At 39.5% G+C, this 122,958-nt stretch overlaps 3 protein-coding genes and 1 non-coding gene across 27 annotated transcripts; 3 read left to right on the forward strand and 1 right to left on the reverse strand.

Moving 5' to 3' along the window:
- The first annotated feature begins 12,921 nt into the window (after window positions 1–12,921).
- Window positions 12,922–37,755, forward strand: BBS5 (Bardet-Biedl syndrome 5). 8 transcript variants are annotated; one of them, XM_015432073.3, is made up of 12 exons: window positions 12,922–13,068; window positions 15,698–15,780; window positions 20,528–20,593; window positions 21,274–21,323; window positions 21,455–21,582; window positions 26,004–26,139; window positions 26,882–26,977; window positions 30,617–30,679; window positions 32,157–32,291; window positions 35,946–36,029; window positions 37,166–37,189; window positions 37,344–37,755. In XM_015432073.3, the coding sequence occupies exons 1-12, from the start codon at window positions 13,010–13,012 to the stop codon at window positions 37,443–37,445; spliced, it is 1,026 nt and encodes a 341-aa protein (XP_015287559.1). In that variant the 5' UTR covers window positions 12,922–13,009; the 3' UTR covers window positions 37,446–37,755. The 8 variants fall into 8 exon arrangements, with proteins under 8 accessions (XP_015287559.1, XP_073865507.1, XP_015287560.1 ...); XM_015432074.3 differs by lacking the exon at window positions 12,922–13,068 and adding an exon at window positions 13,143–13,400; XM_074009405.1 differs by lacking the exon at window positions 12,922–13,068 and adding an exon at window positions 14,255–14,274.
- A 3,039-nt stretch (window positions 37,756–40,794) lies between these two features.
- Window positions 40,795–58,689, forward strand: KLHL41 (kelch like family member 41). 2 transcript variants are annotated; one of them, XM_005573405.4, is made up of 7 exons: window positions 40,795–41,981; window positions 45,683–45,840; window positions 45,963–46,070; window positions 49,641–49,826; window positions 53,068–53,214; window positions 58,031–58,147; window positions 58,446–58,689. In XM_005573405.4, exons 1-6 carry the CDS (start codon window positions 40,872–40,874, stop codon window positions 58,140–58,142), a joined length of 1,821 nt encoding a protein of 606 aa, XP_005573462.1. In that variant the 5' UTR covers window positions 40,795–40,871; the 3' UTR covers window positions 58,143–58,147; window positions 58,446–58,689. The 2 variants fall into 2 exon arrangements, with proteins under 2 accessions (XP_005573462.1, XP_005573461.1); XM_005573404.4 differs by having other exon boundaries at window positions 58,031–58,689.
- A 3,658-nt stretch (window positions 58,690–62,347) lies between these two features.
- FASTKD1 (FAST kinase domains 1) lies at window positions 62,348–113,248 on the reverse strand. Of its 16 annotated transcripts, none has more exons than XM_005573406.5 (15): window positions 113,013–113,248; window positions 110,769–111,287; window positions 107,684–107,752; window positions 100,305–100,430; window positions 94,032–94,430; window positions 90,830–90,940; window positions 88,800–88,931; window positions 79,335–79,821; window positions 77,844–77,958; window positions 72,621–72,749; window positions 70,614–70,742; window positions 69,830–69,943; window positions 64,247–64,385; window positions 63,481–63,595; window positions 62,348–62,543 (listed from the first exon to the last, which is right to left on the reverse strand). In XM_005573406.5, exons 2-15 carry the CDS (start codon window positions 111,143–111,145, stop codon window positions 62,448–62,450), a joined length of 2,538 nt encoding a protein of 845 aa, XP_005573463.3. In that variant the 5' UTR covers window positions 111,146–111,287; window positions 113,013–113,248; the 3' UTR covers window positions 62,348–62,447. The 16 variants fall into 16 exon arrangements, with proteins under 16 accessions (XP_005573463.3, XP_005573467.3, XP_065381692.1 ...); XM_005573410.5 differs by having other exon boundaries at window positions 112,786–113,248; XM_065525620.2 differs by having other exon boundaries at window positions 112,344–113,248.
- Window positions 66,446–66,552, forward strand: LOC123568227 (U6 spliceosomal RNA). Its single transcript, XR_006691430.2, has one exon. It is a non-coding gene; the product is annotated as a U6 spliceosomal RNA (small nuclear RNA).
- Window positions 113,249–122,958: the final 9,710 nt, after the last annotated feature.

Raw genomic sequence — 122,958 nt, forward strand, 5'->3', positions numbered from 1 at the left:
GTGGCTCACGCCTGTAATCCCAGCACTTTGGGAGGTCGAGACGGGCGGATCACGAGGTCAGGAGATCGAGACCATCCTGGCTAACCCGGCGAAACCCCGTCTCTACTAAAAAATAGAAAAAACTAGCCAGGCGAGGTGGCGGGCGCCTGTAGTCCCAGCTACTCGGGAGGCTGAGGCAGGAGAATGGCGTGAACCCGGGAGGCGGAGCTTGCAGTGAGCCGAGATCCGGCCACTGCACTCTAGCCTGGGCGACAGAGCGAGACTCCGTCTCAAAAAAAAAAAAAAAAAGTATTCCTGCAGGGTTTATTTATACACACACACACACACACACACACACACACATATATATAATATTGATCTCTATCAACCACCATGTAAATTTTTGCGGAGGGCAAGTTAGACTCAAAGGTAATAAAAGCCACAGTAAAGCCACCTCTACTAGAGTATCTAAAATTAGGAGCCATGAAATATAGTCCCTTTTTCTGATTTCTACCTGGGAAGAAACAGTTACACAAAGCATTCATGTTTATAGTAGATTTTACTTAAAGTCTTGTGAGATAAATGGGGTATACATCACAATCCAACAGGTAATTTAAAACTGAGAATTGTATGTCCATGCCATTGAAATGACCTTCTGTCATGTATTGAAGTTGTCATTTCATAATACTTTCGAACCTCCCACCAGGTTTCTCGGTGCTCCTCTCCTTTCCCCCACCCTCCTCATAATGTGAGTATCCTGAAGTTATCTGTACAAGCTGATGGCCTTCCAGAAAGCATTTTTCATGCTGCTTACTTTTTTATTAGTACAAATAATAACATTACAGCTTACAAAATGGATTTTCTAAGCTTTACTAGTTATGTTATAATCAGTAGATACTAAAAATTCCAAGAAATAAACAACTTTTTTCTTCTTTCTATAACCTCTCTGATCTTTAAAACTTAACCTGATGGTTAATGTGCTGTAAATAGTTCCAACATCATCAGATTGTTTTTGTGTTTTGGATTTGCATGAAAGAACAATAATGATGAAACTCATTCCATTCATAATGTTTATGTTTAATACTGTGACAAGTTGTACTTTTTATCAGCCCATTGAGCACTGAAGCTTAATTTTAGTGTACAGATCATACTGTCAGACAAAATCATAACCTTTTAAATGTATTGCTATATACTATTAATGGCATTCTATTAAAATAACTTTAGGCATCAGAGTAGATCAATCTACTTTGGAAGTGTGGGCTGAAAATGTTTATAAAATGCTTTATTAAAATTATTAATAATGAAATATAAATAATTACAGATATTTTCATCTTTTTTTATACAGAAGATACACAGAAACTATGATGTAGATTGACTTAAATCAAGGCCATGCTACGTGTGTAATACAGTGGTATTATGCTATGGATATAAATAACTGTACTTAGTTTTCGTAGAGTGGTTGCCATGGAAATGTTTATCATTTTGTCAGCGAAGGTCAACACATGAAGGTCTGCTCATTTTTTAAATGGAGGTTGAGGTAATGTTATAAATGTGAATTTAAAAGACAACTTGATGGTCTGATAGGTTTAGATTGGGGAAGAAGATGTATCCAGCAGAGAACAAGCATAAGGAAAGCACAAGGCACATACTGGGAATTAGGTTTAATAGTTCAGGATACCTGCCCATTGGCAAATAGTGAAATGCAAGGCTAGAATTCTGGGGTAACCTGGCTTGATAACAAGATATAGATATATATAGATATAGATACAGATTTTTTTTTTTGAGATGGAGGCTTGCTCTGTTGCCCAGGCTGGAGTGCAGTGGCACTCTCTCCACTCATTGCAACCTCCACCTCCCAGGTTCAAGTGGTTCTCCTGCCTCAGACTCCCGAGTAGCTCGGATTACAGGCACACACCACCATGCTCGGCTAATTTTTGTATTTTTAGTAGAGACGAAGTTTCACTATGTCGGCCAGGCTGGTCTTGAACTCCTGACCTCAAGTGATCTGCCCACCTCGGCCTCCCAAAGTGCTGGGATTACAGACATGAGCCACGCGCCCAGCCAATAATGATAATTATAAAGAGAAGTGAACCTTTTAAAGGTTAAGAAAGAGTCACTGAAGTATATGATAAATGAAACAAGGAGTCATTGGTTTGTTTCCAGTTTACCAGATTGGAAGTCAATGGGACTGCTGACATTGAGAAAAGGCCTAGTTATCCCATTACTAGTAGCATCAAAACACAGGGACTGCAGTTACTATAAGGAGAACTGGGGATCTTAATAGGAAGATAGGAGGTGATAAGCACAGAGCCTTTCTCTCTTCTCCATCCTGCCCTTATGCCACTGCCAACCTTTTATACTAAATAACATCTCAACCTACCCGAGCAAGAATACATTGCTTTGGATATGGCACATTAAGAAAATGAGCATGCTTTTACAGCATGGGACACAATTCTTAACGGCATATATTAATTGCTGATGAATTTAATCACAGTTGAGAATTCTGTGTGTATTGCATTCCTTTTCAGTGATTGCATTCCTTTTCAGTAAACAAAACATTTCTCATTGATACAACCTCTATGATATCCAGGAACACACCCCATAGAACATCTTGTACATAAACCATAATGTTTCATTTTACATAAGCGTGAAGTATTTAAATGGATTCCACAACTTCTTTATAGTAAGAAAGTCTTTGTTTTCAACAAAAGAACAAAAGATTCAATAAATTCAACAATTCAGTAAACAGATTAAATATTTTAAAATAAAAATGTGTAGAGTTAAGTTAAACTCCCTATTAGCTCCTTTTTGTATTTTAAAACAATTTGCAATAAGCACTACTCAGGAACTTGTGGCATGTATTTGTTGATTGTCTTCACGTAGAAGTTAAGGAATAGGTCAGAGGTAAGGTTCAGATCAAACACTTGGAATAGCTTAAAATAATTCTCCCTTTAAAGACTTCTTGCTTAGTATCAATTTTCTAAAGTTAGACTTGGAAAGTTGTTCCTAAATGCAGTAATTTTGTCTTTAGATAGAAATACATTTCAAAAAACAAAAGCTAACAAGTGTTGGTGAGGTTGTGGAGAAATTGGCACCCTTGTACACTGCTGGTGGAAATGTAAAATGGTGCAGCCTCTACGAAAAACAGTTTGGAACGTCCTCAAAAAGATTAAAAAATAGAGCTGCCATATGATCCCGCAATCCCACCTCTGGTATATATTCAAAAGAATTGAAATCAGGATCTTCAAGAGGTGTCTGCATTCCCATGTTCATTGCAGCATTATTCACAATAGCCAAGATATGGCAGCAACCCAATTGTTCGTCAACAAATGAATGAATGAAGAAAATGTATATACAGCCATATGGCACTTAATGGGCATACATTTTTAGAAGTGCATTGTGAGGTGATTTTGCCATGTAAATATCATAGAGTACACAAACCTAGATGGTACAACCTTCCTATATTAAATGATATAGCCTATTGCTCCTGGATTACAAACCTGTACAGCATGTGACTGTACTGAATAATGTAGGCAATTGTAAGTATTTATACAACTAAACATAGAAAAGATACAGTAAAAATATAATCTTATGGGACCACAGTCATATATGCAGTCTGTGGTTGACCAAAACATTGTTATGTGGCACAGGACTGTACATACAATGAAATATTATTCAGCCCTAAAAAAGAAAAAAAATCCTTCCATTTGCAACAACATCATAGACCTGGAAGACATTATGCTAAGTAAAATAAGTTACAAATACTGCATGATTCCTCTTATATGAAGCATCTAAAATAATCAAACATGTACTATAGAGGGAGACAATAGAATGGTAGTTACCCAGGGCTGTGAGGAAGAACATATGGGAGTTGTTCAATGGGTACAAAGTTATAGTTAAACAATATGAGCTAGTTCCAGAGATGTGCAGTACAACATAGTGTTTATAGTTAACAACAAGGTACTGTGTACTTAGAGTTGGGCATGGTGGCACATGCCTGTAGTCCCAGCTACTTAGGAGGCTGAGATAGGAGGATCACTTGAGCCCAGGAGTTCAAAACTAGATTGGACAACATAGAGAGATCCTGATTCAAAAAATATATATATCTCTTGTTGTGCGCTCTCCACACACAAAAAAATAAAAATAAAAATAAAAACCACAAAGCGACACAAGGAAACTTTTGGAAGTGAGGGATATGTATATTGTCTTGGATGTAATGTTGGTAACAGAAGTATATACATATGTCCAAACTCACCAAATTGTATACAATAATTACTTGCAGTTTGTTGTATACCAATTATATCTCAATAAAACTAGAAAAAAGAAATATATTTCAGTCAACGCTGACTGCCAAGTTACTGAACAAAGAGCAAAATATTTGCACCAAAGGGCATTTTATGTTATATAAACTCTAGATTGTAGATTATTTTTAGTCTTGAGGTTGTAAAATAGATTTTGACTTGCTGAATGTCTTCTAATAAGGCATGTCTGCTTGGAAGAAAGAATAGCAATCACTGGGGCATCCAACATATGGTGGGAACCCAATGAAAGGTGAAAGCTGACACTTTGGAGGAAAGGTTGTTACTATTATCTGTGAACTCTCAACATTAATAAAGAAGATATCATTTTTATTTTATTTTTCTTTTTCTATTTTTTTAAGCCCTCATACATACGTGTTGTCAAGGTTGATCATTTTTTAAAGGAGATGGATGCAGTAGGGAGAAGAAGAAATGACTCGGTGACATAAGGCTAATAACCAGCTTTTATTCTTGTTTTGACTTGACTGTGTTTCTCTGCTATCCAGGCTATCCACTCAGTGAAATGTCTTTCACTGAGATATAAACTCCATGAGGGTAAATGCCATGTCTGGTTTGTTCAGGAGCATTACTCCAACATTGAGCACAGAACCAGGCACATAACTGACCTTCAATAAATATCTCCAGAAGTATATAAATGAACCATGCTGTTCAAAGATATTTTTAAAATGTAGTTTTCGGCCGGGCGCGGTGGCTCAAGCCTGTAATCCCAGCACTTTGGGAGGCCGAGGCGGGCGGATCACAAGGTCAGGAGATGGAGACCACAGTGAAACCCCGTCTCTACTAAAAATACAAAAAATTAGCCGGGCGCGGTGGCGGGCGCCTGTAGTCCCAGGTACTCAGGAGGCTGAGGCAGGAGAATGGCGGGAACCCGGGAGGCGGAGCTTGCAGTGAGCCGAGATCGCGCCACTGCACTCCAGCCTGGGCAACAGCGTGAGACTCCATCTCAAAAAAAAAAAAAAAAAAAAATGTAGTTTTCCTTGAAATTTTAAAGTAAAAATTTTGCCTTACACATATTATATATTTTGACCCAAAACATCTTAAGAAACAAGTTTATTTGTAGAGAACAAATCAGTGTAACTGGGATATCCATGACTTTAAATATTTGTCTTTTCTTTGTGTTAGAACCATCCAAATTCTTCACATTTAGCTGTTGAAATATACAATAGGCCAGGCATGGTGCCTCATGTCTATAATCCCAGCACTTTGGGAGGCTGAGGTGGGAGGATCACTTGAGGCCAGAAGTTCAAGACCAACCTGCCCAACATAGCAAGATCCCATCTCTATTTTAAAAATGAAGAAGAAATATACAACGGGTTATTGTAAACTATAGTCACCCTACTGATCTATCAAACACTGAGCCTTACGTCATCCATCAAACTGTATCTCCCACCCATTTTCAACCAAAATGTTCAGATGATTTAAAGTGATCATTTATTAGGTCTGAATGATCTGCATAATGCCACAGGTTTTTATTTTTGTAGCCCCAGTATTGCTCTGAGATAGGCACAAAGTGTTACTAAACACTTAAAAACAAAGCAGAATTTGGGAAGTAATTTTTTATAAATATCTTCTAATTGCTTGTTGAAATTCTTTCTTCATGAGTCCTACATAAGTCATTCATTTATTCACTAATTCAACAAATATTTATTGATACTCCATTAGGTCCCAGATGCTGTGCTAGATACTGGGAATACAGTTGGTAGTTTTTAAAAAGTTAAATATATACCTATCACATGACCCAGCAATTTCACTTGTAGATATTTACCCAAAACAAGTGAAAATCTATATCCCAAAAAGACTTATGCATTCACGCTCTTGGCAATTTTATAATTTTATCAAGTTGTGCATGAATGTCCTTGACAACCTCCAGCAGACAACTGGAAACAACCGAAATGTCCAAAAGGTGAAACAAATTGTGGTATATCCATAGAATACAACACAAGACAGCAATAAAAAGAAATGAACTATTGATGCATGTAACAAGATGTATAAATGTCAAAAACTTGCCAAATGAAAGAAGTCAGATACAAAACAATACATACAGTACATAATTTATTGTACCACTTATATGAAATTCTAAAACACTCAAAACTATGGTATGGCAAATTTATGTTATATATGTTTTACCACAATTTAAAATACGAAAAAAGTCTATAGTGATATTAATAAAAAGCAAACAAGTGGTTTCCTGGGGTCTAGAATTGACTGCAGAGTAACATGAGGAAAGTTTTTGGGGTGACAGAACTGTTCTATATCTTGATTATGGGATTGATTATATAGATGCACACACTTGTCAAAACTCATCGAAGTGTACACTTAAAATAGGTACATTTCATTGTTTGTAAATTATACCTCGGTAAAGGTACTTGGTGAGGGGAGAGTTGAAAACCTACCAATGGGTACCATGCTCAGTGCCCAAGTGATGGGTTCAATTGTACACCAAACCTCAGCATCACACAATATATCCTTGTAAGAAACCTACACAGGTACCCCCAAATCTAAAATAAAAGATGAATTTTTTAAAAAAAGAAATGCACTATCAAGCCTTGAAAAGACATGGAAGAACCTTAAATGCATATCACTAAGTGAAAGGAGCCCATTTGGAAAGGCAACATACTATATGATTCCAACCATATGACATTCTATAGAAGGCAAAACTGTGGAGACAGTAAAAAGACCTGTGGTTTCCACAAGTCAAGGGGGCAGAAGGCACGGATGAATAGGTGGGGCACGGGGGATATTTTAAGACAGTGAAACTATTCTGTACAATGCAGTGATGGTGGACACATGTCATGTCATTATGCATTTGTCAAAATCCATAGACTATAAGAGAGAAAAATGTGAACCCTAATGCAAGCTATGGCTCTTGGCTAATAACTTATCTATACTAGTTCATAAACTATATAAAATGTACCCCACATTGCAAGATGCAAGATGCTAATCATAGAGGAGAAGCTGGGGTAGAGGAGGGGATACATGGGACTCTGTACTTTCTACTCAATTTTTATGTAAACCTAACACTTACCTAAAAAATAAAGTTATTTATTTATTTATTTTGAGTCAGAATCTTGCCCTTTCACCCAGGCTGGAGTGCAGTGACACGATCTCGGCTCTCTGCAACCTCTGTCTCCCAGGTTCAAAAGATTCTTGTGCCTCAGCCTCTCAAGTAGCTGGAATTACAGGCATGCACCACCATGCCTGACTAAATTTTTTTTATTATTTTTAGTAGAGACGGGGGTTTGCCATGTTGGCCAGGCTGGTCTTGAACTCCTGACCTGAAATGATCCACCCACCTCGGCCTCCCAAAGTGCTGGAATTACAGGCGTGAGCCACCTTACCCATAAAGTATATTAATTTTTTTAAGTATGTGAAAGTCAGTTATATGCATATTGATGAGTAATAGGTTGTCATTGTCTTTCCCCAGTCATTTCAAAAGTTCTACTCTGATGCCAGTATATTAACGTTGCTGCACAGCAAATTATCACAATCTTAGAAGTTTAAAATACACAAACGTATCACCTCACAGTTTTTGTGGGTCAGGAGTACAGACTGGGTCTCTGCTCAAAGTCTCAGCCAAAGTCAAGATGCAGTCAAGAATGTGATCTCATTAAACCCATTCAGGTTGCTGGCAGAATTCAGTTCCTTGTGGGTAAATGACTGCAGTTTCCGTTTCCTTGCAGTCTCTCAGCTCCTAGAGGCCACTCTCAGTTCCTAGCCATGTGACTCTCTCACAACATGGCTTCTATTTCATCAAAGCCAGCAGGAGACTCTCTTTTAAAGGCTCACCTTTTGATAAGCTCAGGCCAGCAAGGATAATCTCTCTTTTGACTACTTTTTTTTTTTTTTTTTTTTTTTGAGACGGAGTCTTGCTCTGTCACCCAGGCTGGAGTGCAGTGGCCGGATCTCAGCTCACTGCAAGCTCCTCCTCTCGGGTTCACGCCATTCTCCTGCCTCAGCCTCCCGAGTAGCTGGGACTACAGGCACCCGCCACTTCGCCCGGCTAGTTTTTTGTATTTTTAGTAGAGACTGGGTTTCACCTATGTTAACCAGGATGGTCTCGATCTCCTGACCTCGTGATCCGCCCGTCTCGGCCTCCCAAAGTGCTGGGATTACAGGCTTGAGCCACCGCGCCCGGCCTTCTTTTGACTACTTTAAAGGACATTAATCACATCTGCAAAATTACTTCACCTGTCACAAAACATAACCTAATCAGAGGACTGATATTCTATCATATTCTTCTGCACTCAAGAAGAGGGGATTATATAAGGCATATACACCAGGAAATCAAGAATCTTAGGGGCTATTTAGAATTCTGCCTACCACAGTAGGCCCTTTGGCCTCCAACAATCTGTATTCCTTCCAAAGGGGAAAAAACTTCCTCCCTCCTGAGGTTTCCCCCATCTTCTTACAGCATCAGCTCAAAATCCAAATTCTCATCATCTGAATTATCTATATCTGGTGAAGATGAGGCTGGGTGTGATCCATTAAGCTCAGTTCTTCAAAGTACAATTCCTTTCTGTGGACCTGTGAAACTAGAGACAAGTCTGCTCCCAACACTCCATCATACAATGGTGGGACTGACATAGAATAACAGTTACAGACATATCAATACAAAAATGGGGAAAGGGAATAAGGAAATGGAAGGTAAAAATGAGTCACTGGTGTATAACAATTCTGTCATTCATCTGGACAAATGTTGGATTTTTATTGATTAAGTTTTAAGATCTGGGAATAATCTTCCTTGACTTTCAACCTACGCTTTGGGCTCTTGGTTCCATTGTGAGTCATTCTTGCTTTTTCATGGAAGGTAGCACATGTTTGATTAAGCTTATCAGCCTGCTTCCTACCAACAGGATTTTGCTAGCTCTAAAAGCTCCTGCTTGCTCACAAGTTCCAAAGCCAATTCTCTGATTTGTCCTCCCCAAAGACAGGGTCTCTCTCTGTCACCCAGGCTGGATTGTGGTGGTGAAATCAATAGCTGACTGTAGCCTCAAAGTCCTGTGCTCAAGTGATCCTCCTGACTCAGCCTCCCAAGTACCTGGGACTACAGGTGCACACCAGTGCAACTGGCCCACATTTGTATTAGTGTTTTATTGCTCCAAATAACCACAGATTTAGCAGCTTAAAACAAAACAGTTATTATCTTATCATTTCTGTAGGCCAGAAGTCCAGGCGCAGCTTACCTGGGTTCTCTGCTTCAGGGTCTCACCAGGCTGCAATTCAGATATTTCCTAAGGCCACATACAGCCTCATCAGAAGCTCAACCTGGGAAAGATCCACTGCCAAGCTCATTCAAATTGTTGGCAAATTTCAGTTCTTTGGACCTATAGGACGAAGGACAAATGTCTCTGGTACTAATTCATATCATAGAACCTGGCCTCTTTTTTTTTTTTTTTTTTTTTTTTGAGACGGAGTTTCACTCTTGTCACCCAGGCTGGAGTGCAATGGCGCAATCTCCACTCACTACAACCTTCACCTCCCGTGTTAAAGGAATTCTCCCGTCTCAGCCTCCTGAGTAGCTGGGATTACAGGCGCCTGCCACCACACCTGGCTAATTTTTGTATTTTTAGAGGAGACAGGGTTTCACCATGTTGGCCAGGCTGGTCTCGAACTCCTGACCTCAGGTGATCCGCCTGCCTTGCCCTCCCAAAGTGCTGGGATTACAGGCATGACCCACTGCACCCAGCCTAGCAGCTGGCTTTTTCAAGGCAAGCAGGAAGGTCTTTCTCACTCCAGTTCGCTGAGACCAAGTCTTTTATAACATAACAGTCATGGGAATGACATTTCATCACCTTTGCTATATTCTATTGACTAGAAGCAAATTCACAGGTTCCAACCACACTCATGGGGAGGAGATTATACAAGGACATGATTCATTGGAGTCCACCTTAATATGTGTACACTCAATTTCCCTTTGTCTCCATTACCCTCTTCAATCTGAGAAAAACACCTCACGCCTTTCACATTAGTATCCCTAGTATTTGGCATATAGCCTGACACACAGGAGCTCTAAATAATAATCCAAAGCTGCAGTTATCAAAGTTTTGGTTTGGGGACCCCAGTATCCTCTTAAAAACATTATTGAGGACCTAAAAGAGCTTTTGTGTACATAGATTATATCTATTAATACTGAGGGTTTTCAAACGTATTCATTCAAAAGTAACAATAACTCATTATGTGTTAACAGATGTAGCATTTTTAAAAATAATTATATTTTCCAGAAAATTTGTGAGAACATTGCTTTACATTTTTGCAATTTTTTTTAATGCCTGGTTTAGTAAAAGGCAGCGGGATTCTCATACCTGCTTCCACATTCAATAATCATGCCTGGGTATGGTGTCTCATGCCTATAATCCCAGTGCTTTGGGAGGCTAAAGCAGAAGGATCACTTGAGGCTACGAGTTCGAGACCAACCAGGGAAACACAGAGAGACCCTGTCTCTACAAATAAAATGAAATAAAAAATTATTTATGCCTGTAGTCCCAGCTACTCAGGAGGCTGAGGTGGGAATATCACTGAAGCCCAGGAGCTTGAGATTACAGTGGGCTATGATCACACTACTATACTCCAGCCTGGGTGACAGAATGAGCCCCTTTAAGACAACAACAACAATAAATCTCATATAGCCTCTGGAAAACTCCACTATACGCAAATGAGAGTTAAAAAGGCAAATAATGTCTTCACATTATTATGAATATAGTTTGACCGTGTGGGCCCCCTGTAGGGATCCAGATCAGTCTTTGTGAACCACTAATTTAAATACTTGTCATGCATTGAGAAAAGGGACTTTGATTCATTCAAGAAGTATTTACTGGGTCCTACTGTGTGCTGGGCATTGTTCAAAGCAGTCAACTAGATAGATCAGGTGTCTGTCCTCAGGTTGTTCACAGCAGGTGGGGTAGAAGGATCAGGGACAGCTGGAGTTGACATTTGAACCGAGATTTTATTTGATTTGACTTTTTTTTGGAGCCAGAGTTTCGCTCTTGTTCTGGAATGCAATGGTGTGATCTTGGCTCCCTGCAACCTCCGCCTTCCGGGTTCAAGTGCTTCTCCTGCCTCAGGCTCCCCAGTAGCTGGGATTACCGACGTCCGCCACTACGCCCAGTTAATTTTTTGTATTTTTAGTAGAGATGGGGTTTCACCATGTTGGCCAGGCTGGTCTCGAAGTCCTGACCTCAGGTGATCCGCCCACCTCTGCCTCCCAAAGTGCTGGGATTACAGGTGTGAGCCACAGCGCCCAGCCCAAGCAGAGATTTAAGAGACAAAGGGCAGGCCTATGCAGAGGTCTGGGGAAACAGTGTTCCAGGCAAAGAAAGGGGGCCCTCCAAAGTCTCTGAGCCCTGTCTGGCGAGAGAGCAGCCAGAAGTGAGGGTGGTTTGAGGTTGCAGAGGTGGGTAGGGCCACATTGAGCTAGGCCCAGGTAAGGAATTTGAAGTTTTAACTCTAAATTTCTTTTTTTCCCCTCATTCTAAAACCATCCCAATAAACTTTATGAAAGTAATCAGGGAAGAAAGTATGGGGGAGGGGACAAAAATAAACCAAACGTGCTGCCAATTGGGCATTACTCATGAGGTCAGCTTCCTCTCTGACCTCCTTGCCCACAGTTGTTTGGTGCCTATCGTCCTAACATCATGCAGACCCTGTCACAAGATCATAGTTCTCTTCGATAGCTCTATAGAGAACAACTTGAACATTATGAAATACTAAGTTTTCCCTTTGAGATAGTCTTTCAGGTCCTGCATACCAATGAAACTACTGCCTCAGCTGGCCTGAAGGATCCCACTGATGCCAGCTGGTCTGAGGAACCCCATAAGAAACTGATTCAGCAAAGAATGCAGTTTCCCTATCCTCATGACTTCATCTCCCTTACTCCGACCAATCAACGACCCCAATTTTCCAGCCCCTCGCCCTGTGATCCTCTTAAAAACCTCAGCCCAGAACTCTTGGGAAGATGGATCTGAGGATCTCTTCCCACCTCTTTGCTAGGTGCCCTGCAATCATTTAACCCGTTCCCTGCTGCAAACTCTGCTGTCTTCGTGTAATGGGTTTGTTACTGCACAGCAGGCATACGAACCTGTTGATCCTGTATCTCTATCACCAGGATGGAGGGCAGAGGCACGATCAGAGCTCCCAGCAGCCTCCACCTCTTGGGCTCAAGAGATCCTCCTGCCTCAGCCTCCTGAGTAGTTGAGACTACAGGCGTGCACCACCACCCCTGGCTAATTTTGGGTTGGTTTTGTTTGTTTGTTTGTGTTCGTTGAGATGAAGTTTCGCTATGTTGCTCAGGCTAGTCTCGAATTCCTGGTCTCAAGTGATCCTCCAGCCTCGGCCTCCGAAAGTGCGGGAATTACAGGCAGAAGCCACCATGCCCGGCTAAAAACTGAAATCTCTTGACGGCGAAGAGAAATAAGAAGAGGGGTATAATGGCTAAAGGATGTCTGTTTGGAGGCAAGGAAGGTCGCCCAGAGGTCAGGCACGCGCCCCTCGGCGGACACAGCTGGGCTTCTCAGAGACTCCTAAACCCTGCCTCGCATCTCAAATCGGCTTAAGTATGCGAAAGAGCTGGGCAACGCGCGCGCACTCTCGGGGAAGTTTGAGTCTCGGCGCCCGCCGTAGACGTCGTGACAGAGGCGGCCCGTTGCCGTGGAGCTAGAGAGACGCGGCTGGGCCTCCACGGCTGTGGAGACGGCCCGCCGCGGGCCTTGTTCACCATGTCGGTGCTGGATGCGCTTTGGGAGGACCGGGATGTCCGCTTCGACCTGTCCTCGCAGTGAGTCTCCAAGATTCCCTAGGGGTCTGCAACCCTGTAGAGGGCGCCGCGGTGCGCGTTAGGGACCCGCGGGCGGAGTCTGCACCTCCGCAGCTCGCGGCCCTGGCGAGGGTGGGAGGCTTGCGCCGGTAGTCCACGCCTGGAGAGACCCCAGGCTGTTTGGGCCACTGTGGCCCTCCCGAGGCGGGCGCCGCGGCAAGAGCGCATCTGGATTACACAGTTTTGGTCCCATACGACCTCCGGTCCCCCATCCTGGCCTGCGGGACGGATCAGGAATGTGAACCTGAGCACGACCGGGGCCACGCGGCGCTTGGTGTCCCGTATACACCCACGTGAGCTTGGGATTTCAATTTCATGGAAGGAGCGTAGGTCAGGAGCTCAGGAAACTAGGGTTCTAAAACTAGATGTGTAATATCGACACACAGTGTGGGCCCTTGGACAGAGATCTTCATCATTCAAACTAGAGTCCTCATGTCTGTAAAATAAGGGAGGTGGGAGTAGGCAGTCTTCAAAAATTCCTAACCACGCAAACTTTATGTCCTTGGTAAGCTTTCACTAGTTATTCATATAAATTACCAACAAGAAGGAGCCTTCTTCTGCAGCCTGTTCTTGGAAATTATCATACTTTAAATAGAAGCCCTGTTTTTGGAAAGTATCGTAAAGAGAAAGTGGATAAAAACCTCCTGCCCCAAAATCCAGGGCGGGAAATGCCGGTTGGCATTTCTAATACTAAGTGTTGAGAAACGCTAAAGCTAAGATTCCTGGATTAATTACATGGAGCTTCTTAGCTACTTCTTATAGCTCCTTATCATGGACCTCCCCTCCTTAGATGGAATCGTTCCTTATCATGGACCTCACCTCCTAAGATGGAAAAATGAAATATTGATACATTTCCCAGATTAAGTAGAGGCTAGATACCTAATGCTAACATGTTAGGCCTTTTAAGAAGAAGAAAGAGAAAGGAATTCGTAAAATTACGGACTATAGTAACATATTGCGCACATTCTATGACATTTTTTGTCTTTCTTGCAGGGTTCTTAATCCAAACAAAAGTCCGTTTCATTAACATTAGTAAACATTTATCAGTGCTTACTATGTGCTAGTTACTGTGCCGATAGCTAGAGACAGAAAATAATGGGAAATGATACTCTTATCCCCCCATTCTCATGCAGAGGATACATATAGACAACTACTATAATAAATGTGGTAAGTACCATTCTGAAAAAAAAAAGGAACGAAAAACTGAGACTCATAGAAACAGAACAATTTATTCTGCCTGGTGAAGTCCTTGAAGAATAAATATTCATACTATTTGAGCTGTTCCCTGAAGAATGGGCAGAGCCTTGTCAGGCTAGACAGGAGGCGAGTATTCCAGAAAAGAAAAAAATAATTAAGCGTTAGAAGCAGAGTCTTGGAGCTGTGACCTCATTGGCTAAAGGCAGGGTCTGCTGCAGAGAGAGGTTGGAGGTACAAATAGAAAGATAAATTAGCCAGATTGTGACATTTTCAGCGCAGGATTTTGGACTTAACAACTTCTAGGCAGCGGGAGGATATAGAAGGCTTTTAAGCAGGGAAATGATATGGTCATATCTGTATTTTCAATAGGTAATTGAGTTGGCTCTATGAAGAGTGTATTAGAAGGCTCTTTTAGATAGTTTGGTAGGTTTTTGGACACTGTCGAATCTATTCTATCAGTCAGCAAGCTGCTCTTGTTTCCTTTTGTCACCTGTATCTATTTATCTATTTGCCAAGTTCCGAAGATGCTTTTCATACAGCTTTTTTTTTTTTTTTTTTTTTTTTTTTGAGATGGAGTCTCCCTCTATTGCCCAGACTGGAGTGCAGTGGCATAATCTTGGCTCACTGCAACCTCTACCTCCTGGGTTCAAGCAATTCTCCTGCCTCAGCCTCCTGAGTAGCTGGGACTACAGGTGCCTGCCACCACACCTGGCTAATTTTTTTTTTTTTTTTTTTTTTTTTTTGTATTTTTAGTAGAGACAGGGTTTCACCATATTGGCCAGGCTGGTCTGAAACTCCTGACCTCATGATCCACCCGCCTCGGCCTCCCAAAGTGCTGGAATTAGAGGCATGAACCACCGCACCCAGCCCATACAGCTCGTCTTTAACCATTCCTTCCATAATTTTCTGATGTCCTTTCCTCTACTCAGAAACCTCTGAAGGTTCTCTCCTGTCCACAGGATAAGGCCTAAATCTATCAGACTGGCATTCTGAGTTCTCCATAGTCTGGTTCCTCCTTAGTTATCCAACAGTATTTCTCTCACTACCTCCCAATATGGTCCTTCTTTCCTAGCTTGACTAGCCTTCTCCCATGTCCTTACCATTTCTTATTCCTGGTCTTTAATCAGGACTCTCTTTTCTTTTCCTTTTATTTTTCAAAATTCAACACGTCCTGCCAATCTGGCTTACTCCAGATGGCCCTGATCACTCCAGGCCCCACTGATCTGCAGGTTCTTGAAGTTCTTGAAGACCTTATTTCTAAATACGTGAACATTTGGTACAGTATTATTTATGCTGTTAGCTGTTTTATGTACATATGTCTCTTTTCTCCCTAAATAGATTGTAAGCAGGTATAGTTGTAGCCGTAAAATTCAAACCTTTATATTCACCTTAGGCAAATGAAAACAAGACCTGGAGAAGTCCTTATTGATTGTTTAGATTCAATTGAAGACACCAAAGGAAATAATGGAGATAGAGGTGAGTATATTTTTAAATGTATTTTATATTCCTGGTTTAATTTACAAATGTTGAATCATATTAGCTAGAGAATATATGAAACAGCATCATTTGTCAGTGTAATTGTGAGAAGGGGAGAGTTAAATTCACATAAGACTTTTCTCAGATTTAAACAGAAGAAAGGATAGGTATTAAACATGTAGTTTGGTCATTCAGTAAGTCCTGGTTCTAACATTACGTTTATCCAACGTAACTGTTAAAACTCAAGTAGACCTGTTTGCAAGGGGCATTAGTTCTGACCATTGGATCTGTCTTTCCAAAAAAAGGATATGGGGTAGTGAAATATAAGTAGGTCATAGCTGCAGTACCTGGAGCCATGCTTCCTTTTTAAAAATTCAGGAGTAATGCACCATCAATCACCTCTGGTTGTCACCTAGACATGGATATGTGGGGAGCAAATTTAGTCCTGCACTGTGAAATCTATTTGTAGGTCAAGTACTAGAAAATCCTGTGAGACTTCTCTGACTGTCACCGAGGACCAGCACAGCTGGACCCTAGAGCCCCTCCCAAACCAAATCTCCCCAAGGTTGGCACTTTTAAAAGTCCAGCCTGCCCATAGCAGCTATCTGGAGCCAGTGACCAGTAGGTCTTGGAAGCATCATTACTTCCAAGGAAAAAAAATAGAAGATGTGGAATGGCAGCTTAATGTATCCAGCATATGTTTTAGGGGGAGAAGTTTAGGAGGGAGGGATGTAAACCTCTTATTAGAAAGGGGTAGGTGGGGAAATAGAGCATACTTCATTCAGGAAAGGAGGAATCAATAAATCATAGAGAAGGAACGGTAACCCTTATTGGCAGAACATGCTTACTGTAGACCTTTGAGTGGCTGCTTGCTTCCTGAGACTTTCTTCTGATCTGCTCTGGGGTGGCATGTAGGCAGCAGGCCCTGTTGTAAGCCTTTCTTCTCTGAGGGTGGTTCCCCTCAGAGACCTTATTTTTAAATGCATGAACTTTTGGTACAGTAGTATTTATGCTGCTGGCTTTTATGTACATATGTCTCGAACTCCTGACTTCAAGTGATCCACCTACTTCAGCCTCCCAAAGTGCTGAGATTACAGGCATGAGCCACTGCTCCCGGCTAATGTACATATGTCTCTTAATAGAGACATATTAGATAGTAAATATGTCCCTAATAGATGGTAAGCAGGTATAGTGGTAGGTATAAAATTCAGACTTTTATATTCATTTTAGGCAAATGAAAACAAGACCCGGAGATTTTATTGATTGTTTAGATTCAGTTGAAGACACCAAAGGAAATAATGGAGATAGAGGTGAGGGTGGTTCCCCTCAGAGAAGAAAGGCTTACAAAGGGGCCTGCTGCCTACTTGCCACCACCTACAGGCAGATCCTTTTAGTGATTAGGGCCCATCCTTAAAGTAATGCTTAGATCATACTTCTGACAGGCTCAGATAAGAGTGGAATATGAAGATCTAGCAGCAAACAAGAAGTCTTAGTTTGTGCTTTTGAGGGTGGAATAATAATCCCAGCTATCAGGATGGCTGTATTTTGACGAAATCTGAATTAACTTGAGAAAGCCAAGAGAAAGTCTCATACAGATTGGCAGGAACTCTTAATAGAACATTTTTCGATTCTTCAGATACTCATTGAGTGCAGAATCCTGTGCTAATACTTTAGACTAGGAAGGGCAGAAAGCCTCTCTGACCAGAAATCTCCAGTGCCTGAAATCCTACTATTAATAAAAATAGGCCAACTACACTGGCTCTTGCCTGTAATTCCAGTACTTTGGGAGGCCAAGATGGGAGGACTACTTAAGGCTAGGAGTTAGAGACCAGCCTGGGCAACATAACAAGACCCTGTCTCTACAGAAAATAAAAAGAATTAGCCAGGTGTGGTGGCGTGCGCCCGTGGCCCCAGCTACTGGGGAGGCTGAGGTGGGAGGATCACTTGAGCCCAGAAGGTTGAGGCTGCAGTAAGCCATGTTCATGCCACTGCACTCCAACCTGGGTGACAGTGCAAGACCCTGTCTCAAAATAAAAGTAGAAATAACTGTGTATGTGTGTGTGTGTACACGTATGTGTGTGTGTGTGCGCCAGACCTCAAAAACCTTTAGAAATTTTACAGGAGTACGCAGCGCTTCTGATCGTTAAGGAGTTAAAAAATGGAAGGGGAATCCTGCCTTCTAGCCATCTCCTTCCCCTCCCTTTCAGCAGTTTGAAAATGACCAAGTTAAGACATTGCCAAGTTCAAGAGCCCCCTATGTTAAAACTGTATCCCAGAAGATTAGCACATTTAATCCATTTTCAACTGTTAGTACCCTGACTTGAAATTATCAGATTAGCTTTGCACACTGCTCATAGCTCATAGCCCAGTTATAGAGATAAAATGTTGCTTAGGTGTAAAATGGCATAAGGAAAACATAAACAATGTATCTATGATCAGAAAGTCAGTTATAGAAATGAGTTTGTAAAGGATTAAAATATTGTATTAAAAGGCTGTGTGAGAATAAAAGGGACAGCCATATTTCAGTGTTTGGGAGATTAGCAGAAACAGGGACAACTATATTTTGGTGTTAGGCAGGATAGAGAGGAAAGTCCATGTCTGGAACACTGGGTTTGGAGCTGTAGGCTGGGGTTCTTCAGAAGAAAAGAGGTAGCATTAAAAATCCTAGAGGTTGTAGGAGATATACCAAGAGCAAAGAAAAAGGCAAACAGAGGTGGTTGGTGGTTTTATATGGCAAACCCTTCCCACTCCATAATTTCTCCTGGGACTGACATAAAAATGTAAAAGAATCCATAGATGTCCTGGGCCCATGGCACATTTGTATGCCTAGGCACAAAATGTTGCCTAGGTAAAATGGCATAAGGAAAACCGGTGTATCTATATTAAAAAAAAAAAAAGGTCAAAAATGAGTTTGCAAAGGATTATTTTTTAAATAACTGTTATTTGGGGAATGTTTATTGACAGTCACTGTTCTGAATCTTTTATATAAATGTAATCTCATTTAACAATAATGAAAACAGTAAAACAAAAAATTTAAAGTAGATGCAGTCATATTTATTTTCAAATGAGGAAACTGAGGAATAGAGAGGTTAGTTTACTTTTCCAAGGTCACGTAGCTGGGTGATGAACCTAACTGCCTACATTGATTCCTAAACTGGTAGGGTCATTATTCTCTGCTCAAAAATTTTTAGTCCTCCCTAATTCCAATCCTAAACCTCAGCCCCAACTCTACTGCCTCCATTCCTAATAGATCTAAGTCTGAACTTATTTGTCTAGCATTGAAGAACTTCTAGTATGTCCAAAAACAACTTTTATCACCTGTGCTGCTGTCTTCCATTTGTCCATCCAGGTCCGGCATTCCTCTCCACGCTTTTCCCCTTGCCCTGGAAAGATAACTGTTATAGAGTACATCTAAGGGTTCCTTGTACACTCTTGCTTCCAGTTGGAAGAGCCGTGGCAGAAGATCAAAAGGAGGCAGGAGTATGAGGCCTGGGTATTTATTGCCCTGGTTCCTTCCCAATGAAGGGCTAGCTGTGTTTTTCCTCTCAAAGCAGTCAGCTCCATAGGACTCTTGTTTCTTCCAGATTTCATGAACTGCTGCTCCTTCTTTTGTAAATAAACCTCAGTTATCTTAACTTGAGTGTGCCATCTGTTTTCCACTGGACCAATAACTGAAGGATACTATACCTAGTCTTCTATGATCTTGTGTGAACTTTATAATCCAGCTATGCTGGGTTACTTATTGTTTGTCAAACATATTCTGTAATTTTCCACAATCTCCCTTGAGAATGTGTTCATCTTTTTTAGAGCCACATTTGCTATCCAGTTTCACTCAAGTATTCATACAGACCTCGTTTCTCTGATTTTAGACATTGTAGAGGTTTTCAGAAATAGTATAATCTGGCTGGCTGTAGATTACTCATAAAAAGAATTTTATGATTGTAATTTGTTGGTGAAATAATGTGTTTAAACAAAGTGAGTCTTATTATTTCAGAATATCTCAAAGCTATGATAATATGCTAATAATTGTATTGTACATCTCTAATACACCTAGTATGCCATTCTCAAATTTATTGTTTTTTTCTTGGAGCATCAGTAAGGGATCACTATTGTACAGGACACATTTTGAGAAATGAAGTATCTAACTTTGTATTTCAGTGTATGAACATCAGTCTGATGCTAAGATCAAAAAGTGTAAAACCTTAAATAGACTTCAGCCTGACCATAACTTCTTAGGAACAAAATAGTTTGCTCACAGCAAAATTATGTGTATAAATATATGGTTCATTTAAATGAGAACTGCTAAGAAAGTACTCATATAGCAAGGATTAGCGTGTGTGAGAGAGTTCTTTGAAAAGTGTGATTTCAGTGAATAGCTGTGTAATTATCCTATATTCATTCTCAGTTGTACACATATGACTTGCTGGGACCCAGAACAGCTTCTACCAAGACAAAAAAACTAGTACACAATTCTTTCCTCAGTCAGTTTGAGTTAGAGCAAAGCTATTGGCAGAGAACATCTGTATCCCTTATATAACTGTCAAATTTTGTTTCTCTGGGATTCTGAATCATATATTGTATACCTTATATAGGTTGGATATGCACAATATTTTCAGTTAATAAATATATGAAAAATATCTGAGTGTTGCTTCTGGTACTGGGCCAGAAGTTCCATAACCACCTCATTCAGTGCTGCAAAAATGAGTTCTTATTTAAGTTAACCTATTTTTTGTCTGTGTGCTTTTAGGTAGACTCTTGGTAACAAATTTAAGAATTCTCTGGCACTCTTTGGCATTATCAAGAGTCAATGTTTGTAAGTATCTTTGTTAGATAAGTCTGAAGAAAAAAAATCCTTTGTCAAGTGAATTTGCATGGTGCCTTTGATACCAAAGAAGTATGTAGAAATCTTAAGTTAATAAAAATACAAAACCTTCAGAAATCCTAGACATCATAATGCAAACAAAATTATCCATTATTATTTTGGTTTGTCCATTTTGTGTCTTGGACATATGTGAGATTAGGCCTTTAACCTTGGTTCTTGTTTTTTGATTATTTTTGAGAACATGCTATCCCTTGTTTTGATTAATCCCAAAGAAGGAAGAAGCTCTAATAAAAGTATAAGCTTTTCATTGTGTTAAATTTTGTTTTGCTTATTTTTTAAAAGTATTTTAGATTATCCAGCTAGACTTGTTCTTTTTTAGTAGTAGTGCTAAAACTTTCAGTAAAGAATGCTGCAGAGGCTTTAGGGATGAAGACTTCCTTTTTCCTGTGTTATATTTTTATGTGTTCAAAGAGACAGAATTGACCCTCTAGTTTTTTTAATTATTTAAATTTATAGTTATTTCTGTAAAACTTTTAAAAGTTTATTTCTATATATGTTTAATTTTTTAAACTGTCAAAAGTTCTGTATATACCTATTTTTTTTTTTAAGAAAAGTATTTTTTCTCAGTGTGCCGTATCATGCTCTTTACATTCTTTGCTTTTGGATTTTAGCTGTCGGTTACAATTGCATATTGAATATTACAACAAGGACTGCTAACTCTGTAAGTCTAAAAAATCTTATTGAAATATATATATATAAAAGAAAATAGATATTTGAGGTCGATGTTTGTTTTCACTATAAAGGAGAAATTGCTCTTAAAATCTGAACTTTTAAATAAATTTGTCCTTACAGAAATTACGAGGCCAAACTGAAGCTCTTTATATACTAACAAAATGTAACAGTACTCGTTTTGAATTTATATTTACAAATTTGGTTCCTGGAAGCCCTAGACTTTTTACTTCTGTGATGGCAGTACACAGGTATAGTAATACTTTATGGATTATTGGATATTTTTAGTTTATGGTTTTAGACTGCAACAGTCCCCAACCTTTTTGGCACCAGGGACCAGTTTCATGGAAGACAGTTTTTCCACGGATTGGGTGAGGGTATAGTTTCGAGATGATTCAAGTGTATTACATTTATTGTACTTTATTTATATCATTATTATGTATTCACCATAATGTAGAATCAGTGGGAGCCCTAAGCTTGTTTTCCTGCAACTAGATGGTCCCATCTGGGGTGATAGGAGACAGTGACAGATCATCAGGCATTAGATTCTCATAAGGAGGGCACAGTCTAGATCCCTCGCACGTGCAGTTCACAGTAGGGTTCGCATTCCTATGAAAATCTAATGCCGCAGCTGATCTGACAGGAGGCAGAGCTCAGCTTTCCTTGCTCACTCACCCCCTAACCACTCACCTCCTGCTGGTTCCTAACAGGCCACTGACCAGTACCCCTCTATCGGTGGCCCGGGGGTTCGGGACCCCTGTTGTAGAGAATAAAGCTTACAAGTGTGGTACCATCTTCCTCCAAGCTCTGTTGTAAACATCAGAAAGATATTGAGAAGAACATGTTTTATTATCATTTAATAAACACTTTGAAGGTATTTATAAAACACATAAAACTACTGAAGATTCATTAAAAACTTCTACCGGATTAAATTAGCTACCAAGGTAGGTAAAGTGAAATAAAGAATTCATTCAATATAGCTAAACAAGTTGCATAATTAATTACTTTAAAAGATTATTTTTCTAGTAGGTAGAAGGCATGTTTGAGTGTTTTCCCCGAAGAGTTTTATTGGTATTTTGGTTTGTTTTAGGTTAGTAGCCTTTTTTTTTTTTTATAATAGAGGTAGTGTCCTGCTTTGTCACCCAGGCTGGAGTATAGTGGTGCAACCATAACTCACTGAAGCCTCAAACTCCTGAGCTCAAACGATCTTCCTGCCCTAGCCTCCTGAGTAGCTAGAACTACAGGTGTGCACCACCCTGTTCTGCCAGTTTTTTAAATGTTTTTCTAAAGCCGGATGTGGTGGCACACGCCCGTAATCCCACCACTTTGGGAGGCTCAGGCGGGTGGATCATTTGACTTCAGGAGTTCAAGACCAGCCTCACCAACGTGGTGAAACCCTGCCTCTACTAAAAATACAAAAAAATTAGCTGGGCATGGTGGTGCATGCCTGTAATCCCAGCTACTCAGGAGGCTGAGGCAGGAAAATCACTTGAACCAGGGAGATGGAGGTTGCCGTGAGTTGAGATCACTGCACTGCACTCCAGCCTAGGCAACAGAGTGAGACTCTGTCTCAAAAAAAGAAAAATTTTTTTTTTTTTTTTTGTAGAGACCGGGTCTCACTTTGTTGTCTAGGCTGGTTTCCAACTCCTGGGCTCAAGTGTTTCTCCTGCCTTGGCCTACCAGAGTGCTGGGATTACACATGTGAGCCACTTCACCCAGTCTGTTTTGTTTTTATATTTTTTCTTCTTGTTGTTTGCTAAATTCTTTTTACTACCTCGGCTTTTTTTCTTTTTTAAACCAGCCCTAAGTGCTATGATTTTTTTTTTTAAGCTTTGCTAAGATGACAGGATATATACACATGTATGTGCATATATGTGTGTATATAATTGTGTATGTATGTGTATGTATGTGTGTATTTGTTTAATTTGTATTTGCCAGTGAAGTTGACATTTTTCATATATTTTGTGTATTTTTTGGCTTCTTATAAATTTCTTAATTATGCCCTTAGCTGTCATATATATTGCAAATATTATTTTTAGTTTCCTAGTTTATTTGATTTTTAATTTTATTGATGTTTTGATCTATATAATAGTTTAATTTTTAATTAAGATATAATTCACATAAAATTTTTCATAAAATTTACAATTTTAAAGTATACAGTTTGATAGTTTTAGTATATTCACAGTGTACTGTTCAACTATTGCCAAGATCCAATTCCAGAATATTGTCATCACTCCCAAAATAAACCCCTTACCCATAGCAGTCATTCCCCATTCCCTCCCCTCCACAGCCCCTGACAACCTCTAATTTTTTGTGTCTCTATGGATTTGCCTATTCTGGAAATTTCATTTACATGGAATCATATAACATGTGGCCTTTTATGTCTGACCTCTTTTACTTACACAGTGTGTTCAAGGTCCATCCATGTTGTAGCATGTATCAGTAGTAGTAGTAGTTCATTCCTTTTTGTAGCTAAAGAATATTCCATTGTATGAGCATACCACATTTTGTTTATCTGTTTATGAGTTGATGGACATTTGGGTTTTTTACTTTTTAGCCATGATGAATAATGTTACTATGAACATTTGTGTATAAGTTTTGTGTCAACGTATGTTTTCAGTTCTCTTGGGCATATACCTAAACCTTAGCTCTTTATTTCACTTAAAGAAGTACTGTGAAATGAAAAGTTCTAAATGGAATATGAAGGGAACAGAAGCTGCTTGTCTTTAATAGTATTAAAAACACTATGCGCTTCTCCAAAAAAAAAATTTATAGCATAAATAGTTTCCATTTCTTCCACTGGTTAAGTATTGATGATAACAGCACTAAAGAAAATTAAGATTTACAAGCAGAGTGCTAAAATTCTGCTCTTTCACAATTTATATATTAGAAGATTAATTAAAATAAAAATTAGAAGTTCAACATTGAATATATGAATCTGTTGTTATTAAGGCTAAGAAAACTTTACTTTCGTTAAATAGGTAACTTAGCCTGTTTATGTGAAATATTAAAATTAATCAAAAGTTAATCAGGGTTTCTGTATTTATTATCAATAGACATTGAAAAAATTATAGGGATTGGCCGGGCGCGGTGGCTCAAGCCTGTAATCCCAGCACTTTGGGAGGCCGAGACGGGCGGATCACAAGGTCAGGAGATCGAGACCATCCTGGCTAACACGGTGAAACCCCGTCTCTACTAAAAAATACAAAAACCTAGCCGGGCAAGGTGGCGGGCGTCTGTAGTCCCAGCTACTCGGGAGGCTGAGGCAGGAGAATGGCGTGAACCCGGGAGGCGGAGCTTGCAGTGAGCTGAGATCCGGCCACTGCACTCCAGTCTGGGCGACAAAGCGAGACTCTGTCTCAACAAAAAAAAAAAAAAGAAAAAATTATAGGGATTTAATTCTCTTTCTCTCCCTCCCCCTCTCCTTCTTCCTCCCTCTTTCTCCCCCTCTCTCTCCCCGTTCTTCTCTTCCTCCTTCCCCCTTCTCCCTTTAGGGTCCCTTTTGGAATCAGTACAGATTCATTCTAGTTTTCTGTATGGAGGTAGATATGAGTATGTTTTCAGGTTGCAGTGAGAAAAAGTAATTGTTTTGTTTTGTTTTTGTTTTTGTTTTGAGACAGTGTCTCACTCTGTGGCCCAGGCTGGAGTGCAGTGGCGCAATCTCAGCTCACTGCAACATCTGCCTCCTGGTTTCAAGCAATTCTTCTGCCTCAGCCTCCCAAGTATATGGGACTACAAGTGCATACCACCACGCCTGGCTAATTTTTGTATTTTCAGTAGAGACAGGGTTTCACCATGTTGGCCAGGCTGTTCTCAAACTCCTGACTTCAAGTGATCTGCCCAGCTCGGCCTCCCCAAGTGCTAGGATTACAGGTATGAACCACTGTGCCTGGCTGAGAAAAAGTATTAATAATTGGATGCCTGTTTATGTCCTTTGAAAAACAAGGAAATGAAGAAAAGGTAGCATTTTGATAGAAAAAGCAATTTCCATATGTATTGAAAAATAGGGGCCAGGTGCGGTGGCTCACGCCTGTAATCCCAGCATTTTGGGAGGCTGAGGCGGGCAGATCACGAGGTCAAGAGATCGAGACCATCCTAGCCAACATGGTGAAACCCCGTCTCTACTAAAAATACAAAAATTAGCCTGGCGTGGTGGCATGCACCTGTCGTCCCAGCTACTCGGGAGGCTGAGGCAGGAGAATCACTTGAACCTGGAAGGCAGAGGTTGCAGTGAGCCAAGATTGTACCACTGCACTCCAGCCTGATGACAGAGTGAGACTCCATCTCAAAAAAAGAAAAAATAGGTTATTGAGATAAAATATGTAAATAATAACACTAAAATGACAAATTCTACAAAAAACTGTAATTACCAGACCTTATTAAAAAGAAAAATATAGCTGGGTGCAGTGGCACATGCCTATAGTCCTAGCTACTCTGGAAGCTGAGCCAGGAGTATCACTTGAGCCCAGGAGTTTGTGCCTGGCTTGGGCAAGGTATTGAGACTTTGTCTCTATAAAAACAATTTTTAAAAAATAAAAATATTAAATTTATCATAATTATTTGAGTAATGTTCATAAATATTAACAACTGTATATTTTAGTAAGTAAGTAAACATAACCCAAGAAAATCACATTTTCAGTTCAGATTGTCTTTTGTTTGTTCTTTTTCACAGAGCGTATGAAACTTCTAAAATGTATCGTGATTTTAAATTAAGAAGTGCACTAATTCAGAACAAGCAACTAAGACTGTTACCACAAGAACATGTATATGATAAAATAAATGGAGTATGGAATTTATCCAGTGATCAGGTACTGTGTAAAGAACTCGTGAACCTTTTGGGAGAGTGTTTTGGTAATCATTTTTCCATTCATCGTTGGATTTACGTAGTCAGTTCTAATTGTTAAAATTAGCATTATAGGAAAGCATATTATTTTTTGATAAGTACAAGTTAGGTTGACAATAACATCCCTATTTTCAATTCAATACAATGAAATACCTGATAATCCTGGAATGTCTCCTTAATTAATGAATCAAAAACTCCTGGTGCTATGCTAGGTGGTAAAGATCTAACTATGGAACAGAGTAACTCCACTCCTATCCTTATAAAGAATACAATCTAATGTGGATTGTTGGGGGCTGTTACATATGTTTTGTTTCTCTCTCTTGCCACAACTCCTTTGCCTTCACCTGTCCAAGGTTTTTATTGATAATTTTAGTAAGGTCTAACATTTAGACACTGTGCTAAGGGATTGATTTACATGGGATATTTAATCAGATCTCCATTTTACATTTGACAAAATACATCAAGGAGAAATTTCCCTGTGGTCAGACAGTTGGTAGGTACTAATGGTTTAATGATTAGGCAGCCTGACTCCAGAGTCCAGGCTGTCAGTCATCTAATTGTACTGCCATCGATGAATGATGAAGTCATTGATACTCAACTTTGGTATTTCTTGCTGCTGTAAAAATAAGTTATTCTGGTGATTAGAAAATTAAGAATAGGTATCCAAAAAAATGATCATTTCTGTATCTCATTGCTGTCTTTTACAGGGTAATTTAGGAACCTTTTTTATTACCAATGTGAGAATTGTATGGCATGCAAATATGAATGACAGTTTTAATGTCAGTATACCATATCTGCAAATTGTAAGTACATACATTTTGATGACCTTATTTTAACATAAAATAAATATTTTTGTTCAATAGTTAATTGGACTTTTAGGATTAGAGGAGTTCTCTCTTCCTTTTTTAAGTGGTAGCAGTTATTAGCTGAGGGCATATTTTAAAGATGTTGATAATTTACTATGAAATATTTCAATGTAGAAAAGATCCAATTGTACTATATTCCAGAGAAGCAGCACCATTATCAACTTGCTATTAGAAGAGAAATATACTGGATTCTAAAAATTTCAATAGTTATACAGAGTAAGGTGTCTTAGATTCCATCCAGAGGGCTTTAATTATTAAAGTTTTCTGTAACTTTTTCATGAGGCAGGTGTGTGGTGCTTCCTTGGCATAGCTTTAGCACACTGATCCACAGTTTTTCTTGGCTCTCTTGTCACTTTCTGCTCTAAAGCTTTTAAAAGCCAGAAGGAATTTATTAATTCTGCAAATGAACTGCTTTCATTGTATTTAGATACAGAATGTAATGCAAGCTGGATTCATACCACAGATTTAGTGAAAGGAATCAAGATGATTTTTTGTGATAATACTTTCAGCTTAAGTTCAGTTAAAACTGTTAAAATCCGGCTGAGTTTGGCAGCTCATTCCTGTAATCTCAGTACTTTGAGAGGCTGAGGCGGGAGGATTGCTCGAGGTCAGGAGTTCGAGACCAGCATGAGCAACATAGCTAGACCCCTTCTCTATTTTTTTTAAAAAAACAAAACTATTAAAATTCAAAATGAGAACTGACTATATCTGAGACCAGTTTGTTTTGAGAGTAGGTAAAGATAGTTCTTTGCACTCTGCTGCTGCTATGATAAATAAGTGACTCAGTGAAACAAACTGTAAACTTCAATCCACTAAATAATTTCATTTTATATGAAGAAACTACTTACAGAATTCTAGAACAAATTAGATGGAACATAAAAATAGTTAATGAAAATCTCATGAGGTTATCCTGTGATAATTGCCCTTATTGTAGGATATATAGTCTTAAGACTAAAGAGTTTTATTAATATTTATTGAGTAGACAGAATGTATGTGATACCTGGAAAATACCATTTTTAAGAAAAGAATTCCTGGCCCATGAGAAGAATAATTCTTTTCAAAATATTCCCAACCCTATCTTTGGCTAAATTATTTGATTTCTGAGTTTCTTTAAAATTTCTGACAATTCATTCATTTTTATGCCAAATTTTGAGTACCTACTCTGTGCCAGGTGCTAGAGACACAATCATGAAAATCATGAACCAGTATACAGTTCCTGCCATCAAGGGGCTTTCAGTCTGATGGAGAAAAGCAGCATTTTAAACAGAAAGCCATAGAATCTCATAGGAAGAAAATTATTTCTTGCTATCAAAAGAAACATAAGAATTTATAATCAAGGCTGGGACAATGTAACAAAATCTACATAGGTATTTGACAAATTGGTGTTTGTATTGCTATTGCTTTTTTATATTGCATTAACGTGTTACAGCTTGCCTAACCTAACTTCTATTACACTGAATAATTATTGAGTAGTAAACAACCTTGTGCTTTCTGTTCTTTTTGTTATTTAAGAATAGAATTGCCAAATATGGCCTCTGGAATGAATTCAATTGGCCCAAACAACTTGCAATCTGATATCATCACAGTCTGTCACTGCAGCAGTCAGTCTAACTTCAGCTCTACACCTCAGCCATTACCCTGACCCCACTCCTATAGATATTTATATCAGCTTCTTGCCAGTTTCTGTCTTACCAGCCTGTGTCACCCACAGACACCTAGTTAGATTACCTGTTGAAAGCCAGAATGCCAGTGTTCTGTGATTCTTTTTTTCTTTTTATAGACAGGGGTCTTACTCTGTCACCCAGGCTAGAGTATAGTGGCATGGTCTTGGCTCACTGCAACCGCCACCTCCCAGGTTCAGGTGATCCTCTCACCTCAGCCTCCTGAACAGCTGGGATCACAGGCGTGCACCACCATACCTGGCCAATTTTTTTGTAATTTTTGTAGAGACAGGGTTTCACCATGTTTCCCAGGCTGGTCTCAAACTCCTGGACTTAAGCAGTCTGCCCACCTCAGCCTCCCAAAGTGCTGGGATTACAGGCATGAGCCACCGCCCCTAGCCAGTGTTCTATGATTCTTAACTGGGATTGTATATACGCTTGGTGGGGTGTAAAGTAGCCCAGGTGAAAGGCCAGGTTTTCATAACAATTATCATCAAAGCCTTTCTTCTTTTTCTTAGTCTGTTTCTCAAAGTTGCCTGTCTGTCTAGAAGCATGGCATCCCATCATCACCTGCCAGATTACCCTTCTCTGGGCTTTCGGTCTCCTGGTCATAGTGTTAGGTCCTCCGTGGTTCTCCCGTACCCTGCCAGCAGGTACATTTTCTGTCACTTCTACAGGCCCTACCTGCCATTCTGCATCTACTCTCCCCTTCTCCCAGGCCACTGGTGTCACCGCCTATCTTCCGCTGACCAAGCTTAGTCCTCACATCACATTTACCAGTTGATGTTAATGACACTTGATCTATCCCAACCTTCCTTGATGTCTAGTGATAAATATTCAAACTTTTTTTTAAAACTTAAATAGAATGGAGGTTCTTTTAAGAATGTAGCCACCTATGATGGAAGAAACAGAAGGCACATGTGACTTTAACAAACTAACCTAGCCTTAGGAGCTACAAAAGACACTGGCTTACCAAAACTGAAAGATTCCTAGCCTTTTGTTTAAAAGTTCAGACTGGGCACCGTGGCTTATGCCTATAACCCCAGCACTTCGGGAGACTGAGAAAGAAGGATTGCTTGGCCGGGCGCGGTGGCTCAAGCCTGTAATCCCAGCACTTTGGGAGGCCAAGACGGGCGGATCACGAGGTCAGGAGATCAAGATCATCCTGGCTAACACAGTGAAACGTCGTCTCTACTAAAAAAATACAAAAAAAAAAAACTAGCCAGGCGAGGTGGCGGGCGACTGTAGTCCCAGCTACTTGGGAGGCTGAGGCAGGAGAATGGCGTAAACCCGGGAGGCGGAGCTTGCAGTGAGCTGAGATCCGGCTACTGCACTCCAGCCTGGGCGACAGAGCAAGACTCCGTCTCAACAAAAAAAAAAAAAAAAAAAAGGATTGCTTGAAGCCAGGAGTTCCAGACCAGCCTGGGCAGTGTAGTGAGACCCCTATCTCTACAAAAAATTAAAAAGTAGCTGGGCATGGTGGCACATGCCTGTAGTCCTAGCTAATCAGGAGGCTGAGGTAGGAGGAGGATCCCTCAGCCCAGGAGTTTGAGGCTGTGGTGTGCTATGATCACACCATTGCACTCTGCCCTGGGTGGCTGAATGAGACCTAATTAATTTAATTGTCTCTAATTTTTAAAAATGTTCACTCTCTGGAAGTGAGAAATATTTGAGTCAGGGAATTTTGTGCCTATTTCAGAGATGTCTTTCTTGCGTTGCCTCTTAAAAGTTTGCCACCTATTTTCAGTCTTGTTTCTTTTATTTGATCTCTGTGGGGGTTTAATGAAGGAAGGAGGAGAATTCTGTTCTTTAGATTATGAAAAGTAAATACTGTGTAAAGTTTAAAAACTGAGTTAAAGAGTCACTATTCAATTAATAAAAACTTGCATGTTTTTCTTTTTCATTTTGTATCTAGCGTTCAATAAAGATTAGAGATTCAAAATTTGGTTTAGCTCTTGTCATAGAAAGCTCTCAGCAGGTAAGATCTTGTTTATTTTTATTAATCTTTGATTTTTAAAACTATGTGACAGTCTAGATTTTTAGTTTTACTTGTATAGTAATCAGTTTACATCTGAGAAGAATATTAGCTTTAATATGAAGTTATATATGAAGTGTTTGAAGTCATACAGAAATTGTCCCCAGAGGAAGAATCCTGCTTATGCTTTTTTGTTGGACAGACATGATCATTTGTGATCATCACTTATTAATGACAGAATCAAATCATTGTGCTGAGGGCTTTTCATGCATTGTCTCAATCTTTACACAACCCTATGATACAGCTACTATTTCTCCTCCATTTTATAGTCAAGGAAACTGAGGCTTTGAGAAGTTAGGAACCTTACCCATGATCTCACAGCTAGTAAGTGATGGGGCTAAGCTGTGATCTCAAGTCTGACTGATTTACCAAGACTGTCTTTGAGAAACACAAACATATATTTGTGTACACACACGATTTGAGGTCTTACATTCTCACACACACATTATATGCTATTTATAACCTGCTGTGCTCCATTATGCCAGGTTTTTGCAGAAATGCATTTAAATAAAACATGCTGGTCTCATGGTAGTAGTTTTGACTGGCTAAAATTTTAAATACACTTTTTAAAAGTGATTTATAAAATTACTTATCTACCTTCTAAATTTAAACATGAATGTCTGCTTATTCCTTTCCCCTGGCCTACAGCTGCCATTTATTGAGTATTTACTCTGTTCCAAGAACAGTACCAAATGTCATATATATGTTTCTCTTATTTAATATGACAACTTGATAACCATTTTATGGTTAGAAAATTGAAGCTTAGAAAGGTTAAGGAAAGTTTCTAAGTATCCTATAGCTAGTGAATTAGTGGTAGAACCAGAATTTGAACATAAAAGCATGTGCTCTTAACCCAGAACATATACTCTCATCTATTACGGTATGCTACTTAGTTTTTTAACACGCCTCTCAAAACACTGTATCATGGCCCAGTTTCTTTCCTAATTCTTCAAGGAGATAGCCTCAGATGGCCCGTTTCCTTTCTTCTTTTCATGTAGTCTGTTCCTTTTCAAGGCCTAGTTCAAGAAAAACATAGTTCCCTTGGCCTTCACAGTCTACAGTGTATTTTTTAAATCTTGAAAGGTTACCTTTGATATTTCAGATGAACTTATATTTGGATATACTTCAAAATAAGCCTGCATTGGGGGAGGAGGGGTTCAGGTGAGAGCAAGGTTACAGATGAAACAGAGTTGGCCACGTGTTGCTGCTTCTTGAAGCTGGATGATGGCTCCATGGAGGCTCCCTTGTGCGCTTCTGTGTTTGTGTATGTTTGAAATTTTTCATAATAAAAAGTTTAATTGAAAAAATGAACTTATGTATTATGCTCTAAAATAAGGACAATTTGAGCTATAATTTATCTTATACTATGAATACTGTTCTTCAGACTTGTTGGATTTTTTATTATTATTTTATCTTGTAGAGTGGTGGATATGTTCTTGGCTTTAAAATAGATCCTGTGGAAAAACTACAAGAATCAGTTAAGGAAATCAATTCACTTCACAAAGTCTATTCTGCCAGTCCCATATTTGGAGTTGATTATGAGATGGAAGAAAAGGTAATTTGTTGAGTATGTGAAATAAAGTTTGCATTGCTTTTATGCAATCTATAAAATTCAGATGTAAATACCACTGTGCACATTTTGAACTGTGTTTAAAATGGTGAATATACAGATTCTGCCCAAGTGGGCACAGCTCCTGGATTATCACTAATTGGTACCTACCACCTGTCTTCTAGTTGGCTGCTTCATCATTCATTCCTGCCCTCGATACCTGCCCTTGGAGGTGGGCAGCCACCTAAGTAAATTTCCATGTGCAATGCTCCTCTGATACAGACAGACTTGAGTCTCTCACTCTGTCAGATTTTTATTTTATGTCAGCCCCCTATGAGCATGGACAAACCTTACAGGCCTCATGAATACCATCTTCTTCCTTAGTACTCCACAATATAGCAACTCCAGGAGCAGGCTACATCAACACGGCCTGCATCCATTCCTGTTGATCCGTACTTCTGCCATATCAGTTATGAAATATTTTGCATATCCTGCCCACATGTCTGCTCTTTGTCTTCTTCATTATTTCTTTCCCGGTTGCTGCTAGTATTCCCTGCTCTCCAGGTACATGAGCTCTCTTTTGGCTTCACTTGTCTCTCCAGCTGGGACCCTCATCATCCAGTCTATCAGTTGTGTCCTCACTACCCACTCCATTAGAGGTGTCCTTTGTTACTTATGTTACTGTCCACTCTATCACCAGTACTCTTGCTAGAGGCGCTAACTCTGATGTACTTGCTGTCCCCTCTATTGTTGGTGCCCCCCACTGTCTGCTCTATCACTGGGACAGTCACTGTCCAGTCTGTCAGAGGTGCCCTTGCCATTTGCTCCACTGCCATTGTCCTTGCTGTCCTCTCTGTCCTGGTCCCACCACTGATCACTCGATTGTAGACTCCCTTGCTGTCTGTTCTTTTACTGGCACCCTCATTATGCACTCTATTGTTGGTGCCCTTGCCGTTTACTTTATGATCGGTGCCCCTGCTGGGGCTTCTTCGCATGCTTAGCCATGTCACAGCCATTAGTTGTATCACTCCTTCTGCTCTTGGACTACAGCATGTGACTTTAGTGAGGCCCTTGTTGCCTGGTAGTGCTCCTTGTACTTAATTTTTTCCCTCCCTGTCAAATTCTATATATTTGTCCTTCTAGCTAAAACTTGCATCTGGGTTTCTGACATTGTATTACATACACTATGTATTTCATCATCTGAACCATCCTTTCTTTTTCTTCCCAACATGCTCTTCTTTCAGCAGTCTCCCTTTCACTCTGCCTTCTCTGTATATTCCTTGGTAATATCACCTGCTTGTTCAGCTTCTTCAACTTGTACTTTTGTGGATGACTCTAGATCTTTCCTTCTGACCTTGACATATTCTTTCAGCTTATGGTTCCAAATACCCTTTAATATTTTCATATAGATGAGCATCCCAAATGACATTAGTGAAATTTCTTATTTCAGATTTATCTTAGTAATTTAAATAATTATGCAAGTCAATAAGATACACTAGGACTTGGATGAGCATCTCAAACTTGGCATACCTAAAACTGGCCTCCTCATCTTTTTCTCAAAAGCAGCAACCTGCTGATTTATTGATTTGTTTACTTATGTTTTTGGCACTGTCAAAGTCAGCTGCACTGAAAACTTTGAAGTATTCCTTCATTTTTCCCATTATCTTATTTTACACTTTCAGTTATACCAGTCTCTTCCCTGTTTCTAGCTATTTTTCTTCTTTGTAAAATAATGTTACAGAACAGGCATGGTCCTTAGAACCTGACTTTCAATCCCAGTTTCATCATTTATTTGTGATCCTAAGCAAATGTGAGCTTCAGTTTTCTCAGAATTGATATAGGGCTAGCCACGGTGGCTTAAGCTTATAATCCCAGCACTTTGGAGCAGCTGAGGGGGAGAATCACGTGAGGCCAGGAGTTTGAGACCAGCCTCAACATAATAAGACAACATAGTGACACCCTGTCTCTACTAAATTTTTTTAAAATTTTAAAATTTTTAAAATTTAATTTAAAATTTTAAAATTTAAAAACTTTTAAAATTTAATTTAAAATTTTAAAATTTTAGATTTTAAATTTAAATTTAAAATTAAATTTAAAATAATAAAAATTAAATTTTAATTTTAAATTTTAAAATTTTAAATTTAAAAAAAATTTTAATTTTAAATTTTAAAAATTAACCAGCTGTGGTGGTGGCCCGCCTGTAGTCTTAACTACTCAGGAGGCTGAGATGGGAGGATTGCTTGAGGTCTGGAGTTTAAGGCTACAGTGAGCTATGATCATGCCATTGCACTGCAGCAGTGACCTATCTCTTAAAGCAAGACCCTCTCTCTTAAAAAAATAAAAGAGAAAAACAGACATAATCTTTCTTAGAAAGTTATTGATCATGTCCATTAAATGCCTGGCACATGGGAGATGCTTGACAGGTTAGTTCCCCTACCCATTCTCTAAGTTTCGATTGTTCTCTTCTCCTGTTCTTTGACCCCAGTACATAATAGCAGCTAGCCATAATAGCTCACTGTCTCACCTCATGTGACTTCCTACTCAAATGCCATCTCTTCAGGATCTTCCCTGACTGTTCTTCTAAAACAGCAATTCCCATCACTTTATTCTGCTTGCTTACTTTCTCTCTCTCTCCTTCCTCCCTTCCTTTCAGAATTAATCAGTCTCCTCCACTATAAGTGATCTCCATGAAGTCAGCGGTTTTTGTCTGTTTAATGGCTATATCTCCACCAGTCAAAACTAGCACATAATAGTGAATATTCATAGTTGTTGGATGACTGTTAAATATCTGCTGTTTGTCATTCAGTGCTCTAAGCACTTTATATGCACCATCACATTTAATCTTCCCAATGATACTGTGAGGTGTATTATTATTATTGTTATCCCGCAGTTAAGGAGACTGAGGCTCAGTTAATTTACTTGCACATAGTCACACAACTCTGAACGTGGTTGAAACACTAAGGCTATCTTCAGCTTTGTTATAACTGCTTTTTGTAGGTTGAATCATATGATAGTGTTGATATTTTATCATTTTGACATAAAAAATGGTAGTTTCTTATGGTTCAACATAATATTTAGTTATCGGTCATTGTGTTTTATCTTTTTCTCTACTCAGTAAATTATAAACCCTTTGTGTTTAAGGGTAGGATTTTATAACCCTTGTTAGTACTGGCATATTACCTAATATAACAAAGGGGATATTCAAATATTTGAAAAATGAACAAATAAATGTTAGTTCTACATTTTATTCTTTACCTTTAGAATATTCCATAAAAATATTAGTTCTTTTACTTTTCACAGATTCTATATAATGACTATTCTGAGGAAAACTGAACATTTGCTATTATGCAAAACTTAGTTTTTCTAAACAATGTGAAAGAAACTGAAAGTCAACTCAGAGTTTTTTCTTTAAAGATATCTGAGTATTAAGTATGTGTAAATTTCTCTCTCTAGTTCTTTTCATGATATTGACTTCAGATATGAAAGCCTAGGTTTACTTGATTAGTTTTATTACTCAAGTTAGTTTTTTAATAAAACGTGAATTATACCATGATTTTTATAGACTTTAGTAGTTTGTAATTGTTATTTTAAAAGTATTTGCAGTTCTCATGGTACATTTAATATTGTCTCTGATGCATTTTAACATCTGCTGATTTTCAGCCCCAGCCACTTGAAGCTCTGACAGTCGAACAAATTCAAGATGATGTAGAAATAGACTCTGATGATCACACGGATGCTTTTGTGGTGAGCATCACAAAGGAGAGCATTAAATTTCTTAAGGATTTTATCTCAGTCTTGTTTAATAAAATAATAGTGTAAGTGTATGAAACATCATATAACTTGAGATTTTGATGGTATCTTATACCTGAGTTTGAAGATAATATTTTTAGTGAGGGATTTCTTTTGTGACAATAACTTTTAAATTACCAAAATCAGAAATACTTTGAAGCCAGGCACTGTGGCTTACACACATGTAAGCCCAGCACTTTGGGAGGCCGAGGCAAGCAGATTGCTTGAGGATAGGAGTTCAAGAGCAGCCTGGCCAACATGGCAACATGGCAAAAATCCATTTCTATAAAAAAAGAAAAAAAAGGAAATAAATACTTTGAAAACTTAGTTATTCAGCGGATTTTAGGATTTTAGATATGTAAAGTTTTTTCATACTGTGAATAGAACATGTTAAATATTGTTAATTAAGTTAATTTAAAATCTATACTTTCATTAATTTTTATGAAATGTTCGTCTGTTATTTTATAGGGATCTTGTTTTGAAAAGGACATGTATTTGAACAATAGCCTTCCTATTTCCAAATTGGTATCATTTAACTTATAGCCAAAATAATAGTGCTTTCTCCATTCTATGGCTATTAATCTGACTAGAATACCTGTCTGGTAACAAATACTTTGAAACAAAGGTGTGAAATTAGTATAAAATAATTATACTACTACCTCAAACTATATTCATTTGCTGACACATTGAAGTACTTGTTTTGTTTTGCCAGTATTATCTTCTAAACCAAATGTAGGGAAGAAATTGTATAGCTTCTAAGTCGTTCTTTTTCTTTTTTTTTTTCTCTTTTTTACCTGTTTCTTGCCATATGACGGTTAAGTCATTCTTTTTTATCTCCTTTCAAGTTAACAATGCTAATCATACATTACAAAGCACATTTTTTACAACTTAAGATGTAACTCTTGTAAACATTAGCAGAGTGAATTCTGCTACCAGCATTGTAGAGACAGATGAAAAAAACATTTCACAGTAACAGAATGTGAAATACATTTAGTTATAAAATCATTCTGCAAATTAAGTACCTTAGCCCACTGATCTATTAGAATATTATATGTCCAGTTTGTGAAATAGAATTTTCTTTGTCTTTATAGGCTTATTTTGCTGATGGCAATAAGGTAAGGACATTTATTTTACCTACAGTATATGAAAAAAGTTTCTAAATTCCAACATTTCGCATTCACAAACTTATGTGAAACCTATTTTTTTGTTTTTTTCCTCTTCCTTGCCCACCTTCTCTATTCCCATCTTATCCTCCTGTCTCCCAAAAAGCAACAAGATCGTGAACCAGTATTTTCAGAAGAACTGGGGCTTGCAATAGAGAAATTGAAGGATGGATTCACCCTACAGGGACTTTGGGAAGTAATGAGTTGATTGATCTTGAGTTGAGATGGATTTCTATTAAAGATATCTCTAGTTTAAATATACTAGTCACCTGCCATAAGTCATGGAATAGTTTTTATACTTACAGCTTTTATATTTAAAACTTGTAAGAGTTTTTTTAATGATTGAGGAAAAAGTCATTTAGAAAACTTCAGTTTTCTAAAAATTATATTTAAAATTGTCATCAAAATGTACCTAGTTTATAAATGTTTATTTTGTACTTAATACCTGTAAAGTCTTAGTTTTCAGATATTAAGTGACTGTATCATGTTCGGTTTAATAAAGAATTTATGCAGTACCATTTAACGTTTTGAAAGTATTATTTAAAAGAAAAAGACTATTCTTATGGAATAATCAAAATTCTGCTTTCTTAATTGTAAAAATCTGGTTTAAATATCCCATGGCTCCTGGCCAGGCATGGTGGCTCATGCCTATAATCTCAACACTTTAGGAGGCCGAGGCAGGCAGATCACTTGAGGTCAGAAGTTTGAGACTAGCCTGGCCAACATGGTGAGACCTGTCTCTACTAAAAATATAAAAATTAGCTGGGCGTGTGGTGGGCACCTGTAGTCCCAGCTGCCTGGGAGGCTGAGGCATGAGAATCAGTTGGACCTGGGAGGTGGAGGCTGCAGTGAGCTGAGGATTGCACCACTGCACTCCAGCTTGGGCAACAGAGCAAGACTCCGTCTCAATAAATAAATAATTAATCACATAGCTCCAAATGTAAACCAACTCTAATACAAATTGTAATCCTTAAACCTGTCATTTTTGTAAAAACTAAAAATTACAACTAACTCTGAAATATATCAACCCCCCTTTAAAGTGTTTTGGATGCTATTTTGTAAGAATTTCAATGTAGTTTTGGCAAGAAGACATTTACTCTGTAAGAAAATAGTTTTGTTTATTAGCTTTCTCTTTGTATTTATTGAAACTTCTTTGAATTTTCAAAAATAGGATATTATTTTTCTCATTTCTTGGTTAGCTAAGACTTGTTGACTTCTAGCATCATTCAGTGTTTTTGACCACTGTTTCCATGTAAAACACATTGTAAGAAATCTTTTTCAAATAATTGAAATTAGCCAAAGGAGCCCTCTTCTTCCAGACGGAAAAGTTTGTAAAAACATTTAAAATAAGATGCAACTCTGTATACAACCATAGACATACAGTACAACCAAGTACTAACCTAAGTTTATTAAAAATCAACAAAAGCTACAAACTGGTTTCTTCATTTAAATGGAAAAGGATTTCTACATTTTAAGGGTTGGAATTATAATAAACTACCTTTGTGATGGGGGGAAAGAGTGTATGAAAAATTTGTACTGGTCACAGATAAAATGCTGCCATAACTGTTGTTTAAATATTTTTTTTTCAAGCAGAAGAGACTATAAAATTGCCGACTAGTAAGTAATAATCTCAGATGTCATATGATGTTTGTATCTGACTCATTAATCTTTTCAAATGTTAGATTTTACGTGTAGAGAGAAATGAGTCATTTATTGTTTAAACAAGGAAGCAGCTGTTAGTTTTTTCTAGCGTGTTAAAACCTTTAGTGGCATCTATAAATGGAAAAAGAGTCAATGAGCTCTTCTTTCAGCTGTTGTTTTAGCAGCTGACAGTACCATTGATTTCACTGTGATGTAAAATAAAAGAAAAGGCCTTAACTCATGGATAGAAACCTTGAAGTTTAAAAATACATAATTCCTTGATCTGGGGCATTCATTCATTCAACAAATATTTATAAAGCACTCACAAAACCCCTAGGCTATAGCATTTGAAAAGAACAGACACTCCCACAATCCCTGCCTTCATGGAATTTGTTTTGGGGGACATGTGTAAGAACACCAACTTTTGAAATTACAGTATTTCTACAGCCCTACTTGAGTTCAGATAATGTGACAATATGACTATGTAATAAAGTATTTAATGGGACGGGTGTGGTGGTTCACATATGTAATCCCAGCACTTTGGGAGGCCGAGGTGGGCAGATCACGAGGTCAGCAGTTCGAGACCAGCCTGGCCAACATGGTGAAACCCCGTCTCTACTAAAAATACAAGAATTAGCCAGAGGTGGTAGCGGGTGCCTGTAATCCCAGCTACTCAGGACACTGAGGCAGGAGAATTGCTTGTACCCAGGAGGCAGAGGTTGCAATGAACCAAGATCATGCCATTGTACTCCAGCCTGGGTGACAGAGCGAGACTCTATCTCAAAAATAAATAAATAAAAGTATTTAATGAAGTATATGATACCATCTATATATAAACAAAGGACCAATTTTCTTTCAAATCATGACTTCTACATCCATGATTAATGTGGTATTCTATTATAATCAACAACTTTCATTATGTCCCCAGTTATATACTCTTTTTAAAAAAAGGTGGGGGGGCTGTTCTCTATGACTGTTGTGGTACTTCATCTTGATTTTGCTGTGTTCTAGTGACAACATTGTTCTCATGGGGTTATATCTGTTCTATTTTTTAACCTTTAATGAATGATAATTTTTGACACTTTAAAAATTACAGGTTATCTTTTGTGATCTGATTTGCATGTGTGTGGGCTTTTTCGTTCCCTACCATTGACTTTTAATGATTTTTTCTGGCCCTGTGATTCCTTTTAACCTTTTGCTTTTATTTTACTATATTATAATTTGCCACATTAGATCCTTTGTACAACAAGGCAGGATATGAATAAATAATTTTATAATTTAATTCAGTATTAATTACAGTTTTTCCATGTAAGAATAAAGATAATTTGGAATGTTTTAGAAAATTAGCAATTCCTCTGCATTTCTTATTTCAATTATGGCAACATTAAAGGTTTTGTAAAACTAGTACATAAGTAACATCTTTAAGTTTACTACTTCTAAAAAAAATATCTATATTCCACTGTTTTGAGTAGAAAGTAAAAATTTGTATGTAACAATTATTGGAAATGGGATCTTGCTTATGAGTATTCAAATGAACACATCTCATATTCTTGACCTTTGCATCATTAATTCAGACAGTCAAGTAGCTTGACACTAGAACATATTTAGAGGAGTGACTCATTTTTATGATTCATTTTTCTGTTAATTCAATAAACATTTTCTTGTAGCAGCCTTTATTAGTATATCTTCTAATGCGTTATTTTTAAGCTTTCAACTTCACTTAAATATCTTGTTTCTTAGCTGTTTCCTCAGTGACTAAATGTTCCAGTTGTTACTTTCAATCTATAACAGCTGCAAGAACAACTCTTCTTTCCAAGCCAGCTCTCCTAAATTCCCGTTGTTAGAGTTGGTATCTATATTTAGCTGGTGGGATTAAATTGCAAAGGCTTCAAGCTGGGCAAAGCACACTCATCTGCCTTTTTACAGCTAGACCTGTGTGCTGCAAGGAGCTAAGGCCTTCAGTGTCCCCTTCCTTACCCAGGTTACTCACAGAATGGATTCCCAGCGGGAACTTGCAGAGGAACTGCGACTTTACCAATCCACCCTTCTTCAGGATGGTCTAAAAGATCTCCTGGATGAGAAAAAATTCATCGATTGCACCCTAAAAGCAGGTGACAAAAGTCTTCCTTGCCACAGATTGATTTTGTCAGCTTGTAGTCCTTACTTCCGTGAGTACTTTTTATCTGAAATTGATGAGGCGAAAAAAAAGGAGGTAGTGCTAGATAATGTGGATCCTGCTATACTTGATTTAATCATCAAATACCTGTACTCTGCCAGTATTGATCTCAATGATGGAAATGTGCAAGATATTTTTGCATTGGCCAGCCGCTTTCAGATCCCCTCAGTGTTTACTGTCTGCGTTTCTTATCTTCAGAAAAGACTTGCTCCTGGTAACTGTCTAGCCATCCTAAGATTAGGACTTCTCCTTGACTGCCCAAGACTCGCCATTTCTGCCCGTGAATTTGTGTCTGATCGCTTTGTACAGATTTGTAAGGAAGAGGACTTTATGCAACTGTCTCCACAGGAACTGATCTCAGTCATTTCAAATGACAGCCTAAATGTGGAAAAAGAAGAAGCAGTATTTGAGGCAGTGATGAAATGGGTGCGAACAGACAAGGAAAACAGGGTTAAAAACCTTAGCGAAGTGTTTGATTGTATCCGTTTTCGCCTTATGACAGAAAAATATTTTAAGGATCATGTTGAGAAAGATGATATAATTAAAAGCAACCCAGACCTCCAGAAAAAAATCAAAGTTCTAAAAGATGCTTTCACAGGCAAACTCCCAGAACCTAGCAAAAATGTGCAGAAGACTGGGGCTGGTGAGGTGAATGGTGATGTTGGGGATGAAGATTTACTTCCTGGTTACCTGAATGACATTCCCAGGCATGGAATGTTTGTAAAAGACCTCATCCTCTTGGTTAATGACACAGCAGCAGTGGCTTATGACCCCACGGAAAATGAATGCTACCTTACTGCACTGGCTGAGCAGATTCCCAGAAATCATTCCAGCATTGTTACCCAGCAAAATCAGATATATGTGGTAGGAGGACTATACGTGGATGAAGAAAACAAGGATCAACCTCTGCAGTCATACTTCTTCCAGGTAAGAAGGACTTTTTATATACGTAGTTGCTTCAAGGGAAGGCTGTTACTCACCATCCAGTTAGCCAATTTGTGAATTATTCAGGCTGTTTGCATTGTACTCCAATTGATGTCCTATTCTAGTCCCTTGCACTTTTGCTGTATAGAGTGTTGACAGAAAAATATTTGACTGTTTTGTTAATGTGTAATAAAAAGTTTGATGAATAATGAGGTTCTAATTCATGTTTAATGACTTAAGATACTCTTTATACTATTCTTCCAAAAATGCCTTGTTTATAGATGATGGTGACTGTAATCCCTCAAAGCCCAGTATTTTAGTAAAAACTAAATTTATTTTTTCTTAGCAGAGATGGGCTTTCACTATGTTGCCCTGGCTGGTCTCGAACTCCTGGGCTCAAGCAATCCTCCCAGTTTGGCTTCCCAAAGTGCTGGGATTACCGTTGTGAGCCACCGTCCCCTGCTGTAAAAACTAAATTTAATCTTATATACTCTTACCTATTAAAAATAGGTTAATGTCTTTCCCCAAATAGTTGCCCTAACTCAAAGTTCTTACACATTATAAAGAAGTAATAACTGGTCAGATTTTCTTTTTTAATTTTTTTCTTCTTCATCTGCTGGCAGCTCTAAATTGGTCAGATTTTCTACCTTCTTCCAAGTTACCCTGAACTCATTTGAAGTTCTTGGAGGTAGCACTTCATCTCTTTATTTATAGTTACTGCCTAAAATATAATTTTGTTGAAAATGAAGAAAACTTATGTACATGTTCTACACACTTTGGATTATCTTCTAGGAAAAACTGTCTACACAGAAGTCGCTAATTTGAATTAATTATAGTTAGAAATTTTTATTATATCACATTTATTTGGATCAGAGATATACTTAGACATTATTAGAACTTAACAATCTGTTTTGTGAAACCACAGAATTTTCCAAGAAAATTAATTCTCCTAAAGCAATAGACCCTTAGTTGTTTGAAAGGAGTTTGTCTTATATTATCAATGTGTTATATTTTATCAGTTTATGAAGGAGTTGGCTTAGCCTTTGTCTTCAATAATGCCAGTACTGAAACTTTGTAGCTTACAACTGGCTCAAAAGAGTTTGTTTAGGTCATAGCTAATCATGGCCTGGGGCTTACGGGCACTTTAGTTGGAAAGGCCAAAGATAAGCAAGTATACAATGTCATACCACAGTCCAGTATGCTCTCAAAAAGTGTGTGACATACTTTGCATTCACAAAATACTATTATACCTTTAATCAACTTTTTCTAATCTTGAAAAGTGTACTTGTAATAATACATATTAATCATGTTTCTTAATTTTCCAAGTTCCAGTGAAGAATGTTGTAAGTATTTGAATGTGGGCCAGAAAATTTCCTAAGCCCTAATTTTAAAGTCAAATAAACTTCAAAAAGGGCAAAGTCAATGAAAAAGGCTATAAATACATCCAGGAAGTAAGAATGTTATCAAAACAGATAGATAGATGACAGACATATAGGTAGATACCTACAAATGACAGATCCACAGAATAGTTGTTGCCATAGAATGACTCTCCAAAATTACTAGAGTTTTAAATTTCATTTCATATTTAATTTATCGAATATATCTATAACACAGTCCTTTTTACTTTCAAGTGTTCAGTTTAATCTTTATCCTTCTCTTCCAGCCTGATAAAACCCTTACTTTTACTGACAGAGCTTCTTATTTTTGGTTCAAGAAACCTACTTAATGTTCTTTATAACCACAATAACAGTTATACAAAGTTGGAAGGTCAACTCCCTCTCACTGCAAATGCCTTGCTGCTTTTAAAAGGCACTAACAGAACAGTATGCCAGGATAAAAACACTTCACCATAAAAGAGGGTTGTGATTCATCAGACAATATTTATATGAGAATTTCAGGTTTTATATTTTACTGCTTGTCACATCTATTTAAAATGCATTAATTTAGAAGTAATTTGACCTTTGATTGTATGCTGTAAATAGATTATGAGAATGTTTTACCTTGGTAAGAGAGGGGTTTTTTTCCCCCACTCATTAATTTGATGAATTAATAGATTCATCAAATTTTTGAACAGGTCTTAAAGTAATCTAGGTCCAAACCCTAATTTTAACAATGAGGAAAGTTGAACTCAGAGAAGTTAAATAGCTTGATAGCTCCTCTATAAAAGAGACTGGCAGGTAGTCCACTGTTCCATCTGCTAGAGAAAGTGCCCTCCAACAGGTAATATCGGAAGGTAGACAGTACTGTACAGTATGAGAGTTAAGCCCAGAAGTATGGGATTATGAAGGCTGCTGTTCCATTTTTTAAAACCAACTATGGATGTAGATGGCTTGGATTTGAATATCACCTAAAAGCTCTGTGTATTTGGGAAATTTATTTAATCTTCCTGTGCCTCAGTTTCCTCATCTGTAAAACGGGGATGATAGAAATGCCTATCCTGGAGAACTAAATGAGGTTACCTGTGTAAAGCATTTAGTTCAAAGCCTATGACCACAGTCAAAACCCCATAAATGTTCATTACTATTTCTACTATATTACACACCACATTCATAATCAAAGAATTTCTTTCAAAAGTGAAAACATAAAGGATCAAAATCTAGCTGTTGAAATTAGTGAATGCAAAGCTAACAATGCACATGTGGAGATTAAACCTCTCATGTCATCTAGTCTTAACTAGTGCTTCGTTTAACTGAGGTTACTAGACCACATATAGATAGGCTTCCACAGATAACCCTGTCTATACCACGGCCATTTGTATGCACATCTATTCTTAGTATCCAATGAAACTGGGTTTTATTCATTTTATTTTTGCAATCTAGAAGTGGCACCAGAGAGAACAACAAATCTGCAACTGTACTCTTGCAGAAAACAGTTTTCTTGTGCCTTAGTGTGCTAAAATGCAAAGTATAAAATCTTTAAATTACCAAAAGTAAGTGTTGAAACAGATGCCACTATGCCAGAATCATCTACCCCAGATGATGGGTACAAAGAGATTCTCTTCCTTGGGAAAATCTTAAGCTTGCAGAAGTGGTGGTGAGCAAAAATGAGCAGTTACTTATTAATATAAATCAAAAAAAAAATAGAGTGTTTCGAGTGACTCCCAACAACACACTAGGAAATTCACTTTAACACCTGCCTGTATCAGAAATAATAAAGCAAAACATAGAGAACCTAAAATGTTTTTAAAGAAAGAAAAAAAGATATTGCCCAACATCCTAGTTGTCTGTGGACTGAGCGACAGGTCCAGCTGTCCCAGCTGCTGGCATGGGGAGCATGTTAAATATAGCATGCAGGGGTCATTCACATTCTGTGAACCTCCCTGCTCTGACAACATTTCTTTCCCCAGTGTCCTAAAAGTATTAGGATCTTGTATTTCAAAGCTGGACAAGGCAATATGGGAGAAAATTTGACAAGAAACCTCACGATTCTAATTAACCTCTGGTGATTCTATTGTATTTTATTTTTTCTTTTCTTGAAGCTTGAAGATTTTGATATCTTTATCTGGTAGGCCAGGTAGATTTAATCATTCTTCTTGGTAATTGTGAGCTACAATATGATACTTTGGGGTTGTAGTTTTATTTACTTGTGAGATATTTGACTATCTCGATGATATCTAAACAACATATATAGGATAACTTTTTTTTTGCTGTACTTGTAACTTTTTTCTAACAAGCTCCACAATCCCTCATATATATTTTTTTCAGCTTGACAGTATAGCATCTGAATGGGTTGGACTTCCACCTCTGCCTTCAGCCAGGTGTCTCTTCGGTCTGGGAGAGGTAGATGATAAAATCTATGTAGTTGCAGGCAAAGACCTTCAAACAGAGGCTTCGCTGGATTCGGTATTATGCTATGATCCTGTGTAAGTTGGCATGATATTCCTGTTCCCTAAGCATTCAAGTACATGCGTGCCTATAACATATTCATATTTTCAGAACCTGGAATTTACTGAAAGTGTATAAATTCTGTCTCATTTAATTTTAGGGCTGCAAAATGGAATGAAGTAAAAAAACTTCCTATCAAAGTCTATGGCCATAATGTGATTTCACATAAAGGGATGATATATTGTCTAGGAGGAAAGACAGATGACAAGTAAGTACCCTGAACTCTCATGATTTATGTCCAAATGACTTTTTATTAGAAAGGTTTCTTCCTCTTTTCTTGTTTTTTTTTTTTTTTTGAGATGGAGTTTCGCTCTTGTTGCCCAGGCTGGTGTGCAATGGTGCGATCTCGGCTCACTGCAATCTCCATCTCCTGGGTTCAAGCGATTCTCCTGTCTCAGCCTCCCGAGTAGCTGGAATTACAGGCATGCTCCATCATGCCCGGCTAATTTTGTATTTTTCGTAGAGATGGGGTTTCTCCATGTTGGTCAGACTGGTCTTGAACTCCTGACCTCAGGTGATCTGCCTGCCTCAGCCTCCTGAAATGTTGGGATTACAGGTATGAGCCACAGCGCCCAGCCCTCTTCCTCTTTTCATTTGGATCTGCCCACTGAAATGGGACATGGTTCTCACCTATCATATTGTGGAGGGAAAACCTTAAAATTTCAAGTCGCTGAAGTAAACATGTAGATACTCAGCTTACTGCTAGGAATGAGCCAAATACCCCAATCATAAGCATCCTTACAGTCCAGGCAGCATCTAGGAGCATAATCAAGTCCTGTATTTCACTGATTTGTTATTGTATTTTACTACATTAAAACCAACGGGCTTTCTTATTCATTTAGCCATAAGTAGATAAAAATGTAAATGTACTCTTTAATGTAGTATTTAAAATATATCTTCTAAGACAATTGTGCATAAAAAATATCATGGATTTGTACTTTACATTCATAAGAGGGACTTTAGATAGGTCAGTTTGAAAGAAAAGCGTAGTGATTGAAAAGAGGGAAGTAAAAAAGACAAAAGAAAAACAAAAATTTAAGGCAGTTATTTCTTCAACAGTGTTCTTCCACATATTTACTCCTTGACAGAGGTAATAGTCAAAATGGCTTCCAACTGTTCAAAACTGAGCTCCCAGTAGCACCCAGTATCTTGTGAGAAAACCAGGATGAGGTTTCATATATAAACCTTACTTGAGTTCTAGTCAATTCTCAAGGAACTGGTAATTGGGAAAGAGATCTTATAACCCAGAGAGTGGAGAAGTGAGTTCCGAATGCTTCAGAGACAGTCAAACCAGTATAGCCTGTCTAGTAAAATAAGCATTTTCAGTTTAGATGGTGAGAACTAATATTCTGCCCCTGAAAAATCTGCCTGATTTGACTTGTCATCATTTGCCCAGGCCATTGAATTAATAGAGATGTCCAACCTTGAAAAGGGAGCCAAAATTAAGAATTGTAAGGGCAAAGCAGGAAAGGAGAGTAAAATATGGAAATGTGTTAGATGTCAAGAACTCTATTCTGGAGTTAATGATTAATGGATATTAGTCAATTAAAATGGTAAATGTAGCACAGAAAAGGCAATTTTAAAAAGCAATGGTTTTTAAACATCTACCTGTATTCAAAGATAACATATTCTAAAATTTTTATATCCTCCCTACCCCAGCTATTCCTATCAAATGCAAAGGAAGGTATATTATATGCTCACCTGGTGTCACATCTTATTTTGGGCGTTTTTCCTGAGTAAATTGAATGGAAAATCACTACTAAAGAGCATTCTGAGTTTGGAAACACAGGAACCCTTCCAAATGATTTAAATTGTTTCCTTCAAGTAGCATTAGTAACTAGGAAATTGATATGTCAGTAAGAAGCATACAGTTCTTGTCAGTAGGAATATATTAATCTTGAGAATATGATTAACCAACACAACACTGCTTGACAAATGTCAAAGTCAAGAACTTTGAAATGAGTCATTATCTAAAAGTAAGAGCTGGGCTGGGTGTGGTGGCTCATGCCTGTAATCCCAGGACTTTGGGAGGCCGAGGCAGGCGGATCACCTGAGGTCGGGAGTTTGAGACCAGCCTGACCAACGTGGAGAAACCCCATCTCTACTAAAAATACAAAATTAACCAGGCGTGGTGGCATTCACCTGTAATCCCAGCTACTCGGGAGGCTGAGGCAGGAGAATCGCTTGAACCCGGGAGACAGAGTTTGCAGTGAGCCGAGATTGTGCCACTGCACTCCAGCCTGGGCAACAAGAGCAAAACTCCATCTCCAAAAATAAATAAACAAATAAAAGTAAATGCTGAATTGCACCAGTTCCCAGTAATGAATTTGAAGAACATGATTTTGGATAATGTTCTTATCAAGAAGTGTTCAAATGATACCAATAGTCAAATATTAGAGGAAATGCTTCTACTCCAGATAACTGATCTTTTACACAATTAAGAAAAAAATTGTCCTCACAAAAAAGTTGAGGTGTTTTTCATCACCAGATATATCCAGTTAATCAATTATTATTTGAAATTCTGAACTCCCATCAAATTATAGATAACTTCAAGGAACCATAAGAAACATACTAAGGGCGGGGCACAGTGGCTCACACCTGTAATCCCAGCACTTTGGAAGGCCAAAGCTGGAGGATCACTTGAGCTCAGGAGTTCGAGACCAGCCTGAGCAACATGGCGAAACCCTGTGTCTACCAAGCATACAAAAAATTAGCTAGGCGCAATGGTGCACGCCTGTGGTCCCAGCTACCTGGGAAGCTGAGATGGAAGGATCACTTGAGCCCTGGATGCAGAGGTTGCAGTGAACCAAGATCGCACCACTGCACTGCAGCCTGGGTGGCACAGTGAATAATAATTCAGATGAGTCCAGGTCTTTCTGGTAGCATTTAGCATGTAAAACTGTTCTCATGATTCATCAGCTCAAATGATTCGTTGTCTAATCCATAGTCCCAGATTTCTTAAAATGCACTGCTATGTTAGTGCTAATATAAAATGATATATCATATAAAATTTAAAGTAGGTATATTTGCACCTAATTTTTTTTTTTTTTTTTTTTTTTTTTTTTTGAGACGGAGTCTCGCTCTGTCATCCAGGCTGGAGTGCAGTGGCTGAATCTCAGCTCACTGCAAGCTCCGCCTCCCAGGTTTACGCCATTCTCCTGCCTCAGCCTCCCGAGTAGCTGGGACTGCAGGCGCCCGCCACCTCGCATGGCTAGTTTTTTTTTTGTATTTTTTAGTAGAGACGGGGTTTCACTGTGTTAGCCAGGATGGTCTCGATCTCCTGACCTTGTGATCCGCCCGTCTCGGCCTCCCAAAGTGCTGGGATTACAGGCTTGAGCCACCGCGCCCGGCCTGCACCTAATTATTTTTTTAAGTTAACTTATTCATTCCTAGGATATTCAGATAATAAATAAACCTACCATTTGTTATTGAGGTGCAATAAAAGGTTTATGATTTTATTTTTTACTAAAATAGAGTAAAAAAACTTCAATTGAATTTAGTACATAACGATTAAAATCAGCTGTGCCTGGGCTTGTAAGCAGCTATCCAGAAGTAAAGGTACCCTATCTTCCAATAGTATAATTAAGTTATAGTTTTGGTCCCCACATTTGGGCTTGTCCTTTGCTTAGTGGCATATGTTCAAATTAAGAATTCTTTGGAGTTTTTCTGATCTTCTGCCTTACTACATATTTCTTATGACAAGTAAAGCCAAATTATTAGTGAAAGTGCTTTCGAAAAAAGAAGGTTCTAAAAGGAACATTTGTTTTTCTGTTTACAGAAAATGTACAAACAGAGTGTTTATCTTCAACCCCAAAAAAGGAGATTGGAAAGATCTGGCTCCAATGAAAACTCCTCGTTCCATGTTTGGAGTAGCAGTCCATAAAGGCAAAATTGTGATTGCAGGAGGTGTCACTGAAGATGGTCTTTCAGCTTCAGTTGAAGCTTTTGATCTTACAACCAATAAGTGAGTTGCCACATCTTAGTATATAGCATATGAACAACTATACATTTTAATTGTTAACTTTGGATAAAAAGTAATCTTTCCAATTAGGATGTGGGGAGGGGAGGGTACAGAACCACAGATTACAGAGGAAGTATTTTCATCTGGATTTGTTTTGTTGTTACTGGATATAAATCTCCTCTAACATTCTGATGCATTACATGTTTGTAATTTGGAACATTTTGAGGGTCCTCAAGTTCGTGTTGTCATGCTCTATTTGTCCTTGTTATTAACTTTGTAAATTTAGAAATGCAAAGGTAATACTTGTGAATAATTTTAATTTTTTTATTTTTAAGAGACAAGGTCTGGCTCTGTTGCCCAGACTGGAATGCAATGGCACAATCATAGTTCACTGCTGCCTCAAACTCCTGGGCTCAGGTGATCTTCTTGCCTCAGGCTCCTGAGTAGCTAGGACTATAGGTGCACACCACTATGCCCAGCTAATTTTTGTGGTTTTTTTTTTGTTTGTTTTTCGTTATTTTTTTTTTTTCCACAGACAGGGTCTCACTATGTTGTCCAGGCTGGTCTTGAACTCCCAGCCTCAAATGATCCTCCCACCTTGGCCTCCCAAAGTGCTAGGATTCTAAGTGTGAGCCAGCACACCTGGCCCTGAATAATTGTCTAGGTGTAGATGGATATATATGTCTCTGTGGAATTATTTGATTTTAAATGTAGTTTTTTTAAGTATGAAAAGATCTTCACTTGTTAATGATTGATATCTGTAAAGTATGAATGCTTTAGAAGTTTTCATTCCTTTATGCTGTTTATAATTTTATTAAAATTTTCATTTTTAAGCTTTTATTGACTTAATGTGAAAAGATATTTGACAGCTATTCTTAATATAAAATTGGTCTTTTAAACATTTTTGAGCTCACACATCTGGAGGAGTACATACCTTTTATATTCCTAGTTTAGCAATGAAGAAAAAAAGGTAACTATTATTAGTCTTTTTAGAAACATGTATGCCTGACTACAAAACAGACTTTAGTATCTGAAAATTACAAGGAACTTTTGTGGAACGTGATTTAAATTATCATTAAAAATAATGTTTTTGAAAACTGTAATATGGGTAAACACTCATGATGTAAGTTAAGAAGCAACACACAAAATTGTAAATATCTTCTTAGTTTCATCTATATGTATGGAAGCTTATATGTACATGCTTTTTAAAAAGATGACAAAATTACACCAAATTGTTCCAAATTGTTGCTTGTGATTATGGAGATAGTTGTTTTCTTGTATACCTTTCTGTACTTTCCAGATTTTCTCAAACTTTTTTTTTTTTTGAGACAGAATCTCTCTGAGTCACACAGGCTGAAGTACAGATTTTCTATAATGTACATATATTATTTTTATAATTAGAAAAACAGATATGTAAAGAAAAACTATGGGGCCAGGCATGGTGGCTCACGCCTGTAATCCCAGCAGTTTGGGAGGCTGAGGTGGGCAGATCATGAGGTCAAGAGTTTGAGACCAGCCTGGCCAACATAGTGAAACCCTGTCTCTTCTAAAAATACAAAAATTAGCTGGATGTGGTGGCATGTGTCTGTAGTCCCAGCTACTTGGGAGACTGAGGCAGGAAAATCACTTAAACCCAGGAGGTGGAGGTTGCAGTGAGACCATGCCATTGCACTCCAGCCTGGGTGACAGAGTAAGACTCTGTCTCAAAAAAAAAAAAAGAAAAGAAAAAGAAAAAGAAAAGAAAAACTATGAAGTCTATTTTAATGCCAGAGTAACAGAATACCTACCAAAATGACTAAATCATTCTAGATTCTTGATACTTCCAACTAATTAGATTGATTTTATCTTTAGTTGTCCTATTTCAGATAGCTGTCAACATTAAAAAGTTCCCTTAAATCCTTTATAAAAATAATGAAAGTATAAATCATTAAAAAGAAAATTTGTATCCCTGGTTCCAACGCTATCCTTATGTGCCTTTATTGCAAAGGATTTGGAGTATTCAGATGAAATCCAACACAGTAGCAGGTTAGAGGTTTAGGAGCCCTAGAAGTGCCACAACCCCCGACTGTTTGTGACACACAAAGTTTGGTAAACACTGCTAACTGAAGTATTCTAGGGTTGACTTTCTTTTTTTTTTTTTTTTGAGGCAGAATTTTGTTCTTGTTGCCTGGGCTGGAGTGCAATGGCGCTATCTTGGCTCACTGCAATATCCACCTCCCAGATTCAAATGATTCTCCTGCCTCAGCCTCCTGAGTAGCTGGGATTACAGGTGTGTGCCACCACGCTCGGCTAATTTTTTGTATTTTTAGTAGAGATGGGGTTTCACCATGTTGATCAGGCTGGTCTCGAACTCCTGACCTCAGGTAATCCACCCACCTCAGCCTCCCAAAGTGTTAGGATAACAGGCATGAGCCACCGTGCCCAGCCTTAGGGTTGCCATATTGAAGACTTTATATTTAATGAAGTTACATCTTTCAAATATTTTCTAGTAGCAAACTTAGTTGTTTACTTTTAGATGCCTATGCTCCTTGAATTTTTTTTCCCCCCCTTAAAGACAGGGTTTTGCTCTATCACCCAGGCTGGAATGCAGCAGTGAGATCATAGCTCACCACAGCCTTGACCTCAAGGGCTCAAGAGATCCTCCCAAGTAGCTGGGACTATAGGGACATACCACCAGTCCTGGCTCTTTTTTTTTTGTAAAGACAGTCTCATTTTGTTGCCCAGGCTGATCTCATACTCCTTGGGCTCAAGCAGTCCTCCTGCCTCAGTCTCCCAAAGTGCTGGGATTACAGGCATGAGCCACCGCACCCGGCCACTACTTGAATATTTATTTATTTATTTATTTATTTATTTTATTTAGATGGAGCCTCGCTCTGTTGCCCAGGCCAGAGTGCAGTGGCGCAATCTCAGCTCACTGCAACCTCCGCCTCCCAGATTCAAGTGATTCTCCTGCCTCAGCCTCCCAAATAACTGAGATTACAAGTGCGTGTCACCATGCCTGGCAAATTTTTTGTATTTTTGGTAGAGATGGGGTTTCACCATGTTGGTCAGGCTGGTCTCAAACTCCTGACCTCAGGTGATCTACCCATCTCAGCCTCCCAAAGTGCTGGGATTACAGGCATGAGCCACCGTGCCTGGCTGCCTGGGCACTACTTGAATTTTTAAATTATGATTTCCTATAATTGTTCAGTAAGCACATCTGGCATTTAAGTTTTACATTGACTATATTTTTAATGATACCTAGATGGGATGTAATGACTGAATTTCCCCAAGAAAGAAGCTCCATCAGTTTGGTCAGCCTGGCTGGATCTCTGTATGCAATTGGTGGTTTTGCTATGATTCAACTGGAGTCTAAAGAATTTGCACCCACTGAAGTCAATGACATATGGAAGTAAGTTCTCATCATTTCAATTTTCAGAATCACATATTAAATCAGATGACTGATAAACTATTTTGTAGTAAATAATAAGCCAGATTTTCCCAACATGCAAGCTACTTCTCGGTAGTAGACTAAACATTTCAAACCTAATTGAACTTTTGTACATGCCACTTACTTGAACAAGTAACTACTTCTAGTTAGCTGTGAGCCTGGGAAAGAAATTATCTGGGCCTGTTTCTTACAGTAAAATGAGAGTTGGACCTTTGATACTCTCAGCTTCATTCCAGCTCTAAGAGTGTGATGCTATAGGCATCCAGTAGAACAAAAGCCTCTTTGCTCCAGAGTAGTTTATTTCCTAACAAAACAGAGTTCTAAAAAAAAAATTACTTTTTTACTTTATTTATTTATTTATTTTTGAGACAGACTTTCTGTCGCCCAGGCTGGAGTACAATGGCAGGATCTCAGCTCCATGCAACCTCGCCTCCCAGGTTCAAGCGATTCTCCTGCCTCAGCCTCCCGAGTAGCTGGGATTACAGGCATATGCCACCACGCCCAGCAAATTTTTATACTTTTAGTAGAGATGGAGTTTTGCCATGTTGGCCAGGCTGGTCTCGAACTCCTGACCTCAGGTGATCCACCTGCCTCGGTCTTCCAAAGTGGTAGGATTACAGGTGTAAGCCACAGCGCCTGGCCTAAAGAAACATTTAACCTGTTGAGTTTTCCACGACTTCATTAGTTCTGTTTTCAATCTAATTTAAACAGCCTTCCAATTGTTTGAGGATTCAGCTAACAATTGCTTTTTTAAAATGAAAAAAGTCAAAATAGCAATCCATTTTACCTGCCTGGAGGTGCCAGGCAGTTCTCCTAAGTATGACACTTGAAACTGTTACTCAATTGAATGATTTTAGTGAGGCTATGAAAAAAAAAAGTATGTTTTTATTTTATTTTGAGCTGAGGTCGCACCACTGCAATCCAGCCTCAGCAACAGAGTGAGACTCTTGTCTCCAAAAAAAATTAAAAAAAGAAAAAAGAAAGAATCCCAGACCCTACTGAATGAGAATCTGTATTTTTTAGCAAGATTCCCAGGTGAATTGTTTGCACATTTAAGTTTGTAAGTACAGCTCTGGAAGAGTGCCATTTATACTTAATCAGTGAAGGCATACCACCAAGCCTGAGAGTGAAAAGTGGGTATTTGTTCTATACCTCACCCAGCAGATGCTTTATTCCCAGATGCTGAACTAAAAAGGCTGAAAAGCTGGCACCTTAACCAAACAATGATTTGTGCATTAGACATCATTTCCCCGTGTTGTAATATTAACTAGCTGTGTAAAGGGCAAGAAAAAAAGTGACTATACAAGGAAATTTACTATTATCCCTCCTCCCCCCAAAAAAGAGGAAGAGAAAAAAAAAAAGATTTCCACAGAGCAAAGAGGCTAGAATTAGCAAGACAGTGAGATGGGGAAAAGCTGGAAGCAGTAGGAAAAAAAGATGAACTAATGAAGGCTGGGAAGGTTAGGGTTTTTTGGAAAACAGGGCCAGGTACTAAGTATATAAATGGGCAGTGATTCTCAACCCTAGCTATATGTTACAATCATCTGGGATGCTTTTAAAATGTGTCTGGGCCTTAACATAGACCAATTATATCAACATTTCTGGAGTTAGAGGTGAGCATCCCTAGTTCCTAAAACGTTCCCAGATTTTTTTTTTTTTTAATTGGTGAAACAGAGTCTCACCCTGTCGCCCAGGCTGTAGTGCAGTGGTACGATCTTGGTTCATTGCAACCTCTGGCTCCCGGGTTCAAGCGATTCTCCTACCTCAGCCTCCAGAGTAGCTGGGACTACAGGTGTGCACCACCACACCAGGCTAATTTTTGTATTTTTAGCAGAGATGGGGTTTCGCCATATTGGCCAGGCTGGTCTTGAACTCCTGACCTCAGGTGATCTGCCCGCTTCAGCCTCCCACAGTGCTGGGATTACAGGCGTGAGCCACTGAGCCCAGCCCCAGATTATTCTAATCAGCAGCCAGGGTTGAGAAACACTGATATTAAGTAATTGTGCTGTCAATCAGTGGAACCTCCCTGAAGCCCTCCTGGTTCCTAAGGGTTATCAAAAGCCATGCTGCCCCTGCAGGGAAGTTACAGGCAACAAAAGAAAGTACAGAATCTCCTGCTATAAAAGTGGCCCTGACATTGTTCAGGGGAACCTAAGAAAGGGATCCTCTCTGATTGTGGTTTATTTTGCGATTAGGGCAGTGGTTCCCAAAGTTGCCTGCACAGTGGAATCACCAGGGTGCTTCAAAAAATACTAACACCTCTGTCCCACTCATATTGACTGATTTAATTGGTCTGAAGTATGGCCTGGCCTTTGGAGATTTTAAAAGATCCCTGGATGTTTCTGTATGTGTAGACAAGTTTGGGAACCACTGGATTGGGTAAAGAGAAGAGGGGAGCATTCATCACTATCTGCTTGGCTATTTTAAGACTGGTATTTTCTAATTTGGGGTAGGATCTGAAGCATGATTCTCAAACTTCGCTGCATATTAGAATCACTTGGGGAGCTTTAAAAAATCCTGATGCCCAGGCCACCCTTCATACCAATTAACTCACTCTCTGGGAGTAGGACCTAGGCATCAGTAGCTTTAACATCTCCAGATGGTTCTATTGTGCAATTAAGTTTGAGAACCAGTGATCTACTACAGTGGTTCCCAAAGCAGCATCAGCATCACCTGGGTACTTATCAGAAAAGCAGATTCTCAGGTCTCACCTCAAATCTGTTGAATTAGAAACTCTGGGGGTGATAGGGCCAGTGATCTGTGTTTTTACAAACCCTCCAGGTGACTTAGATGTGTGTTAAAGTTGAAGGCCGCCGATCTAGAGAAACGCGGCTGCCTATTTGCCCTCAATTTCCTAGCGAACCTCTCTGACCACACATGCAGAGGTGAAAACTCTCAGTATACCACATTTTCAACATAGGCCCTCTTACTATGATATGTTAAAAAAAAAAAAAAAATCCATTCTTGTATTTTTTTCTTGAAATCATTCCACTGTTTAGGATTGAACAAGCTGAAAGTAAATACAACTGCCAGGAAGCAAATATTTTTAAACCTCATTTAACCTTAACTTCACTCATACTGTTTAAATGTGGTCACTTTCTTCAGATCATTTAAAACTATCTCTTAATCTGTTGCCCTGAATTTTATATAATTAAGGTTATTCCCTTTATTAGTAGCAAAATACTTTTTGTATTCTTTCCTCTACATAAAAATCACTCAGTGCATGGTACAATTGTTGAGAATTAACTTGGAACATTGATGACAGAGTCTTGCTCTGTCGCCCAGGCTGGAGTGCAAAGGGGCAATCTTGGCTCACTGCAACCTCCGCCTCCTGGGTTCAAGCAGTTCTCCTGAGTAGCTGGGATTACAGGTGCACACCACCATGCCCAGCTAATGTTTATATTTTTAGTAGAGATGGGGTTTTGCCATATTGGCCAGCTGGTCTCAAACTCCTGACCTGAGGTGATCTGCCCCCCTCAGCCTTCCAAACTGCTGGGATCACAAGCGTGAGCCACCACACCTGGCTGATTTGGGGTTAAGTCTTGTGCCAAGTCTTGACAACTTGTGGAAAGATATTAAGGTGGATAAATATATTATTTGTCCTCAGATGCCTTTGGGGCTTGAGGACATTGATATGGGGGGAAAACGAATGAAGGAGATTTAAAATAATTATTAAAAGTAGCTTGTACCTACATAAGATATGCACTGACTTAATTTCATCAATGTTTCAAATTAATTCTCAACAATTGTACCATGCACTGAGTGATTTTTATGTAGAGGAAAGCATACACAAAATATTTTGCTACTAATAAAGGGAATAACCTTAATTATATAAAATTCAGGGCAACAAATTAAGAGATAAATAGTTTTAAATGATCTGAAGAAAGTGACCACATTTAAACAATATGAGTGAAGTCAAGGTTAAATGAGGTTTTAAAATGTTTGCTTCCTGGCAGTTATATTTACTTTCAGCTTGGTCAATCCTAAATAGTGGAATGAAAATGGAGTGATAATTGCTATAATACCATATAAAGGATGATATATGAGAAACAAAGAGAAAGCAACAAATTGTGCTGAAGGAAGGTGAGAAAGGTTGCAGAGAGAAGGCAGCATTTAGAAGCTTCCCACACAAAACATTCCAGGCACCAGGCAGAGCAGACATGTTCGGCACACATGGTACAAGGGAATTCAAGTTGTCTGTATCTTTATAACCTTGAATATTCAGAGATGAAGACCAGTTCTTACCTAAGTCAAGTGCGAAATCTAAGAGTAGTCCTCAAACAGAACAATAAAGGGGAAGGGGAACAAATTTTCATAAAGTGACTGCTGTGTATCAGGTGCCATGCTAGGCACTAGTGTATAGGAACAATTGAAGGCATAATTAAGGCTACAGATAGACCCTGCTCTTCCCCAGTTCTTTCTCTTAAGCAAGAGTCTGCTTACTTCGACTCAAAGTGACCAGCCATCTTCATCAGTTCAAAGGTGAATGTTTAACTGCTTAGCTATTTATTCTTCTTCTCTGCAGTCTTTGATTCCCAGAGAAGGCCGAACTGCCTAGGCATCCAGATTAAATACTGTGGCAGTAGTTCAGACACATGCTCATCCAGACAATGCGTATTTCAGAGATATTCAAGTGCTGTTCTACCAGGCAGGTGCATCTTCCTTCCTCTGAGTAAAAGTCACTAGGTTTTTGCAAAGGTCCACATTTGTATACTGAACACAGGGAAACCTATGGAACTAAAAGCTGCTTGTTGATTACTTTTTTTTCCTCCATCAGGTATGAAGATGATAAAAAAGAATGGGCTGGGATGTTGAAGGAAATACGCTATGCTTCAGGAGCTAGTTGCCTAGCAACACGTTTAAATCTCTTCAAACTGTCTAAACTATGAACAAGGTGACAAAACATAGATTGGGAGGTGGTTTGTTTGGTGAATGGGGCTTTAATTTATTGTTTTTTAAAAGCTTGTACAGACACTCATGTAGAAATTATTCAGGAAGTTATTGTCTAAGAGATGAGCAGTAGGTAACCTCAGTCATTGACTCTTCAATGTAATGATCAGAGATTAAAACCATTTTCTAATAAGAAATTAAATATTCAGTTGAACAAATTATTTTGTGAATCTGTTGCACTCAATGGATTGTAAAGGAGGCTCCTAAATTTGAGTTGTTAATCATTTCATTTGCATTGTTAGGGTATCCTTACACTGATTTTCTACTACAATTGGAAGTGGAGAATATGTGCATCTACATTCAAAAAATTTTTAAAATATCAAAAACCTTTCCTCGTGCTTCAAAATGACAGGAATCCTGTGCATTATACTAAGAATTACATGCCATAAGACGACTTCAGAAATGGTACTTCAGAAGTTTAATAAATGGATGGGGAATTATTTGATGGGGAAAAGTCTCTTGTAAGTAAAAATAGTCAAATTCAAATGGTCTTTTTTCTCCATGCTTTTTGCGACACTGGCATATTATTTGTGGTTTCCAAATCAAATTTTAAAATTTTTAATTTAAAACCAGTAAATCACAGTCTTCAAGCCATTAACTACAGCATCTGTGGCAAGAAGGTGAGGGAGCACCCTTAGACAATGGATTGATTCTTTCTTTAAACTGCTGGGGCAGAACTTGGGGTCAGTGGGTGATGTGGAGGAGAATGTATATTCACTGGTTTAAATTTTGGCTACCCTCTGTGAAAGGGCTACCTATTTGCTAAATTTCTGATAGCAAGGAAGATGACTGTATTATTTCATTTTCTGGGATGTGATATTCTTCATTCACTGTTTCTTCTTAGTGCATATAGTAAGTTGACTCCTCAGTCTGCTCATAACCATCACATTCAATCTATGCAAGTCCATCAATTAATCATCACTTTTAGCTACACACCAACTTATGAGTCTCACATAGCTTTCATAGACATGTATTTGACTTCTAGCCTTACCCATATTATTTTCTGAAAAACCTGACTTGGGACTAATTTGGAACATTCATGATTATTTGTCAAAGAGTTTCATAAAGAACAGATCTAAGTGTCCGTACACCTTTTTTTTCTCTACCATAAATATGGAAATATATTTAACAGAAACAAGTTTTATTTTGGGTATTTAAAGTAGAATCCTGATTACTTTTCTATATTGAAAATACTTTTCTTAATTATAGCATGAATACAGAATCAAGAAATTCCCAAAGTGGAAAATCCTACAGGTTCTTCAACAAACAAACTGTTAGGAAGAGAAAGGGGCACTTATACAGACTCAAAAGGGTGGAGGAAGAGGGGGCCACAGGGATTATGGTGTCCAGAAATGTACATCTGGGTGATAAAACTGTAAGAAGTACTTACTATAAAATCAGGATTGAGGTTACTTTTGGAGACAGAATGCCAATCTATGTAGATGTAAAATTAAGTTTTAAAATAATGCTTCTTGCAGGGTTTGAGGATGATGATGTTCTGGAATCAGATATGGGTGATAGTTGTATAAATATACTAAAAACCACTGAATTATACACTTTTAAAGGGTGAATTTTATAGTATGGGAATTATATCTCAATGAAAAAATGCTTTTGTTTATAACAATCTAAGTTATATAGATAGAAAAATCAATCAAAAATATAAGAGTATCTATATAAAGAAAACCATTTGAGCCGGGCGCGGTGGCTCAAGCCTGTAATCCCAGCACTTTGGGAGGCCGAGACGGGCGGATCACGAGGTCAGGAGATCGAGACCATCCTGGCTAACACGGTGAAACCCCATCTCTACTAAAAAATACAAAAAACTAGCCGGGCGAGGTGGCAGGTGCCTGTAGTCCCAGCTACTCAGGAGGCTGAGGCAGGAGAATGGCGTAAACCCAGGAGGCGGAGCTTGCAGTGAGCTGAGATCCGGCCACTGCACTCCAGCCTGGGCGACACAGCGAGACTCCGTCTCAAAACAAAAAACAAAAAACACATTTGAATCAGATAGCCTAGAGCAAGGGTCCCCAAATGGGCCACACAGCAAGAGGCAAGCGGTGGGCAGGCGAGTAAGCATTACCACTTGAGCTCCACCTCCTGTCAGACCAGCAGCTACGTTAGATTCTCATAGAGGGACGAACCCTATTGTGAACTGTACATGCAAGGGAACTAAGTTGCATGCTCCTTATGAGAATCTAACTAATGCCTGATGATCTGAGGTGGAACAGTTTCATCCTGAAACCATACCATCCCCCAACTGCTGTCCATGGAAAAACTGTCTTCTGCAAAAATGGTCCCTGAGGCCAAAAAGGTTGGGGACTGCTGGCCTAGAGAGAGTAGGAGATGTGACAGGTAAAAAAATTAGATCATGTGTAACAACTAGTGAAGGTATACCAGGGTTATTCAATCAAGATTTCCATGTACCTCAAGTATATAATGACTAAATTTTTAATTATTTATATCCAAAGGAAACCCTTTATAACCCTCATAAGCCTAATCATTTTATTCTAAAATTGCATAGTCAAATATTTTAACCTATTCAAGGGTTTAGTTCTTTGTTATCACTTGCTTGAGAAATAGAACACATTTCATGGAAATTAAACACTCTGAATTTAGCATTTCCACTAATATGAGTATGAGGAAATTCAGAAAGAGGAAGAGATAATGAGACATCTTTCACTTACTATTCTGATTTTGTTTTTCATAAAACGTTTTGTGAAGTTAATATTCCACAAAATATTCAGTATTAGAGTTCAAATCATGCAGTCATTGGATATTTTAAACATGTACTTCAACTAAGCCTAAGCCAAATATCAGTGAAGCAAATTACATGCAAGACACATATTTTAAAGCTATGCTTATGATAGAAGGCGCTCCAGCTACCAACTTATTTTGAGATAGTGTGAATTGAGAGGGTCATGGAGTCAGAAGATAGCCACCTTTCAGATGGTCAATTACCTCCACCACCACCAGGTGGCCTAAGTGAGGGTAGTTAGGCTGTGGCCTGCTAAGCACAAAACATCACTCTTAGAGAAGGGTTGGGGATTTATATCACATAGTAGGCCCTTAGTAACTATTTTATTGAATCAATGTGTTGTAAGACAGGGAAAACCCATTATTCCCTCAACATGTGTAGGATTACACCAGGTCAAGATTGGTCCACTCAACTACTACCCCATTTCATTGCTTCCATTTAGGAGAAAACGTATCTCCTCTCATTTTCTCTTGAACCAGTCAGGCTTTCACAGGTGCCACTTCAAAACAACTATTTTCAAAGTATGAATGATTTTCATATTGCTAAATTTAATAACCATTTCCCATTTCTCATCTTTCCTGACCTTTCAGCAGCATCTGATACAACTACTCACTTCCTCCTTGAAATGCTTTATCCACTTGGCTTCTAGAAGTATTACTACCTTCCTTCCTCCTACCTCATTTGCCATCCCTGCTCAGTCTCCTTTCCTAATTCCTCCTCTTCCTCTTAATCTTTTAATGTTGGAGCACCTGAAAACTCAGTCCTCAGACCTCTCCTCCATTCACACTCTAATCTCATTTAAGACATCACAAACTCAACATATCTAAAGCAAACTTGTGATCAACCCTCACCACATGCCCCCCATCTTGCTCTTCCTGTAGACTCCCCCATCTTAGTTAATGCTAATGACATCCTCTGAGTTGCTTAGGACAAAAACTTAGATTTATCCTTGACTCCTATTTCTCTCATACCTTATATCCAATCAGCGAGCAAATTCTGTTGCCTTTACCTTCAAAATATATCCAAAAAATCTGACTACTTCTCATTACCTCCACTGCTACCACGCTCTCCAAGTCACCATCCATTCTTGCCTGGATTATTGCAATGACCTCATAGAGAGTTTTCTTTCTTACACATTTGCCTCATTGTAGTCTTTTCTTATCTCAATAAGGTAGCCAAAGTAATGCAGTTAAAACGTGAGTTCATATCATTCCTTGCTTGAAACCCTCCAATGGCTTCTCATCTCACTCAGAGTAGCCAAGAGGTTGTATTTGACTCTGTTATCTCTTACCTTTTCTCTTATACACTCCCATCCCACTCCCCACTTGTTCTGCTCCAGCCACACTGGATCCTTTGTTATTCTGAAACATGCCAGGTATGTTCCCACCTTAGGACATTTGTACCTATTATTTTTTTTATTGAGACAGGCCACTTAATTAAAATAAGTCCAGATGTGACAAATGGTAACATTCATTTTAAATAAAAACTACAGTCATGACTTGACTTCTCCAAATATACGTTCTCTCAGGTAGTCCATTCGAGCATCCTTTGTTGACAGTGCCATAGAGTTCCATTCGAACTGAGAAATCTGTAAAATAAGTAATGTAGAACAATGAAAGTTTTAAAGCAACAACAAAAAACATTGAGGAGGACATATAAGCACTACTGATCAAAGCTGTAGGAATCCTATGAAATTAGTTTATGTAAGGATAGCCTGTGAAGCCTTATTGGAAGTCAAGTGGGTCCTTCTGACATTGCCTAGAAGACTTTTTTCTTCTCCTTTCATCCTCCTTTTCCTACAATACCAATGATGGACACTTTTTCCTACATAGTCTTCTATATTCATACACTAGTTGTTTCCTCTGATAACTCTACCATCTCTACAGTGCCTCTCTTATAAGATATAGAAATCATAAGATATAGATATTCTAAAGACAATAAAATAAATGACAACTTTTATTTATTTTTATGAGACAGGGTCTTGCTCTGTCACCCAGGCTGGAGTGCAGTGGGACAATCACGGCTCACTGCAGCCTCAATCTCCTAAGATCAAGCAATCCTCCCACCTCAGCCACCCAAGTAGCCACAAGGATGAGCTATTGCACCTGGCCTGTTTGAGGGATACATTTTAAAAAACATATTTAAAAAGGTAATTCTGTCCCAGCACTTTGGGAGGCCGAAACGGGCGGATCATGAGGTCAGGAGATCGAGACCATCCTGGCTAACACGGTGAAACCCCGTCTCTACTAAAAAAAATACAAACAACTAGCTGGGCGAGGTGGCAGGCGCCTGTAGTCCCAGCTACTCAGGAGGCTGAGGCAGGAGAATGGCGTAAACCCAGGAGGCGGAGCTTGCAGTGAGCTGAGATCTGGCCACTGCACTCCAGCCTGGGCCACAGAGCGAGACTCCATCTCAAAAAAAAAAAAAAAAAAAGGTAATTCTGGAACTTTCACATGAAAAGGAAGCACATGTACAGCTAGTGTCTCTGGGCTTTTTAGAGGCTGAATTACATGAGTATTTCATACCTGAATTACACGATACCCCAGAATTTCCAAATGTCGTTTTTTCATAGCAGATTTTCCTTTCATATGAGGGATATTTCTACAAAATGATTTTGAATCCAAAAATTCCAAAGCAATCCTACATAAGATAAAAAATATTTACTTCTAAAATCAAAATAAGAAACTGAATAATTACAAGCTTTTCAGAAACAAGACTGCATCTTTATAAACTAACAAAAGCCAATGAATATAAATGAGTATATCCAGTTATGTTTCTACTAAGAAATTAGTAATTAATGACAAACCTATTTAGTTACACAAAATAATTGTAAATATCTGTCTGCTTTCATCCATTTTTTTTTGTCCAATATATATTTACACATGCCTACTATACATAAGCCACTGTGAGGGGTACAAAGATGAAGTGACACAGCTTATAGTCTAACAGAGAACACATGATGTATAGTAAGTTACTGTAATGCAGTGTAGGAAGTGGCTAAGTGCTATGAGAAAAGTAGAGAGGTATGGGAGCACAAAAGAAGATACTATTTTACTTCTAGTTGAGGACAATTCTTTTAGTACTTTAATCTAGGGAGATTGCTAGGCTTTGGACAGAAGAAAGCAGAACATTAAAGCCGAAGGGACAGAAAAAGCAAAGTTACAAAGGTGGAATGCATGACATACAAGGAACAGATTCCACTACTTTCAATCTTTGATCATTGACTTCAGTATAGTACCCCAAATTTAACATTTAGATATTAATACAATCTAAAACTAAGAGACAAATTACCTTTCAGCCCCTGGTGGCAGCCTTGATCCAACTATTTCAGTATTTGGTTCCCAGGGCATTTCTGGTAGCTGTCCCAATGCTGTATTATGGCTTCCATATGGAAGAGGTTTTTTTCTTTTATCCAAGATACACTCAAAATCTTAAGGAAGCATAGAAACTGGCAGTATTAATTAGGTAAAGTCTTACAGATAAAAGTTTTAAGATATATTTGAAATATATATGCATATATTTGTACACAAACCCACTCACAAAAGAATGATGAACCTCTTAAATCATCCAAGTAATTTTTATAAGATCTGGTCCAATGGCACCTCTCTTTGGAAATCAATCAATAAAAAATCAACCAGAAGAATTACAAAACATTATTAAGTACCAGGATACATTTAGCACTGGGCTAGGCCAAATCACATTAAAGAGTTTTAATCTCTTTAAGGCTCTTGGTTACATTTGGAGGAAGCTAAACCAACTCATCTGAAAATTAATAAAGAAAAAGATTCAAGCATTTATCCTCTTTCCTACATGAACTGTACATAAGGGTAACAAAAGAGTTGATATGGGAAAGTCCTTTTTAGACAAATTCCAGCTAATAAATGTAGAAGGCATGATAGATGTAGAATATCGCTGCTTTACCACCCCTCTGAATGATGGATTTAGGCAATGAGTGATCATTAATAACTGCTAAAATCAGCAGGTAAAAAGCTGACAGGGGAACTTTCTGTTGAATGAATCAGCTGATAACATACAAACCCACTAATGAGTCTTAATACATAAAAGACAACCAGGCCAGGCACAGTGGCTCACACCTGTAATCCCAGCATTTTGGGAGGCCGAGGCAGGCAGAGTGCTTAAGCTCAGGAGTTCCAGACCAGCCTGGGTAACATGGCAAAACCCAGTCTCTACAAAAAATTTAAAAAATAAGCCAGGTGTAGTGGCAGCTAGTCAGGCCAAGGAGGCTGAGGTGGGAGGATCCCTTGAACCTAGGATGTCAAGGCTGCAGTGAGCCATGCCTGTGCCACTGCACCTCAGCCTGGGCAACAGAGCCAGACTCTGTCCCCGCCCAAAAAAAAAAGAAAAGAAAGAAAAAGAAAAAGAAACCAGCCTTGTGTGCCTCCTGATAGGAAGAAATAAGAAGTACAAGCCACTTACGAAGTTTTTGGCCAAAAAGAAAAACCTAAAAAAAACCCTAAAATCTAATCAAGTCTCTAGATATCACTAATGGTTTACAGCAAACCCAGGTTTACAGTAAAAACATTAAAAACTGTTAGATGACATATTAAATGTTATCACAGAGTTGCAATTAGAATTCTAAGTTCAAAATGTGAAAAAAAAAAACTTATTCTCAATTAAATTTTAAGTTAAAAAAAGGAGAAGTAGGAAAGGAAAGGTTAAACTAAAAACTGCAAACCAACCGAGTGGAATGTTAAGATCCCAATTTGAACAAATAAACTGTAAAATAAACATAAAAGACACTTAAAACAGGAAAAGCAAAGGTATAGGGGTAGAGTGCATGAGACATATGAGGAATAGATTCCACTATCTTCAGTCCTTCATCATTGGGTTCATTATAGTACACCAAATCTAACATTTTGATAAAATGTTAAATTTTATCTAAAATTTCTCATATCTCTCTACTTATGTTAAATTTCCCATAATTCTACTACCTTCAATCTTGATCATTGAGTTCATTATAGTATGCCAAATCTAACATTTACATAAAATGTTAAATTTTATCTAAAATTTCCCATATCTCTCTACTTATGTTAAATTTCACATACTGCTTTACATTTCTTTAAAAATATTAAATTATTATTAATGGTTATAGGATGATAAAGATGATATTGTTGTTTTTAAAGTCATTCTTATCTTTTAGATATACATCCTGAAATGATGTCTGTGATTTGAAAAGAATCAGATGGAACTCTGATTCTGGTGAAAAACTAAGGCACTGAACCATCTTTAAGTTAATTATGAAACATGAAATATATAGCTTTCTCATTAAGAGAATGAATTCTAGAGCCAGAATGCCAAGCTCAAATCCTGGCTCTGTCATTTTGCCAGGTATATAACCTTGGGCTATCAATAATGTTTGTGGGCTTCAGTCTCCTCATCTGTAAATAATTTACATACTTCATAGGGATATAATTTTACTATACGCATACACACACACAAGTACTTATAAAGTACTTAAAACAGTGTCTAGTGCTCGCTTCGGCAGCACATATACTAAAATTGGAACGATACAGAGAAGATTAGCATGGCCCCTGCGCAAGGATGACACGCAAATTCGTGAAGCGTTCCATATTTAAAAAAAAAAAAAAAAAGTGTCTAACACATAATAAGCAATATATAAAGATATATCTATAATTGTTATTTGAAATTGCAGCATTGTTTGACAGATGGACATACCAGCAAAAAAAATCTTACAGATCGATTAAATAATAGCATACTCAACAAAATATGCAGTAACTAAAAAAGATGTTGTATAAGCATATCTGTTGGCATAGAAAAATATTCACAACATATAAAGTTATAAACTGCTATGAACTGAATGTGTCCCCCAAAATTCATATGTTGAAACATAATCATCAATGTGTTAAAAATAATAGTGGACCTTAGGCCAGGCATGGTATCTCACACCTGTTATCCTAGCATTTTGGGTGGCAGAGGCAGGAGGATTGCTTGAGCTCAGGAGTTTAAGACCAGCCTGTGCAACATGGTGAAACCCCATCTCCACAAAAAAACACAAAAATTAGCCTGGTGTCATGGTGTGTGCCTGTAGACCCAGCTACTCAGGAGGCTGAGGTGGGAGAATCACTTGAGCTCTGGAAGCAGAGGATGCAATGCACTATGATCATGCCACTGCACTCCTGCACTGCACTCCAACCTGGGTGACAGAACAAGAGCCTTTTTCAAAAAAAAAAAAAAAAAGGTAGCACCTTTAGGAGATGATTAAGTCATGAGGGCAGAGCCCTCGTTAATGAGATTAGTGACGCTATAAATAAGTATCCTTTGCCTTCCTGTCCCTTCTGCCATGGGAGGACACAGCATTGAAAGAACCATCTTGGAAGCAGAGGCCAGGTCCTTACTAGATACCAAACCTGTTGGTATCTCGAGCTTGGAATTCCTAGCCTCCAGAATTTCTGTTGTTTATAAATTAACCAGTCTCAAGTATTTTGTTGTAACAGCAGAAAAGGACTAAAACACAAATACTACAGAAGAAAACCATTTTTGTCTTTTTCTTTTTTAAGTTAGGAAAACAGACACCAAAAGCAAACAGTGGCTATATCATGGGTAATTTTTCTTTTTTGTTATCTTCCTTTTCTAGTTTTTCTATGCTAAGCATGTCTTGTGTAATTTTTTTAAGAGATGGGGTTATGTTCATATTGTTCTGAAGAAAACAAGAACAATTTTAAAAAGAGATGGTGTCTCACTATATTGCCCAGGCTGGAATCAAACTTCTGGGCTCAAGTGATCCTCCTACCTCTGTCTCTCAAAGTAGCTAGGATTACAGGCTTGCACTACCATGCCCAGCTTCAATGTTTGTTTCTTGTTTTGTTTTGTTTTTGTTTTAGAGACACAGTCTTGCTCTGTCACTCAGGCTAGAGTGCAGTAGAGTGACTGTAACTCACTGTAGACTCCAATTCCTGGGTTCAAGAGATCCTCCCACCTCAGCCTCCTAATGGGACTATAAGGGCATGCCACCATGCCTGCTAATTATTTATTTATTTATTTAGAGACAGGGTCTCACTGTATTGCCCAGGCTGGTCTCAAACTCCTGAGCAATGGGACTAGAGGGGCATGCCACCATGCCTGTTATTTTATTTATGTATGTATTTATTTATTTAGAGATAGGGTTTCACTATATTGCCCAGGCTGGTCTCAAACTCCTGAGCTCAAGCCATCCTTCCACCTCAGCCTCCCAAAGTGCTGAGACTATGTGTATGAGCATGAGCCACTGAGCCCAGCCAATTTATGGATTTTTGTCACTCATACCCAAGTCAATCCTGATTAATATAAAATCAAAGGAAACTTGTGTTTTGTAACACAAGATGAGAGTATTAATGATTATCTAGTTCACCTTCCTGCCCAGTATAAAAATCACACACATCTATCATCTGAATATTCAGCCTCTGCCTCAACATTACTTCTTCAGAAAGCAGCCAATAATTCTCCTTATACCAAGTTAAATCTGCTTTCTTTCATTTTTACCATTTTGTTCATCTTTAAGATACAGATACCTAGTTCTCTACTTAACAATCCTTCAAACATTTTAAAAGATTATGGTCCCCATAAGACTTCTATTTTTCAGACTAAACATCCTTTTCCCACCGCCCCCCCTCCCCAAGTAAGATATATTGGGCTGGGTACAGTGGCTCACACCTGTAATCCCAACACTCTGGGAGGCTGAGCTGAGGCAGGAGAATCGTTTGAGCCCAGGAGTTTGAGACCAGCCTGGGCAACATAGTGAGACCCTGTCTCTATAAAAAAATTAAAATAAAAATAAATGTATTGAGCACTTACTATGTTCCAAGGATAGTGTTAAATGCTTCACATGCAATATCTCAGTTAATCCTATCAAGTAGGCATTATTATCCCCATTTCACTGATGAAGAAGCTAACAAGGTTCGGAAGAACTTGCTCAAGGATTGAAATCCATGCAATCCTAGTCTTCTCTAGTTCTAAGACATGATTAGACAAGATCCTTCACTATCTGTCCTCCTTTGTTTCTAGACCCTACATGTCACTGTCTCTTAAAAAGGACAACATGCAAAAAAAAAAAAAATCCAATATTAAGATGTCTGAAAAATAGAATACAATGGGATTACCAACTTTGTTGTTATTATTAACAATATAGTTTAAATAGTATTTGATTTTTGGCTACCATTTACGCTGTTAGTTTATACCAAGTTTATAATCCTTTTAAATATGCTGTATATATGCAGAGGTTTTCTAAACCTAAATTTAGAAAGTTTATGTTAATTATCTTAAAATTTTATCTTTTTCATTTAAGATCACCATTTGAATATAGCAATATCTTTGAAAATTTTATATTGCCATCAACATAAGCTAGTCCACTAGCTTTATGTAATCCACAATTCAATTAGAATGCATTTCACAACTAGAACAGTTGAGAAACAAGATTAATCAGGTTAACATCAAGCACAGTATCTTTGGAAATCTTCATCCAGGCTGATAATCCAACTTAGTTTTTCAGATGAACTTAAAACAATGAAATAGAGATTAAAGAGTCATTTCCCTTATTTTCACACACGGAATGGAGAGGACAGAATCTTTTGAAGATACAGAAACATTCAGTGAATCTGAATCTGGGTTTTACTTAGAATTGGTGGAGGACTGACCTTAATTTTATTTTATTTTCTAAAGAACAGAAAATGCTCCTGGTTATCAACACTGAGCCATGCAAACTTGAGGATTTATTCTATTGTTCTTTCTACCTGTTTGGAAATTTTAATAATAATAACAACTTGAAAAAAAATCAAAAAACTTAAAAATTCCAACTGATGATTCTATTCATATTAGTTTGATTTTCTGAAAGTAACTAATAACCTACCAATAACTTACCTACTGTGTGGTAATAAGGCGTAAGAACCGAGGCTTTTACACAATTGATTCCTCCTAGTACCTCTGCTAACATTTTATAAATCTGCTGTTGTGCTCCATTCATGACGCCAATACCTTTATAAAATATAAAGAATTAGTCTACTTAATCTTTTTTTTTTTTTTTTTTTGAGATGGAGTTTTCGCACTTGTTGCCCAGGGTGGAATGCAATGGCACGATCTCGGCTCACTGCAACCTCCGTCTCCCCAGTTCAAGCAATTCTCCTGCCTCAGCCTCCTGAGTAGCTGGGATTACAAGTGTGCACTCCCACGCCCAGCTAATTTTGTATTTTTAGTAGAGACGGGGTTTCTCCATGTTGTTGGTCAGGCTGGTCTCAAACTCCTGACCTCAGGTGATCTGCCAGCCTTTCAGCCTCCCAAAGTGCTGGGATTACAGGCGTGAGCCACCGCACCCGGCCTTAATCAGTTTTTTAATGAAAATCATTCCAATTCTACAAATTGAAAAATAAAGATTAATATTTCCAATAAGAGCTTCAATGTAATATCTTATGTAATGACACTAAATTCAATAAAAGTTCTTTGCTCTCAACTGAAAGAGGGTTATGTCCCAAATATTAAGAAATTCTTATAATGTTCCATCTACAATATCACATATAAAATATTAAACAGGTCATGGCACTCTTGGGAAGGCTCGTGTCATGTTTCAGTATAACAAGATTAACAATGTACTACACAATAATTTACTTTAGAATTAAACTTTGCTATCTGACTAAAAGAAAACTCAAACCTTTATTATATTGTTGACAGAAGCGATCATGAAACCATGGAATCTGAAACTCAGGGCATTCCAAGCAGATTGATCTATTTAACTCCATAAGATGAAACTGGACTCTTGCACTTAGAGATGAAGATAAAACTGAAATTAATAAAATACTAATGAATTTTGAGAGCTGAAACCTAGGAAAGACAACCCATTTTTTTTCACATTCATTTATCCCCACTATTACTAGATGCTTTTATTCTAACAGTATTTAGAACTGTTTACATTTCTAATTTACAAATGTATGCTTCATATTTTTAAATTTTTACATTCAGTGACATGATTAGGACCAACTCCTACACTGTTCTCATTAATCATGAATGTTAAAAGTACATTTAAAAAATACTCCTGGCAGGGCGCGGTGGCTCACGCCTGTAATCCCAACACTTTGAGAGGCTGAGGTGGGTGGATCACCTGAGGTCAGGAGTTCAAGACCAGCCTGACCAACATGGAGAAACCCCATCTCAACTAAAACTACAAAATTAGCCGGGCATGGTGGCGCCTGCCTGTAATCCCAGCTACTCGGGAGGCCAAGGCAGGAGAATTGCTTGAATCCAGAAGGTGGAGGTTTCGGGTAGCCAAGATCATGCCATTGCACTCCAGCCTGGGCAACAAGCGCAAAACTCCGTCTCAAAAAAAAAAAAAAAAATACTCCCAAGAATTTTCATTCACCTAATATTCCATACTTAGGATTTTATCCTAAGGAAACAATGATTCATGTATAACAATTCATTACTTACAATGATGAGGAATTAGAAACAATCTATAAGATGACAAATTTTATTATATCCATATAATGGGACATTATGTAGCCAATAAAAAAAGATATAAAAATATTTAATAACATGGAAAATTGCTCAAAATATAGTTAGATGGAAAAAGGCAGCATACAAAAGTGAACATATAAGTAATCCAAATTTTGTTTTAAAATTCATATAGGGGCCAGGCATGGGGGCTTATACCTGTAATCCTACCACTTTGTAAGGCCGAGGTGGACAGATCACTTGAGGTCAGGAGTTCAACACCAACCTGGCCAACATGGTGAAACCTCGTCTCTACTGCAAATAGAAAAATTAGCCGGGCATGGTGGCACCTACTTATAATCCCAGCTACTCGAGAGGCTGAAGCAGGAGAATCAATCACTTGAAATGGGAAGGCGGAGGTTGCCGTGAGCTAAGTTTGAGCCACTGCACTCCAGCCTGAGAAACAGAGCAAGACTCCATCTCAAAAAAAAAAAAGAAAAGAAAAAGAAAGTAAGAATACAGGGGCTGGGTATAGTGGCTCATGCCTGTAATCCCAAAACTTTGGGAGGCCAAGGCAAGAGGATTGCTTGAGGCTAGGAGCTAGAGACCAGCCTGGGCAACATAGCAAAACTCTGTCTCAAAATATAAAAATAAAAAATTTAACAAATTAAAATTAAATACAGGCTGGGTGTGGGGGTTCACACATCTGGGAGGCCAAGGAGGGAGAATCACTTGAGCTCAAGAGTTTGACACCAGCCTGGGCAATACAGTGAGATCCCAGCTATTAAAAAAAAAAAAAATTAGCTGGGCATGGTGACACACGCCTGTGGTCCCAGCTACTCGGAAGGCTGAGGTGGGAGGATCACTTGATCCTGGAGTCCAAGGCTTCAGTGAGCTATAACTGCACCACTGCACTCCAGCCTGGGCAACAGAGTGAGACCCTGTCTCAAAACAAAACAAAAAAACACAAATATATAAACATTCACACAAGAGAAGGAGAAAGACAGAAAAGAAATACTGCAAAACATTAAAAGTGGTAGTTTTACTTGTTAGTAAGATGGGTAATTTTTTATTTTCTATTTTATTCCTGTGTTTTCCAAATTTCTACAATAAGCATGAATACTATTAGAAACAGAAAAAAGTTATTAACATTAAAATTCTTCAGTATAGGTAGACCCGAGATTTGGATATAAAGTACAACAGACAAATAAATTAAAACGTAGATACATACTTTCAAGTTGAGAATCCAATCTAGATAAGAATTCGATGTTAAAAATTGACTTTAGCAGATCTTCTGGAAAATATTGAAGTGTGGCCAAAGAGAAACCAAGATACACTAACATAAGAGGATCCAATATACCTAAAAGAAAATTAAGATTTTTTTAAAGGTATAGCTGCCTCACTTATATATAAATTTATAATTTATTCAGGCAAAGCTAGGTTTTAAAAAGAAAATGATACACAGCTTTGATAAAACTAATCTATACTGTTACAAGACAGGATAATGGTTAAGTGGTTACCTTTGGGTGGGGTCCAAGTAGGAAAAGGGGACAAGAGGAGAAGGGTACTGTGATAATACTCTGTGTCTTAACCTCAGTACTGATTCCCTGGGTGATTCAATTTGAATAAACTCATACTATTATACTAAAGTTATATGAACATTTGTTATTACACTTTAGTAAGAAGTTTTAAAAATAGCCTTGGAAAAAGAATCCAAAACAAAAGGACAGTGCTGCATGTAAAAAGAAGTGATCCCGGTATTGGCGATAATAATACAATAGTGTTCAGAATATGTTACATACCATTCTAAACACTTTAGATATACCAACTCATTTATATGTTATATCAGTAGAAACAATTATCTCTGCTTTATAAAGAAGCATTAGGAAGCACAGAGAGGTTAAATGACTTGCCCAAGATCACAGAGTTGGCAAGCAGAGAGTAGGATTTAACCCAGAATGTCCAGCTCTGGAGCCTGGATTATTATACCATGCTACTCTCTGGGGATCTCTGAGGCTTAGGTCTTGCCTAGCACCTCCTCCTTTAGTTGTCACCCAGCAGCATGGCAGATGTCCCACAGTATAAGGCTTCAACTATTTACCTAATTTGCCTCATCCAAGAGACATTTCAGGCCGGGCGCGGTGGCTCAAGCCTGTAATCCCAGCACTTTGGGAGGCCGAGACGGGCGGATCACGAGGTCAGGAGATCGAGACCATCCTGGCTGACACTGTGAAACCCCGTCTCTACTAAAAACTACAAAAAACTAGCTGGGCGAGGTGGCGGGCGCCTGTAGTCCCAGCTACTCGGGAGGCTGAGGCAGGAGAATGGCGTGAACCCGGGAGGCGGAGCTTGCAGTGAGCTGAGATCCGGCCACTGCACTCCAGCCTGGGTGGCAGAGCGAGACTCCGTCTCAAAAAAAAAAAAAAAGAGACATTTCTAACGTGAGGGAAAAGGCCACCTAAAATGCCTGATTGGTATCAGTATTCTTACTAAGGACAGAATAGACAATATTAAATCTTTCCTTTTCAATTTTTTACTGAGTTTATTTAATAAAGCAAGACCAGGTCATAACAGTGATGATCTCCACCAGCAAAACTAATCTGTCAAAATTTGTCATTACTCAATACGATGAAAAGTATTACTCTATTAGCTATTTAAAATTTTACTTATAAAGTTCCCTAGGAATTTTTAAAACTTTCTCTGATTAAGTTTTTAAAACTCAAAGCTATACTTCTCAATCTTTCTTCCCTTATACTCTTTAGCAACAAAAATTTCTAATTTCTAAGACTATTTGGAGAATATGGGAAGAGATGTACTTTTATTTCCTTCTGGCTGTTGACACATGACTAAACAACCAGGAGAATATACTCTCTCAATTTAAAGGCTCATCTTTCTACATATAGTTGTGTTACTAAAAAGGGGTATAAATGTACACCACACATGAAACACATTCATATACACATATACATATACATATACATATGCATATCCCAGCCTCATGTTGTAGGCTGTGACACAGTAGTATCAGACATGGTTAGATGCTATCTGGCTCACAGATCCCACAAAAATGTAGCAAAGTCCATTAGCATGATGCAGACACAATTAATATATTCATACTTGTTTCACACCACCTTCACCAGAGGTCTAAAGGTCTATATAAATCCCTAGTGTAGAGCCTAACATGTTATGCTGGATATGGAAGCTCTCAGTATCTGTTGCTTGGTAGATAACTGGGTAATTTTTACTCTCCAGGCAGAGCAAAAAGATCTGAGGAAACCAGTCTCTGGCTGTCTCTCCAACCTTATCTCCTACCAACTTGGTCTCTCTCATCCACTCCTGCCACATTGAATTCACTGTTCCTGGAAAAAACCAAACATGCTCTCACCTGAGGGCCCTTTCCACTTCCCTTTCTTTCATCCTGGGACTCTCTTCCCTATCTACTGACATGGATCACTCCCTCACTTCATTTAATCCATGGTTAAATGACATCTCCTCAGAGAGGCAGTCCCTGAATCCCTTATCCAAAATTTACTCCATCTTACACTTAGCATGATGCTCCAGCCTATACACTTACCCTGCTCTAATGTTCTTGAAGGTACTTATCACCATCTGACCTTAGAGGCTTGTTTATTGTTTACGTCAACCTCCCCCTACCAGAAAGTAAACTCCATGATGGTAGTTTATCTGTTTTTACTCTCTCCTGTATCTCCAGTGCCTAGAAGAATACCTGACAGTAAGTACATGGAAAGTGTTGAGTGAAAAGGAATGGCTACTGAGCATTTCTCCTCTAAAACTTCTATATCATACTGACAAGTACATAGTGTGAGTCTGAGAAGAAAAGTCTCATAAAGCTCTACTCCTTGAAGGTCAAACTGTTCCAAACACAACTCAGACCCAAAATAAAAATGAAAAGGAAAAAGAAAAAGTAATTTCCTGTCTCTGCTATCTTCACATATTGCTTCTGCTAAGGCTAACAGCAGGAAGGACTATTTCTATTCTACTTTTCTCTAGTACTGAACTATTATCAAAAGACTTTTCTGGCCAGGTGTGGTGGCTCATGCCTGTAATCCCAGCACTTGGGAGGCCAAAGTGGGAGGACTACTTGAGCCCAGGAGTTTGATATCAGCCTGGGCAATGTAGCAAGACCCCATCTCTAAATTTAAAAGATAATTTCTTTAAATACCTTTTTAAGAGATGCAAAATAATCAGCATAAGAGCAGCAACCCTTCAAAGAGTTGACAAACATCTATTAAGATTCTTAAGAAACATTTTTTTTTTACTTTTAAAAAACAATCTGGCAAGACTCCGTCTCAAAAAAAAAATCTAAATAGACAGAAACAATCAGACATTATGTGCCTCCAGATGTGATCTAAATATAAGGTACACAGAACCACATACAAGTTATTTTTGCTGTAAATGTTTAATCTGAACCTAACCAAGCATCTATACCTAACTTCTAGTTTACTACAAATGCAGGAGATGGGGAAGCAAGTTAAAGGAAAACAATCAGACAAATCCAGAATGTGGCACAATTTATAATAAATGGCCAGTCATTTTATAAAAATAAATATCAAGCAAAAAAGATGGAGGAAAATACATAACTACTCAATATTGGTTGTTTAAAAAAAAATAGTTATAGTCAGGCACTGTGGCTCACGTCTGTAATCCCAGCACTTTGGGAGGCTGAGGTGGGTGGATCACCTGAAGTCGGGAGTTCCAGACCAGCCTGACCAACATGGAGAAACCCCGTCTCTACTAAAAATACAAAATTCGCCAGGTGTGGGTGGAGCATGCCTGTAATCCCAGCTACTTGGGAGGCTGTGGCAGGAGAATCGCTTGAACCCAGGAGGCGGAAGTTGCAGTGAGCCGAGATCGCGCCATTACACTCCAGCCTGGGTAACAAAAGCAAAACTCTGTCTCAAAAAAAGAAAAAAGCTGGCCGGGCGCAGTGGCTCAAGCCTGTAATCCCAGCACTTTGGGAGGCCGAGACGGGCGGATCACTAGGTCAGGAGATCGAGACCATCCTGGCTAACACGGTGAAACCCCGTCTCTACTAAAAAATACAAAAAACTAGCTGGGCGAGGTGGCGGGCGCCCAGCTACTCGGGAGGCTGAGGCAGGAGAATGGCCTGAACCTGGGAGGCGGAGCTTGCAGTGAGCTGAGATCTGGCCACTGCACTCCAGCCCGGGCGACAGAGCAAGACTTCGTCTCAAAAAAAAAAAAAAGAAAAAAGTTATACAAGATAATTTGGTGACTATTGGGAAAATTTGATTACAGACTAGGTAGTAGATGGTACTTGTTCATTTTCTTTAGTAATAGTAATGATACCAGTATTGTAGTTACATAGGAGAATGTCCTTATAACCCGAAGTACATAGAGCTGACAATTGGAAGGTTCATCATACACATACACACTTGTGCATATACACAGAGCAAATGTGGCAAATGTTAATATTCAATCACAATTGTGGGTCTACAGCTTATTATACAGATGTTTGTTATATTGTTCAATTTTTCTGTATATTTGAAAACCTGGATAGCAAAAAATTAAGAAAAAAACAAAAAACCAAGTCAATGCCAAGAAAATAAAAAAGGGAAACAAAATTATAGACTATAAGAGACTGAAGAGATAACAACCAAACACAATGATTGAATACTGGGTCCAAAACAACTACTCTAAAATGTATTTTGGGAACACTTAGGGAGACTGAAACATGAACTGTGTATTAGTTATTAGGGAATTATGATTAAGTTTCTTACTGTGTCAACAGTATTGCGGTGGTATAGAAGAATGTCATTATTCTTAGGAGATGTATGCTAAAGTAATTAGGGGTGGAGGGTCACAATGCCTACAACTTTGAAATAGCTCAGAAAAAAATAAGAGAGTCAGAGAAACAAACAGATAAGCAAATACAATAAAATGTTAACATTATTGAATCTATACAGTGAGTATGTATGTGTTCTTTGTTTAATTATTTATACAAGTTTGACATTTTTCTTAATTAAAATGGATACAAAGTTTTTTTAGGGCCAGGAGCAGTGGCTCACACCTGTAATCCCAACATTTTGGGAGGCCTTGGCAGGTGGATCACCTGAGGTCAGGAGTTCCAGGCCACCCTGGCCAACATAGTGAAACCCTGTCTGTACTAAAAATGCAAAAAATTAGCCAGGTGTGGTGGCGCATGCTTATAGTCCAAGCTACTGGGGTGACTGAGGCAGGAGAATCACTTGAACCCAGGAGACAGGTTGCAGTGAGGCAAGATTGTGCCACTGCACTCCAGCCTGGGTGACAGAGCAAGACTCTGTCTCAAAAACAAACAAACAAACAAAAAACCTTTAAGTAGAGAATTCATGGCTATTATGGTTACCCTTTAAATGAGGGACATCTCCTAGCTCAGCAGCAACAGGTAACCTCTGACTTATTCACTCAGTGTATTACCAAACAATATACCTACCTAAATAAGAATTAAGATGTTGCACGCAAGTTCCAAAAAATTCATCCCTTTGAGGTGGATCATAGTTCAAAGTGCTGAATGGAAGAATAATAGCAAGGATTGTAAAAGGATGGATCTGTATAAAAAGAAAAAAAATTTATAGTTTAAACTTTAGGAAAATAAGACAAAATTTTAACCTAATTATTTTTTAGGAGAAATCTTTTCCTATCATCACTACAGTTAAATAATAAATGTATCACTCTGCTTATTAATTTTTCCATCCTGCTATAATTTATTTAACCCCACCCACAATTAATAACTCCAAAAGTGTTAATGTAACAAAAAAGAAGTAAATCAGACAATCTACAAATTTATTTTGTTAGGTGTAAAATTCTATTCTGGCTGGGAGTGGTGGCTCATGCCTGTCATCTCAACACTTTGGATGGCTGAGGTGGGAGGACTGCTTGAGGCCAGGAGTTTGAGATTAGTCAGAGCAACATAGTAAGACCCTGTCTTTATTTAAATTTAAAATAAATAAATAAATTCGGTTTCAGAATTCATTAGTCACTAAATTGAATAGGAAACAGTATCAGCAATTTCCATGATAATCAGTACATTTTATAGAATAATCATAATGTAGAGAAGTTTCTTAAATTACAATCATTAGCATTCATTTTTCTTTCATTTGCTTTTTTATTTCATTTTTCACTCATTCATCCAATACTTAATGACTTCCAGGCATTATACTAAGCAAGTTAACTTTTTATTTTCGGTTGTGAGAAACACTGTCTTTTAAATAAAGGCCTTGCTCTGATATATTTATGATAGTGATTTTATAAGTGAGCTGCTTCTCATATAATCCATAAAGTGGCATTTTACAAGTAAGTCCCAGAAATAAATCTGCAAGAAGATGCAATGACAATTTAAGAATACTGTTGCCAATGGATACCTTACAATTTTCTCAGTTTTTAAGCTTATCTCATACTTTTGAATATAACTGCTTTTAAATGGTAAAAATGATAACACATGATTATAGAAATAAGAAAAAGTAAAACCAAAAATCATTCATACTCTGCTGTCCCAATATGAGTTTCCTCAAATAATTGATTCCTAATCTTAATACTGTAATGAACCAAATGATTGCTGATTCTTTCCAAATCTGCAATGCTGGAAGAAGAAAGTGACTTCAAGGACAGGAACAACAAATCGCTGAAACAGAAACCAGAGTTTTCTCTGTTTTTTTTAACAGACGGGGTCTCACTCTGTCACCCAGGGTGGTGTGCAGTGGTGCAATCACAGCTCACTGAGCCATAATTCCTGGGCTCAACCAATCCTCTCATCTCAGCCTCCCAACCACTGCAATTACAGGCTTGAGCTACCATATCTGACCCAGAATTTATTTAATTTTTAAACCTCAGATTCCAATCCAAGTTCTCAAAATGCCTATGGTAAAAATTATGCTTGCAGAAGTTGACAACTCTATAAAATTAATGTGTAACATTTAAATTTCACCTTTTCAATCTGCTGAACAGTCACTGAGGCTATCCTATCAAGTAGCAAAGTACTGAGGTAATCAGTATTAGAAATAAAAGATGCAATCTCCACAACATTTATGTAATTAATTTCATCCACGAAATGCTGTAAAGTAGCAATCGTTTCTTCAAGAAGTGACTCAGGAAACGTTTTTCCTCTGACAGATTTAAGTTCCTCCCATAACAGATCCAAACTGTTGCTGTGTTGTAGTCTCTGACGACCATAGTGATCTAATTTTTGAAGTAGTTTCAGTTGTTTCCCAGTAATACTATCCAAATACATGTGATCACACTGAATCCATCTTAAAACAGATGTAGCAAAACTACTCAGGTTATTTAGGTCACACTGTGGTAAAACGGCTTCAATTCGGGATATCCCCACTTCGTCCAAGTGAGGAGAAGGGAGCAGGGAAATAGCATACACCAGAAAGGACACCTCAGTTGGTATGAAACTAATTTTCAAATAACTGCAAAATAAAAAATGAAAAGAATAAAATTAATACATCAGCCACAAAACCAAAATATATCTGTATTAAAATATGAATATATATAATGAGTACTACAATTAATAGATAAAATGATGATTCAAAAAAACCTCTTTCAAACTGTGTTTTTCCTCTAATCTGAAGCCACAACAATCATCAACACAGAAGACTTCTGTGACCAAATGTGTGGGGGTTCTTCCAAGCAGTGGACACCAGCTGGGTGTCCAATTCAGTTCTGACACTATCTACCTGGAGACAGTGTCAGATCCCACAGGTTGGGAACTTGGTCTCTAAAACTGACCTCTCCCACAAAAACCCCAGACTCCAGTTGCAAAAGTAGGCCTCCAGAACTTCTGAGCAACTGGCTTCAAGTTGGGGTTCTCACGACTTCCTCTTTGGGTTTAATTTGCTGAAGTGGTTCACAGAACTCAGGGAAACAGTTGCTTATGTTTATAGATTTATTATAAGAGATATTATAAAGAATGCAGATGAAGGGACAGTAGAGTGAGGTATGTGGGAAGAGGTGCAGAGCTTCCATGCCCTCCCTGACCATGCCACCCTCCAGGAACCTCCACGTGTTCAGCTATCCGGAAGCAGTCCAAACCCACTCTTCTTGGGTTTGTATGAGCTTCATGATGTCAGCATTTCTTCACATAGGGTGTCGGGTGGGATCTCTCAGGGGAGTGTCTTTAAGACCCATGATCAGAAAGGTGGAGGGAGATTAGAGTCCTGCTTTAGGGCAGGAGAGATATTCTGTTTCCAGAGCCCTAACACACCCAACATGGTAACAAAAGACTGTAGCAAGAGCTATAAAAGTTATGAACTAGTAACTAGGACGAAAGCCAATATATGTAACATCACAGGTGGGCATAATACAAGTTAATTTAAGAAGAGTTAGATAGGCCAGGCATGGTGGCTCATGCCTGTAATCTCAGCATTTTGGGAGGCCGAGGAGGGCGGATTGCCTAAGGTCAGGAGTTCGAGACCAGTCTGGCCAACATGGTGAAATGCCGTCTCTATTAAAAATACAAAAAAATTAGCCAGGCATAGTGACGTGCACCTGTAATCCCAGCTACTCGGGAGACTGAGGCAGGGGAATCCCTTGAGCCAGGGAGGTGGAGGTTGCAGTGAGCCGAGATCATGCCACTGCACTCCAGCCTGGGCGACAGAAGAAGACTCCATCTTAAAAAAAAAAAAAATAGTCAGATAAATTCAATGATAGGTCCATAAAGGATTATTCAGGAAAGCCTAAGACTTCCTGATGCCCTCCATCTCAAAAGAAAAAAAAAAAGAAAAAAAAAATCTTTAGGTGTAGAAATAGTGGAAGGAATAAAGGAATAAAACAGGAAGACCTGTTCTGTTCTGAAGCACAGGCCAAACTTTTTTATTCAAAAATAAAACCACAGTCCCAGGGAAACAAAAGGTCCATGTCAGAACAATGTTTCCAGTGCTGTTGCTGAAGAAAGAACTTGAGTTCAATTTCTGATATGACCTGTAAGGCCCTGGCATACTGTGATCACCTGATAAAACTGGTTCCTTTTTTGTTTCTGATACATAGTCCAACATTTAAAACAAACGAATAAACAAACAAAAGAAATAGGACATAGTTGACCCCATTTTCTACTTCTTTCCCAGATCCCCATGGCACGAGTTGCACCACCAGGACAATAATTGCTTAAAAAAACAAATTAAAAAACTGGGGGCCAGGCATGGTAGCTCACACCTTTAATTCCAGCAATTTGGGAGGCCAAGGCGGGCATAGCTTGAGCTCAGAAGTTCGAGACCAGTCTGGCTAACATAATGAAACCCCATCTCTAGTGAAAATACAAAAAGTTAGCCGGGTGTGGTGGCACATGCCTGTAATCCTAGCTACTGGGGAGGCTAAGGCATGAGAATCACTTGAACCCAGGAGGAGGAGGTTGCAGTGAACCAAAATCACGCCACTGCACTCCAGCCTCGGCGACAGAGCAAGACTTTGTCTCAAAAAAAAAAAAAACTTTAGGTATAGAAGTAGTGGAAGGAATAATACAATCTAAAACAAAACTGAGGCCGGGCACAGTGGCTCACGCCTGTAATTGCAGCACTTTGGGAGGCCGAGGCGGGCGGATCACGAGGTCAGGAGATTGAGACCACCCTGGCTAATATGGTGAAGCCCCATCTCTACTAAAAATACAAAAAAAAAATTAGCTGGGTGTAGTGGTGGGCGCGTGTAGTCCCAGCTACTCAGGAGGCTGAGGCAGGAGAATGGCGTGAACCCGGGAAGCGGAGCTTGCAGTGAGCTGAGATAGCTCCACTGTACTCCAGCCTGGGCAACAGAGTGAGACTCTGTCTCAAAAAAATAAATAAATACATAAATTGAGTTACCTTTAAAATATTTTTTAAATTAATTAAATTTTTTTTGGAGAAAGGGTCTCACTCTGGTGCCCAGGCTAGAGGGCTAGTAACACAATATAGCTCATTGCAGCCTTGACCTCTTGGGCTCAAGTACTCCTCCTGCCTCAGCTTCCCTACACACTGGGAATATAGGCACATGCCGCCACACCCAGCTAATTTTTTGTTCTTTTTTGTTGAGACAGGGTCTTGCTTTATTGCCCAGGCTGGTCTTGAACTCCTGGGCTCAAACAATCCTCCCAGCTCAGCCTCCCAAAGTGCTGGAATTACAAGCATGAGCCACTATGCCTGGCCATTTAAAATATTTAAATTAGCATACTAAAATAATTGTAATATTAATATTCAGTGTTAGCAAGGGTGTACTGATACAGGCACTTTAGTTCACTATTAGTAAACTTAAAAAGTTGGTGTAACTTCCTGGAAAGCAATTTAGCAGTATGGCTTTGAAAACTTTAAAAGTATTTTAATTATATCATTTGACATGGTCAATTCCTGTCTGGGAAACTAACCTAATAAACTAATATAAAATCCAGGTAAAATATATGTGTTGTTATTCATCTTTTTTTTCTTTTAGAGGGAGTCTTACAATGTTTCCCAGGCTGATCTCCAACTCTTGGGCTCAAGTGATCCTTCTGCCTCAGTTTCCCAAACATAGCTGGGTGTAACTGAGATACAGGTGCACCCCACCATGCCTTATCATAGTTTTTATATGGCTAAAATGTGAAAACAATCTAAATAATGGGGGGGAATAGTAATAAGTGAATTATGGTACAGTCAAATGATGGATATTAACCAGCCATTATAAAAGATTTACAAAACATTCTTAATGATGTAGATGCTTATAAGGTAAAATGGCCAAAAACAAACAAACAAAATTGTATGGTAAACTAGGAAAAAAAATACATATATGTAGTATACAACAAGGAAATAAACCAAATTGTTGACAGTGGATGAATGAGTTTATGAATAATTTTTATTTTCTTCTTTATATTTTTTTCTTTTCTTTTCTTTTCTTTTCTTTTTTAGAGACAAGGTCTCACTCTATAGCCCAGGCTGGAGTGCTGTGGCATGACCATAGTTCACTGTAACCTTGAGGTCCTGGGCTCAAGCGAGCCTCCTGCTGAGTAGCTAGGACTACAGGCATGAACTATTACACCCTGCTAATATTTTAGTTTTTTGTAGAGACGGGGGCTTGCTATGTTGAACATGCTGGTCTTGAATTCCTGGCCTCAAATGATCCTCCTGCCTCAGTCTCTCAAATATACTTTTTTCTGTTTTCCAAAATTTTCAAAATGATTTTTATATAATATTTGGTCCAGTGCCTGACACAAGCGGGCACTTAGTACTGCATATTTCATTCTTATAACCACAAAAAATTAATACACTAGTTTATATTAAGAAATGAAAGCCTTCAAAAAGCTGCATCATTGTGGAGCTACCAATCTTGAGATACTTTTCTACAAATAAACCCCCAACAGATAAATTTCTCCAACCTCCACTTGTTTTTCTTGTGATACTTCCTCAATTTCCAAAGCTTAGATATTTGTGTATATTTATTCATAATACCACAACATACCCACCAGAACAGCTAAAATTAAAAAGTATGAGCACTGTCCTGGGTTATAGGGGAAAAAAAGTAAAAAAAAAAAATCAAGTGTTGGCAAGGATTTGGAGCACCAGGAATGTGTACATTATGTTAGTGGGAGTAGGGACTGGTATAACCCCTTTAGAAAATGTTCAGTAGCATCTACTGAAGATGAGGACATGCATACTCCATGAACCAATGATTATACTCGCTGGCACAGAGAAATGAATATGTATGTTCACTAAAAAGTATACATGAGGCCGGGCGCGGTGGCTCAAGCCTGTAATCCCAGCACTTTGGGAGGCCGAGACAGGCCAATCACGAGGTCAGGAGATCAAGACCATCCTGGCTAACACAGTGAAACCCGTCTCTACTAAAAAAATACAAAAAAAAAAAAAAAAACTAGCCGGGCGAGGTGGCGGGCACCTGTAGTCCCAGCTACTTGGGAGGCTGCGGCAGGAGAATGGCGTAAACCCAGGAAGCGGAACTTGCAGTGAGCTGAGATCCGGCCACTGCACTCCAGCCTGGGCGACAGAGCAAGACTCCGTCTCAACAACAACAACAAAAAAAAACATGAATTTGTTCATAAACAGTACTGTTGATAATAACGAAACTGGAAATAAATCGAATATCCATCAACAATAGAATAAATAAATAAATTTTGTTATACTCTTACAAGAGAATACTATATGACGAAAGTATACACAAATCTCATAAACGTAGTATTGAGCAAAAGAAGCCTGACACAAAAGAAATCACACTGACTAGGCGCAGTGGCTCACGCCTGTAACCCCAGCACTTCGGGAGGCCAAGGCAGGCAGATTACTTGAGCGCAGGAGTTCAGGACCAGCCTGGGCAACATAGCAAAACCCCATCTCTACTAAAAATACAAAAAGTAGCTGGGTGTGGTAGCACGTGACTGTAGTCCCAGCTACTCACGAGGCTGAGGCAAGAGGGTCACTTGAGTCCAGCAGGTGGAGGTTGCAGTGCACCAAGATCATGCCACTGTACTCCAACTCCAGTCTGGGAAAACAAATGAGACCCTGTCTCAAAAAAAAAAAAGAAAGGAAATCATACTGAATGATTCAATTTATATAAAGTATAAAGGCAAAACCAATCCATGTAGTTACAAATAGAGATAGTTAATCTTGGAGGTGAGGACAGGGTAATGAGGAAGGCATATGTATATTTTATGTAGATTATATTTCAATAAGTTAAAAAAACACAACAGACATTATTCCAGTACATGAAAACTCTGGGTTCCTTGAGCTGTTTCAGGACCTCTTTACATAAGCATTTATGTAAATTATTAGTTCAAATAGAGTACATTCCTTCTAATATCCACTTGAGATTATCTGCACTGAAGTGGAAGAAGGTAATTCTGAAACATGAAGTATCTATGATTTTTATATAACAACTCTCAACTTTTAAATGTTAGTCAATAACTCAAACACTTTTGATATAATTTTAAACCACAGTGATACATAAAGGCTCTCCTTACTCAGAATTTAATAAACTTTAACATTATTATATGTGCTTCAAGTCTTTTCATAAAAGCAACAAAACAAGGAAAATGAAATCTTCTTTGATGCTCCCACTCCTGCTCTTATTTTTCTGTTAACATACCTAAAAGTATTCATCGGTATTGAATAATTTAATTTTTTAAAAAACACTGGCCGGGCGCGGTGGCTCAAGCCTGTAATCCCAGCACTTTGGGAGGCCGAGACGGGCGGATCACGAGGTCGGGAGATCGAGACCATCCTGGTTAACACGGTGAAACCCCGTCTCTACTAAAAAATACAAAAAACTAGCCGGGCGAGGTGGCGGGCGCCTGTAGTCCCAGCTACTCGGGAGGCTGAGGCAGGAGAATGGCGTGAACCCGGGAGGCGGAGCTTGCAGTGAGCTGAGATCCGGCCACTGCACTCCAGCCTGGGTGACAGCGCGAGACTCCGTCTCAAAAAAAAAAAAAAACAAAAAAAACAAAAAAACACTGTGCGGCCGGGCGCGGTGGCTCAAGCCTGTAATCCCTGCACTTTGGGAGGCCGAGGTGGGCGGATCACGAGGTCAGAAAATCAAGACCATCCTGGCTAACATGGTGAAACCCCATCTCTACGAAAAAAATACAAAAAACTAGCTGGGCGAGGTGGCAGGCGCCTGCAGTCCCAGCTACTCGGGAGGCTGAGGCAGGAGAATGGCGTGAACCCGGGAGACGGAGCTTGCAGTGAACCGAGATAGCGCCACTGCACTCCAGCCTGAGCAACAGAGCAAGACTCCGTCTCAAAAAAAAAAAAAAATACACTGTGCAATGTACGTTTACAGAAGCACAATTCACAATTGCAAAGATGTTAACCAACCTAAATGCCCATTGACTAATAGGTGGATAAAGAAAATGTGGTAAATATATACCATGGATATCATGGTGTATATTTAATACACCTTTCATCAGCCATTGAAATGAACAAAATAATGTCTTTTCAGCAACTTGGGTGGAGCTGAAAGCCATTATTCTAAGTGAAGTAACACAGGAGGGGAAAATAAAAAACTGTATAATTTCACTTATAAGTGGGAGCTAAGCTATGAGTACGCAAAGGCATACAGAGTGATATAATGGACGTTAGAGACCAGAAAAGGGAAGTTGGTAGGTGAGCTAGGGATAAAAAAAACAACACATTAGGTACAAAATACAATACTCAGGTGATGGGTGCACTTAAAATCTCAGAATTCACCGCTATACAATTAATCCATGTAACAAAAAACCACTTGTACCCCAAAAGCTACTGAAATATTTTTTTAAAAAATAAAAACATAGGCCAGGTGCAATGGTTCATGCTTGTAATCCCAGCACTTTGGGAGACCGAGGCAGGTGGATCACTTGAGGTTAGGAGTTCAACACAAGCCTGGCCAACATGATGAAACCTCGTCTCTACTAAAAATACAAAAATTAGCCAGGCGTGGTGCCTCATGCCTGTAATCTCAGCTACTTGGGAGGCTGACAGGAAAACTGCTTGAACCTGGGAGGCAGAGGTTGAAGTGAGCCGAGATCATGCCACTGTATTGCACCCTGGGTGACAGGGTGAGACTACATCTCAAAAAAAACAAAAACAAAAATAAAAATAAATAAAAACACAAAAATAAAATATAGAAAATTTTTTAAAAGCATGCAAAAAAAAAAAAAAAAAAACCCCACTCTGCAGACATAAATCATGCCTGGGCTAGTGTATAATATCTAATTTAGAACATAAAATTCATAATTGAGAGTCAGTCTATGTGGAATTCTATACTAAATATGGAAGGGTTGAAGAAACAATAAGCATCTTATCATCTTACCATCTTAATAAGAAGAAAGTTATTTTTCAAGAAAAAGATAAACTTCATTATATCAGATGCTAAATTCTCATCTGATAATATGTCATTTCATATTACTCAGTTCAAAACATTTTTAACCATAATGGCATATCACTTTATTATAATAAAAATCATGTTCACCTATATGCTTGGTCTTTCAGAAATCACAGTAAGAAATCAGGCCAGGCACAGTGGCTCATGCCTGTAATCCCAGCACTTTGGGAGGCCGAGGCGGGTGGATCATGAGGTCAGAAGATCGAGACCATCCTTGGCTAACACAGTGAAACCCTGTCTCTACTAAAAAAAATACAAAAAATTAGCTGGGCGTGATGGCAGGCGCCTGTAGTCCCAGCTACTCAGGAAGCTGAGGCAGGAGAATGGTGTGAACCCGGGAGGCAGAGCTTGCAGTGAGCTGCAATCGCGCCACTGCACTCCAGCCTGGGCGACAAAGCGAGACTCCGTCTCAAAAAAAAAAGAAATCACAGTAAGAAATCAAACTAGTTGGGCATGCTGGTTCAAGCCTGTAAAACCACCTCTCAGGAGGCTAAGGTGGTAGGATTGCTTGAGCCCATGAGTTTGAGGATGCAGTAAGCTATGATCATGCCACTGCACTCCAGCTTGGGCAACAAAGTGAGATCGCCATCTCTACAGAAAAAAAAAAAAAAAATTGCCAAGTGTGGTAGCACTACTACTTGGGAGGCTGAGGCGGGAAGATCACTTCAGCCTAGGACTTCGAGGCTACAGCAAGTTGTGATTGGCTGCAGTGAGCTATGATTGCACCACTGCACTCCAGCCCAGAGGACAGAGTGAGACCCTGTCTCTAACAAAAAAAAAAACAACAAAACTATATCTGTAGAAAATAAGGTGATTTTAAATTATAAAGGGAAAATTCTATATGAAAACACTTTTTCGCCAGGCACGGTGGCTCACATCTGTAATCCCAACACTTTGGGATGCTGAGGCAGGTGGATCACCTGAGGTCAGAAGCAAGACCAGCCTGACCAATACAGTGAAATCCCGTCTCTAGTAAAATTACAAAAATTAGCCGGGTGTGGTGGCACATGCCTGTATTCCCAGCTACTCAGGAGGCTGAGGCAGGAGAATCGCTTGAACCGGGGAGGCAGAAGTTGCAGTGAGCTGAGATCGCTCCACTGTACTCCAGCCTGGGCAACAGAGCAAGACTCTGTCTCAAAAAAAAAAAAAGAAAAAAGAAAAGAAAACACTTTTTCACCAACAGCACCATTATATCTTATTCTCAAAAATTTAATAAGCCTTAAAATAGGCATGCATGCAAGACTGAAAGGCCCTAAATATGAATGCTCCCAAATGGAGTTGAACTTTTGTCAGCAGTCCCAATCTCTTCATGGTGGCTCCATTTTGCAGGAAAGGAGAATGGCTTTGCTATTCATCAGTTTACTGCCATTCCTCTCCTAGGGAACTCATCACCCTGCTGGCCTCATTTCCATTTCAAAATATACCCAGCATGAGCATTGGCAGAATGGCTGCGAGGGAGATAAAGTGTCTTAACATTTTTACTATTTTGTCTCCATAACTTCTAGCACCACTGTACACAGTTAAACAAAACAAATATTGTGGCTAGAAAATGAAATACTAAGCAAAATTTCTATTTTAATCTTACCTAAGCAGTGATTCTCTAAGTTTTGCAGAAAACTCCTTCCTTTGGAAATGCAGAAAAGTCAGTGCTTGAGTTATCTTCAACAACTCTAATGGTTTATAGCTATCCAAATGTTTATGCAGAACTGAAGTAACTCTAAAAAGGATTGATAGAGCATATATTATAACCAGTTCATTCATTCATTACACATTTACTGTGGCGCTTTCACACCAGACACTCTGCTGTGTGCTGGAGAAATAGCAATGAATGAGACGAGATTTTCTATTCCTGAAGAAATGTCTCAAGATGGCTCTAGAAATGTAAACAAACTAAAACAGAATGAAGTAAAAGCGATGAATTAAGTGTGAATGAAATAATATTCAATTATCAATAGTACAAGAAGAGAAAAGCATAGTTTTTCTTCCTCAATTTCACAGAGGATCAAATTCCACATCCTCCCCATAACAAAATCTTTACCAAGAGTTACCAATAATTAGCAAGACTAATTTAATTTTCTTCCTTAAATCCACTGGCCCTCAAATGAAGATGCTTAAAAGCAAAGGGAAATTCTAAAAGGCAGTAAGTTGGAAAAAAATGGGACATAAGAAATATTAAAATAAAGGAACATATAATAGGTCACGAAAAATTAAGCATATACAGTTAAGCATACATAAAAATATAAGTATATATTTTTTCTTCTGAAATCTCAAGTTACCGAAAAGCCAACAAATGGCAGTATGATTTCAAGGTAACATTGTGGTATGAGGCAATCCAAGTTCATATAGAATTGACTGTGCTGCAGAAACTTTCCTTTTGAAAATTACAGACTTGGTGGTAATTTTGGGAGAATTGCTTGAGCCCAGGAGTTCAAGACCAGACTGGGCAAAATAGTAAGACCCTATCTCTACAAAAAATTTTAAAAATAAGAAAGAAAGAAAAGTAAGAAAAGAAAAAAATAAAAGGAGGGTCTTTATGGTCTCTATTTTACAAGGTTATGATGCTCTCTCTGCTTGAGTGTAATAGCACAAATAAAATGAAAAATGCTACAAACAATTGTCATTTCTACTTTGAAAACCAAACCAGCACTCTGGGAGGCTGAGGCAGATGAATTCCTCGAGCCCAGGAGCTGGAGACCAGCCTGGGTAACATGGCAAAACACATCTCTACAAAAAATACAAAAATTAGCAGGGCATGGCGACACGTGCCTGTAGTCCCAGCTACTCAGGAGGCTGAGATGGGAGATCAATTGAGCCTGGGAGGTGAAGGGTGCAGTGAGTTGTGATGGCACCACTGCACTCTAGCCTCGGCAACAGAGTCATACCCTGTCTCAAAAAAAAAAAGGCCAGGCACTGTGGCTCAGCACTTTGGGATGCCTAAGTAAGTGGATCACTGGAGGTCAGGAGCCCCATACCAGCATGGAGGGCTGGGTGCGGTGGCTCTCACCCCTGTAATCCCAGCACTTTGGGAGGTTGAGGTGGGTGGATCACTTGAGGTCAGGTGCTCGAGACCAACCTGGCCAACATGGTGAAACCCCGCTTCTACAAAATATACAAAACTTAGCCAGGCGTGGTGGCAGACGCCTATAATCCTGGCTACTCAGGAGGCTGAGATAGGTGAACTGCTTGAACCTGGGGCAGAGGTTGCAGTGAGCCGATATGGCACCACTGCACTTAAGCCTGGGCGACAGAGCAAGACTCTGTCTCAAAAATAAATAAATAAAATTAGCTGGGCATGGTGGTGGGTACCTGTAGTCCCAGTTACTCAGCAGGCTGAGGCAGGAGAATCCCTTGAACCAGGGAGGTGGAGGTTGCAGTGAGCAGAGAGAGTGCCACAGCACTCCAGCCTAGGGAACACAGTGAGACTCTGTCTCAAAAAAAAAAAAAAAAAAAAAAAGAAAGACAAAAAGAAAAACAAAGTAGAACATAAACAGTGCCTTAAGTGTTAATTCCTTATTTCTTCAAAACAACAGGTAGATTAAAGAAAACCATTTTTCCTCAGAAAAAAATAGGTGCTTATGAATAACAAACTTAACATCATAAATTTCAGAAAGATACCTTTTAATCAGATGTGAATTTCTGCTTTCCATATCTTCCATTGCTCTCAACACTGCCAGGGCTTGCTCACCAGTTAGGTCCTCTGACATCAATAACAAAGTTGATTTAAGTCTAGAAGCAAAAAAAAAAAAAAGTTTTTGGTTGAAAAACTGAAAATTAGCTTGCAATTTTTTTTTTAATAACAGTTCTTGAGTAACAAATACGAAAAAAAAGAATATAAACAAAAACTGAATCCAATATATAACCCCAGTGTTCTCCCCACATTACTCGAATATAAAATAGTACTGAATAAAGAAAAATATATTGTCGTCTTCAACGAAATTCAGGCCTCAGTATAATCCAATCTTAAACTGTTTGAAAAATAAAGGTAAAGATCTTTTAAGATTTTCAAATAATACAAGGTTATAATGGTTATAAAATACTATGATTCAGTGAAATTATTCAATACTAGAGAGCTAAGAAATGAACAACTGATATTCTGACAATTTCCCAAATGTTTTAAAACTGAATAGGAATCATCTAGGAGTCAATAAACCTGCATAGTATCAGAAATCTCATATACTAAGCACTTGATATAACAGTATAAACTGAAAATTAACAAAGGTGGTCCATTTTGACTATGATTAGTTGTCAGTTGAACTATCCAAAGTAGTGTAGTAATGTTAAGTATCATGATACATGTGTCTTTTAGAATCATTTAGAAAGCAAGCTCAAAACGTGACATCTGAGGATAGGATAAACTAATTGCCTATACACACTGGATAACTCCATGCCATCCTTTCCACCAACCTTTTCAAACATTTCAAAACCAGTTTCTCCACAAATTTTTCCCAACCACTTCAGTCTATATTTTTCTCACTTCTGTCTGCTCACAGCACTATCCATATCACTAATTTTATTGTTTTTTCATAAACTATGTTGTTACGGTATTTACATATTTCAATTATATCTATCCTCTCAATTGCAATGTAAATTCCTTGAAGACAGAGACTTAGTTAAATCCAACTTTTGTACTGCTTTGGCATTGAGATTTTAATAGTACTTGATGACAAAAAATGGTTCCAATAAAGTTTGTTTGTATGTGTGTTTCTTTGTTTGTTTTGAGATGGAGTCTCACTCTGTTGCCCAGGCTGGAGTGCAGGGGCATGATCTCAGCTCTCTGCAACCTCCGCCTCCCAGGTCCAAGCGATTCTCCTGCCTCAGCCTCCCAAGAAGTTGGGATTACAGATGCCTGCCATTGCACCTGCCATCACTCCCGGCTAATTATTTTTTGTATTTTTTTTGTTTGTTTTTTGAGATGGAGTTTCGCTCTTGTTGCTCAGGCTGGAGTGCAATAGCGCAATCTTCGCTCACTGCAACCTCAGCCTCCCAGGTTCAAGCGATTTACCTGCCTCAGCCTCCCAAGTAGCTGAGATTACAGGTGCCCACCACCACGCCCGGCTAATTTTTTGTATTTTTAGTAGGAACAGGTTTTCACCGTGTTGGCCAGGCTGGTCTCAAACTCCTGGACTCAAGTGATCCAACTGCCTCAGCCTCCCAAGAGGCTGGGATAACAGGCATGAGCCACCATGTCTAGCCCTTTTTTTTCGTATTTTTAGTAGAGTCGGAGTTTCACCATGTTGGCCAGGCTGGTCACAAACTCCTGACCTCAAGTGATCTGCCGTCACTGGCCTCCCAAAGTGCTTGGATTACAGGTGTGAGCCACCATGCTGGGCCCCAATAGTTTTTAATAATCACCTTGTTTCCATCTTGATATAGTCTTAAGATGTGCTCTTAAATTTTTTCATATAATTCAAAGTACTCTTTTTTTTTATTTTTTTGAGTCAGAGTTTCACTCTTGTTGCCCAGGCTGGAGTGTAATGGCGCGATCTTGGCTCATTGCAACCTCCGCCTCCCGAGTTCAAGCGATTCTCCTGCCTCAGCCTCCCGAGTAGCTGGGACTACAGGTGCCCGCCATCACGCCCAGCTAATCTTGTATTTTTAGTGGAGACTGGGTTCCTCCATGTTGGTCAGGGTGATCTCGAACTCCCCACCTCAGGTGATTCACCTGCCTCGGCCTCCCACAAGTGCTGGGATTACAGGCGTGATCCACTCACTGCACTCAGTCACAAAGTACTCTTAAAAAATAAAACTTTCTCCATAAAGTTTTTCCTAACCGAGTAATGATTCCCCTATTATGCAACTCTTGGAACCCCTGCTTAAGTAAATCTACTAATCATACTTATGTGTTAGGATTATTATATAAAATTCTTTTTTTTTTTTCTGAGACAAGGTTTCATTCTGTGCCCAGACTGGAATTCAATGGAGTGATCTCAGTTCACTGAAGCCTCAGCCTCCTTGGGCTCAGGTGATCCTCACGAGTAGCTGTGACTCTAGGTGCGCACTGCCACATCCGGCTAATTTTGTATTTTTTTGTACAGACAAGGTTTCACCATCTTGCCTGGGCTGGTCTCAAATTCCTGGGATCCAGGGATCCACCTGCCTCAGCATCCCAAAGTGATGGGATTAAAGGTGTGCAACAATGTGCCCAGCTTGTAATTCTAAATAATTCATACAATTATGCTGGGTGGGGGAATTTTATGTCTAGTATAAATCCAGTCACATGGCCTACGAAGAGAGAATCTTATCTATTAACCATACTTGTATGTTAATTTAATATTTGTTCATTATTATATTTCAAATATTACTACCTACATCAATATCTAGCAAAACTGGAAATTCCTAAATGAGAGGCGCCACATAAAATTTGCTCAAACCTGACATGGGGACATATGCTGAGTGCATAATAAATGCTTTGATGACTATTGTGATGAAGACAACAAAGCATAAAATGGTACTCTGCTATGACTACTATAATTCTAAATATTCCACAGACTTACACTGGGTGGGGGAGTCATGTGTGTAAATCCAAGTCACGTAGCATAGAAAAGGAGAATAAAAACACATGGCGTTTCCCCTCATTTTTTTTCATGTTGGCCCAGTATCAGAGGTTTACCTTTCAGAACACAGCAATAGACTAAGAGTTTGAGATGTAAATTAGAATAATCAGAAAAAGAATCAAGGAGCAGAGCATAAGAGATTCTTTTCCCTTCCACAACCTAATGGGGTGATATTTGTACCTCCCAGAGCTGCAAGGAGACGTAAGCTTGAAGGCTCCACATATTCACAACAAAAAAAGTAATGCATTTTAAACTGAACTTACTGTTTCTTTTCTTCAGGTCCTGCAATGGGTCCCAATGTTACAAACAATTTTACAAAGCTAGCAGGATGATTACACAGAGGAATCATTTCAGTTAGCTTCTTTTTAGCCATCATAATAAATTCAAAACTATTAAACTGTAGAAACTTGTATAGCCTAAGTATTTTACTGATGGAATCCAAATCAAGTTGGTCCACATTACTTAAAAATACGTTATTACACTTTTCTAATAATGGTTGATAACAATATTTAATATTTCGAAGAAACCGTGTTATTCTTGTTGCAACGTCGACCTCAGAAGAATCTATGGTGTCGAACAGAAGTTCTGTTTTGTTCACCAGTTGTTGTTGAAAGTGTCGTGATATTAAAGAAGATATGTTGACCATCAAGACAGACAAGGAACTGAAAAAGAAAACAGATGCAAAGATTTTTACATCAATTAAAAATGATCTTTTTTTTTTTTTTAGTAGAAACAGAGTCTTGCTATGTTGCCAGGGTTGGTCTCAAACTCCTGGGCTTAAGCAATCCTCCCACCTCAGCCTCCCAAAGTGCTGGGATTACAGGTATGAGCCACTGCACCCAGCCAAGAATAATCAACTCTAAAACTAAACAATTAGATATGGAAAGGAAGTGGTAAGAATATTATGAGTTTTATGCCATAAAATTTTTCTTTTAAATACTAGTGGTACTTGAATTCAGATTTCTTAGTAATCAAATCCTTTCAGACAAAAGGCATGGGAGTAATATTTTTCATTGAGAGCATCAAATGCCTTGTTTTATAGCAAAAACTACTTCGGTGGAAAATATTTTAGTGAAACTTATTCAGAAATCACTTTGGACCAGGCCAGGCACGGTGGCTCACGCCTGTAATCCTAGCACTTTGGGAGGCTGAGGTGGGTGGATCATGAGGCCAGGAGATCGAGACCATCCTGGCTAACATGGTGAAACCCTGTCTCTACTAAAACTACAAAAAATTAACCAGGCATGGTGGTGGGCGCCTGTAGTCCCAGCTACTCGGGAGGCTGAGGCAGAAGAATCGCTTGAACCCGAGACGCAGAGGTTGCAGCAAGCGGAGATTGTGCCACTGCACTCCTGTCTGGGCGACAGAGCGAGACTCCGTCTCAAAAAAAAAAAAAAGAAATCACTTTAGACCAACAACGCATGAATGCAACATTAAAAGTTTCATTTCATTTTTTTAGAAGTAGACATTTTTTATTATTCCTTTCTCTGTGTGTCTATAATTTGCTAATAAAAACTTGGCAAAATTTTTCTCACTAGTGAATAATTTCAGATTTTTAAATACTTTATGCTTAATTGACATTAATATACAACAGCAAGACAGTATTGAACACGGGATGGCATTCAACATTTCTTCACTCAATAAGCACTTGAGCATAAATCACCTTTCTAGACACTGTGGAAGACATCAAAATTACTAAGTTGTGGTCCCTATTTTCAAAAGACTGTTCTTACATAATATAAAAATCAGAAAACTGTAAGAATACACCTTTAATGAAAAGTATGCAAAACAGAAAAGATATAAGATAAACATTTAGGGATGAGAATTAGAAAACAATCTACAAAAAAGACAAAAATATAATAGAAAATAATCTTACCCATTAGGATAGTGAGACGTGCTATTTTTTGTTTCCAAATTTCTCTAATCTTTTTAATAAAGTTAATTAATATTTTTAAAAATCTCCAGTTGTACAATACTTTGGCTTCTCCAGTTACAATGTTTAATATCAAGATTAATTAGCATTAATTATCAACCTAACATTGCTCTTTAGTTTAACCATCAATCCCCCAAAATGATTTTTTTTTTTTTTTAATACGAAGTCTCACACTGTCACCACACTGGAGTGCGGTGGCGTAATCTCGGCAAACTGCAAACTCCGACTCCCTGGTTCAATCAATACTTTTGCCTCAGCCTCCTGAGTAGCTGGGATTACAGGCACGTGCCACCAAGCACAGCTAATTTTTGTATTTTTAGTAGAGACGGGGTTTCACCATGTTGGCCAGGATGGTCTCGAACTCCGACCTCGTGATCTGCCCGCCTCGGCCTCCCAAAGTGCTGCAATTACAGGCATAAGCCACCACACCCAGCCCAAAATGATTTTTTTTTTAAACATGTAGCTTCTCAAAGTGGTCTATAAGAGTTTTTAAACAACAAGCTAAAATAATTACTATACCATGATTTTTTTTTTTTTGAGACAGTGTATCATCGTGTCGCCTAGGCTGAAGTACAGTGGTATGATCACGGCTCACTGCAGCCTCAATCTCCCAGGCTCAAGCAATCCTCCTGCCTCAGCTCCCAAGTAGCTAGGACTACAGGCATGCACCACCATGCCCTCCTAATTTTTTGTTTTTTGTAGAGACAGAGTCTTCACTACGTTGCCCAGCTTGGTTTTGAACTCCTGGCTGCCGGTGATGCTCCTGTCTCAGCCTCCTAAAGTGCTGGGATTATAGGCATGGGCCACATCACCCAGCCCCACAATTGTTTAAAAGGAGCAAAAGATGGCTGGGCGTGGTGGCTCACACCTGTAATCCCAGCATTTTGGGAGGCCAAGGCAGGTGGATCACCTGAGGTCAGGAGTTCAAGACCAGTCTGGCCAACATGGTGAAACACTGTCTCTACTAAAAAATACATAAAATTAGCTGGGCATGGTGGTGGGTGTCTGTAATCCCAGCTACTGGGGAGGCTGAGGCAGGAGAATCTCTTGAATCCGGGAGGCAGAGGTTGCAATGAGCCGAGATCGCGTCACGGCACTCCAGCCTGGGCAACAGAGGGCAATTCTGTCTCAAAAAAAAAGAGCAAAAGACTTAAACAAATGCTTCATGAAAGAAAGATATACAAATGGCCATAAGCACATGAAAAAATGTTCAACATCATTAACAGGAAATCGCACACTAAAACCACAATGAAATACCACTACACACCCAGTATAATGGCTAAGACTGACAACGTAAATGTTGGCCAGACTATGTAGCAACTAAAACTCATATACTGATGGTAGGAATGCAAAATATTATGACTACTGGGAAAATTATGTGGCAAGTTCTTAAAATTATACATATATCCTAGGACCCAGCAATTCCATTCCTAGGTAGCTACGCAAAAGAAATAAATATGTATCTCTACAAAAAGATTTGTATTAGGATATTCATTGCAGTTTTATTCATAATAATGAAAAATGAGAAACAGCCCACAAGTCCACCAACAGATAAATAAACTGTGGTATATTTATGCAATGGGACACTACTCAGTAATAAAAGTAAATAAACTACTGATACATGCAACAACATGGATAAATCTTAAAACATAATGCTAAGTAAAAGAAGCTAGACAGAAAATAGTGTAAACTGTATGATCCTATTAAATGAAGTTCTGGAATGGGCAGAACTTGGGTAGGGTGATAGAAATTAGAACACTGGGCCGGGCACGATGGCTCACGCCTGTAATCCCAGCACTTTGGGAGACTGAGGCAGGCAGATCACCTGATGTCAGGAGTTCAAGAACAGCCTGGCCAACATAGTGAAACCTGGTTTCTACCAATAACACAAAAATTAGCCGGGCGTGGTGGCACACGCCTATAATCCCAGCTACTCGGGAGGCTGAGGCTAGGGAATCGCTTGAATCCGCTAGGTGGAGACTGCAGGGAGCCGACATCATGCCACTGCACTCCAGCCTGGGTGACAAGAACAAAACTCCGTCTCAAAAAAAACAAAACTAGCCGGGCATGGTGGCACACACCTGTAGTCCCAGCTACTTGAGAGGCTGAGGCAGGAGAATCGCTTGAACCCGGGAGGTGGAGGTTGCAGTGAGTCAAGATTGAACCACTGCATTGCAACCTGGACACCAGAACAAGACTCCATCTCAAAAAAAGATTAAAAAAAAAAAAAAAGAAATTAGAACACTAGTTGCTGACATGGTAGGGGGATAGGATTGACTGAGAAGGAACATGAGGAAACTTTCTTAGGTGATGGAACTATTTCCCTATCTTAATGTAGGTCTATATTTGACACAACTGATGGAACTGTACCTTTAAGATTTGTAATTTCACATATTAATAAATTAAGCCTCAATTTAAAAAAATAGTAATCTTCCTGCATAATTAGTGTGTTTATCCAGAAGTAGCTTAAATCAAAAAATGTTTGTGATTGAAAAAATAAAACAACCTTCAGGTGAGAAACTTGGATAGCCAGGGGGTAGCACATATATATACACATATATATACACGTTTTTTTTTTTAGACAGAGTCTTGCTCTTGTCACCCAGGCTAGAGTGCAATGGCATGATTTTGGCTTACTGAAACTTCTGCCTCCTGGGTTTAAGCGATTCTCCTGCCTCAGCCTCCCGAGTAGCTGGGATTACAGGCACTCACCACCATGCCTAGCTAATTTTTGTATTTTTAGTGGAGATGGGGTTTCACCATGTTGGCCAGGCTGGTCTCTAACTCCTGACCTCAGGTGATCCACTCGCCTTGGCCTCCCAAAGTGCTGGGATTACAGGCTTGAGCCATCACACCCAGCCACATAAGTGTATTTTAAAAAAAAAAAAAAAGGCAGGGTGCTGGGCATGGTGGCGCACGCCTATAATCCCAGAACTTTGGGAGGCCAAGGTGGGTGGATCACTTGTGGTCAGGAGTTTGAGACCAGCCTGGCCAACATGGGGAAACCCCATTTCCACTAAAAACACAAAAATTAGCTAGGCATGGTGGCGGGTGCCTGTAATCCCAGCTACTCGGGAGGCTGAGGCAGAAAAATCGCTTGAACCCAGAAGGCAGAGGTTGCATCATTGCACTCCAGTCAGGGCAACAGAGGGAGACTCCATCTCAATAGAAAAAAAAAAAAAAAAAAATGCAGGGAGGTAGGGTGGAGTAGGGCAAGGAAAGCAGGAAATTACTATAATTTAATTTTACCAAAGTGCTAATCACTTTGTAAATATGCTAGAAAAAGCTGTATCTGAAATGCCAAAGACAATCAGTACTGGATTATGAAGGTGAGCATTGACAGTAAGTAATCTTAGGTTAAAAACAAAACAAACCCACAAACCACTGGTATGAAAACCAGAGAAACTCCTCAAATGTTACTTTCAAATTAATAGTTCCTTGATATTCAGGAAATGCAATTATTAACTCTCCTTTATGAAACTGAAAAGAAAGTATTCCCAGATGGAAAGAATAAGAAAGACATAATTATATGTAAAATTTGTGAATTTATTAATTTATTATAAATTATTAATTTTTTTATTGCGGTTTTTTTTTGCTTTTTTTTTTTTGGTGGTGGTGGTGGTGTTTTGAGACCGTCTTGCTCTGTTGCCCAGGCTGGAGTGCAGTGGCACAATCTCAGCTCACTGCAACCTCCACCTCCCCTCCCAGGTTCAAACAATTCTTGTGCCTCAGTCTCCCGAGTAGCTGGGATTACAGGTGCCCGCCACCATGCCCAGCTAATTTTTTTATTTTTTGTAGAGATGGGGTTTTCGCCATGTTGGCCAGGCTGGTCTCGAACTCCTGACATCAAATGATCCACCCACCTGGGCCTCCCAAAGTGCTGGGATTACAGGTGTGAGCCACCACGCCTGGCCAGTGAATTCATACTTAATTTAAGTACTTCTTGGGTTTACTTTATGATATAATAATGATATCTACTATTCAATACTGAGAAACTTCTATGTTCTAGATACTTATTCAGAGACCATTTTCAGTGGGTTTCTGACTGCCTTTGTTCAGAACTATCTTTTCAAGGATGTTTGTGTAGCAAACAGCCTAGGAGAATAGAGACAATGTCTTCTGTTGGAGCAGAGTAGGCATGCTTTATTATAAAAGATTCAGGTTTTCTAAGCTCAGAGCTCCTCTCCTGGAACACAACCCATTGTGGGAACGAGAGCTCAGGGAATCAACGCAAGAAAATGCTAGTACTCTGCTACTGCTATTGCTATAAAAAACAAAGTCCCCTGTCTCTGACCTCGGAGTCTCAGGCCTTCCTACAGCACCTAGGCAGACAAACTTAGCTTGCAAATAAGGTAAAATCTCAGATCCTCCACAAACCTCAACAATATTGTATTACACTTTATGCACCTTATGTCTAATCCCCATAGCAACATTGCAAAGTAGCTATTACCTTCCCTCTTTTGCAGATGAGGATAACGAAATTCCAAGAGCTTAAGTAAATTACCCTTAAGTCACATAAACTAAGAGTAGCAAATCTGACTGCATCCACATCCAAAGCCCAGGATCTTTCCACCACAACACAAGATTCCCCAAATAAATTTACCTTAAGTCCTGTGTGGTTTCCAAGTTCCTATGAACAATATCAGCTATTTTTCCCATTAATGGACTAAAATACAAACGCTGATCTGCTAGGCAAGAGGAAAATTCTGAGAGCAGTTTAATATCAAACCTATTAAAGGAAACATACAAAGGAGAACATTAGTATTTACTTTCACTTAAAACACATAATACATAGTTATAAAACTAAAAGCAATCAAAATAGTAACATATTACATAAAATTATTTTTTTCTAAAATGTTTATTATTATAATAAAAGTAACAAATGGAAACAGTTAAAAAGTCAGATACTGTAGAAATATTTTAAAACGGGGAAAATCACTACAAATTATTTTAATTATTTACTTAATTTTTTTAGATGACAGAACAATTTTGACTCAAGATTACATATTAAGAAATATAATAGCTGCTATTACAACAGTGCTATGAAAAACTCCAGAATTTTTTTAACAGGAGAAATTTCTTACCCAAGAAAATGACAAGACAAAAGAGAGGAAAAAGGAACTGTTATAGATTTTACGACTTTGAATTCACTAAAAAACAAGCACAAGAAAGTTTACAGCAACACATATGTAATAGCAAAAACCTGCAAAAAAACCAAATGTCCATCAAGAGTACAATTGATAAACTGCACATACTCATACAATAGAATAAAATTATGGAATCATACAACATAATGGATAAATCTTTAAAACATACTGAGCAAACTAAACTATAAGGGTATATATTATAGGATTTCATTTCTACAGAAACCTTAATTTACGGTGTTAGAGGTCAAGATTCTCTTTGGGTGAGAGGAATAGAAGAGGACATGAAAAGAACTAACGACGTTGTTTCCTGATCTTGGTGCTGTTACATGGAAGTGATCAGTATATTAAAATTCATTGTGCTACATGCTTATGATTAGTGTAATTTTTATACATTATTTTTCTGTAAAGTTTACTTAAAAAGAAACAGAGGCCAGGCGCGGTGGCTCAAGCCTGTAATCCCAGCACTTTGGGACGACGAGACGGGTGGATCACGAGGTCAGGAGATCGAGCCCATCCTGGCTAACACGGTGAAACCCGTCTCTACTAAAAAATACAAAAAACTAGCCGGGCGTGGTGGCGGGCGCCTGTAGTCCCAGCTACTTGTGAGGCTGAGGCAGGAGAATGGCGTGAACCCGGGAGGCGGAGCTTGCAGTGAGCTGAGATCCAGCCACTGCACTCCAGCCTGGGCGACAAAGAGTCTCGCTTTGACAGAGCGAGACTCTCTCTCAAAAAAAAAAAAAAAAAAGAAACAGAAAAAACCTTGAGACACGGTAATTGTGAACCTTACTCAGAAACTGATTCAAACAAACTGCCTATAAAAAGACCTTTATAAGACAATCAAGAAAATTTCAACGCAGACAATGTGGGGAAAAGAAAGAAAGATCAGATGATTACTGTGTCTATATAGAAAGAAGTAGACATAAGAAACTCCATTTTGTTCTGTATTTGAGATGCTGTTAATCTGTGACCCTACCCCCAACCTCTGTCCTTGCACGAGACATGTGCTGTGGTGACTGAAGGCTTAATGGATTTTGGGCTGTGCAAGATGTGCTTTGTTAAACAAATGCCTGAAGGCAGCTTGCTGGTTAAAAGTCATCACCATTCTCTTAATCTCAAGTACCCAGGGACACTTACACGGCCAAAGGTCGCAGGGACCTCTGCCTAGGAAAGCTAGGTATTGTCCAAGGTTTCTCCCCATGTGATAGTCTGAAATATGGCCTCGTGGGAAGAGAAAGACCTGATTGTCCCCCAGCCGGATACCCGTGAAGGGTCTGTGCTGAGAAGGACTAGTACAAGATGAAAGAAAGGCTTTTGGCGGATGTTGGCAGTAAAGATAAAGAAAAGCGGCCACGCGGTGGCTCAAGCCTGTAATACTAAGGGAATTCAGAGACTGGTGTGGGTCTTCTGTATGCTGAGCAGCGGTCCCCTGGGCCCACTTTTTCTTTCTCTATACTTTGTTTCTGTGTCTCATTTCTCTTCTCAAGTCTCTCGTTCCACCTAACGAGAAACACCCACAGGTGTGGAGGGGTAGGCCATCCCTTCAAGACAAGGTACTAGGTAATACTGAAAATTTGAATTTATCAATTTTATTATGTTTTTAAGACACAGTGTCTCACTGTGTTGCCCAGGCTGGACTTGAACATCTAGGCTCAAGTGATCCTCTAACCTCAGCATTTTTATTAAAATTTTAAAAAAAAATTTTGTTATGGGTACATAGTAGGTATACATATTTATGGGGTACATGAGATATTTTGAGACAAGCATGCAATACAAAATAAACACATCATGAAGAATGGAGTATCCATTCCCTCAGGCATTTATCCTTTGAGTTACAAACAATCCAATTACATTCTAAACTACTTTAAAATGTACAATTAAGGGGCTGGGCACAGTGGCTCACACCTGTAATCCCATCACTTTGAGAGGCCAAGGTGGGTGGATCACGAGGTCAGGGGCACAGTGGCTCACGCCTGTAATCCCAGCACTTTGGGAGGCCGAGGTGAGTGGATCATGAGGTCAGGAGTTTGAGACCAGCCTGACCAGCATGGTAAAACCCCGTCTCTACTAAAAATACAAAAATTAGGTGGGTGTGGTGGCAGGCGCCTGTAATCCCAGCTACTCAGGAGGCTGAGGCAGGAGAATTGCTTGAACCCGGGAGGCGGAGGTTGCAGTGATCTGAGATCACGCCACTGCACTCCAGCCTGGGCAACAGAGCGAGACTCCATCTTAAAAAAAAAAAAAAAAAGTACAATTAAGTTATTGACTATACTCACCCTGTTGTGCTGTCAAATAGTAGGTCTTATTCATTCCATTTTTTTTACCCATTAACCATCCCCCACAATCACCAATTACCCTTCCCAGCCTCTGGTAACCATCCTTCTGCTCTCTACATCCATAACTTCAATTGTTTTGATTTTTAGCTCCCACAAATGAGTGAGAGCATGCAATGTTTATCTTTCTGTGCCTGGTTTATTTCACTTAACATAATAATCTACAGTTCCACCCATGTTGTTGCAAATGACAGGATCTCATTTTTTTTTTTACGGCTGAATATTACTCCATTGTGTATACGTACTACATTTTCTTTTTTTTTTTTTTGAGACGGAGTCTCGCCCTGTCGCCCAGGCTGGAGTGCAGTGGTGCGATCTTGGCTCACTGCAAGCTCCCCCTCCGGGCTTCACGCCATTCTCCTGCCTCAGCCTCCTGAGTAGCTGGGACTACAGGTGCCCACCACCATGCCTGGCTAATTTTTTGTATTTTTAGTAGATACGGGGTTTCACCTTGTTAGCCAGGATGGCCTCGATCTCCTGACCTCGTGATCCACCCGCCTCAGCCTCCCAAAGTGCTGGGATTACAAGCGTGAGCCACCAGCCACCACATTTTCTTTGTCCATTCATCTCTTGATGGCCACTTACGTTGCTTCCAAATCTTAGCTATTGTGTACAGTGCTGCAATAAACATAAGAGTGCAGATATCTCTTCAATATACTGATTTCCTTTCTTTTGGGTATATACCCAGCAGTGGGATTACTGGATCACATGCTAGCTCAATTTTTAGTTTTTGGGGGAACCTCCAAACTGTTCTCCATAGTGCTTACACTAATTTACATTTCCAAAAACAGTGTACAGGGTTCCCTTTTCACCACATCCTCGCCAGCATTTGTTATGGCATGTCTTTTGGATATAAGCCATTTTAACTGTGGTGAGATGATGTCTCACTGTAGTTTTGATAGCATTTTTCTGATGTTGAGCACCTTTTCATATGCCTGTTTGCCATTTGAACATCTTCTTTTGAGAAATCTCTACTCAAATCGTTTGCCCATTTTTTGATCGGATTATTAGACTTTTTCCTATAGAGTTGTTTGAGCTCCTTACATATTCTGGTTATTAATCCCTTGTCAGATGGGTAGTTTGCCAATATTTTCTACCCTTCTGTGTATTCTCGCTTCACTTTGTTGATTATATCCTTCGCTGTGCCACCTCAGCCTTCTGAGTATCTGAAACTACAAGCATGTGCCACATGGTTCTATATTTTTTAAAAGTCCTTAGAGAAACATACTGAGGTATTTAAAGATGAAATGATACCATTATTTAAAATATACTGAAGTATACTGAGAGTGGGAGGTGATACAGATAAAACAAGACTGGCTATATGTTGACAATTGTTGAAGCTGGAGGATGGATACATGGGAATTCATTGTACTATTTTTTCTCCTTTTGTAAATATTAAAAATATTCTATAATAAAAAGTTTTTTTAAAAATTTGGATTTCTTGGGAGGCCAAGGTGGGAGGATTGCTTGAGCCCAGGAGTTCAAGACCAACCTGGCAACATGGCGAAACCGCATCTCTACTAAAAATATAAAAATTAGCTGGGCGTGGTGGCATGCACCTGTGGTCCCAGAAACTTGGGAGGCTGAGATAGGAGGATGGCTTGAGCCGGGAAGTTTGAGGCTGCAGTGAGCCCTAGCTGCACCACTGTACTCCAGCCTGGGTAACAGAGCCAGACCCTATCTCAAAAGAAAAAAATATATATGGATTTCAAACACATGTTAATTATCCTTGCCGACTTCATCATATAGTAGTAACCCAAAATAATCTACCCCATTTAAATCATTAAAAATTATATTCATAAAACGGGCCAGGTGCAGTGGCTCATGCCTATAATCCCAGCACTTTGGGAGGCTGATCACAAGGTCAGGAGTTTGAGACTAACCTGGCCAATATGGTGAAACCCTGTCTCTACTAAAAATACAAAAATTAGCTGGGTGTGTTGGCAGGCGCCTGTAGTCCCAGCTACTCGGGAGGCTGAGGCAGGAGAATCGCTTGAACCCAGGAGGCAGAGCTTGCAGTGAGCCAAGATCACGCCACTGCACTCCAGCCTGGGCAACAGAGCAAGGCTCTGTCTCAAAAAAAAAAAAAAAAAAAAAAAAAAAAAAAATTATATTTATAAAACATAAGTTCATAGATATTTTAGCAAGATCATTGTACTTCTGAGTTATTTTGAAATAAAGAAAAATTTAAAAGAAATGCTTGATTCACTATAAAATACAATTATACAAGTAATTTAATTAATACAGTAATTGTAAAACACAAAAGACCACCTATTTTACAAGTGATTTGTTCAAGCTGCATAATACACATAATATATTGTTGCTTTGAAGAGAAATAAAACGTTGTGACCTATTATCAACAATGACCAAATTTAACCCCAAAGATCCAATAGATAGATAATTCATACTGTTAGCAAAAGGAGTAAGATTACTCTGCTTACCCTCAATGTAGTTATAGGTAGAGAGTATAAAAGACAGATGGGTTTAGCTAATACGATTAACTTAAAATCACAACTTAGTAGATTAATACAGAATTTCTAAATCTAGAGAACTGTTCTATCCCGTAATTTAATCCAGTCCATGTAAAAAAGGCCTACAGAGTTTACCAGTATATGTCTATAAGTATTTATCATAGTTTAAACTTTAAGAGGCAATATGTTAAAAATATTTTAAAAATCAGAATGGTCACTCCTCTCTGTCTACAAGTAGCCTGTTGTTTCTACTTCATCTTAGCCAAGTCTTTCCTGTCTGGTTTCTATTTGATTTAGAGGGAGAGTTGCTCTGTAGTTTTTAATATCCTCCTATCTCTTCCTCACCCTGATTTTTTTCTTTCCTCCCTAACATGTGCCTTATTCCACTAACAACAGACTACAATCATCCGGAATTTCGAGATTAAAAAATTCAAAGTTTTCAAAAATAGATGAAGATTTCCCAAAATGAGTCTGCTATTATCTCAGCCCTTTTATAAATAAAGAACTTCTGATATATAATGAGAGAATAAATTTCTCTATACTCACAAGATTTCCCATTTTTCTGAAGTATTATCAAGTATGGCAACATGCTAAAAATAGAGCTGTATATAGTATAGGAAATATATCTGAATTAATACTGTCCACAGCAGTGGACCTGAAACTAACTCTCTTTAAAAAGCTTCTAAGTCACCTATAAGCTCTGGTCATTGCCTCTCCATAAAGATGGAGTAACAGGCAAGTAGCGACAGATGCTCCTAAACAGTGTTAAGCGGGGCGCGGTGGCTCAAGCCTGTAATCCCAGCACTTTGGGAGGCCGAGATGGGCGGATCACGAGGTCAGGAGATCGAGACCATCCTGGCTAACACGGTGAAACCCCGTCTCTACTAAAAAATACAAAAAAAAAACTAGCCAGGCGAGGTGGCGGGCGCCTGTAGTCCCGGCTACTCGGGAGGCTGAGGCAGGAGAATGGCGGGAACCCGGGAGGCGGAGCTTGCAGTGAGCTGAGATCCGGCCACAGCACTTCAGCCTGGATGACAGAGCGAGACTCCGTCTCAAAAAAAAAATAAATAAATAATAAAAATAAAAATAAAAAAAACAGTGTTAAATGGCCTTCCTCTCTACTAAACTAGGGTCTCCTTTTTTCTCCTTTCCTGGCTCCTGCACTTCTAGGTTTTTATTGATAGCCAATTAATCAAGAATCTTTCCTTTCCGAAGTAATCTTCTAGAAAAGAAGATTCAAAAAGGCTAGTTCATGAATAGCTGTGACTCTATCTTATTTATATTTCAACTAATTACATGCGTGGAAAAGTATACTATTCCCCACTCTTAAAGAGGGAAAATATGAAATACTTTCTTTTCTCTCTTAAAGAATACACAGCCAGGCATGGTGGCTCATGCATATAACCCCAGCACTTTGTGAGGCCAAGAAGGAAGGATTGCTTGAGCCGAAGAGTTCAAGACCAGCCTGGGCAACATGCCAAGACCCTGTCTCTTAAAAAAAAAAAAAAAAGGAGAAAGAGAGAAAAAGAGAGGAAGAAAAAAAGAAAGAAAAAAGAAAAGACATGGCCAGGAGCGGTGGTTCACGCCTGTAATCCCAGCACTTTGGGAGGCTGAGGCGGATGGATCACGAGGTCAGGAGTTCAAGACCAGCCTGGCCAAGATGGTGAAACCCCATCTCTACTAAAAATACAAAAAATTAGCCCGGCGTGCTGGCGGGTGCCTATAATCCCAGCTACTCAGGAGGCTGAGGCAGAGAATTGCTTGAACCCAGGAGGCAGAGGTTGCAGTGAGCCGAGACCACCCCGTGGCACTCCAGTCTGGGTGATAGAGTGAGACTCTGTTCCCCCCCGCACCCCCCCACCGCCCGCCAAAAAAATACATAATCAAAAACTTTAATACGAAACTGAGTTTAAACACATTTTTTTCAATGAAGCTTGACAGGCATCAGCTCCCTGCTCTTTTCCTTCAAGATTTCACTCTGTTAACCCTTAAAAGGATAACCCTGACCCTCAAGATGAACGCAGGGGTACTTGCCTTTCTAACCTTCTCCATGCTTCTGTAACTAGTGCTTCAACTAGTGGGTCGTGGGACTCACCAGCAAACCTTAATAAAAAAGAAAGAAAGAATCCTCCATACATAATCATTTTAAAATCATTCAAAACATATGCAATAAGAATTATAATGCAAAAGTGAAACTCAAGTTATTTTCCTTTTATATAGGCAGTCCTTATTTCTGGTCCACTCTTATTTCAGTATTCTGATTTTTTGGTACAGCCTAATAAACATCTATACTTTATCCCATGCCCTCTCACCCTTTTATCTGCTCATTTCAATACCCATGCGATTGACCAATGATAATGTTCAACAATATATTTATGTTAAAAGTACATATAATATGTCTTTGTTCTGATTTAAATATTTTTGGCCAGGCATGGTGGCTCACACCTGTAATCCCAGCACTTTAGGAGGCCGAGGCGGGTGGATCACTTAAGGTCAGGAGTTCAAGACCAGCCTGGGCAACATGGTGAAACCCCGTCTCTACTAAAAATACAAAAATTAGCTGGGCGTGGTGACATGTGCCTGGAATCCCAGCTACTCAGGAGGATAAGGCAAGAGAATTGCTTGAACCACGGAGGTAGAGGCTGCAGCAAGCCGAGACTGCACCACTGCACTCCAATCTCGGTGACAGAGTGAGACTCCGTCTCATACATAAATAAATAAAATATTTTTATAAGAAAATGTTTGTGGGAGGCCGAGACGGGCAGATCACAAGGTCAGGAGATCGAGACCATCCTGGCTAACATGGTGAAACCCCGTCTCTACTAAAAAATACAAAAAATTAGCCGGGCACAGTGGTGGGCACTTGCAGTCCCAGCTACTCCGGAGGCTGAGGCACGAGAATGGGGTAAACCTGGGAGGCGGAGCTTGCAGTAAGCTGAGATGGGGCCACTGCACTCCAGCCTGGGCGACAGAGCGAGACTCCGTCTCAAAAAAAAAAAAAAAAAAAAAGAAAAGAAAAAAAGAAAATGTTTGTTAAAAAAAAAAAAAAAAAGCTAATAGTCACCAATCACCTTATTCATAAAACTTCAAGCATCCCCTTCAAGTACCTCAGAGAAAACAACTTTGTAACCTGAGAAAGACCACCAAAAAATATGGAATCATCCTTTTTTAGTTTAACATCAATCCCCAATATAAGCCTTAAGCCCCTTTCCTATAAATGCTAATTCTCTTACAAAACCAACTTACACATCTCTAACTTACGTAATGCTGATATTTACACCCATTTAAATAACCCTTGAAGGTTGGGTCATCATGTGAGAAAACTGCTCTTTTTCACCAGTGAGACTAATAAACAAATTAGGTGTAACTTTTTTGTGTTTTTCCCCCTTGTACAACTGCTGAAGACTTCATTCAGGGAACCCAGTTCTTTTGAAAGCTGGATTTCCTTGCAAAGAACACATTTCTTTTTATTTTATTTTTTCCTTTTTTCTTTGCTCTCTTCATTTGTTTTTTCTTCACAAATTCCAAAATTGGAATATAATATTTCTTAACATTTATCTCTGAGGTTTTCCTTGGACACCAAGGAAGCCCTTTTTTACCTAACACCTATTCAGTCATCCACATAATTCGTACAACTTTGTTATCAAATATAAATGACTCTACAAAATCTCTTTTTTTTTTTTTTTTTGAGACGGAGTCTCGCTCTGTCACCCAGGCTGGAGTGCAGCAGCCGGATCTCAGCTCACTGCAAGCTCCGCCTCCCGGGTTCACGCCATTCTCCTGCCTCAGCCTCCCATGTAGCTGGGACTACAGGCGCCCACCACCTCGCCCGGCTAGTTTTTTGTATTTTTTAGTAGAGACGGGGTTTCACCGTGTTAGCCAGGATGGTCTCGATCTCCTGACCTCGTGATCCGCCCATCTCGGCCTCCCAAAGTGCTGGGATTACAGGCTTGAGCCACTGCGCCCGGCCTACAAAATCATTTAATTTTTTTCCTTTTTTTAAGAGCTATTATTGAGAAACAACCTATTGTAACAATACCCCCTAGAAAACATATCTGCCATCCATTTAATTACAAGAACCAGATGGCAAACAAGTTATCACAGACACAATTTACTAATTACTGATTGTTATTAGGCATTAATTATTATTATTATTATTATTTTGGAGACAGAGTCTTGATCTGCTGCCCATACTGGAGTGTAGTAGGGTGATCTCGGCTCACTGCAACCTCTACCGCCTGGATTCAAGAGATTCCCCTGCCTCAGCCTCCCGAGTAGCTGGGATAACAGACGCCCACCATCACGCCCGGCTAATTTTTGTATTTTTAGTAGAGACGGGGTTTCACCATGTTGGCCAGGCTGGTCTTGAACTCCTAACCTCAGGTTATCCACCCACCTCAGCCTCCCAAAGTGCTGGGATTACAAGCGTGAGCCATCACACCCAACCGGCATTAATCTTAAATACAACTGCTTACCTACTATATTCTCTTCTGCAGCCAACCACATTTTTACAAAATTCCACAATAATCCAATTTCAAATGCCCAAAGTTAACAATAGTATTACAGTTGTTAAAGGAGAATCCCTTGAACCCGGGAGGCGGAGCTTGCAGTGCGCCAAGATAGCGCCACTGCACTCCAGTCTGGCGACAGAGAGACCCCATCTCAAAAAAAAAAAAAAAAAAAAAAAAACATTAGATTATCAGGAAAACTACTGGGGAAAAAGTTATCTTTCATTTTAAAGAGAATTTTAGGCCGGGCGCGGTGGCTCACGCCTGTAATCCCAGCACATTGGGAGGCTGAGGCGTGCAGATCGCGAGGTCGGGAGATCGAGACCATCCTGGCTAACACACAGTGAAACCCCATCTCTACTAAAAATACAAAAAATTAGCCGGGCGTCGTAGCAGGCGCCTGTAGTCCCAGCGACTCAGAAAGCTGAGGCAGGAGAATGACGTGAACCTGAGAGGTGGAGCTTGCAGTGAGCTGAGATCTTGCCACTGTACACCAGCCTGGGCAACACAGACTCCTCAAAAAAAATTAAAAATAAAATAAAGAGATTTTTAGAAAACTAAAATATAAACTAAATAATCATTTCCATAAAATATAAAAGTAAATTACTTACTGTTGTGTGATGTGTAACACATTCACCAGTGTATCGTCATTCATTAATTTGAATTTATTTGTAGCTAAATTATGAAGAGTAAGAAATTGAGGATGGTCTCTGACATCCTCAAAATTTTTTAACAGGCTGGTCTTCTGCTTTTGAAGCTTCCAAAGCATATCAAACGCACATCCCACTTGCTTTTCTGAAAGTATGGCTTTGTTTCTTTCAATAAAATCAAATATTTGCTCCTCATCTGTACACTTATTCATCTGAATAATTAGTGGTTCACAACTGATGGGTCGAAATTGAAATACTCTCCAGGAGAATGGACAAATAGCTCTTAGACGAAGCATATCTGTAACCAATGAGTCTAGGAAAACAGGTGTTTTTTTCATTTACATCACAAGTTTTCTTAGGTAAACAAAATCATCTGCAACTAGTCGTCAGGTGCAATAAGCAGGGATACAAAGAACTGTTTTTCCTTCATGTATTTTGCTTCCATTACGATGACTGTAAACCCATTCCAATATACAGCTTCTATAAAAGAATTGGTTTAACATGGTTATGCTTACATCATTAACATCAAAATGATTTCAAAATTCAAAATAAAGTAATACATTTTTTCTGCATTAACTAAAGACTTTTTCTTAGTCTAAACCAGATAGCAGAATTTGATCCAAAAATAAATGTCCAGAAAAAGGCACTTCTTTCTGCACTCCATTTTAAAAGTGTTTTAAATCTGACATTTACATAGTTTTCAAATTTACCATAAAAGGAAAAAAAAAAGCCCACAAACTCAGAGCTGTCTTTTCGAAAAAGAGGAAAATTGTTTAAAATAAATAATCACCTTTAAAGTGTCTTAAAAGTGTATGCCTTAATTCAGAGATTTTTTTTTTTTTTTTTTTTTTTTTTTTACATTTTTCAGAAGTATGGTCTCTGGTTCATCCTGGCTAACACGGTGAAACCCCGTCTCTACTAAAAATACAAAAAAAGGAGCCGGGCATGGTGGCGGGCGCCTGTAGCCCCAGCTACTCAGGAGGCTGAAGCAGGAGAATGGCGTGAACTCTGGAGGCGGAGGTTGCAGTGACCCGAGATCGCACCGCTGCACTCCAGCCTGGGCGACAGAGCGAGACTCCACTCCGTCTCAAAAAAAAAAAAAAAAAAAAAAAAAAGTATGGTCTCTGGTTTATTTGCTTTCAGGATAATTTCTTCCTTTTTCTTGTGCCCTTAAAGAGCTCAAATAATTCCCTCCTGAAGTAAATAAATAAATAAATAAATAAGTCATGCAAGTTAATCATTACTGGCCTTGGATAGGTTTTAATCAATAAACGAGACAATTAAAGCACTAATCAAGAAATACTAGAAAAAATTAAGTAATGTTGCAAGTCATGCTGAAACAATAAAAGAACTAAAGATAATTATGAAAAAGAATAATTTGTTTTTAAAATATGCTATAAATGCTTACATTTATAATTGAGAAGTAATGCTTAGAAAAGCGGGGACTAAAGTCATATAATCTCATACTTCTGCAACATGTTACCATTTACAAAGAACGTTTGAAACACGTTATCTCATTAAATTCCCTCAGCTAACCTTCCAGGTCGATATTATTTCCATTTTACAGATAAGGAAAAGCAGGTTCAAAAAGGTTTAAAAAATTGTGCTAGTACTAGTGAAGCAGGGACTACAACCCAGTTCTTTCCACTTGAACGGCCTCATTACACCAACAAATCAACACTGTATCACTAAAAGCATGTCTCAGACTCCTCTCCACGGCTATGCCAAACAGTCTGTTCACAAGAAAAAAACGACGCGACAGCACAGGCTATTTTGTGGCAAGCAGTACAGCATCCTGACCTAAGCTGACCTGCACACACCCGCATAAGAAATCCCTGCACAAATCAAAGGTTTTCTCAAGATACTGTATCCATCCACTGAGCTGCTCAAAGTGGAGGCAGCTCAAAGGTTAGCATAGAAAGGTGTCGAGTCCCCAGTTTCGCCCCAGCTGAATGACTTTTTAAGGAAGGAACTTAACTACAGGAGGGGCCTTGGGACCATAAGGGGTATCCTCTGCGCCGGGCATACAGGAGAGCTGAATGACTGAAAGAATGTGGTCTCAGCCCAGCCCTAGTCCATCCGCACTTCGGAGAACCCAATATCCCTAAGGGAACCTCTGTATCTCCACCGAACCCTCTGTCGCCAGCCCGAAAACGTGCTGGGTGGGAAAAGAAAAACAGCCGCTGCGACACGATCCCGACTTGCCAGCAAGGTTTTCCCTCAGCGCGCCGCAAACTTTCTGGAGTATCCTGGGGTTATGAAGGCTCAGAAGTCAGGGTTATTCCCGGTCCCAACACGGAACGCAACAGGCTCTGTTTCTCGCCCAACCCTCATATCAAAGGGTTTATAACCTTTCCTCGAGAGACATGACCTTTCCCATGAGACCTTGCCCCCAAACCAGGAAAAAATGTCCTGCTGGCGCAGCGTGCACTGCGGAAGTCAAGCACTACATATCCCAGGGGGCGTCGCGGCGAGGTGGGTGAAATGGACGTCGCTCACGAATTTTGGGGGGAATTCTGGGCATTGTAGTTCCTCATTGAGGGAGCTCTAGCGCAGATGGTTTAAGCTGTTGAAGATATAGGTCGTTTCGGCTATTCTCTACTATCTGAGGTTTTTCTCCTAGTCCTTGGAGGCCTAATACTTTTATAATATACACAAAAATATACTTAGGAAAATGAAATTTAAAAATGTAAACATGGAAAAGACACGTACAGATTTTTCTTATTTTTTTTTAGCGTATACGAAATAACTCTGTCGAGTAGCTTTGAAAGTATGCAAACTCTTTTTTTTTTTTTTTTTGAGACGGGGTCTCGCTCTGTCACCCAGGCTGGAGTGCAGTGGCCGGATCTCAGCTCACTGCAAGCTCCGCCTCCCGGGTTCACGCCATTCTCCTGCCTCAGCCTCCCGAGTAGCTGGGACTACAGGCGCCCGCCACCTCGCCCGGCTAGTTTTTTGTATTTTTTAGTAGAGACGGGGTTTCACCGGGTTAGCCAGGATGGTCTCGATCTCCTGACCTTGTGATCCACCCGTCTCGGCCTCCCAAAGTGCTGGGATTACAGGCTTGAGCCACCGCGCCCGGCCGAAAGTATGCAAACTCTTACTCTCAATTTCTGCACTTATGTCGTGGATAGGTACCAGTTCTCAGAACATATTTCTTTTCTACTTATCATGGTATTTTAATTGTCCCAAGATTTGACACTTGACACTTAAAAAAAAAAAAAACCACTAATAAATAACCAAAGTGGAATGCTTACCAAAGTTACAACAGACATAATTTTCAGCTGATAATCACTACAACAGAGTAAGACTCTAAAGGCACCAAACTGATATTTGTTGGAATATGTTGTGAAACTTTCTTATTGTGTGGGTTACAAAGGAGGCTCTTGGTTTATGTGGTCACGGTTATCGTCATAAAACCAGTTTTAGCACAGTTTTCTTTTCTTTTTTGAGACAGGGTCTCACTGTCTCCCAGGTTGGAGTGCAGTAGTGCGATCTCGGCTCACTGCAACCTCCGCCTCTTGGGTATAAGCGATTCTCCTGCCTCAGCCTCACGAGTAGCTGAGACTACAGGTGCGCACCACCACGCCTGGCTAAATTTTTGTAGTTTTCGCAGCAACAGGGTTTCTCCACTTTACCCAGGGTGATCTCGAACTCCTGGGCTCAAGCAATCCACCCACCTCAGCCTCCCAAAGTGCTTTGGATTACAGGCATGAGCCACCTTGCCCAGCCTAAATTTTTAATAGTTCTGACAGTCTATGCAAGATGTTGAGGCATGCCCCCCACTGGAAAAAAATTAAAACTTGAAGATTTCCTTCTAGAATTTCCAGTAGCCGATACATATTTATTCTGATATTTCTGAAAACAGAGCAAAAAGAAATTGAATAGGTGTTGGCATTCATCTGACGTATCAGGTTTACTTTATGACTGACTAGTCTTAATACTCCTAGATTTGGGGGTGTATAGGCAGCAGAATATTTTAAATTTGTTCAAGTAGAATATGGGAAAAATTAGAGTCAAATGAGAATACATTTTTTTGTCTACTGTCAGTAACCTTCAATTAACCATGAAGACATAGGGAATGGTTAAGCCGTCAAAATTAAAATAGCTTGTTTGTTTGTTTTTTGAGATGGAGTCTCGGTCTGTTACCCAGGCTGGAGGGCAGTGGCCCAATCTCGGCACACTGCAACCTCCACCTCCTGGGTTCAAGCAATTCTTCTGCCTCAGCCTCCCAAGTAGCTGGGACTACAGGCATGCACCACCATGCCCAGCTAATTTTTGTATTTTTAGTAGAGAAGGGGTTTCACCATGTTGATCAGGCTGGTCTCAAACTCCTGACCTCAGGTGATCCCCCAGCCTTAGCCTCTCAAATTGCTGGGATGACAAGCGTGAGCCACTGCACCTGGCCTGACTGGATTTCTTCATTAAAAACTTGATTGGTCATTTGACTTCCTTTCTGGCTAGCCTGCTAAGACATAGACATAGTCTCTGATAGCTGCGTCTTAAAAAAAAAAAAAAGACAAAGAAAAAGAAAAAAAGAAAAATTAACTTTCATTTGAAGTCTTGTAAAATTTACTAGCTTTCATAGGTTGCCAATATTTACATTGTGGAATATGGTCTACTTCACTTTTTGGTTTGGAGATGAACATTTACTCATTAAAACATTGTTTCCCTCAACCAAAGAGCTGTGGTTTTGAGATCTGATACCAATGATGTCCTTGTGAGTTTTATTGCTCTTCCTTTCAAGTTTTCTTCTCAATTACAGGTACAACCAATCCCATGGCTTACTGGGTGATTTATAGCATGTCTGCAATGCACCAAGGGGTATTTTTTTCATCATCTACTGGACTGCAAATTATAGCTCTCAGTGTGTGGAAATAACCACTTGCTTCTTTATGTCTGTAGTGCAATTGCAAGAGCAATAGGTTCAGGACCTATTACTATGTTTTCTAGGTCTTCTAGACTTAGTCACTGAAATTGGTTTGCTTTATCAACTTCATCGTCTTAAGAGACCACAAAGTAGGCAGAGTTAGAAAGCAGCAACAGCACATCACATCTCTGTGAGTAAAACCAAGGAGATGCACCCTGAAAACTGTTGCTCTAGCCAAGCTGTAAAAATTACAACACAGGGTGGTTGTGGTGGCTCACGCCTGTAATCCCAGCACTTTGGGAGCCCAAGGTAGGGGAATCACGAGGTCAGGAGTTCGAGACCAGCCTGGCCAATATGGTGAAACCCCGTCTCCACTAAAAAAAAAAAAAAAAGGCCGGGCGCGGTGGCTCAAGCCTGTAATCCCAGCACTTTGGGAGGCCGAGATGGGCGGATCACGAGGTCAGGAGATTGAGACCATCCTTGCTAACACGGTGAAACCCCGTCTCTACTAAAAAATACAAAAAACTAGCCGGGCGAGGTGGCGGGCGCCTGTAGTCCCAGCTGCTCCGGAGGCTGAGGCAGGAGAATGGCGTGAACCCGGGAGGCGGAGCTTGCAGTGAGCTGAGATCCGGCCACTGCACTCCAGCCTGGGCGACAGAGCGAGACTCCGTCTCAAAAAAAAAAAAAAAAAAACAGGCCGGACACGGTGGCTCACGCCTGTAATCCCAGCACTTTGGGAGGCCAAGGCAGGCGGATCACAAGGTCAGGAGATCGAGACCATCCTGGCTAACACAGTGAAACCGCGTCTCTACTAAAAATGCAAAAAATTAGCCGGGCGTGGCGGCGGGCACCTGTAGTCCCAGCTACTTGGGAGGCTGAGGCAGGAGAATGGCGTGAACCCAGGAGGCGGAGCTTGTAGTGAGCCAAGACTGCGCCACAGCACTCCAGCCTGGGCGACTGAGTGAGACTCCCTCTCAAAAAAAAAATAATAATAATAATAATTATCCGGGCATGGCAGTGCATGCTGTAGTCCCACCTACTCGGGAGGCTGAGGCAGAAGAATCACTTGAACCCGGGAGGCGGAGGTTGCAGTGAGCCAAGATCGCACCACTGCACTCCAGCCTGGGCAACAGAGCAAGATTCTGTCTCAGCAACAACAACAAAATCACACCACAATACATTTTAATATGAAATAAATTATACTCCTACTAATTAGTGTCACTTTCATCTTAGCTTCCAATTTTGGCATTAATATTTATATCAGCCAGGCCAGGAACCGTAGCTCACGCCTGTAATCCCAGCACTTTCGGAGGCCGAGGCAGGCAGATCACCTGAGGTCGGGAGTTGTAGACCACCCTGGCCAACATGGCAAAACCCTGTCTCTACTAAAAAATACAAAAAAAAAAAAAAATTCGCCAGGCATGGTAGCATGCACCTGTAGTCCCAGCTACTCGGGAGGCTGAGGCAGAAGAATCGTTTGAACCCGGGAGGCAGAGGTTGCAGTGAGCCAAGATTGCACCACTGCACTCCAGCCTGGGCAGCAGAGTGAGACTCTGTCTCAAAAAAAAAAAAAAAATTACATCAGTCAAACATGATCCTCAGTCAAAAATATATCATTAACAAAAAGCACTTTGGCCGGGCGCGGTGGCTCAAGCCTGTAATCCCAGCACTTTGGGAGGCCGAGACGGGCGGATCACGAGGTCAGGAGATCGAGACCATCCTGGCTAACACAATGAAACCCCGTCTCCACTAAAAATACAAAAAAATTAGCCGGGCGTGGTGGCGGTGCCTGTAGTCCCAGCTACTCGGGAGGCTGAGGCAGGAGAATGACGGGAACCCGGGAGGCGGAGCTTGCAGTGAGCCGAGATCGCGCCACTGCACTCCAGCCTGGGCGACAGAGCGAGACTCCGCCTCAAAAAAAAAAAAAAAAAAAAAAAAAAGTAAATACTTAATTGTCCTCCCCATCCACCTTTCAGGGGGTGGGAGGTAAATCACGTTTAATGTGAACAAGAGACAAAAAGAAAAACCCTTTAGGTACTTGCCTACCCCCCACGTTTGCCGCTCCAAAGGAAAACCTGCTCTATTCAGTTTTGTTTTCCCACCACTGAGGCAAGCCTTCCTTTCACACTATGAAGACATAAATTACCAACACCAGGTGAAGCCTGACCACTGCAATAATGGTCGCTAAAAGACACTGTCTTCAGGGGACGTTAACATCAGACTTCGGAGAAGTAATCTATAGGAAAAATTTAACCCCACAGGAACATTAACCATAAACCCTGCAAAAAGGAAAAAAATCTTGAAAGTCATGGCCAGAACACCGACAGAGTTGGGCTCCATGGCAGCAACTCCATGATTGGCAGAGCCTGTGGGAGTCCACCATCATCTGTCAGTCTGTCCAGTGGTCCATGCCTCAGAGCTCACACAACCGCCTGTACCGAACCTCATGCCTGTAGCAAATGATGCCAATGCAGCAAATGCAATTGGGCGCTGAGACACATCTAGCTTCTGGATGCTCACTTCCTGACAGCTGGCAGTCCACACTTTTTTTTTTTTAAACAGCTTTACTGAGATTTAATTTACATCCCATAAAATTCACCCATTTAAAGTGTACAATTCAATGGCTTTTTAGTATATTCACAGAGTTGAGAAACTATCGCTAACATTTAGAACATTTTCATAACTCCAAAAAGAAACCCTGTAACCATTAGCAGTCACTCCCCATGTCTCCCTCACCCCCTCCTGTCCTCCAATACTCTAGACAACCACTAATCTCAGGCAATAATTTTGTACAGCAGTGATTTGGGTTGCTTGGAACTAGATCAACTGATAATAGATCTGAGATGAAGGTAATCTGAATGCACAGCATAGAAGGGGTTTTCAAACAAATGTGAGAAAAACATAGAGATGAAACAGCATGATCCGAGTCATTGCCTTCCAGTCAAAAAACACCAGGAACACATACAGTTAAATAAAGTTGGGTTTATTGACTGGTTGCAATGAAGTAGGCTGTATCCTAAGAGGTGTCTCCATAAGAAGGTGTTAGAAAGATGTAATTATAGCATTGAGTCTTGGCCAGGCACAGTGGCTCACGCCTGTAATCCCAGCACTTTGGGAGACTGAGATAGGCAGATCACTTGAGGTCAGGAGCTCCAGACCACCTTGGCCAACATGGTGAAACCCCATCTCTACTAAAAATACAAAAATTAGCTGAGCATGGAGGCACATGCTTATAATCCCAGCTACTTGGGTGGTTGAGGTGGGAGGATCACTTGAACCTGGGAGGCAGAGGTTGCAGTGAGCCAAGACTGCCCCACTGCACTCCAGCCTGGGCAACAGAGCAAGACTCCATCTCAAAAAAAAAATTTTTTTTTTTTAGCCTTGTGTTAAGTGATTTTGGAGAGTTTTAGAGTAGTTTCTCTAGATTGGATGCTGTGAGTAAGCAAGGGTAATTCTGTTTTAATAATTTTGATCTAGAAGGCAGGAAGAATGAACTGAGGTTAAAGCGGTAATTGATAAAGAAACAACCGCCATTCATATCAGCAAGGATAGAGGGATGTTTGGTCTTTTTTTTTTTTTTTTTTTTGAGACAGAGTCTCACTCTGTCGCCTAGGCTGGAGTGCAGTGGTGCCATCTCGGCTCACTGTAAGCTCTGCCTCCAGGTTCACGCCATTCTCCTGCCTCAGCCTCCTGAGTAGCTGGGACTATAGGCACGCGCCACCAGGCCTGGCTAATTTTTTGTATTTTTAGTAGAGACAGGGTTTCACAGTGTTAGCCAGGATGGTCTCGATCTCCTGACCTCATGATCTGCCTGCCTCAGCCTCCCAAAGTACTAGGATTACAGGCATGAGCCACCGCGCTCAGCCGACGTTTGGCCTTTTTTTTTTTTTTTTTTTTTTTTGAGACGGAGTCTCGCTCTTTCGCCCAGGCTGGAGTGCAGTGGCCGGATCTCGGCTCACTGCAAGCTCCGCCTCCCGGGTTTACACCATTCTCCTGCCTCAGCCTCCCAAGTATCTGGGACTACAGGCGCCCGCCACCTTGCCCGGCTAGTTTTTTGCATTTTTAGTAGAGACGGGGTTTCACCGTGTTAGCCAGGATGGTCTCGATCTCCTGACCTTGTGATCTGCCCGTCTCGGCCTCCCAAAGTGCTGGGATTACAGGCTTGAGCCACCGTGCCCGGCTGGTCATTTTTATAGTTTGTAAAATGTTCTTGTTTCTGTCTGAAACAAGATTATGGAAGCGTCTGGTTTTATTCTTGATCCATCACAATCAGAGAATGGCATGCTTTTAAAAAAACTAAACATAGTATTGGTGATACAGTAGATAACTATTAATAGAACAAACAATAGTTTGTTGTTGATCAATGGGTAGAAACAAAAAGTTTTATTACTCTAAAGTTAAAGTCACAGGTAAAGTAAAGATTAATTGCAGTAGCCCAGCCAACCTACCTCCCTGCTTCTGGTATCAAATCCCATTCCTCATACTACAGTGACTGAAATGATCTAGGCTAGCCCAAATCTAGTACTTTAGGCCCACAGCCTATTAGATTGGTAGTGGTATCTGGTGTAACAAATAAAGCCAAACATCAGTGATTTAACCCACATAATTTGATTTCTCAGTCATACCACATTCCAATGTGGATATCCCTAGTCAGTGGAAGAGGACTTTTCTCCAAACAAAGATTCAGGGAAGTAGACCTCTTCCACAGGCCCTTCCCCAGGGCCTTAAAACATTCTGGTTCAGCTGACAAAACAGGAAGAGAGGGAATGGAGAAGGCATAGCACTTCACAAACATTTTGGCCTGGATGTAATACACATTATTTCCGCTCACTTTCCACTGACACAAAGTATTTTTTAAATTAAATTTTATTTTATTTTATTTATTTTGAGACGGAGTCTTGCTCTGTCACCTAGGCTAGAGTGCAGTGGCGCAATCTTGGCACACTGCAACCTCCACCTCCTGGGTTCAAGAGATTCTGCTGCCTCAGCCTCCTGAGTAGCTGGGATTACAGGCGCCCACCACCGTGCCTGGCTAATTTTTGTTATTTTTAGTAGAGCTGGGGTTTCACCATCTTGTTCAGGCTGGTCTCGAACTCCTGACCTCGTGATCCACCCATCTCGGCCTCCAAAAGTGCTGGGATTATAGGCATGAGCCACCATGCCCGGCCCCAAAATGTATTTTTAAATCCTTACCTATGGGATAATAAATGTTGCTTCAAGACACTAAGATACAAAGGGGACAGCTAAAAAATGTAGTTCTTAGCAGAACAGACACTTCCCAGTGACACCCCTTACTATGTAAGTGGGAGTACAAATTTTGGGGCTGTTACTGCTACGCTAATAAAATACTTCTCTGGCATTTGATGATTCAGGTTGGCAGAAACTCAGATCCTTATGATGTGAGGTCATCACTGGGTGAGGTGGTACACAGCTGTAGTCCCAGCTACTCTGGAGACTAAGGTGGGAGAATCTCTTGACTTCAGGAGTTCAAGTCCATCCTGGGCAACATAGTGAGACCCTGTCTCTAAAAAAAAAAGGAAAAAAAAAAAGAAGCTATACAGAATTACACAGGTGAAAAGTTTCGTGATAATCAGTCTATTCTTTCTGCTCTGTGTCAGTTATCCCTCGCTGTGTGACAAAATCATCCCAAAACTTAGTGGCTTAAGCAACACTTATTTATACACACACACACACACACACACACACACACACACACACACACACACACACACGTGTTTATATGTGTTTAAAGCCACTAAGATTTGGGATGATTTTTTCACACAGCAAGGAATAACTAACACAAAGAAGAAAGGGCCGGGCGCGGTGGCTCAAGCCTGTAATCCCAGCACTTCGGGAGGCCGAGACGGGCGGATCACGAGGTCAGGAGATCGAGAGCATCCCAGCTAACAAGGTGAAACTCCGTCTCTACTAAAAAATACAAAAAACTGCCGGGCGCGGTGGCTCAAGCCTGTAATCCCAGCACTTTGGGAGGCCGAGGCGGGCGGATCACAAGGTCAGGAGATCGAGACCACAGTGAAACCCCGTCTCTACTAAAAATACAAAAAATTAGCCGGGCGCGGTGGCGGGCGCCTGTAGTCCCAGCTACTCAGGAGGCTGAGGCAGGAGAATGGCGGGAACCCGGGAGGCGGAGCTTGCAGTGAGCCGAGATCGCGCCACTGCACTCCAGCCTGGGCGACAGCGTGAGACTCCGTCTCAAAAAAAAAAAAAAAAAAAAAAAAAAAAAAAAATACAAAAAACTAGCCGGGTGAGGTGGCGGGCCCCTGTAGTCCCAGCTACTCGGGAGGCTGAGACAGGAGAATGGCGTAAACCCGGGAGGCGGAGCTTGCAGTGAGCTAAGATCTGGCCACTGCACCCCAGCCTGGGCGACAGAGCAAGGCTCTGTCTCAAAAAAAAAAAAAAAGAAGAAGAAGAAGAAGAAGAAAGAATAGACTGATTATGTTCAGTCGTTTTCCTCTTTGGAGGCCAAGGAGGGCGGATCACCTGAGGTCGGGAGTTTGAGAACAGCCTGACCATCGTGGAAAAATCCCGTCTCTACTAAAAACACAAAAAATCAGCCGGGCTAGTCTGTGACCCAGGGGTTGGGGATCCCTTTTTTAAGGTATTGCAGAATTGTTCCTTCCCAACCCCAGCAAAGTGTAAATCCATTTAATCTCTGAACTGTCTAAAGATGAATATGCTGCTGCTCTCCTGCAACAAAGGGCAATGACTTAAAAGGGGTGGGGGTGGAGAGGCAGAAATGTCCTGTTTTACTGCTGTGTAAAACTGGTCAAGCTCCTTAGACGCGCCACATGCCTGATATTGATAATTAATTTACCTGATGCAAATAAGTGAAAAATTTAAATGATCATCATTTGCGTTGCCTTTAAACGACAGAACAATTTAAGTTCTCTAGTTAGCTAGTTCCTTTAAAACACACCCCAGGCCGGGCGCGGTGGCTCAAGCCTGTAATCCCAGCACTTTGGGAGGCCGAGACGGGCGGATCACGAGGTCAGGAGATCGAGACCATCCTGGCTGACACGGTGAAACCCCGTCTCTACTAAAAAAAATACAAAAACTTAGCCGGGCGAGGTGGCGGGCGCCTGTAGTCCCAGCTACTCGGGAGGCTGAGGCAGGAGAATGGCGTAAACCCGGGAGGCGGAGCTTGCAGTGAGCTGAGATCCGGCCAGTGCACTCCAGCCTGGGCGACAGAGCGAGACTCCGTCTCAAAAAAAAAATAAATAAATAAATAAAAAATAAAAATAAAAATAAAACACACCCCAAATC

The sequence above is a fragment of the Macaca fascicularis genome, chromosome 12 (genome assembly GCF_037993035.2).
Source record: "Macaca fascicularis isolate 582-1 chromosome 12, T2T-MFA8v1.1".
NCBI classification, from domain to species: Eukaryota; Metazoa; Chordata; class Mammalia; order Primates; family Cercopithecidae; genus Macaca; species Macaca fascicularis.

Coding starts and splice junctions, on each gene's coding strand:
- FASTKD1 (XM_005573406.5), bottom strand. CDS start 111,145: ATGAAAAAAACACCTGTTTTCCTAGACTCATTGGTTACAGATATGCTT. Junction 94,431..100,304: donor GAAACCACACAGGACTTAAG/GTAAATTTATTT, acceptor TTTCTTTTTCAG/TTCCTTGTCTGTCTTGATGG. Junction 88,932..90,829: donor AATTCACATCTGATTAAAAG/GTATCTTTCTGA, acceptor AATCCTTTTTAG/AGTTACTTCAGTTCTGCATA.
- KLHL41 (XM_005573404.4), top strand. CDS start 40,872: ATGGATTCCCAGCGGGAACTTGCAGAGGAACTGCGACTTTACCAATCC. Junction 45,841..45,962: donor GTATTATGCTATGATCCTGT/GTAAGTTGGCAT, acceptor ATTTAATTTTAG/GGCTGCAAAATGGAATGAAG. Junction 53,215..58,030: donor GAAGTCAATGACATATGGAA/GTAAGTTCTCAT, acceptor TTCCTCCATCAG/GTATGAAGATGATAAAAAAG.
- BBS5 (XM_015432073.3), top strand. CDS start 13,010: ATGTCGGTGCTGGATGCGCTTTGGGAGGACCGGGATGTCCGCTTCGAC. Junction 15,781..20,527: donor AGGAAATAATGGAGATAGAG/GTGAGTATATTT, acceptor GTGTGCTTTTAG/GTAGACTCTTGGTAACAAAT. Junction 21,583..26,003: donor TCTGTGATGGCAGTACACAG/GTATAGTAATAC, acceptor TCTTTTTCACAG/AGCGTATGAAACTTCTAAAA.